The 141,146-nt window shown below is 31.9% G+C and overlaps 3 protein-coding genes across 9 annotated transcripts in view; all 3 read right to left on the bottom strand.

Moving 5' to 3' along the window:
• dpy (fibrillin-like protein dumpy) overlaps nt 1–34,645 on the bottom strand; it is a 256,661-nt gene extending 222,016 nt beyond the window's left edge. For all 7 annotated transcript variants that reach the window (XM_080147847.1, XM_080147848.1, XM_080147849.1 and 4 more), the window contains exons 1-4: nt 34,505–34,645; nt 8,428–8,680; nt 5,918–6,044; nt 4,397–4,491 (exon numbers count right to left, since the gene is read on the bottom strand). In XM_080147847.1, coding sequence (XP_080003973.1) covers nt 4,397–4,491; nt 5,918–6,044; nt 8,428–8,677 — 472 coding nt within the window. In that variant the 5' untranslated portion in view covers nt 8,678–8,680; nt 34,505–34,645. The remainder of the gene's footprint in view (nt 1–4,396; nt 4,492–5,917; nt 6,045–8,427; nt 8,681–34,504) is intronic.
• A 7,167-nt stretch (nt 34,646–41,812) lies between these two features.
• LOC145305778 (organic cation transporter protein-like) lies at nt 41,813–58,922 on the bottom strand. Its single transcript, XM_080147578.1, has 23 exons — nt 58,862–58,922; nt 58,372–58,397; nt 56,548–56,643; nt 56,397–56,448; nt 55,760–55,828; nt 55,240–55,351; nt 54,479–54,515; nt 53,653–53,717; nt 51,421–51,506; nt 50,618–50,715; nt 49,488–49,562; nt 49,128–49,234; nt 48,545–48,609; nt 48,149–48,208; nt 47,752–47,856; nt 47,186–47,318; nt 46,283–46,380; nt 45,787–45,860; nt 45,242–45,312; nt 43,893–43,943; nt 43,438–43,513; nt 42,709–42,773; nt 41,813–41,989 (listed from the first exon to the last, which is right to left on the bottom strand). Exons 1-23 carry the CDS (start codon nt 58,870–58,872, stop codon nt 41,915–41,917), a joined length of 1,707 nt encoding a protein of 568 aa, XP_080003704.1. The 5' UTR covers nt 58,873–58,922; the 3' UTR covers nt 41,813–41,914.
• Nucleotides 58,923–64,915: 5,993 nt separating this feature from the next.
• LOC145305777 (uncharacterized) lies at nt 64,916–136,381 on the bottom strand. Its single transcript, XM_080147577.1, has 38 exons — nt 136,324–136,381; nt 130,971–131,028; nt 129,608–129,688; nt 128,691–128,759; nt 121,726–121,783; nt 109,880–109,936; nt 107,041–107,135; nt 106,620–106,737; nt 106,045–106,119; nt 103,335–103,416; nt 102,758–102,815; nt 102,158–102,206; nt 99,355–99,429; nt 98,515–98,595; nt 97,905–97,982; nt 94,452–94,547; nt 93,971–94,069; nt 93,472–93,600; nt 91,539–91,604; nt 84,974–85,071; nt 80,957–81,040; nt 79,997–80,075; nt 77,766–77,900; nt 76,574–77,492; nt 76,069–76,163; nt 75,180–75,563; nt 74,747–74,885; nt 73,653–73,731; nt 73,289–73,376; nt 72,762–72,818; nt 72,288–72,355; nt 71,805–71,878; nt 70,845–70,904; nt 69,559–69,721; nt 69,262–69,354; nt 67,729–67,830; nt 67,438–67,485; nt 64,916–66,990 (listed from the first exon to the last, which is right to left on the bottom strand). The coding sequence occupies exons 1-38, from the start codon at nt 136,349–136,351 to the stop codon at nt 66,831–66,833; spliced, it is 4,377 nt and encodes a 1,458-aa protein (XP_080003703.1). The 5' UTR covers nt 136,352–136,381; the 3' UTR covers nt 64,916–66,830.
• Nucleotides 136,382–141,146: the final 4,765 nt, after the last annotated feature.

Here is a 141,146-nt window from a genome sequence, read left to right as displayed (position 1 = left end):
CGAAAAGGGCAATAAAAAAACACCATAAAAAAGAATAACAAAGAAAGAAATATAGTGACCAACCAAAATGAAACTCAAATTTGAAAAAAATCTTAAAAATGGAAACACTCTTTAAAGAATACATTTTAATTATCATTTTCAGTAATTAACTTCCTTGCAATTAAAATAATTAATAAGCATGCAAGCAAAGTAGTAAGACAATGGACGATAAATTGATAAACATCCCCAATTATTGTAAACATAATTACCCATTCTGTAGATAGATATTATTGGTTGAAAAGTTTGGACACTGTTCAGGATTAATCAACCAATCAAGATTGAATAAAAATACTTAAAGATTAAAGCCATTATTGATTTTTATTGTTAATAGTGCAACAACTCTATAACACATTTAAATTGATTTATTTGAGGGAAAAGTAATATGATAATGTTTGAAATAAGCATCTAAAATTTATTTGGAAGATTCTCCTGATTATGAGGTATTTGGACGTTCAGCCGTAACACTTAAAAAAGAAGCTTCGCTTCCAAAATTTAATCTTTCGCTACAGATAATAGTTCCTTTAAACTCCATATTTGTGAAAAAATATTCTATTAGACAAAAGATTAATCAAATGCCAGGTTTAATCACATTTACTAAAATAGATAATGCATGTATGTATGTGTTTGTTCATAAGATCCTATAAACGGCCGGGCCTATCGTTCCACATTTACCATGAAAGCTTTTTAACGGTTCAGGGCAGTTTTTATGCTATCTGGCATGGTATTGGTCTTAGAAAGGCGATGTAGATCTATAATACCTCAATTGCCAGGGCAGACGATATGTCGATTGATTTTAAGCCAATTTGATACACACACCCACACACACACACACACACACATAAACACACATACATACACACATCAATTATTAAGACACAGATAGACTGACAGACCAAATACACACACACACAAACATAATTAAAATATCGTTCAGCTTTAAAAACGAAGCTTTTCTATATACATTTAATATTTGGCTGTTTGTAACAGAAATATTAGGTAATTAAGGTAATTGTCCATCGAGCGAATGATAATTTCTGTGACAATTAGTTACAATTTTGAAAACTTATCAACTCTATAATCATTACTTTTTATCCTTATTAAGTATTCGATCTTTATTCAACCAACTTTTCTGGCTTGTTTTACTGTTCGCTTTTATGGTTGTTGTCATCCTTGTATCTCTATTTTTCATTGATATAAGTTTAATTAATTGAACCATAAAATTATTGTTAACAAGTTGATAGAGTGGATGTAGAATATACGTGGATATTACGACAGGGGAAAAATTGTTGTCAATTTAGGCTGCTTTTTCCCTTGTAATCTATATTGGCCAATTCGTTCATCCAGAAGCAGAAGAGGGAATGGGGTAAAGGGGATGGAAGGGGATAATCCTTTTTTAGCCCCCTGTGTGTTTCACTTTATTAGAGAACATAAAGTTCTGGTGTAAGATCCAAATAATAATATATCCATTGTTGATAGTATTTAGTTCAACAAATACTAATTTACATGTGTTTTAAAACATTTACTACACTTCAGTATGAGCTTACAAAGATGTAAAGCATACTGTGATGTCTCAAAATAAAGCATCTCTAAAAATAATTGTTGTTTTAATCTGCCGGAAATACTATCTATTTCATTGGGGGAAGGGATATTGGACTGTTAATAACACCAGTACCCAAAGTTTTATGATCAAGTTTTCTTTTTCATTGACTAAAAACTTTGGGTTCTTTAATTAAATTTTGATTCTTTTGTATATTTACCAGTAGTAGCCAAACGTTTTAACCATTATTTTTAATCTAAAGAAGGGATAATCATTCATGAAGGGGATGTATATCAATTTATACTCCATTGTCCACCCTAGATGTTAGAGGCCCGGCCGCTAGTAAAATAAATGTGTAAAGAAAAGAAAATAAAGGAGATAATTGTAGAGATGCTTCGCAACACCTTTAATCTGCACATTTCCGTTGTTTTCTTTGCGGTTTCTGTGGTTAAATTCAAAATGTTGCATCAAATTATTAAGTTCGGTAAAACAGATTCTGTTAAAGGAACATTGGACTGTAAATTACACTAGTACCCAAAGTTTTAATTCCAAACTTAAACATGGGGGAAATATTGGAATAATGTTTACTTGGGTTTACTTAATCAGTTTTTTAAAAATTATTTCAAGAAAACTTATACCAATCTTTTCATTAAAATAAAAATGCCCCAAGGACTTAGAAAATCAATATCTGAGGTTTTCGTTAATTGACAAATATAACCCTTTTTGATCAAGCAAAACATTTAAGAAATTAAATTGATATGATTGTACGCTAGTCCCCAAAATTTTCTTATTCGTTGGCTCAACAATTTTGGGAACTTTAGTGATTTTTTTATTGGTTGATTCATTAAATTGAGTGTTCAAATGTTTCAACTACTAATTTTAATCTACATAAGGGGTACACAATGATTTCGAAGGTGCTTTGACTTTTGTGTCAGAACCTAAATTGGGACATAGTGCATTTCATTACCCTAGGTTAGGTAACTTCATTTCACTTTTCAATAAAATCTAAAATGCAGCGGTTTTTGAGAAAATTAGATTTGAAAATTTCAAGTTAGATTTTCATCCCCTAGGAGTTATCGCATAATCATAACAAGAAAAGCAAAGATTATTTATTTAAAATTTTGAACAACTTTGCTTTTATAAAGTTCTTCATAAACCACTCCTGAAGGGAGTTAATTAATGACCATTTTTATCAGTTGCTTTGCTAAGGTCACGGAAATTCAGCCTTAAATAAATCATATAAAGAGATGTTTTATGAAAAACTTTATAAAAGCAAAGTTGTTCAAAATTTTAAATAAATAATCTTTGCTTCTCTTGTCATGATTATGCGATAACTCCTAGAGGATGAAAATTTAACTTGAAATTTTCAAATCTAATTTTCTCAAAAACCGCTGCATTTTAGATTTTATTGAAAAGTGAAATGAAGTTACGTAACCTAGGGTAATGAAATGCACTATGTCTTAATTTAGGTTCTGACACTAAAGTCAAAGCACCTTCGAAATCATTGTGGGTAATTTGTGTATCAACATTGGGGATGTACATACATCAATTGATCGGTCATTGTATTATCCCCTTAGATCCCTGGATTTTAAGTATCATCTCGGTAAAATTAAAATCTAGTTTTATTCATTTGAAGAAAATCGTTTACGAGACAAAGGCAATTTCTTTTTAAAAATGCATTTTAATTCATAGGAAATCAATGTAAGATTGTCATTGACTATTGGACCATTCACAAAAACAAAGAATGACGACATCCATGAGTAGCGAACATTTAAGAAATCAAATGAAATGCTCGTAGGACAATCTTTATAGCTGACTTTATTCTATCGAACAGACAAAGTGATTTTTAATGTAGACATTCAATATTCAAAGAAAAAGGCGAGGCGTCTATCCTAAATAGCAAGCAATAAAATATTATTATAACCAAGAAATTTCAATTCTAATAGTTATAGTTATGGTTATTGACACCTATCTTTATTAAAAAGCCTATTAAATCCCATTTACTCCAAAGCGATGTATTCCATAGCGGACGGACAGATATTGTGACTATAAAGCAGCTTCGCTTTTGAAAAGAGGGGAAGGAAAAAAGAAAAAAGGGTAGAAAATTAGAGTGAAATAAAGAAAAATTCCAACCATTATAGACTACTTAGCATGTGAATATTTTCAAATTAATTCTCATTTAAGGAGACTTTTTCACGCCACTTAATATGTGGCAGAAAAGGAAAAATAAATTAAGTTTTCGAGGGAGGGGAAGAAATAAAGAAATACCCCAAAAAATATTTTTTAGTTTTCTCGGACAGTGTAAAACCAAAAAAGCAAATCTAACGTTTTTTATTTAATATACTTATCTATTTTTAGCATTTATAGTGTTTAGAAACTCCCCTGTTTAACTCCACTTTCTTGTAATAAATGTTGATCAAAAATTGATTTAAATTGATTTTGATTATGTATGAGATGTTATGGGATAAATCTATACAACACATTTTTAAGCATGATTAAACAAAAATGGATATAGAATTTATGTGGATAATTGTCGTTAAGTAGGTTGCTTATATGGACATTACTTATTGGCCAGTTTGTTCATCCAGTAGGAGGGAAGGGTATGGGTAAAAGGGATTTATTGGGGTATCGTTATATTAGCCAGTTTGACTTTATTAGAGTACGTGATATTCTGGAGTAAGATCCAAGTAAAATAAATCTATTTATACAAATTAAACATAAAACTTATAATTTCACTGTAAAAAAAGTGGCTGCGTTACTAAAAAATCCTTTAGAAGCGAAGCTTCTCTATAACAAGCGACTAACTTCCACCTACTATACCTGTACAAGTGTGTCCATCGCCGGTGTAGCCAGGAAAACATGAGCATGAATAACTTCCAATTGTGTTGGTACAATGGGCGAATACATCACAAGGCCTGAAAATGAATATATATTTATTAATCTTATACAAAAGTAATAGGATTTCTGTATGTCTGTCTGTAGCTTAAGATCTCGTTAACTACTGGACCGATATATGATTTTCTTTAAAAATGAAACAACACAACCCTAGATAGTCCCTAGATATAAATGACCACCCCAAAAACACATTGTTTATTCTTTCAAAACCCATATTGAAAGTTGAGGGTCGACATTAATAGAAAGCCTAGCTAAACTCAACCTGGCCTAACCTTTGTTTGAAAATGCAGTTCCTATTAAAAAAATCGATCTAATTAGCATATTTACATGCATTGCAAGATTCATGTGCATTATTGAGTCTTAAGGCTATTCCAGATTATTTGTAGGCCCTTCAATAAAGACGATATTTTAGCAGAACAGTCATTAATTGCCATGGCTATAACAAAAGTCCACAAGTAAAAATAAACTTAAAATTGTCAAAATTAATGCGGAAGTCATTAGGATGCAAATGTAAAATATTCAGACCAAACAAAACTGTTTCTTGCAAATATGTCAAATTGGTAAAATTGTATTTAAACACAAATCATAAATTTTTTTAACTGTTTGCATTTAAAGGCGGTTTTTCTTGTATTGAATAGTGATCACATAACACCCCCCTCCCTTTCTGATTTTAAAATAAGGGGGTAGTGTAGTTTTTCATGATTTTATTTTTACTTTGCGTCAGTTTAGGTCGAATTGGGTAGAGGGTAACCCCGCAAGGTTAGGGCACCATATGTATAGGTCCCACAGGGATTAGGCATAATAAATCAGCCCCACCCTCATAAATCTATTAGTTTTAAAGGGGAAGGGGTTTTTATGTGCTCGGTAGGCACTTTCAGTGAAGGCATCCCTTTAATTGCTATGAACCATGAAATGCAAAAGTAAATAAAGCTATTTGAAAAGAGAAAATATCAATATTGAAGTTTTTCTACATTAAATTATGACATGAAAAAAAATCTTTTCATCTGTTGTGTTTGTAAAGTTCAACCAAAAAGTTAAAATTACAGAGGACCTGATTTTTCATGGTTTTGAAATTTGCATTTTGTATTCAAATCTGTTGAAATTTCAAATATTATGTTGCCCCTTTTATTGCATTTTTTATTGAAGATTGTTTGTAATTTAGAATTCTAAATGATCAACGATGATACCAAAATTTGCTAATGCGCTAATAGTTTTTTTTATAGCATCGTATCTTTAACAGTTTTACGCGGATAGTAAAATAAAAAAAAATGTAAGATTAAATCTAGTCATATTGGCCATATGAATAAATTTTATAAAACACCTTATTCCCCTCTTTATCTTAGTAAATTTTGCAGGTCCAAAAAAAGCTAAATTATGAATTTTAATACTGACAGTCTGACAGATTATAGAGTACCTGCGCAACTAAATAAGATAAAAAATATTTACCTGTAACGGCACTCGTTTTCATCCGGCATGGAGCAGCCCTTGCCGCCCCAGCCGTCGTCGCAATGGCACTGGGAGTCCAGGCACGCGCCGTTGATGCATCGCCGACCAGTTGTGTACACACAATTGTCTAAAAAGATGAAAATTTTAAAATTGTTATAGAAAAAAGCAAGATTGTAATAATGTAAAAGCTTTAGTATATTTCAGGGATCTAAAGGGATTTGACCGACAAGTTGTGTTCACACAATTGTCTAAATTTGAAGAAAATTTTAAGTTTAAAAAAAAAGCAAGTTTGTAATGGTAGAGCTTTGGTAATATTCATGGATAAGACAATAGACAATAAATTAAACTAAATTCCCAATGATGATTCATCTGTAGATTTAATCTATTGGTTAAAACGATGGACACTTCTAGCTTGAACAAACCAATCTAGATTGAATAAAAGTACTCAAAGTTTTTAACAAACATATGAGAAAGTGAAATAAACTCTGGGTGCAGATTTTTATAAAACTTGTTAAAAACTGCTGTGGAGAACTCAAATCTTGAGGAGCTATATCTATACCCTCTTGCAAATTAAAAATGTATGTAAGAACTGTTAGAATTATTGAAAAATCTATGTCTCTACCTCTCTACTTTCAATATTTTTTTTCTCAAATAAACATTTAGCCTTGATTGTAAAAATACATGACAGATAAATATATCCATTTTTACGATAAAGAAAGAAAAATTGCAACATAAATTTTGCGACATAAGAAGGTCAGAGCTATCATAAGATATCATACATAGGAGAAATCAGTTTTAAAAAAAAAACAAAAATGTAAATGATTTTAAGAAAAGAATAGCCTAAAACATCTCTTCAAGTATTTCAAGAAGATTTTTTTTTATGGATTTGTGAAGTCTATCTTGATTTAACTCAAAAAAAAATATTAGACCCAAAGTTACTCAATGACAGGAGGGAGGAGACATTGAAACATCAAATACACTAGTATCCAAAGTTTGTAATCAGGTTCGTTTTAGGCTTTAAAACCCTTGGGAACTTAGAAAAAAAAGCATCGATTAGTTTGTATAAATTGGCAGTGTGCGAACTTTTCTCTCAATAATTTAAATCTACAGAAGGGTTAATATATCGTCCATTATATTGTCCCTTTAGATCCCTAATAAAACTTTATATTTCTAAAACTAAAACTGAGCTGGATCTTTAAATCATTTTAGTGGTAAGCCAGATCGGGGTGAGCCAACTTTCCACCAATGAGAGCACAGCATTTTATGAAATGCCTCGCTGTGATTGGCTGAAATTCGGCGCACCCCGATCTGGCAAACCACTAAAATGATTTAAAGATCCAGCTCTGGTGTAAAAAATTCTTTTAAAAACCCCTACTTGTATGTATGACTGCATAAAGATAAAAGTTCCGGTCTGTGGCCGGGACATATTAACATCAGTACAAAACAACGACAGCATTTTTACTAGCAAACCTACTCTTCAATTCACTTTGTCTGTCCGTCAGTTATTTCGTTACACCAAATTTGCCTTTCTAGGCTTCTATTGTAGATAAACAGCTGATTTTTTTGTGAAGATCCCTGTATCAATGAGCAACCGTCGTCTCTCGGTCATGCTTCCAAAGACCTCTACAATTTTACAAAAAGGGTTTTGTGATTTTTTCTAGGATTTCTCTTCGTTTTTCTTTTTTTACAAATAACCATCTTCTCTATAACATAGTTTGTCTGTTTGTCCATCCATATCATTTGTGCTATACTACTTATGGATGTTTTCATTCTTGTTTATTTACTAATTTAGGTATTGGACATTTAATAAATCTTCCTATTGAGTAAGAAACTGTCACGTAAATATGCTAAAAAAGGAATTCTTCGTCTATTTCTAATAATTTGTTGATGTATTATAAAAACACTACCAAGGTTTGCGCGTGAAAATGCGTGTTTATATCAAATATAAAGATGTTAAAAAGGACTTTCTGTTTAAATTTTTTCTTGCAGATTTTCTAGAGTTAATCTTTAAAATTGACGAATTGTCTACTGTTATGATTGTAATATTAAAACTAAAAATGTAATGAAAATAATCGTCTGACAAAATTCAACCAAAAAAATCAAAAAGATCAATTAACTGTCGAGTGTCCTATCCAGTTGCTTGCAAAGGAGTGTTAACGCCTCCCTAAAACAATATTTTGGGAAGAACTACCTTCCCCTCCACCTCCTAGGATATCACCCTACCCTGATAAATCGCTGTGCACGCCACTTTATAAAATAATAGTTATTTCTCGCATCGTATTATTAACAGCTTTACGCGGATATAGAATGTACAATTAAAATATTAAATCCAGTTTTTTAGCCCCGAGGTGCCGAAGGCATGGGCCAAAAAAAACTGGTCTTAATCTTTGATTGTACATTGTTATATTCGTAGAAAGCTGGATATAATGCTAGACATATTTTTTTTCGTTTGGAAGAGAACCGGTTCCTATCCACCGGATTCGAATGAATACGAGAAAAACTATACTTACTCGAACATTTCAGCTCTTTCGTATCCTCGTCCGACCCCAGGTAACAATCCGAGGTGCCATCACATAACTTGGACACTTTGAAAATTTGTAAAAACTCGGCGCTGGCATTCACCTGACAACCGAAATAGCCCTCTTCGAGGTTAACAAAAAATACTTCACTATGGCTGCGGCTGTGCTGCGCTACTGCTGTGTATATTGTAGTCCGTAGCAGCAGTAATAATAATAGTTCTATTTTAACTAAGCACTCCATTACCTGAAAATAATAAGGTTTAATTATTAAAACATTTATCAAGATCGATAATGTCATATACTAGCAAAGATACTCAAAATAATAAGCTATGCATCAATGCAAAAGAGCATACATTAAGAAAGAGAGAGAGATAAGCAGTGTTGCGGAGCCAAAGCCGCCATATTATGGAGCCGTTATTTTCAGAGCGGCTCTGGCGCCGGGGATAGCTAAACAAATATCTGCAAAAAAAAGATTTTTTATATCTTGAATGAACTTAATGTTTACATTTTATAATTTGGAAACCCTTTTAAGTGTTTCAAATTTATCTTAAAAATTTAACTTTTTTTGAAGTTTTTCTTGATTTTGTAGTAGCCGGAGCCGGAGTAGGAGCTGTTATTTTCAGAGGCGGATCCGTGGACCCCTAGCCGCAACAAAATCAAACGGCTCCGCCCTGCTGATTAAAAAAGAGATAGAAAGACAATAAAGAAAGAGATAGAAAGTGAGTAAAACTACACACACACACACATAAATCAAACATAATGTCAATGTCAAATTAAAAGAAATATTTTTTTGGTTATAAAATTAAACTCTATTTATAAATCTATTGTTATAAATATAAAATGATAATAAAATTTGAGTAACATATAATTAAAATCAAATCTATATTAACTAAAAAATCATCTATTAAATCAATCATTAAGTTTTGATTTTATTCCAATTTTTAGTTTTCCGCATTCGAAATAAATTCTATGAATAGATATTATAGATAGATTTTCGCGAATAGAAAAAGTAGAAATTATAGGATAACTTCCAGTTTTGTTAGACCCAAAGGTTGGAGGCCCGGGCTAAAACAATGGTATCAAAATTATGATTATTATATTTCATTAGTAGAAAATAATACAATACATAATTTTTCAGTATTGTTTAAAACCGGTACTAATCTAACGGATATTAATCGGTTGCAAAGCTATACTGGAAAATATATTAAATATTTTAATGTAATATAATTTTTTAGTTAGTAGATTTTAAAATTTTATTTTAGAACATTTAAATAGTACAATAAAATTTTAAATGTCAAATATTTATTACTAAGGACAAAGGAAAAGTTTTTAATGGCCTTAAAAACATAAAAAAAAACATAAAAGAGTTCTTTCTTTTAAAGAAAATTGTTGATTAAGATCTTAGCAATGACAATGTTTATAAAAATCATTGTTTTTCAAATCAACAACTTTGTTTTAAAAAGCAATTTAATTTTATTAAAATTTAAAATTACTTTTTAATTGAAAAAAAAGTTCAGTAAAGCAAAACATAAATAAAGATTAAAAACTAAGATAACTTATTTTATTGTTATTTAACAATTTTGAACCTACTTTAACTTTTATTATCCTATAAAATCTTTAAAAATAAAGAAAATTCGATATTATTTTGTCATTTCATTTTTAAGTTTTGTAACAAAAAAGAATATATTTTTACCTAACAAAAAAACGTCTAAATAAATATTTATTTTTACTTAATTAAACAACTAAATTTACTTTTAGATTATGTAACTTTTAGATTTATTTACTTTATAAGCAAGATTACTCTATTGAAAAAAAAGAAAAGAGAGAAAGAGGGATAAAGAGAAAGAAAGAAATAATAGAAAATGGAAAAAATATTAAAAACGAAGATATAAAAAAAAAAAAAAATTCTTAAGAAATTTTCATCAATGAAGTTCTAGAATTTAAAACTGTGGGAATAAAATATCAATTAATCCAGTTTAGATGACTTAAATAACCATTAATTTATATCTATTTATCTTAATACAAGGATGATAACATCCATTAGTAGAGAACCACAGTTATATATTTCCAGAAAAGTGAGTCAAACAAGCGACAGACCTGTGGACAAAACAATGTATAGACTTTCATAGTAATCTTCAACAAAAATTACAGCTTAATTAGAAGTCGAAAAAATCAATACTCCCCTTACTTTTACTGACATACGGACAGACAGAGGTAAAAAGTGAGTTATTGAGTAGCTTTGCATGATTTAAACATCAAAATTTAAAGATCTAATGTAATAAATGCTTTATAGTGATAGCTTAAAATTAATTATAACAATTAATTCTAAATAATTTGGTTTAAATGCCCTAATCGGCCATTAGATTCATAATAATATAGACTAAGTGAAACCCCTTATCAGCCGTCTGCCTTAAATGTAATAAATGCTTTATAGTGATAGCTTAAAATTAATTATAACAATTAATTCTAAATAATTTGGTTTAAATGCCCTAATCGACCATTAGATATACAATAATATAGACTACGTGAAACCCCTTATCAGCCGTCTGCCTTTAATGGCAGCCGAGATAATTACATGATCTACATAATTTTACAGACTGTCGGACAAAGTTAGTTATGCTTCGTATAGGTCCGTAGCCGCATATAAAAGAAATTATAAAATACTTCTGCCACTGAAGATTTAACAAAAACATCGACCTTCAAATTCAGAATTGCTTTTTATCTCTATCTTTCTCTCTCTCTTTCTTTTTTTCACTCTCTCCCTCTCGCTTTAAACTGTCGTGATTTGATTTGTATAATAACAAGGACAGTTATGACCATAAGTAGCGCAGCAATAAAAAGCTTTAAAGTAAATATGTCAATAAATCCCTAAATATGACATAATTCTTAGATAACGGACGGACGGACTAACACAGCCTAACTATAGAGTAGCAGTGCTGTGCTACCACACAAATAAACACGTAAAGAAAATTAAAACGATTCTAATCAAATCCTATTTTAGATATTTTCAAATTGTCATTTTGTTGAAATTGTTTATTTGTAATGTCGTCGGGGAGGTATCGAGTTCGATTCTTCACCACCCACTATCATGCTAAAGACATTAACAATTGTACATTTTGCTGTTTTGACCGGCGTGTGACATAACTAGTTAGTTTAGGAGTTATGTTTTGGCCCATAAACAGGCGCAACTAATTTACATTTACCGTTAAGACAAAAGTCGTGCAATTAAAAGGGTAATTGCTAATAACGCAGCTATTCTATAGCATTACAATCTTAATTTATCGTCCATTGTGTTATCCCAGTATCATTGCAATTATACAAATTTGCCTTAAGGAAGAGATTTTGTTTGTAGGTATTTAAAAGATAGCAAAAAGATAGAGAGAAAGAGAGAGAGAGAGAGAGAGAGAGAGAGAGAGATGCTTTATATTTACAAGGCTACGCAAAAAAAGCGTCCAATGACGCAAAAAAAAAATAATATTAATATGAATATTCTGCAATACAATAACTTAGTATATATTACATTATTTGCAGGTATTAATAATTAATTTTCCATTGGTCTATCCTTTTATTCAATTATTGCTAGATTTTAAATTTTTTAATTGGCGGTTTTTTTTGGAACATCACTGCAAAATATTATGTGCTCGCTCTACATTTTGGCAAGTTCTAAAGACGGTATGTTTTAGAATAATCACAGCAAACTCTAACAAGAGCTTAAACTGACGTTTGATTGTTATCTAACAGCAAACACAACCTTTGAACCGTTCTAGAGATCTTAGCTAACTGCTCAAACTAACTCACGATCCATCTAAACTAACCAATAAGGAATAGAGAACTAGATTTTTTATCATTCAATTCCGGAATGATGAAAACCCCAACTCTTTAAAATTGAGAGATGCAAAAATTGAACTACTTTAATCTGATAAATAGCCTAAAACCTGCCCTTGGCTACTAGTGCCAAAATTCCAATTATCAATCGGTCCAGCTGTTTACGAGATCTTACTGGAAAAACACACGCATACACAAGCTACTTAAGCAAATATGTAGAATTTAAGGAGTGATTGGTTTAAGTGGCATTCATACATCCCTGATTTTTAAATTGTAAATCGATTTTAGTTAAAAAAAATTCAGTTCTCCATCCATTAAAGAACGGTAGCAAGAAAAAGGATGTCATGCCTTTTTAAAAAGGGCGGAGTCGAACCGTATGCCTGCTTGTGTGTGTGTGTATGTGGGTGCGTGTACTTACATATTTATATTTTTTGTACGGGAAAGGGGGGGTGGGGGCAATGTACATACCCTATGAAAAAAGATATGTATATAAGGGGAGGGGGGAGGAGTTAATTTGCAAAAGATATGCCAATTTTTGGCTTGTGCTTAAAACAACCAAAATAGTCAATAGAGAAACATGGACAATAAACAAGTAGCTAACATTCATAATCCTCTAATATAGAGAAGTAAAATTTCTTGTTTGTCCTTTTAGATCTTACTAACTTCTGAGTTATCTGAGAAGCTTTACTTGAGTCCAGAGTAGTATCAAGTTTATTTCTTAAAGTCTTGGGAGTCTTTGGTATGGTTTTTAGGCTATATAATTTATCTGAACACTTCCTTCCATCCCCTTTCAAAATAAGAGCCCCTATAGGGACGCAGCCGATAGTGACTTATAAAATTTTCATATTGATAGAAAAAACCTAACATTTTTTGGGGTGTAGGAATTGACCACATATTAAAAATATTTTGACAAAAATTTAAATAGAATATACATATTATATTTTTATCGGTTCTGCTTGAACATTGTCAATTTGAAGGCACAAAGAAAGAAGGATGGAAGGATAAAAATCACGAAGAAGGGAAGGGCAGCAATTTTACCAGTGAGCTTTTTTGCTTTTACAATTTCAGCCAGTCAAAAATGAATGTTCGAGTAAAATATTTTCCAATATGGGTTCGAAACCGGTTTATATCAACTGGATTAGAACCGGTTCTTAATTAATTACGCAGAAAAATAATGTATCGAACCATACTTTTTTAGTACAATAACATTACTTTTTACTCGATTAAAACTTTTTGTGTTTATTGGTCAAGAAAATTAAAATCCTATCCAATATTTCAGCTAAGTAATATCTAGTAGCTTTACAGACGGACAGACAAATTATATAGTATCTTTGATAGGTACTATAAAACTTTTTTAATTGTTTTTTTAAGAGTAAAAATCAAGCATGCTAACATATTTTGAAAAGGCATTAAGGAAGCTATGAGAGAATAAAAACACCCCATAACATGTTTTCCTTAAATAGACTATAGAATAACTATAAGAGAAGAAAGAAATAAAGAGAGAGAGAGAGAGAGAGAGAGAGAGAGAGAGAGAGAGAGAGAGAGAGAGAGAGAGAGAGAGAGAGATAGAGAGAGAGAGAGAAGAAAGTAAGATAGATATGAAAAGATAAAAAAAAGTTCTTAAAGTTAAAACAATTAATGAACAAAAAGCACGTATGTTTTGCTTATGATCGACAATCTTGATTTATTTAAATCCGGTTAAAAGTCGTATGAAAAACGGTCTAGATGAAAATATAAAAAGGAATAAGACATTAGACGAATAATTGTTATACAATATACACCCCCAATTATGACAAACAAATTTAACCCTTTTATAGATAATTATCGGTGGATAAGTTGGTGGGACACTTAGAACCATACAATACAGATTTAGTAAAAGAATAAAAAAATTTTTGTTTATAAATGTATTAGATATATAAAACTTTGGAGACCAGTATAATTTATACACAATTTTAAGTCCCATGATGGCCAGAAAGGTTTCTTTTTTAAAAGCGAAGCTTTTCTATAATTAGGGTCGGTCCGTCCGTACGTCCGTCCGTAACGGATAGCTTTTTTTCATTAATTTAGGCATGTTAGAATTGTCCTATCGATTTCAAACTTTGCATGGTGATTCCTGTAGAAGTTAGGTACGAGTTAGAAAGCGTAGCAACTCTATAATCATTACCAGAATGTCCGTACGTCCATTTTAAACATGTTAATTTTTTTACATTTTAACAACAAATTTGTATGTGACCTAATTATCAGATTGGTCTAAATTTTGGTATACTAATTCCTGGGACAACAAAGTACAATATTATAGGCAAAGCAACTCTATAATCAAGTCCTATAAATGTAAGTATGTCCATAAACATTATCCTGTATCAAGCAGTTTTTCAACAAATTTACTTACAATTTTCCTTTGACTCTTATACATTTATTCAGTTCTGACATTATACAAGTGTTAATGTCCGTTTGTCCTACCGTTTCAGAGCTTCGCTTTTATGGATGTTGTCATCCTTGTTTGAAATATCTCTCCATGTATCAAACATGATCTATACAAGTTGAAACAATGTCTTTAAACTTTCTACCAAAAATTCTTCAGATTCTTTGCTTCATGTTGATTTATTTACTAACAACGACTACGCTTTTAGTTTATTTCTTTTTTGGGGGTGAGTGGGTTATTTCTACCTTCCCAGGACCTATGAGAAGCTACATTGTAAAGGAGAACCATATCGGTTATGCGGTTAGAGATCCTTCGAAACAAACAGACACACACATCCTGTTACTTTATATAAGAAATCAATATGTTCAGTGGTTAAGATCTTAACGGTCTTACAAAAAATATTTGACAATTTTATTATTATAAAGAGACGATGTTGGTTTAAATTGCGTTAAAGTCTCTTGTACAAAAATATGAGTAGATAAGTATATAAGGTATACCTAGCCAAATTATAAATATAGGTTAACCTACATGGTAGTCGGATATATATTTTTTATTATGAAAGAATATACCTTTTTTGCTACATAAGACTAAATTACATAAAATATTAAATAATATTAAAAATGCATGATAATTTGCCTAAATTCATAAAAATTGAAAATACATAATTATACATAAACTAATTTCATAATTAATTCCTGTATTCCATTTTATTATACTCTTAAAAGGTATAGGAATAGTTGTTAATCGCATCGTTTTATAGACAGCTTTCCGCGGTTTTAAAATAAATAATTTGGTAGCTCTGAGGGGCCAAAGGCCTAGGCTAAAAACTGGTTTTAAATTTATGATTTTTGTTTTAATATTCGTGGAAAAATGTCTGTAATATGATGCTATACATGATTTGTCAGTATGACTTATTGGATTTTAAACATTAAAGTCTCATATACAAAATGGTTCATACACAAATAACTTAATCTTATGTTGGTATTATAAAGAAATTACCTTTTTTGAATGACAGAAATATTGGAGGCAAAACAGTTTTTAGAGTGTTATTTACAAAGGATATAGTTTTGAATGTTATTTGAATTTTGTTAAAATTATTAACCAATAAAAATCATTGATGGAGCGGAACCAATTTTTTTAGCAGGGACATGGAAACAAAAAAACATGGTGCTTTCAACAAAAAGTACCTTATTGAACACAGATGACCCTACCCCCTTTTATATTTGTTAAATAAATTAAAATAGGAGGGGAGGGGAAATTTTTCGTTAGTTTATTACTTTAGGTCAGGTTAGATTGGGTTATATTGGGTTCTAGGCATCCCAACAGGGTTATACACAGGGTTGTTAATTTCAAAATAGAGGGGTGGGGGATTAGTGCTCCACAAGCACATTGTGTGAAACCACCAAAAACCATTATTAGACTTAGACTAACAAAAAAGTTAGACTGGTGGGACATACAATTTCATCTGTTTATGTCGACTTTTTAACTAAAATTGAAAATGATCGTGATTTTAATGTTAAACGATTTTTAGCTTATAAGCTTGCGGATTTTTTACTTCATTATTTTTCCATAGTATACAATGTACAAAAGTTTTTTTCGTTAACTATTATATTGTATGTTTATTGATTAAAAGACTTTAAATTATTATTACCTTTTTTAATTTTAGTAACCTTTGTTTACCCACAAATGTGAAAAATGCAATGCTTGAAGGCCAAAAAACTATGTATACTTAAAATTTAAGTTTTATAGTCATTTTTATTTTTTTTTTTAAATTTGCCATAGCCAAAGAAGTTATACCTAATCATTTTACGTAACTTTTTAAAAAATGTATAGAGTAGTCGCACTGCAAGAAATATATTCTGTCTTCAAACTTTATAAAGAGTAAGTTACGCTTCTTTGGAAACTCTTAATTAATTACCTTTTTTATTTTGAACTTATGCAGGGAGGGAGGGGACATTTGTTGAATTTTGATTAGTTGTTTCATTGAGTGTTTAAACGTTTCAACCACTAATTGTAATCTACAGAAGGGGTAATTTTATGTATCATCAATGGGGGATGCACTTCAACTTATCGGCCATTGTCTTATCCCTTTAGATCCCTTGAACTTATGTAATGTTTGGTTAGAAAGTTGTGGTTTTAAAATTTATTACGTATACATTATTTGTTTACTTAAAGATTGGGAAATAAAGATTCTTGTATTTATAGCGGTAGAGTTTAATCTAAAGTCGAGAAAACAAAACATTATTATAACCGGTTCTACCCCATCCCTTATTCTCTTCCCCACTTTCAGGTTGGGGGGGTGACGCAAATTTCAGATCCATGATTTCGCGATTTGACAAAAATTTATCTTTATATTATAGCGAACTAAATAATCTTGCAAGCATCGCTTTTATCTTATGAAGAAAAATCAGCGAAAAAACGAGATCTGAAATTTGCGTCACCCTTCCAATATGACGCATGACCGCTACGACCGCGAGACGTGGCAATAAATTGTCCACTATCATTTATAGCACCTCTGCTCTATGATTCAGTCAGTGTCCCTACGCCGCGCTGGTGCGTCCGTAATTGTTTATTTCAGGTGGGGGAGACATTTGAATGTAAATTGTTATGGTCCCCAAAGTCTATAGTAAGAATATCTCCTTAAGCGTTGGGTACTTTTATAAATCATAATTAATTGGTTTAACCTGTCAGTGTATAAACTTTTCAACCAACAATTTTCAAATACAAAAAGGGTGGTTTTGTTCATCAAAATTAGATATACATCTATTTATCGTCCATTGTCTTACACTTAAGGTCCTTTGTTATCATAAAAAAAGTACAAAATCGTAAAAAGGTTCATAATTTCCTAAATGGTTAGTAAATATCCATTTTTTACGATCTTAATGAAATTGAAAGTTAATAAAGATTATAAAAATCTATTATGTTATGTATTAATTTATCTTAATACAATTAAAAAGATATATTATGCCTTATTAATGATTATAGTTGACAAAAACTTAACTTAATAATTTTCCTTAAGTCAAAAAGCGGAGTATCTTTATAATTAATTTTATATGTACCTAAGTCTGATTTTTTTTAGTTTTAGGTTTTAAATGGAGGGATGATACAATGCTTGTTTAAATAATTTTCAATTCTTTTTTTTCCCTTAAAAAATTTAAGCGATAAAAAGACTATTGATAAATTCTTTAATAGTTAGTTATCGCATCGTATTATATACAGCTTTCCGTGAATATTAAAATTTAAAAAAAAATGGTAATGTTTGTCACGAGGGGCTGAAGACCTGGGCTAACAAGACTAGTTTTAATTTTATAATTTTTATCTTTATATTTGTGGAAAATTGTGTGTATCACGATGCTATACAAGTTGTAAAGATTATTTTCATGATTTCAAACTTTTAAGTTTTGTTTTAATTTAGCCCATTTCTTAAAGAAAACCAACTTTCTTACCCTAAAAAAAAGTAATTTGTATGTGTAAACGAATTTTGCTTCAAGGCATTTTTAAGCATGAAATAAAAACCCCAAAAATTCTGGTCCAAAAACGCCGGTTTCTGGTTTTGAAAATGATTATTTTCAAATTTTTAACATGGACAAATTATAGAGAGGTTTTATAGAAATAAAGTGAGAGAAAGAGAGGAAAAGTGAGAGAGAGAGAAAAGAAGAGAGAGAGAGAGAGAAGGAGAAAGAAAAAGAAAGTTATAAAAAGAGAAAGAAAGATATAGAGAAAGATAAAAAAAGAGATGAAAAATCGCCATAAAAACTCAAAAACATAAAATAAGATCAAGAAAGAGAAAGAGAGATAGAAATAGAAATATAATAAATAGATAATAAAAGACAAAGAGAGAGAGAAATGGAGCAAACATTATTCATATTTTCATCACATATTTTAAAAGCACTTATGAATGCTATATATTATGCCGTAAGGGGATGACGAATTTTAAACAAACAAACACACGCACGCACACAAACAGGCACAAGCATGTATATAATAGTATAGGCCTTAAAATTGGCCTTGAAACGAAACTGGTTGAGAAACTTCATTTGCCATACACCTGTGCAGAGCACGAACGCAGTGTGCGTGTGTGTGTGTGTATGTGTGTGTGAGTGTGTGTGTGTGTGTGTGTGTATATGTGTGTGTGCGTGTGTGTGTGTTAGAAGCAACCCTAACTCACACACACATATTCTCCCTTTCTTATCCTTTAAATCACACACATACACACACACACACACACACACAAGAACATACTTGTAAAAATTTCGAGTGCCAACTACCACCCCCCCCCCCCTCCTCCCCCTTACCATCTATGCTCCCTCAAAATTAACCCAATAACGCCCAATTCTTTCCCCTCGTATATATGTTTATACTTTATATAAATTTTATATGAGAAAGAAATTGATTTAAACTTTAATCAGACGTTCGAATAGGCTTTTTAGAAAAAGTTTTATATTTTTCGTGAGATGGCTTTAGGCTATTTCCATAAAACACATCTCTTTCAAACAAAGTAAAAATTATCATTATTTAGACAAATAGATTTTAAAGAAGTTGCTAAAAATTAGAAGCAAAATAGGCTTACTACCGTTTAAGTATCTTTTTCTTTGTGTTTTTAATTTTAAATGGCTTTTTCTAGTTTTATGCTACTTTATGTGAGCACCCTTTCCCTTTCTGCTCAATAGCGAAGGTGAAAGTACAATTTTATACAAGCGTATGCGTGTCTGTCTGTCCGTCTGTCTGTCTGTCAGTCAGTGTGTGTGTTGTAAGACATTCCAATGTTATTTTTGTTAGCCCCCAAAATACATCGAGACGCTTATTTTCTCTTTGCTATAAAAAATGTAGGATGTTATTTTTAAAGTTGGATAATACGAATTGTATTTATCCGAAAAATATTGTCAAAAAAGACAGGGAGGGAGGTAACATTGGGCTTTTTATCATATTAGTCCCCAAAATTTTATAATAACATATACTAATTCATTGGCTTAACAACTTTGAGGGCTTTCATTAAATTTTGATAGGTTGGTTCATTATGTTAAGTGTAAAGCACGTTTTAACCACTAATTTTAACCTACAAAAACTTAAGATTTCACAAAAATATTGAGGAATTACATAGCAAGGTATTTTACAAAAAAAATCCTCTAAATTTTAGCCTTAAAGTAAGGTATCCTTTCCCTAAATATGTCTTAGAATTAGATAATAAGCTACTAAACCCCATATGTATATAATTTAAAATCTATCTATAGTTTTTTATAGGATTGAGGAAAACGATACTTTTGTGTTTCAGCGTTAACATCTAATACTAACATATGAGATTTTTTTTGTCTAAAGATTAAGATCTCAATAACAACTAAAGATTTACATAGGTCCCGGGATGGTTTTAGAATATTTAAGCTTTGGTATGGTTTTAGGCTATATTTCTGCCCCTTATAACCATTTGAATACAGAGCCCTACATACTAGCAGTGCTAGAAACTTTTATACATGTTTTTAGTTCTACTTATCCATTTTTCAGAATTACACCCCTCCTTCCCAAAAATAAAATTAGCGTTAAAAATGGGCTGAAACTAACCCTAGCCCAAAATTACTTTGAATCAATCAATGACAGGACAAGTTTAAAATATAATCTTTTACTTTTCATTGTACTTTTTAGATACATAAATATAATACATAAAAGTATTCAGATGTGTATTTTTATGCCAGGCAAGAGATCAAAAACTGCTGGATTTGTACATTCACAATTACTAAGTAAGCTTAAGATTGGTCCCTAGCGTTTAACATTAAGTAATCATGGCTAACTTGTTATCGTAATATTGTTTTTCTAATGATATTATTATTTAGTTTATTTTAAGAAACTTTAAGCTTTTTTAATGTTTTTGTTAAAATCACCTTTAAAACAATGTCTATACTGTCCCATTTTCATGTTTTGTTTTTAAAAAGTGAAAAAAATGCGTTTCCCTGCAATCTTAACAAAGATGAATTGCTTTAAAAAACACATCTGGCAATAGAGTTTTTAGAGGATTGAGCAAAAACATTTTTTTCATTTCTCTATGTATACGTAATCAAGGACATATATGAAGCATTCCTAAAATGGAGATTTCAATCAGTTCAGTCATTAATAATATCTTTACTTACAGATTAAAATAATCTAAATACTTTATACTAAAAGATAGGGTAAATATTTTAGCTGAATAATATTTAGAAGGATTCAATTTTAACTCTGATATCTAAGTGACCGCAAGATTCCCATCCTTTGGAAAAAATAATGGTCAACAAAGTCAACAAGAAAAATCCTCGAGATTTTCAGGAAAAAAACTTCCAAATTTGATTTCATTCATTGATTATAAACGTTTTTTTTATCTGAAACTTTAGATCTCAATAACTATAAACTTATTTAATTTAAGGTATGCTTCACATTGGTTTTGTAAAGGTTCTTGTCTATTTATTTATATTAAAGTCTTGGGGTGGTTTTAAGCTATCTTTGAGCCTCCTTCTACCTCTTAATATACAGCGCCTCTAGATGCTAAGATTAAATGTATGAATAAAGAAATCTTACCCAAAAAGTTTAAGATACTCTATTTTTTTTAATGTTCAAAAAAAGCATGAATATGAAAGCTATATAAAATCTTTGCACGTATCTTTATAATAATAAAGCTATAAACAACCAAAGCAATGGATAAAAACTTTGAAAAACTGGGCAACACTTTTTTCTAAATTTTGTTAGCAAATTTAAACTTATCGGATAAAATGGTATTAATATTAATAGACTTAGAATATGGCTACATTGTAGATATAGGTTTTAAGTATTAATGCTTAAATTTAGACATGATGTCGACATAGATACCAGGTATATTAAGTCTTCAATCATGTACGATGACCCGCAGCATTAGGTTTAACAAGGTTTCCTATTTTATCTTAATCTTCAGAAAACAAGTCCATGCCATGCAAAAAAAATAACAAATTTCCTTCCTGGCGACCACTCCCTTCTTTTAGCAAGGTCATTTAGCAATTTACCCTTTTCATCATAGTGAACTATCAACCTCCCCCCCTCCAACATTATTTTTTGAATGATGTTTGGTAAAGTTCACAATTGCCTCAACATGGTACCAGGAAGGGAGAAGGACATTGGGCTGTCTATTACATTAGTCCCCAAATTCTTACAGTAACGCTGTCTTATTAGTTGGCTTAACAATCTTGGCGACTTTCATTGAATTTTGATTGGTTGGTTAATTAAGTTTCAAACGTTTCAACCACTAATTGTCATTTACAGAAGGGATTATTCGATTTATTATCATTGGGATGTACATAAATTTATCGGCCATAGTTTTATCCCTTTAGATCCCAGGTTATAGTACCCATAGCTGGGACTATGAACAAAAAAGGCATAATACATGGTCCACAAAGAGATTTAAGGACAATACCAGTCATTTATTAAACATTCATTTTCTTCGCTTTTTTGCATGGATGGATGAGTATAAACCTAAAGATTTAGTAAAAGGGCAATGAAATATAAACGATTCTTCTTCTCGTTTTTCATAAATAATTCTTTCTTTGATTAGATAGTTGGTTTTTATTCAGGGGTCTTTAGAAAGACAACGATAAATTGATGTATGAAGTGTAAGAAATTTCATCCCTTCTGTAGATTAAATAAATTGGTGGAAAAGTTTATTTACTAAAAGGTTTGTACAACTTTATCAAAATCAAGTCCCCAAAGCTTTAAGCAAACAAAGGATACAATGTGTTTATAAAACTTTGGTTACCAACATAATCTATAGTTCAATCGATCTTTCCAGCCGTTTGTAAGATCTTGTGGTACATACAAACACACACACACCTTTTTGCCTCTAAAAAAATTAGCAACAATTCTATGTAGGTGGTTCTCAAAAAGAATAGACATAATATAATATCAGGGATAAAGCGATAGGACAATGGATGATAAATCAATATACCATGCAATTCTTGTGTGTAAGATTTTGCCTTTGGTATAAATACATATTACGATAAGGCATTATTACTATAGGAGTAACTGTTTATCCAAATAGTTGGTTAATTTAATTCCTGTACATTTTCTTAGGCCAGAAGCGGGGTTAGGTTTTCTTATTATTATTACATAAGCTTTCATATCTATGAAATCTCTGATAATTACGTCTAGAAACCTATATCAACCATGTGAAGTAGTTATGATATTTTAAGGTGTTTTATAGATACAATAAAGGCAATATTATTCAGACACTTTATTCTTTAAGCTAATACACTTTTCATTAAATCTCAGATAAAAAAAATCTTAGAACAAAATTATTTCCTTCTCTTGAAAGAATTATCCTAAAATTTTTGTGACGTATAAGATAATTAATATGACAAAATTTACGCAAATTACGCAGGTTTTTGGGGAGCACAGCTGCTCTATAATAAGTTGGCAATGTAAATTAAAACAATCTTCTTTCCTATATTGATGAATAGGCAGCGTATGGAAATGTTAAACCGCAGCCGCCGAAAGATTTCTAAATATACAACATCAGCCGATAGAAAAACTCCAAGCCGCATAATTTTTTGGGAATTATAAATTTTCTAACAAAAACTTCGCAGACAATTTTCTACATTCTACAGCCTAGTCAACCTATTATTGGGCAGCTACCATTCCTTGCTTTTAATATCTAAAATTAATTGAAATTGCTGATATAAAAACACTTACGACAATGCTTTTTATCTTCTATACCTTTTAAGAATTAGCGATAAAAAACGCATAATTTTAACTGCTTTTGAACATGCATATACTATGTACAATAGTTGGGATTTTCGAAAGTGAAGCTTTATTAAATTAGGGTCAGCCCTCTATAATCCATATAACCAAGTCCTAAATTTAAATTTAAGTATGTCCTTAAACAGTATCCTGTATTTAAAAAGTTTAAAACAAATTTACTAACAATTTTGTTGAAACTTATACATTAATATTTAGTTTATACAGTTCTGACACTATACAAGTGAAAGTTCAGTGGTTCGATTTTATGGATGTTGTCATCTTTGTTTAGTTCTATTTAGACTAAGGTTACTTTAACTTTTGTCTGTTTTGTACTATTATAATCATTTAATTGTTCATTTGTTAGCTCAAATAAGCTTCCAAATGGATAATTTAATGGATAAGAATATGGGGGGGAGGGTGTATTTTAAGAATTGTGTTACCAATTAAAAGAAGCGATTAATTAAGCACAGTTGGAATTGCACGAACAAACGAATCGAAAAAAAATGGAAGATTTTTTCTTTTCTTTTGGATGATTTTTTTAACTTCTTGAAAAGTTCAGTTCATAAATATCCCGTAAATAGCTATATCTATAAAAAGAATACCTTTCAATTCGAAGCAAAAAAATATAAGCCTCTAATCATGTTTTTTTTCTTTTAAGGTAAGCTTTAAATTGTCCCTCTTTACTTATCCTTTTAGTTGCAAGTATGAATAAAGAATGCAAACTTTTAATTGGTGTGCGCTTACGTCCCCGTTTTTAATATCAATATTATGTTTTATATTTCCTTACATAAAAGAAACAGGATATCTATCTGTTTGTATGTGTATGTATGTGGCAAAGGATCTAGCTAAAAGCTAAACCGATATGGTTCTCCTTTTCAGTTAAGCTTCTTGTGGGTCCAGGGAAGGTTTTTAACTATTTTGGGAAGAAATAGGAAATTATATAAAGGGGTATTTTTAATGATAAAGAAGCGTAAGTGAATGCACATCAATTTTAATTCTGGGCAAATTAAGGATAACTCTTTGTTAAATTTAGCCATAACAAGAATAGGTGCTCAAGATTTTATTTGATTGATTAAAATCATTTATGTTTTTGTCAGGAAGGAAGGGTACATTGGACTTTACTTTACCCTAGTACGCAACGTTTTTTTACCCGGGTTATAATATTCGTCGACCCAAAGACTTTTAGTACATGTATTGAAATGTTATTGGTTGGTTTCATACTTTTCTACCAATAATTTAATCTACAGAATGGGTACTTTGTTTATTATCATTGGGGGTGTACATCAATTTATCGTCTATTTCTTATTTACTTTGAAAAATTTACCTTTTTATGTGTTTCCTATTTCAGGGGAAGATTAATTTATCATCTATTGTCCTGAACTTAAATCATTTGCTTTAAAAAGTGTTTTATAAATAAAATCTATCTTTACCCTTCTAATAAACAACAATAGGATATTAAAGGAAAAGAATCAAGTTTTTAGAGTATTCATATAGGGGTTGAAATACTAATGTACTTAATATTCTTTTTTGTTTGTTTGACCATTAAGATACCGCTAACCACTGAACCGATTAAGTTCTCCATTTTGAGGGAAAGAATCACAAAGGTCTTGTATTGTTTTAAGGATTTTTTTGCCTTGTTCCTAGCTTCGAATCATTCCCTGTTTATAGAGAAGATTCCCTATTATATGGTAATTGGATAATAGAATAGTTATTACAGCTTTCTACGGCACCTCGGGCCTAAAAAAACTGGTTTTAATCTTATTATTGTACATTTCTATATTCGTAGAAAGCTGGATATAATACGATGCTAGACATAGTTTTTTCGTATTGATTGATTTGGTCACTCTAATTATTAATTTAACTTTGATATACAAAGTCACTGAGCCGTTAACTAAATATAATAGAATTAAAGGAAAGGGGGGATTATCTACGTAATGGCGTAATCAGTATTTACACAAGAGGGGGGGGGGGGTAAAAACTTGATTTAAAGAATCATTTTACCTCATCGCTATATGATCAAAAAAAAGAAGGACAATTGCATCCAAAAACAAAGCAGAAACATGACAAATATAGTCACTTGCTTTGACGTAGTGACATACAGAAGGATAGCTCCCAATAATAGAGTAGCTAGGTATAATTCTTTTAAGTGTGTCAAAATAATTTGAGGGGGGTGTAGCCCTCTTTAACACCAGACTTGCAAAAAAAGTATGGCCTTGAAAGACATACTAATAATAGTTTATAGAAAAAGCGCAACAAAATTTGTAATTGGTCGTATCAATAACAAGGATGACAACATCCATAAAAGCGAAGCACTGAAACGGTAGGACAAACGGACATTAACACTTGTATAGTATCTGAACTGAAAAATCGGAACATAAATGTATAAATGTCGAATCAAAATTGTAGGTAAATTTGTTGAAAATCTGCTTAAAAACAGGATAATGTTTATGGACATACTTACATTTTTGGACTTGATTATAGAGTTGCTTCGCTTATAATATTGTTCTTTGTTGTCCCAGGAATCAATATACCAAAATCAGATCAAACGGATAATTAAAACACTTGAAAATTTGTTGTTAAAAAAGTAGAAAAATCAACATGTTTAAAATGGACGTACGGACATTCTGGTAATGATTATAGAGTTGCTACGCTTTCTAAATCGTACCCAACTACTACAGGAATCATCATGCAAAGTTTGAAATCGATAGGACAATTCTAACATGCCTAAATTAACGAATAAAAGCTATCTATCTCGGACGGACGTACGGACGGACGGACGGACGGACGGACGTACGGACGGACGGACCGACCCTAATTATAGAAAAGCTTCGCTTTTAAAAAGTGTCATCGAAAAAAAAAGATTTATTGACTGGACATGGAACATTTTGTTAAGAAACGCAGCAAAGACTAAAGCAAACACAAATGTACTTATAGTAATGGAAATCAACAAACAAAAAATGGTGAACTTTTACTATTATTGCAAATAAAAGTAATGACTTAACCTAGTGATGAAGTAGCTTCGGTACGAACAAAAGAGTTTTAAACGATTAATTGTATAATTCTCTCTAAAGTGAACTATAGTTAAAATATTGAAAAATCATTTTTTAAGTTAAATTTTTGTGATTTATTATAAAACAATTTGTTATACCCAGTCAAAATATATCGCATTAAAGGTATTTCTAACATTCATTTATCATTTTAAAATTCAGAATTTATGGTTTTTAAAGAAAAAAATAAATATTGTGTAATTTCTACCTAGTATTTTAAAAAGAAAAATTAAGTATATTTTGAAAATTTGACATTTTTTGAAAATGCTTAAATCAATATTAAGATTTTGGAAAGAAAATTCGCACTAATTTTTGCAAGGAGCTATTGCACAATTTTGTTGCAAAAAATAGCAAGACAGCTAAAGGACATGTTTAGATAGATAGTAAGATAGCAAATTTGATAGAAAGCTAGATAGATAAATTTCAACTGTTTTTTGTTTCAGAATTGCAATTGCATTTTTCTCAAATTAAAAAACTCTGCATCAAAATTATTTGCTATAAAACAATATTTATTGTTTTTAAATATTTCTTTTTAACATTATTTTTATTCTTATTGATTTACTTTAAAAACAATGAAATTACAAGAATTAATAGTCTAAAGATTCTTGTGATAAAAGAGTATTACTAATAAATAACTTTTAAATTATGTTATTATTCAGTTACTATTGAATGATGTTGTCATCCTTGTAAATTTTTTAATTTTGAGGGTAGAAATTTGCAAAACAAAATTTGCTTCAGGCACTTTGGAAAGAACTTGATCAACAACTTTTCCAAATCTTAGGTTAAGATAAGCTTTCACGAAAATAATTTTCCCTCATTTTAGTTTTACCTATCTATAATCTATAATACAAAGTAGCTTGATGTCTGTCCGTCTGTCCGTCTGTCCGTCTGTCTGTCCGTCTGTCTGTCTGTCCCTTAAGATCTCGGTAACCACTGAACCGATCGGATTCTACTCTTCAGGGAATATACCTACTGGTCCTGTGGTGGTTTTAGGCTATTTTCTTGGAAGGTGGGACACCCCCAACCCCCCCAAAAATAAAAATAATCCAACCCCCAAATTTTTTTTTTTTACATTTTTTGTAAAATCTCAGTAACTACTGATCAAATTGGGCTCTACCCTTCTGGGAATATACCTACTGGTCCTCTGGTGGTTTTAAGCTATTTTCTTGGGGGGTGGGACACCCCAACCCCCCCAAAAATAAAAAAATCCCCACTTCCAAAATTTTATTTTTTTATTTTTTTTAAAACAAAAACCAGTAATTGGGGTGGGGGAACCCCACTGCAACATGGGGCGAAGCCCCCATGAATCTTTCCCCCCCCAAAAAAAAATCAAAATATTTTTTTTTTAAATTTTAATTTTTGTGTATGCGAACAACCTAGGTCTAATTTTTACGAATAGAAATTATTATGTATACGGCAAACAACCTGGGTTTAATTTGTACAAATTAAAATTTTTGTGCATAAAGCGTACAACCTGGGTTTAATTTTACCACAGAGTAATTAAACAAAGAATATTTTTTTTAATATTTCTATTAAGGAGGGTCGACTTCCCAAAACTATATAGGGCGAAGCCCCTAGAGGCTAGGGGCGAAGCCGCTAGTATATTACAAAGTAGAACGATGTCTGTCTGTCCGTCCGTCTGTCCCTTAAGATCTAGGTAACCACTGAACCGATTGGATTCTACTCTTCAGGGTGTATACCTATTGGTCCTGTGGTGGTTTTAAGCTATTTTCTTGGGGGTGGGACACCACTAACCCCCCCAAAATTAAAATTTCCACCCCCCCAAAAAAAAAAAAAATCTGGGGAACACATTAAACTACGTGCAGCACCAGTAGTACTTTTTTAAAAAAAAAATTTAATCATCTCTTGGGGCAAAGCCCCTAGAGGCAAGGGGCGAAGCCGCTAGTAATATAAAGTAGTAGTAATGTTTTTGATTAAGCGTTAGGATGTTCTTAACACCTACACCAATGTTTTGGTGTGGTTTTATGCTATTTCTTGGTTTCATCCATTCCCTTTGAATACAAAGTTCTGATGTGCTAAAGGCACAGCTGCTATTTTTTTTCTATATCTTAAGAGCTTAAACAGTGTCGACGTAAATATTATATATATATATATATCTATGTCAATGATATTTAAGTCACTTATTTCTTAAAGTCCTTATCCTAATCCGTAGCTATCGTTATCAAGAAGAGCAATTAGTAAAGTCGGTCATTACTATAAGATTAGTTGTGATTATTTAATGCAATTGAAAAAGTTTTATGTAATGGGGTGAGTGAGAGGGAGATAGAGAGAGAAAGATAGGGAGAAGGAGAGAGAAAGAGAAAGAGAGAGAGAGAGAGAGGGGGGGATAAGAAAAAGACATAAGAGTAAGGTATGTATCTATGTAATGTATATAGAAAAGGTAAAAAAAAAAGAATAACGGCCTTTTATTAAAAGCCTTTGTTATTAGGTGCGAATTATCTTAAGTTTAAACAATGTAGGCATAATTCAATATTTTTTATGGAAAAAAACTTAATTCATTAAAAAATATTGCATTCATTAAAATTGAAACAATAGAATAGTCTTAACAAAAAAAATCATCCAAAAATTGCAACTATTTTTTTCTGCAGATTTTGTTTAATGAATAGTATAAAATACATTTCATAATAGAGTAAATAACCAGGATGACAACATCCATAAGTTGCAAAGCTTGTTAAAAAAAGTCAAGCAGATGTTAGGGGAAAAAGCAAAATAGAAAGTAATTAAAGTAAGATGTTTAGTGATCATGTGAATCTTTACAAAAACAAATTACAAAAAGAACTAGTGCTCTGTCATAAAGAAAGAAAGCAAAAAATGTATTAAGTATTAGAGTAGCTTCGCTATTGAAAAAGGAGAAAAAGTGAATATAAGGAAAATCACCAACGGGTGACAAAAAGTAAAGATTGACACTTTTGAAATAGATGTAAATTAAATACCTAGATGAAAGTAGCTAAAAAAGAAGATTCAAAATGTGCAAAAATTAGCCATCATTTTTGCAACAAAAAAAATATCTAGTTTCTAAAAAATCTTTGTATTTTAATATTTTTCAAGCAAATTTTGTTGAGAAAAGTGTTTGTTACGGATTTTGATTATGATAATTTTATTTAAAATTTTAACAAAATCATGCTTTTTCAATATTAAGTGTATTTTAAAAGCCAGACATTAAAATGCATTAAAACCATACACAACTAAAGACTAACAGCCAGGTATATACATTGATGTAGATCCCCAATAATGATACACATAACTACCAATTCCGTGATTACAATTAGAGGTTGAAACGTTTGAACACTCGACGTAATGAACCAACCAATCAAAATTCAATAAAACTCCCAAAGTTTTTAAGCCAACAAATAAAAAAAAACCATAATAAAACTTTGGGGACTAGTGTATTAAACAAACCCAATGTCTCCTCCCTCCCTATTTAAATTGAGTCAATTTTTATGTCTGAATAAAGCAATCTAGGCAAAATATTACGGTCATCTAATTATGCAACCTTTTAGGTTATTTACCATTTTTGTATTTAGGGGAATAACACCACCGCCCTCCCCCTTGGTAGTATTATTCCTGGCTTTAAATTGATGCTGTAAGTACTGGTGCAAAAAATGGGGACGAATTTCAAATTGATTTGACGGGGCTGATTTTTTTACGTCACAAGTGAAGGGAAAGAAAAGGGAAGGGGGAAAGAAACCCTCTAGAAAAGAGATGGGGTTTTCCCTTCACTTGTGACGTCAAAAACCCAGCCCCGTCAAATCAATTTGAAATTCGTCCACATTTCTTGCACCAATACTTACAGCATCATTAAATTACATAAACTATTTAGAAAAAATAGCCTAAAAGCATGCCTAAACTTTAATTTGAATCTAAAATAGCCAAAAACCATCGAGGGACCTTTGTTAACATGGAAATATCAATCAGGTTAGTTGTTCGACAGATACCTTCGGACAAAGAAACAAAAGCAGATAGTCTCTTTCAATAAGGGGATGAGTGGGGGTACAATAAATCTGATCCACTTACATCAAATGGGATTCAACCACCTTTTGTTTGAATATTTGGGCAATAGAAGAAGAATTCAAATCTGGTTTGCAAAAAAATGGATATAGGATATACGTGGATATATTGACAGGGGAAAATTTGGCTTCCATTTAGCTTGCTAATATGGACCTCATTAATTGGTCAGTTTGGTAATCTTGTAGGAAGGATGGGATTGGAGTAAAGAGAATGGAAGAAGGCAATTGTTATTTTAGCCAGCTGGGAGTTACACTTTATCCGATTACATGAAAATCTGGTGCAACATCCATGTAATAATATATCCATTTTTGTAAAGTTGTCTTTTTATTCTTCTCTACACCTGTGTGTTGCAAAGCAAGTTTTTGCCACCCACGCAAAAAAACTGCGTTTATTTGAATTCGCAAAAAATGAAATATTTCCCAAAAATTACATTTACTGAAAAAAGTTTGGTACGTATCCAGTAAGATATCGAAAACGTCAAAGTCATAGGCCAATAATACTCTTTATTTGCTTCTAATTAACCCTTATCAAGTTTTAAGCTATTTTCTTTAGAACATTTAGACAAACAGCAAAATTAAATTGGATGTATTTTCGACTGTGCCATTTAAATAGGTATAGTTGTATTTATGACGAATTTTAGCTAATGGTAAAGATTCTACATTAATCATAAACACCTAAAAACAATGATTAAAAATATTTTAAAAATTACAACTGTTCAGATTAAAAACTATTTCTTAGTCATTGTTATGTTGCCTAATGCCTAATATCCTTAATAAAAATAGAACTAATTATTTATTTTTTTTTGCCTATAGTTACAATGATAAAAAAGCAAGAAAAATCAAGGTGACATCCTATTCTATAAATTTTTAAGGTTTTTTTGTCTGAAGCTTGAGATATCAATAATTACTAAATCAATAGGATCCTGTATTTTAGGTAAGCTTCACATAGGTCCTGTCATGGTTTTAGGCTATTTTATTTTTTTTTAAATTTAAGTCATGGAATGGTTTTAACTTTTAAGCTATTCTTCCAAACTTTCACAACCATTTTAATACAACTCCCCTAGACACTAGGGGTATAGTATAGTCACTAGTTATTTATATAAAAAAAATTACTGCAAGAAATCTTCCTATAAAAATGCGCTACCAAAACTTTTATTTTACATTTAATATTTTCAAACACTTTTTGTGTGGGCCGTTATTAAAATTGCTCAAATGTCCTGCCAATTTAAAAAATACTTAAACACATTTCATTGTGGGCGATGTGATGCATCTACCCACCGTTCTGGCAAAAGTACTTGTACCAAGGGAGGTGGGGGAAGGAGGCTGGTGGGGATTTGAAGCGAAATAATTCGAATTGACTTATAGAATGTGTAAAAACGAAAAGAAGATTCATTATTAATAAGCCAACTGTTTTTCCTTAGACTGTAATAAAACAAAATTTTAGGTTAATTCCTTTTTTAATGACCTAGATGTCAACAAAATAGGGACTCATTTTTATATTTCACTTAGTTTTTAAATTCTCTATAAAACTTTACGATGTATGATTTTTCACTCTGGCTAAAAACTAGTTTTAATCCAACATAAATTTATCGTATTGGAGCTGTAATAGAAATAGGAAATAAAAAAACTATTATTGAATACTTGTATAAAAGAAAAATAGAATAAAATTCGCTAAAAGCTTTAAAAATGATTAATATTTAAAACTCAAGGACAGGTGTGAAGAAAATACCCATTCTAAAATAATGACTCATAATATGTATTAAATATTTCATCATTGATTTATATGAAAATTAAACCGAAAAAATTGCCCCCTTAAAGAAAATTCTAAGGAAAAATATCATTAATTAGGTCATGTATACTGTTGTACAGGGAAATTTAATCGTTAAAAACTTTTTTCCTCCAACTTTTTGGTCAGTCAAAAATATAGGTTTTTTGAAATGTAACACTACATAATATACTAGCGGCAACGATCTCTTCATCTAGAGGAGGAAAAGTTAAAATAGCCTAAAACCATCCAAAAGGCCTAAATATGAAATAGCTTAAAATCTTAACGGACAGGCAAAAAAATAAGGAAACCATTATTGCATAACATTGTGTTACAAATACCATACATTATTTGATTATGAAAAGGTTTAATGCAACATTTTTTGGGTGGCATATCCCCCCCCCCCCCACCCACTTTTGGAAGACTCAATTACATATGCAGTGTTATCAAGCCTTAAAAAAGTCATCGCCCCTTTTTTTAGAAAGTTTTCTTTTTAGAAAAGAGGTCAAAGAGGTAAGTGGGTGTTTTTTTAGTGTGTGGGAGGAACAGACAAACATACATACATATTCTATAATAGCGAAGCTACTTCTAAAGTTCGTTCGTCACATACATACTACTATAGTTGTGTACATTGAGAATTATAAAACGTCTGTATTTAAAAGTATATCCTTTATAGGGAAAATCTTCTTTGACAAATTTTCTGTGGAGGTGGGTCATATCCCTATAGAGCCTGATAATTTAGAAGGGCAAATAGCTAAGTAAAATAAAATTCTAATAAAAAATACAAAGAAATTATTTAAATTACGTAAATTACTACAAAAATATCTATAACAGTAAGTTATTTATCATTTTTAAGACATTTTGAATGATTATGACCTCGGACGATGTAAATGTATTTGGAAGATTTGATGACAGAAAGATAATAAAACATGTAAATCATTTTCCAGTAAGTATAGCTCCGAAACTGATTAGAACCGGCCCTGAGCCATACTGAAAAATGTTTCGTGTCGTATTGTAGAAAATTTTTCTCGAATAATAAAACAAAAGCCACTGGCCCGCGGCCATGCCTTAGGAGTCAACAAAGCTGAAATTAATATATAATATTTTTCATTTTACTATCCACGGTAAGCTGTCTAGAAATAACTAAAATTTTTGTCCGAAACAATAAAAAAAACTGAAAATTATTTTAATAAATGTTCATGTAAGAAAAATAGCAAATGGTCTAATGATATAAAATCAGTAAAATAACAGATAAGTTTAAGTACGATATAGATTATATTTTGGTGTTATATATAGTAAAAACAATAGTGTAAAAATGACATAATAACGACAAAATAACCCTAAGGGTTGGTCTTGTTGTGTTTCTTACCAAAATCATTAAATACTAGACTATTGTATTCACTTATAGTGGTTTATATAATAGACATAATATAAGTAGATGGTCTATCTCACCCCAAAATTCGTCAAACTTAAAATAAATAGATTAAAAGTTTGTTAGCTCATGCTAAAAGCTATAAACTAAACCTAGTTTCAATCCTATTCGCGAGGCCTAAGCCCTGCGGTAACCCTATGCCCACGGTTGCGTACACGCAGGTTAAGCCCTTCGGTATATTAGCCCCTTCGTTGAACCTAACCCAACTGAAGTAAATTTGATCTTAATCAGAATAACCCATCTAATAAATAATCAATATTTAACAGGCCAAATAGTTTTTTTTTATCATAGCTTAATTATCAAAATTTTTAATTATTCTATTACGTTTTTTCTTGACTGATTCGAAAAATCTCTTAAATGGATGGACCAAAGAGATTCTTCGTTTCAGGGCAAATTTAAATGTATTTATAGCTGGTTTTAGGCTATTGTAGTCGGTAAAATATACTCTAATATCATGAAATTAAGATTATAATATAGCATATTCGTTCATTTTAGAAGCTAAATTTACAACAACAAACCTTCAATAAAACTTTAATTTTTATTGTAAAAAAAATACAAAATAAACAGTATGAAAAAAAACATGAAAAATAGGAAGAAAGGGAGGAATTTGACATTGACAATATGTTTAATACTCACGCAGATACATACACAGATAGATAGATACCAAGGATAGATAGATAGATAGCTAAATATCCTTAGTTTAGGCGCCGTGCGCCTAGTAGTACACAATCACAACAACATTTCACTTTCGACCATTTTTTCAACACTTATTCGCGGATTTTTTTCACTAATTTTAAGGATAAAAAATGTGATGAAATTACTTACTGAGTGCTAGCCGAGGGGGGTGGCTGGCCCTCGAGAATTTTGAATAAAAATAACCACCGCACCAACACAGAAATTGTTGGTAAATTTCTGCGTAGTGTCACTTTGGTTCACTCTTTACACTTTGAATGCCTATCACAGACTGAGGAGAAATGGAGAGGTAGGGGGAGAAGGAGCGAAGGGAAAGAGAGAGAGAGGGGGTAGAGGTGGGTGGGTGCCTGCTATAGAGCGAATGGTTTTATTTCAAACCCAATAAGTTTTTGAAGAATAGCATTTTTTTATAATTTATAACTTAATTCCGTTTTGCAATACAAACAGTTTTGTTGAAAATAATCTCGAAACCAAAATTACCCTTGAAATCCTCGTTTAATAAACAAAAATACTTCAAAATGTTTGTATTTTTTTGTCATTTTCTTACAATTTTACTAGAAAAGCAAAACTTAAAGAATATTTGTTGTGTTTCATAATTGCATAGACATTTTAAAACAAATTCAATACAATTTGACATTACAAAAATATTGTTTTTGTAATTGCTAATGTACAGATTTTACGAAAATGTAGACACACTTCACAGCGAATGGTTTTGGCTGACGTAAGACACTTACTTGCGTAGGAGAGAGAGAGAGAGAGAGAGAGAGAGACCGAGGAAGTCGGAGAGAGATAGAGAGAGAAGGGGGGAAGGAACGTATTTCGTGTGGGCGGCTTGGGCATGGGCAGAGGCGAGAGGGGATGGGGAGTTGACTTCGTATATGCTTATAAGCAGCGCTATGCATCTCAAACCACAAGGACTGTCGAGTTCAATTATTTTGGCGAACTTTTGAGCTGTCGTAGAATGTTCTAGGTTGTCAAATTGTATGACGTATTTCATTTTAGTGAATACTTGGAAAATCGTTTTTGGGCTCAATTTATATTAAAGATCATTGATCAAACTATGTTAAAGTGTATTTATAATAACGAATTTGCCTTTAAAAAATATGTGAAAAACATTATTAATTAGTAAAAATTTTATATTAATGAACAAAATAATTGAATACTGTTTTTGAAGAAAAAGAGAATTTGCCAAAAGAAAAGAAACTCTAAAAGTCAATTGCCATTTATAAGATGGAGTTTTTAGATAAGAGAATTATCCAGTGATTTTGAAGTACAATTAAATATTAGTTTAGAACCTTTGCTAAATAGAGGTAAAGGGGTTTTTTATCCCCAAACTAAATTATGGAACCCTCATAATTTTTGGAGAGAACGTGACCTAACTTTTGTGGGATTTTTTAAAATAGCTAGTCGTTGCTTTTAGTAAGTAGTAGATTTAAAATGATCCATAGAATTTAGATATGCAATCAGTTTTTTTGAAGACCTCTTATTTTTAAAATAATTTAAGTTTTTTAAAATTAAGTTGGTTGTAATGTACTAAAACGCAACAAAAAAAGAAGAAATTGTCATTATGAACAAAAATAGTAAGATCTTTATTTTGACACCATAATTTTTTAATTCTGTTGAGTAATTATTAAAAAAAAATATTTTATTGAACCCCGGCGAATCACAACTTTTAACTTTCGGAGCTCATCAAGAATGGGTTTTAAAAATTACAAAAGTTAGGACACGTTCTTTATTATAACCCCCCTACTTTCATTAGATTAGAAGCTTGTTGGAGAATATTTCAACTGCCAAAATCTCTTTAAACCTTCAGGACCAATAAAACAGAAATTGATCCTATAATTTTTAATTTTACTTTATGCTGAAAGTTATCAATAACACAATGCAATAAAAAGATACTATTTTACATAGCTTAAAAAATACAGATGATGTATTTTTATCTAGGACAACCCTTTCGGTCTGATTTTAGAAAGAAGGGGCGAGGGAAAGGGCATTGGAGGGGACCGGTTGAATTAAACCTCCTACACTCAAAGGCCTAAAAGTATACAGGGATGGGACAGTGGCCAATCAACTAAAATTTCCCCAATTCTTTTATGAAAAACACTTTCTGTGGTAGCTTTCAAATATATGGGATAAAGAATTGGTTGAATTAATCGTCGATATCCTATCCCTCCCTGAAAAGGCCTACTCCTTCAGATATATAAGTGTCCAAACTCTGCCCATTAATAAATATTGCAAGTGGCCAAAGTTCATTTTCTTAATTATTCAGAATGATAATAAAAAGTTATTTATTTGACCAAAAAAACATTTTCTGTATTTTTATATGATTTTGGCCTTCATGTATAAATCTTTAAGAGTCATAAAGTTATAAGTTTCATAACTAAAAACTTTATCAAAATTTTCTTTCTCTCTTTTTCTCCCTTTTCCTTTTGCATCTTCATATCTTTCATTCTCTCTCTCTCTCTCTCTGTCTTTCTCATCTCAAATCTTTCTATTCTTTCTCTCCCTCTATGAATTGATATCCAGGGAGAATGGGGACATTGGGCTGTAAATCACACTGGTACCCAAAGTTTTCTTATTTGTTTGCACTAAAATTTGTGTTGGATTTTGATAGTGTGTTCCTAACTTTTCAACTGATAATTTTAATCCAAAGACAGGATAATTTTGTTGATAATTATCGGGGATATATATCAATTTATTGTCCATTGTCTTATCCCTTTAAATCCCTGACCAACTTCACACCCGGATTTTTGTGAGCTTCTGAGAGTGAGAGAGAGAGAGAGAGATAAAGATAGAAAGATATGTGGGAGGGCTAGGACTTGAACTCGCCCACGCATTTCTATAAAGAGCTTGGGCATACTAATGGTGATTCCCAAAGCTATAGTTATATTGATATAACAGTACAATATTATGCAGTAAATAGGCTGGAAACCTACTGTAATACTACAAAAATCCAAAAACTTTAGTCCCTATTCTAACTATGAACTAAGTTTAGAGCGTAGGCGTCCAAAAGGGGTGGAGTAGGTTAGGGTGCAGGATTATTTTTTTTTTTGTAAAAACGATGTCAATAATTTGTCTGTCGATCTATCTCTCTTTCTAGCCACCATAAGTTTGTTCATTGATCTGTCTGTCTATTCATCTCTCTGTCTATCCATCTGGTTGTCTATCTATCTGTCTATTTGTTTATCCGTACCTCTCTTTGTCAGTTCTTTCATCCAGCAAGAGTGGAGGGGATGGAGTAAAGGAAGTGGATGGTGGGGTATCTTTAATTAAGCCCGCTGCGAGTATACTTTTATTAGAGTACATGAAAATCTGGTGTTCTATCGAGTAATAATAATATATCGATTCCAACTTTGTATGTAATAATCAAAGCACCCTAAAATCTGGAAAGTGAGTAAATTAGTGATCATAGCGGGTTCAGAAGAACACAAAACCCAAAAATTACTTAAAAGGTGACATTTTACTATAATTAGGCCTTACTTTTGGTAATTAATTTAGATGTGGGATTTATAAAAAAAACTTCATAAAAGGCAATTTAGTTACAAGACTCATTTTTGCCTTTTTTATGTCTAAAACCAATTTTTATTCCATTTTTTCAACCTTAATCTTTACCCTTGGATCTTAAGGGTTAAGACAATGGATGATAAATTGATGTACATCAACATCAACAAAAAACATTTCCTTTTCTAGAGATTAAAATTATTTGTTTCAACACTACTTGTTTGAAACCAACCAGAATTCTATAAAAGTACCCAAAGTTTTTTGCCGATAACGTAGTTTTAAAACTTTGGTTACCAGTATAATTTACATTCCAATGTTCCCTGCCCCATTGATCATCATCATTTTTGCTACCCTAAATTGATCCCTATTTAACCCTTGATTCTTACCTGTTTTAAACTTTTTTTTATTGCGGGGGCGACCCTATCAATTTAGGGGCTCTGTGTTCAAAGGGGTAAGAAGGGGACATAAAACTAGCATAAACCCCTAGAAGTATTGAATCTAAAAACAAAAAAAGCATCCTGGGACCCATTTGAAGCTTCTATAAAAAGGAGAACTCAATAACTTCAGTATAAATCTTAAGCTAAGGACAAAAAAACTTACTACTTTATTTCATAGGATTTGTAAGCACTATGGGTACTTATTAATAATTGTATAAAATAAATCAGATCATTATTTATTATTTTTAATTTATTATTTTATTTTTCGTTTTTTTAAATTAAAATCCGCCCACTTTAAAAGCAACTGAATAATTTCGATACTTGGATATTTTTGGTAATTGCACAATGTTTGGATTTATAAAATTACTTCATTTCATAACAATTTAACATAATTCAGTATGGCGATAAATAAAGCTGATTTTTTTTTAATTGAGTGTGTTTAAGCTTCTAATTGGTTTAAATTAATAAACTTTGATTCAGCTAGCTGTCAGCTGATTAAGATGCCCAATTATCCATAGTGTCAGCCAAACGTCCCTCTTAGCCACCCAATAAGTCTAACCCTCAGCTGCAACTGTCATCAGCTACTTGGTATTTTGGAAGATGAGCTACCGCCGCACCCTGTCTCCCCTGCTGTCAGCCACATTTAGCCGCAGACACTCTCATCCACTGCTGCAAATTTGTGTTGCTGAGCCTCGGGCAGAGCAACCCCAAGCAACACTAAGCTGCAGGCATCCTCAGCCACAGCCGTAAATTTATATCCCGCGCCATTACAATTTGATGTTAAACAGTTTTAAGACCTTTTAATATAAAAGTTATAAAATGAAATGTAAGACATGTAAAGTAAAAAAACTATTTTGAGGGAGGGTACCTCCACACTCCCAAGAAAATGTCCACATCTCCACCCCCCGAAAAAAAACCAACATTTCTTTTACTTTAAAAAAAAGGCAAAAAATTAAGAAAGTGAATATAAAACCTAAAACTAAAATCATAGATAATTTTGAACCGCTATACTGTTAACTATATAATTAAACTAAACATTGTTCTGAAACATATTTAACTAACCCAGGTGTGAGCATAAATTTAGTTTAGATAACAGAGTTGCACTAGAGTGATGAAATAAGAAAGATAGATAGATCTTGTCTATGTAGAGAAACTATAATGTTGAATTCATTAAATGATAATAATTTACAACATAGAAATGAGAAAGAAAAATGTATCATAGATTAAATAAATAGTAAATACTCTTTATTTAAGAGAAAAGGATGTATGTTTGTGTGTGTTTGTCTGTAGCAAAAGATCTTGCTTACTGCTGAATCGTTATGGTTTTCATTTTTTGTGAAGCTGCCTTTAGTTGCGGGAATGTTTATTACTTTTTTTAAGGAGAGGGTAAATCAACCCTCCCTAGAGCATTTACCCCTAGAACCCCCCCCCGCCCTCCCCCCCCCCCAAAAAAATATTAAATAAACTGGATTATCTCTTTCCCCTAGAACCATCTAGCCCCTGGCGCTTACAATTATTTTGAATTACAATTAGTTTATCAATAATACAGAGATGGGTTCTCATAAAAAGAATGCCGCGTTTTTTCGACATTGATTGATTGAACGAAGACGATATCGTTATACAGAGTATACAACTTAAGAATTCAAAATTTACAATTATTATTTTAGCAATTTGTATAATGTCTATAACAGCTCTAAAAAGATGCATTAATTAATATGCAGCAAAAATGGATTGAAGATAATTTGTTTTTCTTCTATGAAGTCCGAACCAACAAAAGCGAATTATACAAATGGCTAAAATAATAATTTTAAATTCTTAAGTTGTATACTCTGTATAACGATATCGTCTTCGTTCAACCAATCAATGTCGAAAAAATGTCGAAAAAACGCGGCATTCTTTTTTGAGAACCCATCTCAGTTGCTATAATTATTTGTATCTGAGTCGGAATTTATATAGAGAGCAATGGAGGAAAATATCAGGTCTTACCTTATCACAACTTAAAAAGTAAAAAGGGATGTTATCAATCTAAAAAAAGAGTCTGTTATAAGGGCGTGTTTCACAATGTTTATTCAAAACAGAAAATAATTTAGTTTTATGATCAAATTGGAAATAGGACGCAAGCAATCTTGGTAAAGGCTATTTTTTGTTACATTTTACGTTCCAAGCAACAAAATATCTTTAACTTAACGCTGCAATACTCGAGTATAGTCCCTTTCGTAACATCGCACCTTATGGGGCGATTCTTCGTATTTTCACAGTAGCTTTTCTCCTATTTCTAGCCCCTGCGGGGGGCTCTAACCCTGGCGGGCAATCACTTAACCCTATATAACCTAACCTAACCTAAAATAACCTATAAAAAGCCATTTTAAAAATACGACGAATCGCCCCTTATGTGGCGATATTACGAAAGGGACTATTCCCCAATACTCTCTTGATCAGACCTTCCAGTCAATAGATACTTCCAAGCTGCCTTTGCCTTTAGAGCCATTCCTTCTCCCAGGACCATTTTGCCGACTTCCCTTACCTATATTATTCTATTAGTCAGAAGTTTTAAACCTTGGAGATCTACTGCGGTTATTGGTTTGGTCTATACCAATTAAATCATAGCTTTAAGATTCATCTTCAAGGTTCAGCTTGATGGACGTGTTCGAATTTCGTTAAATCGTTACAGCCGCCATAAGAAGCTACAAATAATCTGGAATAGCTAAGACAGGATGATTTTTGGCTAGATCAAATTGTGCAGTTTTTTACGCATTTTTGTGCTCTGCGAGATCATTGTGCAGATTTAAATTTAGTAATATAAAAATGAAATAAGACGATTAGAGATTTTTTAAAAATAAAAGTTAATAAGTTTAGTGATTTTTTCTATCAAATATCAAAATCCTCTATTCCTCAAAATTTATGGGATAAGACAATGAACAATAAACTGATTTATATCCCTGATGATAAATACAATATTCCCCTCTGTAGACTAAAACTATTGGTTGAAAAGTTTGTGAACTGCTGGTTTGGAACAACCAAACAAAACTCACTAAAAGTATCCAAAGTTTTTGCACCAACGAATATGATAACGTTGTTGTAAAAGTTGGGTACCAGTGTAATTTCCAGTTCAAAATCCTTGGGTTTAAGTCATATTTTCTCTGTTGTGTTTGAAAAACAAAGAAGAATTTTGAACACAGTAATAGTGTCTGACTGATTATGACGTAACAAAAAAAAAATTGCCAATGAGAGGCCACTATAAATTTTACCATTGGTCAATAACGGCCTCTCATTGGCTAATTTTTTTTGTTACGTCATAATCAGTCAGACACTATTACTGTGTTCAGAATTTTTTTTGAGTTTTAAAAGTATAGAGTTTTATATAACAAATCCTTTATGACAAAAAAGGCTTTTTAAATAAATAATAAATTTTAGGTTAAAAATAACCCTTCTTAACTCTTGAGTCTAAGCCTATTGTTTTATTAAATTAAAACTGTTCAAAACATTAATACAAATTATTAAATTATCAAAAAAGAATATATATTTATAAAAATACAAGAGTTTTTTTACATGTAGTTTTGATCAATATAAGAAAGATACATAGAATATAATAATCAGGAATAAATTATTTTTTAATTGGCTCTTTTTTCTTTTTAAATATATTCCAGAAAGTATCTCCCTTGCCAAGCTCTTCAGAATCCTAAATATATAAGAGTGTTAGAACAGTTATTTCTCGAATTGTATTATAAACAGCTTTCCGCAGATATGAAATGATTAAAACCAGTTCTTTTAGCCCTGAGATGCCGAAGGCATTGGCTAAAAAACAGGTTTTAATCATTTGATTGAACATTTTTATAATCGTAAAAAACTGGATGTTTGTGAAGTAATTGTCTTTCAAACTTAAAGTAAACTTAATAAAGTTTTTATGAATACAAAAGTGTTCATGAACTTTTGATTTTTGTTTATTGCATAAGTTTAAAATATCAAAGTGGATAGAAGTTTTATCAAATGACCATAAAGATAAAAGTTTCAATCTAAAACTGAACTGTTTAGCTATTACAGAAATCTTGATCAACAGGTAGATGAAAGGATAAGAATACACTGTAGAGGTAATTAAATTACCAAGTTGAATGCCAAAAAAATTTTATTAACAAAGTTAACCAATAAAGTCAATAATGATAAATTCACTGAGTGAAAAAGTCTTTGATACTTCTTAGTTATTTTTATTGAAATATATTTCGGTGGACATTGCAAAATGATCCTAACAGACAGACAAATGTATGTTTTATTCATTTTACTCAGGGACCTAAAGATATATGACATTGGCCGGATGATACACAAAATTATCCCTTCTGTAGATTACAAATAGTGGTTGAAATGTTTGGACACTCAACTTGATGAATTAACCAGATTTTATACCTGTATGGTATCAGGCAAGGGTGTGCTGGAGGTTTCAGGCAGAAATGTCACCAGTACAGCTGCAACTAAACAACAACAAAATAGTTTTGCTCAAAATTAAATTTCTAAATTAAAAATAAAATTGCTAGAAGATATGCACTTCAATTTCTGATTCTGAAACTTTTTAGTTGTCTATATAGAATATGTTGACATTGTGAGAAATTCTTACATACCCTGATACAATGTTTCTCTCAGCTGGCTAATATAAAGATAACTTCATCCCTCCCTCCTCCCCCTTATGACTTTACCCCATTCCCTCCACTTGATATGGATTAACCAATATCTGAGGACTATATTATCAGCCTAAATTGACGACAAAATTCCCCCAGTCACAATATTCACATATTCTATATCTATTCAAATACGTTAATAAGAGTTAGGAAAGCTAGAACAAGTACAATAGACAGATTGAAATATTGACATATAGACTCATACAGTTCGGTACTAGGATAAACGCAGGAGTGACAAACGACAGAATGGACAAACGTCGGGACGTGGACACTTAACTTAACTTATTTTAAACCATCTAATAGGTTTTTAAATGCTTAACCCCTTCGGGAGGCTTATTTGTATATTCATATCTTAACCTAACCTAACCAGTATAGAAATACTTCTTTAACTTAATATTGAAGACACTCTGGCGTTTGTCACACTAGTGTTTTTCCTGAAACCATATAGTTCTCTACTTACTTAAAGCAATGATTCCAAAAACAGTTGTTGGTATTCTGTCATCATAAACCTTCAGAGAAGCTACAAACGGCGCAACCTAGGCAATCATTTTTATAATAATTGTTATTAAAGTTTATGGAAGATAAACCAATCTTACCATAATCAGTCCAAACTTTTGTTTGAATTATTCTTGAGAGCTTGGATGAAGATTAATATTATTCCACTATTCCTACCCTTGATGTATTTATCTGTATCTTCAGAGTACAATTAACTCTGAACTTACATTATTTTTAATAAATAAAAAGAAATATAGGGGTTTAATATCTTAGGAAGGTTTAAAAAGGTTGGCTGAATTAGAAAGTCTAGCTTATTCCGAAACCTTACAGTAAGTTAAACAACTTTTGCGTATGAAAAAAATCAATTATTTAACCTTTAAAAATAAATATGATCAAATAACTATAATTGCAAAAACCTACCATTGGTCCAACTCTAGCCCATAACGAACTTGATCCAAGGCCAACATTCCTTTAATTGATTTAGATAATACAGAATCACAGGATACCATTATTAGACCAATATAAAACAAGGATGACAACATCCATAAAAGCGAAGAACTGCAATGAAAGGACAAACGGATATTAACATTTGTCTAGTGTCAGAACTGAGTAATCAGAATATAAATGTATAAGAGTCGAAATTGTAAGGAAATTTGTTGAAAAACTGCTTGATACAGGATAATGTTTATGGACATACTTACATTTTTAGGACTTGATTATAGAGTTGCTTCGCTTATAATATTGTACTTTGTTGTCCCAGGAATCAGTATACCAAAAATCAGATCAATCGGATAATTAGATCACATAAAAAATTGTTGTAGAAAAGTAGAAAAATCAACATGTTTAAAATGGACGTACGGACATTCTGGTAATGATTATAGAGTTGCTACGATTTTTAAATCGTACCTAACTACTACAGGAATCACCATGCAAAGTTTGAAATCGATAGGACAATTCTAACATGCCTAAATTAACGAAAAAAGCTATCTGTCTCGGACGGAAGTACAGACGGACCAACCCTAATTATAGAAAATCTTCGCTTTTAACAAGGGTAACAATTGATTCAGCATAAATATTGGTCATTGCAGTGTTTAAATATTATCATGTTGATAATATACCAGCCACAGCCATAAACCATTGAAATATTGCCAAAATGATGTCAGTTTTGAAATTGTAGATATGTATCAATTAAACGACTCTTCACCAAAAATAACGCGAAAAAATAGGTTATGTTTTTTTAGGTTCTACAACAGATCTACAGTATAGATGTATATACAGACAACTACCTCACTTCCTTTTGCAAAGACCTCTTTCGTCTGCTTCTAAATTATTTTCTGCTACTTGGCTGTGTTTTATAAGCGACACCAATGGTTGATTTTCAATGACTCAATAGAAAGGTTGCACAAGGTGGTTGCGATAGGAAGATACAGTTTTTAACCCTTTCTCCCTCTAGTGTTTTACTATAATGGTTGCACTTATTTTCTGACCTAAGGAAAAAACTGAGAACCAGACTATAAATTCCATGCTGATATAATTGATTGCCCCACAGGAAGGGACATTAGAAGGACAAAGGAACAAATGTTAAAAGCAAGAAGTAGCCTCCAAAGACGTCCAGGGGGGGGGAAAGGTGTGATTCCCCCCCCCCCCCCTAAATAAAAAAAATACCTCTATGATATAAGGATTACCCCCCCCCCCCCAAATGAAAAAGCTTGGACGCCCCTGATAGCCTCAAGTCAAATGAAATTTAGGTATTATCTAGAAGAATTCCTGACAACTGTTGGAAAAATTTCAGAACTGTAGATGTAGCACACTGCTAGGGTTCCAATTGAAAATACTCGTCCTGTAATCAGAAATTAAGTAGCAAAACCTCTCTATAATTTTGTCAGTTAGTATTAACGTGTTTGTTGCTAGACATATATTAGTGGAATTAAAAAAGGTGTATATATCTGTTGACTTTAGCAAGGCATTTGTTCTTTCACAGTTTTACAAAAATAATATAATATAAAAAATAATAATATAATACAAAAATAATATAATAATAAAGCTAATATAAAGTTACCTTTTCGTCCATGTTATATACTTATTGAAAAGTTCCAATACTATTTAGATGCCCGTATAAGCATTTTATCAACAGGCAGATCAAGATAGCTGTTCAGTGGCGTGCACAGCGAATCACCAGGGGGGTAGGAAACCATAAGGAGGTAAAACAGGGGAAGGCAGGCCTTCACAATTTTAAATTTAAGGAGAACAATACACCCACCTACCTCATGCCACTGTTCCTTAGATCTTACAACAAAAGTTAGAATTGTTCTACCTGCCAAATTAAGAACCACAATGGGCCATTCATAAGGAAATGTATTGAGAGGAACAAACATGGTCATCATTAAACTAAAAATAAATAGGTTAAAATAAAAAATTGTGTAAACATTGTATGTTGGAATTGTATGGCCATAGACGTCCAAGAGTCAATGAAATAAAAAGTTTGGACGTTGCTATAAATTGCATCATGAATTAAATTTCTATTTTTAGACAATTCCATGCTAAGCTGATATTGTTTGCAGTCACAGCCAATCTAAGGGACATAGAAACCCAATGCTGATAAACAAAATTACCCTTCATGATGATTGACATTATTGGTTGAAAAGTTTGTGCATTTTTACTTTGAAACTAACAGACTAACTAAGTTCAATAATAGTACCCAACTTTTTTAAGCCAACGAATGAGATAATGGGTTATAAAATGGGTTTTCCTCTCTCCCTGGCCAAGCTGGATCTAGAATTTGATGCTGCCAGAACCATATTAAAACTTACCAAACTCCACCAAGAGTGTAGAAAATCATCAGGGTTATCCTTCTTCCAGTTTTTAATAACATCAGAATAACTATGGTGATTCCGGGAAACTCAAGAGCCTAAAATAGTAAAGACATTTCTCTCTCTAAAGTTTTTGATAACATCAGAAAAACAATGGTAATTCCTTGGAATTCTAAAGCTTATAATTATTTGAAGTATTTCCTTTCTAGTTTTCTATAACATCGGTACTATATGATCCTTCTGAAGGTTCACACACGGAAACCTTCTTACGACTTTTACTTCCTCTAAATGACACAGTTTGAACTACTTCTGGCTGACACAATAAAAACTGTCCCGAATTTGTATTAATTTTGAGGAACACGACTCCAGTTACGTCATATTTTTCTTTCCCGAAAAAGAGAGGGGAGATAGAAAAAAAAGGGAAGGGGGGAAGAAAAAAGAGATGGGAGAAAAGGGGGTTTTCCCCATCTCTTTTGAAGAGATTTTCTTCCCCTCTTCCCTTTTTCGGGAAAGTAAAATATGACGTCACTGGAGTCGTGTTCCTCAAAATTAATACAAATTCGGGACAGTTTTTATTGTGTCCTTCTGGCTCCCTGGTGTTCCTCGTTAGGGTGCCTTCCAGTGATTATAGGTAACTCTACATAAAAGTATTAAAGTTTTTATTAATAACTATGGCGATTATAGGGCGACTCTTGTCTGTCTTGGTTTGAAAACCACCACAACAACTATGGTGATATATCATTGATAATTCATTGACATAACAAACCAACTCATATACAATTAATTTTTTTCCCCCATTATAAAATGTTTACAAATTAAAGGTTTCTATAATTGTCAACAGACTTTGAATTAATTCAAAAAATATAAAAGAAATTATAGATCCTAGTATAACAATGGCTATACCTTTCCAACAGCAGAATATACAAATATAGAGGCTCCTAGGTCATTGGAATTCAGGGTGAGGCCATAATAGACAAGGGCAGTACTAAACCAAAGGTAGTAACAAATAAGGGTCTTCAGTCGCAAATGAGGATATCTATAAATAAAACAAGAATTATTGTGTATAATAGTTTTAAAAAACTAAATTTAGTGAAATGATTGGTTCAATTCTTGGGTCAAACTAAGTTAAAGATTTTGAAATGGTTCAAATTCCAGTAATGTTTTCAGCTAATTTAGACAATTATGAGTTTTAAAATATTATAATCCTATAAAATAATATATGGTTTATGTCTAAAGCTAAAGATCTGAATTGGTTGTGATTTTCAGGGAAGCTTTACAATTTTTTTGGTTGGTTTTCTAACCAACTCCTCAACCCCTAGAAACTAGGGTCACTGCAACTAGTTTTATTACAAAAGCTGAAAAGAATGAAAACCTGAAATGTCAAATATAAAATTTACAATTGTAGATAAATGATAATATATACAATTAAATTGGGCTATTTTGTTTGCAATTGAAGCTGAAAAAACTACCTGAATAATTGTAGAAATCCCAGGTAACCAGTGCCCTCCTGGCTTCTGCCTGTTTGTGCCGGGGCAATCAACTCAAAATTTTTATCCAGCTCTCGTCCATTCTCTCTACATAAATGTCGTCTTTTAAAGAACATGATTTTTTTAACATTACATAAATTAGTGTATTTGTTTTGCTTCTTATATATTCAATTTTCTACATAATGTTGCAATAATGAGGAGCAATAACTAGCTTTGCAATATAGAGTTATTTCAATTGATATTGTCGTCAATTTAGGTTGCTAACATGGAACTCAATTATTGGTAAGCGAGATTCATTATATTACAGATCATGAAAATTTTATGTAACATCCAAGTAATAATATATCCATTGTTCTTTGAGAGATTTTAAGTAACATACCTGGCAATTTCCCTACACAAATCTTCAGCCTCCTTCTTTTTTCCATTTGCCAACAACCATCTGAAAATAAAGTGTATAGAAGAAATGGGATGTTTGTCTGTCTGTACCTAAAGATCTTGATAATTAATAAGAAATTTTGTGCTCCTGAAATATTGTTTGGTTATTTTTGCTATGTGGAAAGTAGGGAGGACCCTTCCAAACCCCCCCCCCCCCTTCAAAAATAGTTAACAAGTCTCATTGATATATTTTTATAGAAAGTGGTTAAGTACACAAAAAAAAACATCCAAAATTTAACAGTGGGTCTTTATCGGGCTATTATCTACTACAGCTGAAAAAGTGTTGATTACTGCTGCTAAATTTTGAATAATTTGCTTAGTGAGCATTAATATTAATTACCTGGCAGATTCAGGAAAGTAGAAATATGCACCAACCAACAGAATACAAGGTACTGAGAAAATTAACTGAAAATAAAAAATATTACTTATTCCAATGCAAGTTTTATTTATTCGCCTGTCTGGTAGCTTTCAAATAAAAACCTCGCCAATTGGCTGCTACAGATTACTCAAGCACGGCTTAGAGAAAACTGCTCCAGCTCCTGAGCAAAAAGCAGTCACTTTCAGAGGGGAAGTTTACAAAAATCCACCGTCACTGGCCAAAATTTTTGGGTGCCAGTGTAATTTCAGTCTAATCCCCCCCCCCCCCCTCCCTTCAACCTACAGAGAAATTTTTACATATATATGTGTATTTTCAGTGATGGAGCAGACATTTGGCTATTTATTACACTGGTCCCTAGAGTTTCCTTATTTTAGTTTTGGGACATTTATTGAATTCTGTTAAGTTGCTTTTTAAAGTTGAGTGTCCAAACGTTTCAATCACTAATCAAAATTTACAGAAGGGATAATTTTGTGTATTGTAATTGGGGATGTAAATAAATTTATCGGCCATTGTCTTATCCCTGTATATCCCTAGTGTATTATACCTGCAAGTGCCTCCAGTTAGGTCTTAAGTAGCAGATGAGACAGGTCATAAGTCCCCAGAATCCAAAGCAGTAATGTGGACAAGCTCCCAGAATTGTCTTGTATTTGCCTAAACAGAAACAAAATAACATGCCCAATAGTCAGAGGAATCTACATTAGAAAATTCAGACCTCAATCTTTCATGGCCTCTGAGAATGTTCATTTTTCGTCAACTTACACGGACGGACAGACAGTATTGTCCTTAGTATAGAGTAAAATTATATTATGAATTTTAAATAACCATTGACTCACATCTAATTTAATAAACCTCTAGAGTCTATGGGTGCAGCCGGTATTTACAATGTGAGATTAATAGACAATACCTGCAATATGTTCCATCATCCAGCAGTACATAACAGTTCCATATCCAATACTGGCAAATCCACAGATCCAAACGGCTAGATGATATGATCACAATTAGGAAATTTCATATAGATGAATAAAAAGTTGCAAATATACCAATAAAACAGATACTACTACACAATTAACTTACAGTTCAGAGATAGGATCTCCCCCCCCCCCCCGAAGTCTTGTTTGAAAAAGTCTGAGTTTGTTTTGGAGATGAAAATTGTTGAAAATTTCAGCATTATGTCCTAACTGTCTAACAATTTTAAATAGTAGTTATGCAATCAAACGGTTGATAATTAGGGATAAAGGGATAGGACAATATGCCCACTGATTATGACCCCATAAGGAATATATTATTGGTGGAAAAATTGTACACCAATCTTACTTATAAGTTTACTAGAGTTGGCTCAATATAACTATATCGCTATTGGCTAGTTTTCTATAAGTACATATCTATTTATCTATTTCTCAATAAATCAAATTTCCTCCCCCGCCATTACTATTTAAAAGAAAGAAGTAAATATTTATTAATTTAAATGATTTTAAAAAGATTTTTCAATTATATTTTTTTCACATTACCATCACCAAAGGGTTAATATGATTAAAATTTTAGTTTTAATATTTTAACACAAAGGAAGTGTCGCCACAGTCGAATTATTTTAAAATACAGTTTTCTTAGATTTACTCTATTATGAACATATATTTTTTATTTATGAAATAAGGATTAAATACTTCAATGTAATTCAAATATCTACATGAAGTGAAAAACCTAATTCATTCTATAAACAAATAGGATAAAGGTCTTATCGCTTTGGTCAATGAGAGTTTAATGAGGATTATTGGAGCACTATGAGTTTTAAACACTTTACCATTGGAAGACTCGAGCTCATTTATAGACGTTTATTTCCTATAAAGATCTGTCATGGATCTTGATGCAATAAAGCAGGCTGTTTTGTAAATGTTAAAAATTGGAAGATTTCATTAAATAAAAGTAATCGCAAATATACTTAGTAAATAAGCTTTTGAATGATTGAAAAAGTTTGCTTAGGGGGGAAATATAATTTTCCAATATACCCAAATGAGAAATAACAGATGAAGGACTTACTTATGAGAAAAACAAAATAGTTTGGAGAGAAACTGGAAATGGTTCCCGCCACAACTGTCAACAACAACAGTCCCAACATCGTTTGTCGCCTTCCAAATCTAAAACAGAGCACAGTGCGTATGAAGGTGCTTTGACTTTAGTATCAGAACCTAAATAGGGGCATAGTGCATTTCATTACCCTAGGTTAGGTAACTTCATTTCACTTTTAAATAAAATCTAAAATGAAGCCGTTTTTGAGAAAATTAGATTTGAAAAATTCAAGTTAAATTTTATCCACTAGGAGTTACCGCATAATCATGACAAGAAAAGCAAAGATTATTTATTTAAAATTTTGAACAATTTTGCTTTTATAAAGTTTGTCATAAAACCTCTCTATATAAGATTTATTTAAGGCTAAATTTCCGTGACCTTAGCAAAGCAACTGATAAAAATTGCCATGAATCAATTAACTCACTTAAGGAGTGATATTATGAAGAACTTTATAAAAGCAAATTTTCAAAGATTTAGAGCTTAAAAATACTTTATTTGAAATAAGTTGCTTCCTTAACAATAAGGGTTCGATCATTAAAATATATTTTCTTTTGTTTGTTATAATAACTAATTGATATTGATATATTTCATGCCCAATTTCAATAAAGTTATACAAAAACCTGTTGATTTCTTGGTTCCTGGTTCTGGAAGCATTTGGGCAATAAGATCTCAGACTTTGAATAAGTCAAACACGACCTGTACCCATATGTTCGTGACAAAGTTCCTTATTATTAAACACAATGGAGCTAGTTCTAATTCAAATGTTGTCTAACCTGTCACTGATAAGCCCTGATGAAAAAACACCACACATGAGTCCAAAAAATGTCATCTGTTGGGTAAACTTCTTGTAGCCTTCCCTCTAGAGATAAAGTTACAATTATTAGATAACCAATACAAATATATTATCAGCTTAGAATAGGAAGAACTGTAATAGAATATAAGTAAACTTATTACCCTTGGGCAAATTTACAGTTATTTATAGAATTGGATTGTAGACATCTTTCTGCCGAAATTGAAATGAAAAATTATAATGATTTTTTCTTTATTGCTCAGAACAGGTTCTAATCCATCGGATATTACTTGGATTTGAAGACACACTAGGAAAACTTTTAACCCAGGTGGCTTGTTAGTTATGGTGCATAAAACTCCAGCTTATAATAATAGGTCTTTAAATATCTTCTAGTGGACAAACACAAGACCGCTGAAAAGTTAAAAACTGATGGTTACATACAGGCAGACACACAGATAAACAGACATGCGAATAGAGAGAAGATAAGCTTCAAATAACTCGTTCTGCGTGTTAAAAATTCGTTTTGTGTACTTGCGAAAAGCAATTAACAGATTTTTTTTACAAATAAAACAAGTTTGATATTATCCCATTAAATCAATCACAATAACTTGTAAAAATAATGTGTTGAAAAACATTAAAATGTAATACTTAACACATAATTTTTTTAAATTTTGATTAATTGTTTAGTGATTTTTAATTGCAAAATTTGTGTTTACACGGCTTAGATTTCCTAATTTATACTGGGTAACATTAGTAAAGAAAAGTGGGAATGCCTTGTCCCAAAACAGGCGCAACTCAGAACCAGTCACAGTTAGGACTTCCGGGCAAGGATTGTGCAATCAATGGGTTGTTTGTGACAATAGTTGGGATATTAGTGCCTCAGTACCCATAAGCTATGGAGGCCTTTCCTTACGGTGTTATTAACCATTCCAAGAGTTTTTTACTATCCTTATACTAAAGTAACAGGATGTTTGTCTGTTTGTTTGTATGTGTGTCTGTACCGAAGGATCTCGCAAACCGCTGAACCGATCGGGTTCTCCTTAACAGGGTAGATTCTCATATGTCCTAGGAAGGTTTTTAACTATTTTGGGGGAGGGTATCACCACCCTCCCAAGAGAAATCACAAAAAAATCTAAATTGTTTTTACGTTCTCGATTTTAGAAAGAGAGTTCAACGCCAACATAAACGTCAAACGCAAATATTTTAAATATAAAAAAAACATTTAAAGTGCCACTAGAGGCCTCTAGGGGCGTAGCCGCTAGTGGTATATAACATTAGTGGCACATAAGCCATATAGTAATAATTGAAAGTGTTCTCTCAAAAAAAAGTTCTTCATAAAAAAACATTCAAACATGAAAGACAAACAATTGTAAAAAAAATCCTTGCATTTTTATATACACTTTATATATCTTGAAGAAATTCATAATTGTATGTTCGCTATTTGAACATAACAAGAATGACAACATATATAATAAGCGCAGGACAAACAAATAGATTGACAGAGAGACAAAGTTATTCAAGCAAAGGTTCTGTGGTCTTAAACGAGATAGGAAGAAAGAGATAGAAGAACATAAGAATAGAAGATACTAAGAATGAAATCTGCATCGAAAATATTTTTGTTTCTTTTTTTGCAAGTTGAATTCTGAATGCTCTTTGGACAATGGTAACATTGCAGAAAAATAGCAATCTATCTTCAATATCAGAAGAAGAAACTAAAAATATGTTGAAATATTTATAAAGCTACTACTATGAAAACAAAATCTGTGACGGACGGATGAATGGGCTGACGGACTGACTGACTGAAGGTAAGAAAATATGAAATATAGAGTAGTTTTGCTACTAAACATGTTATCATAAGAACTGGTGGCTGTGTATTACTATCCTATAATATAAAGTAATAAGCTTAATTTGTCTGTGGCGAAAGATCTCGCTAACCACTTAATTATCCTATAATATAAAGTAATAAGCTTTATTTGTCTGTAGCGAAGGATCTCGCTAACCGCTTAACCGATATGGTTCTTCTTTACAGTGAATCCTCTTATAGGCTCTGAGATGGTTTTATGCTATTTATTTTTTAAAAGATAAGTCTGGGTATGTTTTTATGCTATTTTTTTACCCTTCGAATATGTAGAGCCCCTAGATGCTAGGGGCGCAGCCGCTAGTTATATCATAAAGCCCTATGTTTGTTGCATAAGATATCTAACCCAGCATTTACCTGACAAACTAGGTCAAAGTCCATGATGATTGTTTTCTCCCAGAAACTAGTGTCATACTCAAATTCTATAAAAATATAGTATATGAAAGATTTATTTTAGTCTTAAACTTTTAATAGTCTTTTTAAAGCGAAGATTTTCTATTTTTAAGGTCTTTCCGTACGTACGTAACGGTTAGCTTTTAACAATAATTTCAGCATGTTATAGTTGTCATAACGACTTCAAACTTCTTGTAGATCCAAGATTCTTGTAGCAACTCTATAATCGTTACATAAAAGTCCATATGCTCATTTTTAACTTATTTTGACAATATTTTTGTGTGTGATATATTTATCCTATACATCTGATTCTTTTTAATTAATTCCTATAACAACAAGGTACGTTTTTTTAAGCAAAGTATCTCCATAATCAAGTCCTAAAAATGTATGTCGTTGAACACTATCCTATATTTAAGTAATTTTTTATCTCATTTATATACAATTTTGTTTAGACTTAAAAATTATTATTATTCTAATTAAGTTCTGACACTCAGTAAGCTTTATATTCGTTTTTCATATCGTCTAATTTTAGAGCCTTTTATGGACGTTGTCATCCTTGTTCAATTTTTATGTGAGCAGGGCTCAGCAGCTAATTAGCTGTAACTTTCGGTCTGCCGGTCATGCAACAGAGGCATTCCTATATAAATATTTTTCTGAAGGTTTAGTAATTTTCTATCATGACCAATCATATAAGGATTATTGTTTAAATGTTTAAATAAACTGTGTTGATCACTCTAGTCTATGGTATATTTTATGTAATTGGAAAATCTTTCTGGTTAGTTTATAATACCTGTACACGGCTCATAATCCATTTCTGGTCCAGAATCCTAAATAATATAAATTACAGTGCTTTCCCTCAAAGTGCCTGTTGAGCAAAGAAAACCCACTACAAAAAAAGGGGGGGGGTAGATTTATCATATGTCCAACAACGGGAGCGGGGTTTAACAGTTTTCAATACAACCTAACCTAACAAACAAACAAAATTAAAAACGTCCCTTTTTGTGGTTTTAGTGCTTCACGGGTAATTTAAGCAAATACACCGAAATGATATATATATTTATCATATTTATTTATTTTAGAATACAAAAACATCTTGTTATGATTGTCAATGATTTGTTGCGTAATTATAAATTTTACACAAAAAAAACTAAGTTAAAGAATACAAAGAAAAATCTCACATTTTTGCTGATTAAATGCTTAAAATTAAAATAAAATATTTTGTACAGAAATAATACAAAATAACTTTTATTTGGATTTTTTTAGAAAGAAATTGGTTCAACCGTAAATATCCATTTTTTTCTTTTGGCTAATGCAGGGGGGCAGGGAAGTTGGGATCAACTCAGTTTTGTAACAACGTTTTATCATTTGTTGGCTTAACATCTTTGGAGACTTTCATTAGATTTTTATCGGTTGGATCATAAAGTTGAGTGTCCAAACGTTTAAACCACTAATTCTAACCTACAGAAAGTTTATTTTTGTGTATCATCAATGGGGATTACATCAATCTATTGGCCTTTGTCTTATCCATTTAGATTTTATAAAAGAACTTACTGGATGTTTGAACCAGCATGCATCATATGTGGTTACATTATCTTCTACAGATTTTACTTGATGTGTTAATTTCTTCCATTCCTCAACTGAGACATGACTCCAGGCGTCGGGTCTATAAAAATATTTATGCTTTTATTATATCAAAATAAACATGAGATTGTATATTACAAAAATATATTGTATTTAAGATTAAGGTGACTAAGGTTGCTTGCTTCTCAAGGTGCCTATCGAGCACTACCCCGCCCCCCAGTAAGTTCTTTTTGAATAGTACAAAATAAATGGATTTGTTTGTTTTCTTATTCCTAACCCCTGCAAGGGACCATAACCCTAATGGGCTACCCAGTACCCAAAATAACCTAACCTTACCAGACTTTAGGTAAGAAGAAACAAACGAAAAACATCCTACTCTTCCCTTTTTTCAATATCTTTCAAAAAAGTGCTAGTAACTTTGAGGGAAATCACCAGATATATATTTGTTTTGAATTTGCAAATATGAGGTCTCCAAATGATATCTTGTTACCTCTTACAATTATAATCAGTTGGGGCTGTGTAATAAATCATATTCAGTAGGTGGAATGAAGCAGGTAACCTAAAATACAAAATAAAAAATAAAAAATAATGAGGTTTTAGTCTTTAAATTTTTTTTCATGTATAGCTTTGAAGCCAATTAATATCTGCTGGATTAGAACCAGTTTTTAGACATACTGAAAAATCATGTATAGCATCGTATTCAGGGTGACATAAATTGGTTTTAATCTTATAATTTTTAATTTTTATATCTGCAGAAAACTGTCTCTTTTACAATGCAATAAATAACTATCATTGATTTGAAAAACTATATACCATTATCTATAGTAGAAAGATTTTATTATAGAAGAAGCTGTAAAGAAAGTGAGCATAGCTTGAAAAAACATAAAAAGAATTAAGAAATTAATGTATTATGAGAATCTTAACAGAAAAAGTCAGCCATTTACCTTAAATAGCAGCCAAGAAAATTATATATTCCTTTCAGCTGACATAAGTATTGATCAACAGTCAGGCAGACTCACTGACAGACACACAAAGAGATGTACAAATGGTCATAGAGCTGATAAAAAGACAAACATTCTTTTAGATTTATAGGATATCTTTATTAATATATAGAAAATTATGCTTACCATATAATTAGAATAATAACTGCACATCTTCGAAACTGCCATGTTCCCCATTCTAAAAAAAAACATGATGAATATTTTACATTTATGTTGAAAATACATTTCAGTTTATTCTTTCTACTATTAACTATCAAAGTATTATATTTGTTCTTACCTCCAATGGCATTTATAATCTGTTGTTTTTCATCTATATTTACAAGGCATTCCCCCTTCTCCAAGTTACCATTACTGTGTATTATTGAACTAAAATGGTTCAATCATCTATTCTTTAATTTTCAACAATTATTTATATTCAACAAATAAAGTTTGAACTTGCCTAACAAGTAAGAAATCAATGAACTTTATAATAAACGTATTGATTTCTATGAGCAAATTAGGTGACAAGATTAGCAATTGTACTTTTCCTTAAATGTGCAAATATAGAACAATGTATGTACATTAAATATACATGCATATTCTGAATGATCCAATCAATAGGAAATTTCTGCTAATTGTGTATTGTAACATAACAGTACATACATCTTAGTTTCACATAGATTTAAAAATGTTTGTTTAAGCAGATCAAATAATAACTAGATTTAGGCTTTTTTAAAAGTTATTATTAAAAAATCTGTATTAGCTGATCAATTATTACAATTATTTCAAACTTCATTAATATGAAAATAAACATAATTTAAAAATTCTTAGTAATAAAACGTTTAATCACATTTGACATTGAATTAAACTTTATCTCTAAATTGATCTTGTACAAACAAGGGTGCTTGAATCAATTGAAACGTACTATCATGATTTAAATAAAATTAGTTTGATAGAAATACAAAGACCTTAAAAATCAAAACAGACATATTCAAATTTTTTTTTAAACAACCAATGGTAAATTTAAACAATAAAATTAGCAACTTATTCTTATCCCATGTACAAATCAAATCATTTATTAAACCAAAGATCCATACTACCACTGATCTTGGACAGAATTGCTTGTTGGTTTATTTATTCAAGAAATAGTTATATGCGAAAGTTTCAATCTGTATAACAAGTTAAAAAGCCAATTATAACTTATACTTGGAAATCTACTGTTCCGCTTCCTTTTCAACTTTCAAATTTAAAAGGCTTTAACCCACTAGCAACACTAACATATCCTTTATAAGAATTAAATTTTTCAAAAGTTTTTTTATGAAGTTAAATTGCAGAGAGAAAAAATCATATTGGGTGTCCTAACTGTGCAGCTTTAAAACACGACACCATGGAAACTGTCCCGATTTTGTATAACTTTTGCGGAACATGTTCCAGTTACGTCATATTTTTCTTTCCCCAAAAAGGAAGGGGGAAAGAAAAAAAGGGAAGGGGGGAAGAAAAAAGAGATGGGAGAAAAGGGGGTTTTCCCCATCTCTTTTGAAGAGATTTTCTTCCCCCCTTCCCTTTTTCGGGAAAGAAAAATATGACGTAACTGGAACATGTTATACAAAATCGGGACAGTTTCCATGGTGTCTTAAAACACAAGAAAAGCGTTTCATATGTCATAAATGATATTTTATGTTTTATATCAACATAAAGCAATAATCGCGCAATAAATTATTTATTTTTTATAATTGTTATCTAGATTATACTAGATTAGGTGTACTTCAATTTTTTTATAATGTGTTACATATGATTTTTAAGATTTAAGTCAACTTGTTTAATATCTTATTAAGAAGTAATTTAATTTTAAGTTCTTTGAATGAAAAGTAAAATGTCTTGAAAACCAGGCATGTAGAGGTATAAGGCAATAGACAATAAATTGTTCCTCATCCCAAATAATGATCAACAAGATTACCCGTTCCACTACTAATTAGGAACCATCAAATCAAAATTTAATAAATGTATCCAAACTTTTTCATGGCTGAAAAACTTTGGGTTAAAGTGTAATTTACACTCATATGTCCCCTCACTCCCTGTAAAAAATTAGGTTTTAATTAGTTAAGAATAGAGTTCCTAAAATCTCGTGCTTCGAGCTCTTTTTCTGCCCTAAGAATAAAAAATAATTTTAGATATTTATTTTTGGTATTTTCTCACAAAGTGCTTGCTGAGCATTAATTCCCCCCCCCCCCTCCTTATTATTCAAATTTAAAAATTGGGAGGGGGTGTCCTTTGCTCAACCAATGCTGAACATCCCAGTACCCAATATAACCTAACCTGACTTAAAGTAATAAACAAACAAAAGAAAAACTACCCACCCCCTTATGTATGAATGTATAAAAGTCAAAGCAAAATTGTAAGTAAATTTTTATTCCCTGGCTATCCTTGGAAACATTATGGGATTTAGACCATTGTCATCATTAATAAGATTAGGATAAAGAAATAAAGCTCAAGTTTTTGAAAAACATAAAAATTCATAAGCCGAAAAAAATTTGAACTCTATAAATCTAGGGAAAAAATAAATTTTCCTTCCATTTCGTATCCCTTAGTCCTGAATAAAGACAAAGCTATACCTTGGTACCATTTGTAGTCTGCTCTTGTAATCAAACTTTATCTAATATTCTGAAATAAACCAGGATAAGACAAGTAAGTTCATTGGTTATAAACATGTTACCCCTTCTTTAGATTGAAACTGTTGGTTTAAAGTATGGTCTTTCAACTTTATGAACCAACTAATCAAAATCGATAAAAGTACCCAATGTTTTTAGCCAACGAATAAGAAACTTTAATTGATTATAAAACTTTGGGTAATAGTGTAATTAAGAGTTCTATAGCCCCTTCATCCCTGATTATAAATACACAAATAACAATTTTTATGTTTGTTTTTCTCTCTAATTTAGAGTCGTTTTTCTGTCTGTGTGTCTGAACATATACTTTGGGCGAGGGTTCATCCGCACTCCCAAGATAAATCACCTCAAGAATTTTCAGTGCTATTTTTAAGCTCTTTGATAGTGAGAAAGGAGAAGGACGAGGTCTCCATATTATTTTATTTTTAAACTCACATCAAATACGGGGAGGGAGGGGGGGGGGACACCTCTAATACCCATCATGCGATGAAGCCCCTATAGAAGAATCCTTATAATAAAGTAACAGGATCTGTGTGTGTGTACCGAAGGATCTTGCTAACCGCTGAACCGATATGGTTCTCCTTTACAGGTTAGCTTTTCATAGGTGAAGGTTTATAACTCTTCTGGGGGAGGGTATCACCCACCCTCTCAAGAGAAATCGTCCATGTTAAAAAATCCCCCCCCCCCCCACCAATAAAAAAACAAATTGGGTATCGAACTCAACTCCCCCCTCCCCAAGTGCTTCTAGAGCCCTCTAGGGGCATAGAAATAAGATGTCTTTACAAAGTGACTATTTATTTAAATTATTAAAATTTTTCCTCCTAAACGTTTACATAAACTAATACTTTAATCACCAATCAATTAATCAAATGTTGTCTTATTATGATTTGTATAATAACTAAAAATTGATATAACATCAAGATATGTCAAAATCTTTAAAAACCCAAAGACAAATTTTATGGAGTTTAACTCTCAAATTTTTTTTAAATATTCTCATTTAACCCATTAGTGCCGAGCGCCACTTTTATGGGCCGATCGAGCTAAAAATCTCAGGGAAGCTTTATAATGGTAAAAACGGAATGCCAATTTTTTTGTTTTGCTCTAGTGGCGTGCACAGGAAAGTTGCAAAAAAAAACAGTTCGGCCTGGCCATAAATACCAACCAGGCATTATTACCCGTTTTGGGTGGTTTCTGCCGGCATTAAAACCCGGTTATTTTGACCAAAAATCGAAAAATGTAATTTTTGAACGCCAAAAGTGAGATGAACACTTTTTAGAACTTTGATACGATCCGTAATTGAAAACTACACAACCTCATGTAATCTATAGAGCTACAAGTAATATACGAAGCAATTTATTTCAAATTTAGTGTTTTGGCTATAGGTGCTGCCGTTTTTGGGTAAAAAAACCCTGTTTTGTTGTTGTTGTCAAAAAAGATCTATTAGTAAAACTGGGTAATAAAAATTTCAGACTCCTGACTCCTGTGCCGAACCAGGCTTATATAGAGCGTAAAAAAACGATAAAAACATTATATAAAAAATAATAATTTGGATAAAACGAATTCACAAATAGATGTACTTTTCAATAAACTTTAGATTTCATGAAAAAAATCAGCGACTTTACTATAAAAACAAAAAAGTTAGATGGGGTATTTTGAATTTTCATGATTTTCAAACTTTGTTAAGCTATACCGGCAAACGGAAGTAAGCAAAACTGCCTGCTCCAGGGGGAAATGAAAGCCAGGGTAATAGAGGGGGGATTCATACTGAGAATGATGCAATTATGAAGCCGAAAACCGTTTTTTTTTACATTTTCTGGAACTGGGTTTTAAAACCTGGTTCGTCACTAATGGGTTAATATAAAAATAAAAAAAACTGTATGTTTGGTGTGGTACAACAAACCAATTTTTAGGGTGCAAAAGTTTTGGAAATTAATATTTTTTACCCACTTTGGGATTGTCACAGGCACAACCACAAATTATGGGAGCGTTAATATCTCCCCATCCAAAAAAAATCTAAAATCTCTTGGCGCCCTGGTTTAATGCCCTTTTTAATAAATGTGCAACCCCCCCTTCGGCCCCCAATAAAAAAGAAATAAGAGGGGGGGGGGGATAGTTGCTGTCTGTTTCAAAACATTTGTTTATAAATTAAGCAATTAGGTTCTCCTTTGTAGGACTGTGATATAACAAGTATGGTTTTAGTTGGGTAGTTTATTCATTCCTGGAGTAAAACACTTTTTTACTCTCCCTTAAATAAAATCTTGGACGTACTTGGTTGTCATCATACTTTTGTATGATTCCATCTATGGAAGCTTAAATTTTTTTAGATTTAAGGTCCTTCAAAAACAAAATTAGCACATGTGCTGAAAGAATTTAATTTTACATACGACTACTAACTATTGCTTTCTCTGTAATTAAGATTTCATTCATTAATTGCATTTTGATATCTTTTTGAGAAACGTTGTAAATAAAAAAAGAAGTTTTAACCCCCAAAATTGATTTGACATAAACTAAAAGATAAAAAAGTTACAGTTATAGACTAAATTGATGGTGTATCTTAAAAGGCTTTCCAATATGGCTTCGATATTTTGTAACGGCTGGTTTTGCCTCTAGCCTCTAGGGTCTCTATATCAAAGAGAGGTGGGAGACACCCAAAGACATTAATTTATGATTAAGATAATAATTATGGAACTATGCAAAGCTTCCCTAAAATGGAGAACTCTATCGGTTCAGTGGTTAAAGATATCTGAGCAGACAAACAAAATAAATCCTTACAACTATATACTAAGCCTCGAGGGCCATTACCTCTCATACAAGAATTTTAATAAAATAAAACAAATTTTTCCGGAAAAATAGACAAAAACCTGCCTCAGACCAATATAATGCTTTCTACAAAGGAGAAGCTGATCGGTTTAGTTGTTAACGAGATCTTTTGAATCAGACAGACATAGACACATATAAGAATGAATTATTTGTTGTTAGATTTATCAATTATGTAGTTATCGCTTTTACGTATAATATGAAACTGTTTCATGTCAATACAGAAAAATAAATGTTTCAAGTTCATAGGAAAAAAATGAATTAGATTGATACACATGTAGTTGTTTATTGAAATAGCATGGACAATTATGTTTAAAAGTAGTGGTATATTAAGTATGTCGTACTAAGACATCTTAGGGCGGGTGAGAAGCTCCATCATCCCAAGAGAAATCATCACTGAAAAAATCTCCCCAAAAAACAAATCATAGCTCAACACTGCATAATAACTAAAAAACGCTAAAAAGGGTTCCTACGGCTGCTATGTCAGATGCGCAAGACCAATAGTTAGAGCAGGGGGAATACCTTGTCACTAAACAGGCGCAACTCTTTACTATGAGAGCTACGACTTCAAGACAGAGCTTAAATCACAAAATATTCTGTTTGTCCTTTGCAAAAATATAAGTTTAACATTATCGCATTCAAGCTTTGTTTTGGGATGGTGGAAGAGGGGGGGGGGGGGGTAAACACTTACGACCTTAATGGCATTCTATAAAGTGTGCTTGATAGTGATATTTTTGATATTTTTCTCTGATTTTAGGCCACATGAATGAGTTTTAATAATTGAAATCTTCAGAAGTATGTATAGATTTATTTTTTAAATTGCTGAAATTATGGGGGTCAACTATCAGTGCATTCAAATCATATTTTTTATTAACCAAAAGAAACAAATTATTGAATAATGATTAATAGCAGATAATGTCCTTATCAAATATTCAGGTAAAGTGCACAGCCCTAGAGCTGGAGCGCATCCATGATGGTAGTTGGATGCTAACGATGGCTGTATAAAAATTGAACTACTATGGCCCTCCTTTACAAAGAAGCTTTTTTTAGTTTAAGGAAACTTTGTTTTTTTTTTTATTTTGGGGCTTTACCTCTTTATTCCCCAGAGCAATGCGACCCCACCCCCCCTCCCAACACACAAAAAATATGGTGTTTGGTCAACCCTAGCTCTCTTTGACGTGCCTTTGGGGTTTTGAGAAGGAAAAAGAATGAAAGCGAACGAAATATGAAGAAAGAGGTAAAAACTCCAAACAGTGTGTGGATTATAGATGGATAAATAAATCAAGAGGTTACAGGAACTCTAATTATTATATTGTACTCTAAATAGTATAGCATTTTGCTTTCATGCGTATGTAATGCTCTGAAAATATTATTTATGCCTGTTTATACAAATAAGCAAATTTAGTTTTAGTAGTTTTAAGCTCGCCCTTAATTTTGCCATGTTTGAAGGATACCCCCCCCCCCCCCCCCTCTGCAATTGCATGCTTCTAATCAAATGAGACGAAATATAAACTAAAAGTATTTGTCTGCTAGAAATTCCTTTTTGATATAGCACAGACTAATTTGTCTGATTACTGCCCTTCAAACAACATAATTGTCAAAAATGGTTTCTATCCATTTATTTTGGCTGTAAAAAGTAAGATTTTTTTGCTGTTTTCAAAAGTTTATACTTTTGTCTTCTACGATTCATTTAACATTGAGCAATTAATGTTATTTATTTATGGAAGATTTTTGTCTTTGTTTGTTTTGACTTAAATCTTAATTATTGTAGTACAATAACCTATGAAGACTATTCTGAATTAGTTTGATAACAGTGAATTTATGGCTGTTGCAATAGATTAATTACACTAGACTATTAGTCAGCTATATATTGTTGCATTTCGCTGTTTTAATGGTTAGATTACATCTGTGTAAATATCTTCCTCTCATATAAACCACATAATAAGTTATTAATGAATCAAGAATAAGGTATAAACAACAAGCGAAATAAAACTAAAATAATATTTGGGGGGTAAATGGAGAGGTCATCAATTTTACGATGTCTTAACCCCCCCCCCCCCCCCCCCCCAACAAAAACAGCTGAATAAATTTAGTTATTGGTATTGATCTCGTAATTAACAAAAAATAAACAATGGTTTTTGTCTGCTAAATTTCCTTTTTTAAGTTTGACGAAAAAAGGAGTCAGATGGACAATCTAGATATATTATGTGTAATAAAATGTCTTCAGATTGTCTTTTTTATTTATTATTTGTTTTTTCATTCTTATGTATGTATTACATTCTTAACAAAATTACTCGCTGATATCCGGAAAATAGGAACAAAAGCACAAAAAAAATAAAAAAAAATAATTTCTTTAAGATTATATAACAAGAAAAAATTGGGTCTTGTTTGTGAAGTTTTTCCATACAAACAAATTCTAATTATAAAAGTGATAGCATGTCTATCCATATTTGTATCTCGACAACCACTGGACCAATGTGGCTCTCCTTTACAGAAAAAGCTTCTCATAGGTCTAAGGAAGTTTCATAACTTTTTTTGGAACAGTACCCCCAACCTCCCCCCTCTAAAATATTTTTTTCCTTTTTAAAACTAATATGCAAAGTAAAGTCTCCTCCTCTTCCCTCATTTGTCCCTAGAGGCCTCTAGAAGTTATACATTTTTGTCTACACAAGTCCTCTTCCCTCACTTGCTGACCGTTCTCTATTTACTCATTCCCTCAGAATGTTATTTGCTTTTGAATTTCGAATATATAGTTGTCGATATTGATTACCACTTTAAAACACTTTTAGGGTCGGTCAGTCCGTAACGGATGGCTAGGTATTATCATTAATTTGGGCATGTTACAATTTTCCTATCGGTTTCAAACATGACGTGATGATTCCTGTAACAATGAAGTACAATTTATACAGCATAGCATCTCTGTAATCATTACCAGAAAAATATTTGAAAAAAATATATTTTGGCTTTAAAAATAATATTTTGTACATAATCATTCTATACATTTGATTTCTAGAATATATATTCCTAAGGCCATTAGGCACAAGGTCATAAGCGATGCATCTGTATAACCGAGTCATTGAATGAAAGTATGTCCATAGCTGAAAGCATCCTTTATTATAGTAATTATAAGCTTTGACTTGAATTGAACCGATTTTTATTGGTTGAAATAAAAATGAAAGACAGTAAAGATTAACAATTATATTTCAATTTTTAAATAACTTATTTCAAGTAACAGATACATGTAATATATGTAACAATAATTTTTAATAAAAAGATCACAAAATTTAACAATGATAAAAATTTTAAATTGATTAGGATTATAATATTATTATTTTATTCATAGCAATTACTTTTGTTATTATAATCATCTTTTCCTTATGGCTTTGAAACCGATAAAATGCAATTTAATATCCGCGGAAATCTGTCTATAATATGAAAGAGGATTAACTCTATGATCGTTACCAGAATATCCGTACGTCCTTTTACTTTAGGTTGATTTTCAACTTTTTGTTATTAAAATGTTTTGTATGATATCATATTCATCTCATTTTTGGAATACTGATTCATATGAAAGTTTTAAATAGAATTGAACATTTATATTCTGCCTTTTCAGTTCTCACAATCTAAAAGTATTACTGTTAGTTTGTCCTACTGTATCATAGCTTTGTTTTTATGGATGTTGTCATCCTTGTTACAAAATAAGAACAAGAACAATTGTATTAATAACCAGAATGAATAACTTATTTGTGATATAACATACCATACATACACTGTCAGGTATTCAGATTTTAATCAATTTCAATAATGCAATATTTGTGTGTATCTTACTGTTTCATTTTGGGGGATAAGGGTGAGGCAATTTATGGAGGAATTACCAACCTAACCTAGCCTGAAATAACCTATCCAAACCTACTGTGGAAATACGACGAAACCACTATGTTTTCTTTCATAATAAAATTAAATTTTGCTTTGTAATACCTATTTTAGGAAGCTTTACACGTGTTGTTGGTTTACTATGATGTTTTAAATACTGGGAGGGCTCTGCATGCAGCCTTTCTTCAGCCGCGTCTAAGCCTCAAATTTAAACCCGTTTAGACGCTTTGAACTGTTTTTTTTATTATTGAAAATGTTGAATTCCTGAGGCTTACAGACGGCTGGCACGCGGCTGCCAAGCTCTGATTTTAGGGGTTTATTTGACACACCATAAATGCATTATTAAAATGAAAAAAATCCAAAAATACTTGTCTCATAATTTATCTCACTATACCAAAAACATATAAATAAAAGAATATTAAAAATTGCATAAAAGCGAATGTAAAATTAAACAACAATAGCAAAAACATTAATATTAATAACATTTATATAGTAAGAATCTTTATATAAACAATTTTATAACTTTTTACTAATAGTGGAATGTTTTTAAGATAATATTAGATTTATAAATTGCTATATTTTAAAGGGAGGTGACATAGCATCCAAAGAAAACTAATTTGCAACAAATAATTTTAAGGAAAAATACATTTTGCATGACACAAAATGGAGATAAATATCAAATTGCAATGAAAGATGAAGCAAAATAGTTTTTTTTTTGGGTGCTATACCAGTTTCCCTTTTTTGTGTTACATGTATTTTTAAAAAAGACTAGATAAAATTGATAGATAAGGGTAAGTTAAACTATTTTTTTAGGGTTCTTTCACAGTAAAGCAATAAGAAGTCCAAAGAAATGTATAAAGTTTTAAAAAACTAATTTATGATCTTTATTTGAATATGTAATTTAACATTTGACTGTGTTATATTTTTCTACTATTAAAGAAAAGAATTCTGATTTCTCTCCCCTGTTATATCATGAAAATTAAAAATAAATCAAAACTTAAATTTTATGGCGTTTTCCATCAAAGTGGCTTGTAGAGCACCAAACTCTACATTCCATTATGGCAATATGGGATAGCTAATAGGTCCCATAAGGTTAGAGCCCAAACTAACCCACCCCCCATATTTTTAATTATCTAAAAGGGGGGGGGGGGGGCAGTGATTGACAGGCACTTTGTGAGAAAGCACCAATTTTAATCTAAAAATTATCCAAAACTAACTAAAATCTTTAATCAGAGTCACTTGCTCCGAAAGTCTCCTCTTTCGGCGGCGTTTGACTTTTTCCGCCGGTGGCGTTTTTCCCACCGCCAAACGGCCACTTCTGGCTGACAGCACTGGTAAACCCTTGGCGTAAAAGACGGGATCTGGCGGCTGCTTCCGCCGCCAAACTGCAATAAAAGATTTGTATTAATATAAAGTCAAAACTGCAGCGTTGAGTACTGGTAAGAAAAAAAAATTCGCAAAACAGTACTTTATTCAAGAATCAAGTTAAGGGAAAAGAGAATTGACAATTAATTGATATACATCCCCAATGAAGATAAACTAAATTATGAATTATCCCATCTTTAGAAATTATTGGTTGAAAGGTTTGAGCGCTTCTAGTTTGGAACCAACCAATCAAAAAGTTATTAATCTGACGATTGAGTTAAAAAAGACGCACAGCTATAACATTTTTAACAGAATATAAAAACAACTGCGGACTAAAATCACGCAACCAACACAAAAAGGAAGGTTTTTATTAAACATGAAAAGTCGATTACGTTCAGAAACTTAATATTTAAAGCAGCGGCGCTACTTATTATATTTGAAAATGATCTGATTATGTAAAGTTATACCTGGCTGTAAAGCCAACTGGTTGGGTATTGTAGGACAGGTCTTCACCTCTGAAACAAACAAATCTCTTACAAATTGGAAATGAAATACTTAATAATAAAAAGTTATTGGTGGAGAAGTTTAGACAATTCTAATTTTGAACTAATCACAATTATTCTATGAAAGTTTCTAGAGTTTTAAAATTCGGTTTCAAGCGTAATTTACAGTCCAATGTTCCCTTCCTCCCTGATTTGATTGCAATCTCTATATATAAGAACACTATAACCTAAATTACCACAAGAAAAAATTATTACCTATGTTTAGTAAGATAGACTGAGGTATGATTAGCAGGAGTGGCGGATATTCCCTCTCCAATCCTGTCTCCTCTACTCTCTATACTTGGCTCTGTTCCCAGCCTAGGAGAAACAAGATTAGCAGGAGTGGCGGATATTCCCTCTCCAATCCTGTCTCCTCTACTCTCTATACTTGGCTCTGTTCCCAGCCTAGGAGAAACAAGATTAGCAGGAGTAGCGGATATTCCATCTCCAATTCTCTCTCCTCTACTCTCTATACTTGGCTCTGTTCCCAACCTAGGAGAAACAAGATTAGCAGGAGTAGCGGATATTCCCTCTTCAATTCTCTCTCCTCTACTCTCTATACTTGGCTCTGTTCCCAGCCTAGGAGAAACAAGATTAGCAGGAGTAGCGGATATTCCATCTCCAATTCTCTCTCCTCTACTCTCTATACTTGGCTCTGTTCCCAACCTAGGAGAAACAAGATTAGCAGGAGTAGCGGATATTCCCTCTTCAATTCTCTCTCCTCTACTCTCTATACTTGGCTCTGTTCCCAACCTAGGAGAAACAAGATTAGCAGGAGTAGCGGATATTCCCTCTTCAATTCTCTCTCCTCTACTCTCTATACTTGGCTCTGTTCCCAGCCTAGGAGAAACAAGATTAGCAGGAGTAGCGGATATTCCCTCTCCAATCCTGTCTCCTCTACTCTCTATACTTGGCTCTGTTCTCAACCTAGGAGAAACAAGATTAGCAGGAGTGGAGGATATTCCCTCTCCAATCCTGTCTCCTCTACTCTCTATACTTGGCTCTGTTCCCAACCTAGGAGAAACCAGATTAGCAGGAGTGGAGGATATTCCCTCTCCAATCCTGTCTCCTCTACTCTCTATACTTGGCTCTGTTCCCAACCTAGGAGAAACAAGATTAGCAGGAGTGGAGGATATTCCCTCTCCAATCCTGTCTCCTCTACTCTCTATACTTGGCTCTGTTCCCAACCTAGGAGAAACAAGATTAGCAGGAGTGGAGGATATTCCCTCTCCAATCCTGTCTCCTCTACTCTCTATACTTGGCTCTGTTCCCAACCTAGGAGAAACAAAATTAGTTATCATGAAAACTAATGACTTTTTGAACTAAAATAATGAGGTTTTTGTCTTTTTAAGCATGATCAACAGACAGACGGACAAAAAATGTATAAAGCAGATCCGTATAAATGTTAGGAATCTTGACTAAAAATTGCAGCTGTCTATTTAAAATAGCAGTTAAGACAATCACATTTCCCACAATAAGGTTTCTATCCTTTTTAGCATGACTGACCATATTCCCTCTATACATGCCTCTGTTCCCAATCTAAGAGAAACTAGATTAGTTAGCATGAAAACTGATGCTTTAAAAAAAAGATTACTGTTCTTTCTTGAAGAGACAAACATACAATACAAAATTTTAAGGAAAACAGCAGTATTATAAAATTTTATAAAGATGGACTAATAATATTCACGTAAATTTTCGCGCCTGACATAGCAGCAGTTAGTAAAATTTCAGAAATAATATAGATTGTACCTAATTTCATTGTTTATTGAGGCCTGTGGTGGTTGACTGTGATTGTCTTCCTGTATTGACTTCATACCAGAGGGCTCAACTCCAGATTTTCTTCTGAAATATTTTCATTAATCAAAATTTTGAAAAGTACATGTAAAAAAAATGGGGGGAGGGATAATTCTTTTCCAGAGAAGATTTTTCTTGGGAGGGTTGAGGTACCCTTACTAAAAATATTTATGAACCTTCCTTGAATTTGGGAAGAAAAAAGGGTTTAAAATAATTTTCCTTGTCAATTCTATTTCAACATTTTAAACCAACCTGTTATGTGGTCTTCTATGGCGACTACCGGCACCCGGCCGCCGCGGCCGACTAAAGCTTTGGCCGCCGCTTCCTGAGGCCGCCGACTTGGCGGCTTCTTCGTCGCTGGATGTTGAATCTGTACTTGAATCTGCGGCCTGATGGTAAGGTGGTCCTCGGGGAACTAAAATTAAGATTGTAACAAAGGACTGTATAATAAGATATATAAGTTTTCCGGAATTTTATAGTTATGGGGAGGCTTGAAATCTGCATCAAATTTTGAGGATTTTTTATAAAATTCGTTTTTTCTATAATTCTTTATCTAAAAGCGGAAATGCAATTTAAGTTAATTAATTTCGGCATCTGTGATTGGTGGATTTAAAAAATAAATCTGCGCTCTGATTGGATGGCGTACATCATTCAACCAATTAGAGCGCAGGTAGTTTAAAATCCACCTATCCTATTAGTCAAAATTAATTAACTTAAAATGCATTTCCGCTTTTTGATAAAGAATTATACAAAAATTAAAATTTGATGCAGATTTCAAATCTCCCCCTAACATTAAAATTCCGGAAAACTTATATATCTTACTGTATAAACCCCCCACCACCCCGTATTATGATAATTAGAGTAAAACACTAGAAGGAGAAAGGGTTAAATAACTGTATCTCCCCATCGCAACCACCTTGTGCAACCTTTCTATTGGGTCATTGAAAATCAACCAATGGTGTCGCTTATATTACAACAGCCAAGTAGCAGAAAATAAGTAGAAGCAGACAAAAGAGGCCTTTGAAAAAGGCAGGGAATTAGTTTTCTGTATATACATCTATAGGTACTATAGATCTGTTTTATGATAAACAAAATTAAAACATTTTCTTAAAATACTATACATTACATATTGCTTCAAATATTAAACTTCAACTCAAAAGATATTAGTTTTAATATAAAAAAGCACTACCTAAATGATTAGTATTAAAAGATAAATATATTCAACTAGACCAGGAGGAAGGGAACAGACATTGGACTGTAGATTATACTGATACCCAAATTTTTATGAACATTCTCACTTATTCGTTGGCTCAAAAACTTTGAATACTTTTAAAAAATCTTTATTGATTGGTTTAAATAAGTAGTGAACAAAATCCCAAACCAATAATTTTACTCTACAAAAGGGTTAACTTTGATTACTATAATTGGGAAATTTATCGTCCATTGTCTTATCCCTTAAGGACTCTGATTGGTACTAGCACTACATATTTTTTTAAAATTAATATGTTCATGCAAGGGTTTAAAAAAAATGTTCAAACCTCGTCTTTTTTCTGGTAGTTTTTCTAGGCTAACATAAGGACTTGAAATAGTATCACAACCTAAAGAACAAAATGCAACTTGTCAAATAAGCGCCAAAAATAAAATCTTTTTCAATCAGATACAAGATGAAAATTAAGAAAAATATTCTGTAATCATGCTATAATTGTAAAGATTAAAAAAAAGAAACTGTTATTTTTAAAGGCAGAAAAGTTGGAGAAAATAGATCAATAATTTTTTCTCCAGATTTTTCTTGGCTTGTTAAGCTTAAGACAAAAAAAAATTAGAAACTGTTACACATTTTCATTTAATGCATTGCAATGTGAGGAGACGAGAACCTTTATTTCACTGTAATGTGAGGAGTTCCTAAGACCATATCAAAACATTTTTAGCAGATTTTTCCAAATCAAAATGGGGGTGAAGGTGTCACTTTTTAAATTAAAAATTTGTTAACTCACTAGGTATAAAAGATTGTTAAGCATTTCGAATGTACAATGCAGATGCTTAAAAGTTTCATATTGTACTAGAACAAAAGCTATACTAAATTTTTTTGGAAAACCACTTTCACCCTCCCATCCCCATTTCCATGTTTACAATGTTGCTAAAATTAAAACGTAAAAATCTTTTTAGAAATCTATGATAAAATTAATTTAAAAAAGATAATGGTGCGTGTTCATTTTTAGCGCTTTTTTGAGGTTACACCAACATTAATAATACAATGAAACACAAATAAAAATATATAAATAAACAAATATATAGAGAAAGGAAAACAAGAAATAAACAATGTTTGTCTTTCTTTAGTTTCTACATACAAAACTTTAATATTAAATGAATTAGAAAATAAACAGCATTCATTATTAATCATGTTTGATTATGAAAAGAATTTCTATAAAAAAAATGAAGTATTACTATATGAGTTATCTATGGACGATATAAGTGATCCAACTATGATTTTTTCAAACCTGAAATTCTTTTAAGATCTGGGGTGCTAAAACTTCGGTTTTCTATACATTTCACTTGCTCACAACTGGCACCGCTAAAATAAATAAGAGCGTCTTATGGTATAAAATTAAATAGTATTACAGAGACATTGGTCTTTAAGTTACATAGGTACCATATAATTACTTTCTTATGTGCTCTTGTGCTTAACCTATCATTTAAAATAGCTTCGCTTATGATAAATGCAATCGTGTATTCAAGGAAAGTGCCTAACGAGCCCAAACCCTAAAATTAAAAAATAAGTTGAGTTAGTTTTTTTCCTTATGTCTCAAGTCCTATTCTTGCTCTGCTCTATTAATATAGAATTCTCCCTCCTTTAATTTAATTCTTTTTATTCTAAAGGGAGTGAGATTTTATGTACTCAACTAAACCTTTGAAAAAAAACGCAACTTAATCATCTTTCTTAGGTAATTAATAAAAATCTTCCAAGATTTAAATGGACAAACCTGGATGGTTGAACAGAATTTGACATTTGTGGTAGAGATCTCAGTTTGTTTCTTTTAAAATTCTCTATCTAAAAAATTAAATAAATTGACATAACACGCGTACAGTTACACTGGATATCAAATACTTAATAGATGTAATTAAACAAGGTGCTAAATTCCAGGAGATGAAGAAATTTAAAAAAGCTATTTTCTTTACATGAAATTAACAAAATTCCTGTCTGTACAAAAAGATTTAACTATCCACTAGACCAATATGGCTCTAATGACTCCACCCTCCCAAGAGAAAATACAGAAAGTATTACCACCTCCAAAAAGGATTTTGTATTAGGTATTTTCTTTTAAAAGCAAAAATTTAAGGAGGTTGGTTAACCTCCTCCATCTTTAAACTACGTCTAGAGGCCTCTGAAGTCGTAAATGTTAGTTTTAAAAGAAAGCATCAACCAAAGAAAACTATAAGAACAAATTTACCATTACCTTTTTCTCCAAGAGATCATCACAATCAGAAGAATCAGGCGTTGACTCGTAAGTGTCCTAAAATTAAAATACAATATTTATATTTTATTACAATATTCCATAAGTCCATCTTTCTTTCTCTTTGTATCCAATAATTCTGTCTTTATAACTTTTATAAAATGACCCTTTACAATAGAATGAAGTTGAAAATGGATTTTTAAAATCTTAATTATATAGGTATTCCTGGCTTAAAATAGTTTGATTTTATTTAAAAAGAGGTTGTTAAATATCTAACTTTAAATCATTAAATTGTCTAAATAGATATATCTTAGGTATCTTAAAAGGGACTTCCAATTAATACATCCACATATTGAGGAATTTCTATCTATCTATCTACCTGAGTCCTACTACTATGTAGGATAGAGACACTAACACTATGATGTCTAGTGTCTGTATCTATCTATCTTATCTACCTGAGTCCTACTACTATGTAGGATAGAAACACTATCACTATGATGTCTAGTGTCTGTATCTATCTATCTATCTACCTGAGTCCTACTACTATGTAGGATAGAAACACTATCACTGTGATGCCCTGGGTCTGTATCTTGAGATTTTATTGTATTTGTGTCAGATCTAAAAATATAATTTAATTAATCATAATAAGAAAATACCCAGGTAGGTAATCATGATCTTTAGAAAATATTTTACTTAAAATTTTCCGAATTTTAAATTAGTACCTACCTAATTTTCTTGGTCTAGTTTTTGTTTAACCCGAATAAGAATATTTTTCTTCAATTGTTAATTTTTATTTAGAATACTTTAGTTATTCCCTCCCCCTCTTTACATATTAAAATAAGTTGAAGGGGGGGATTTTGTGCTCCAAAATGAGATTCTCTGGATATTGCCTACCTGAAAGTATCACACTCCGAATCAGTTTCCTGGCTAGCACTTAATACATTCGATTTCACCAGGGAGGGGACAGGTACTTCTGAACATAAAAAAAGTATTATTATTTATCTGTACCCAATGCATTCGATTTCACCATGGAGGGGACAGGTACTTATAAACATAACAAGGATGACAACATCCATAAGTAGCGAAGCACAAAAATTTTGTATAAGAATTTAAAGATTAGTTGTAAAAAAACATGTATATTGGGGAAAAATCACGAAACCTTTTCAACATTTTTTAAAAACTTTTTAATACTTATATATTAGTACTATGACTAACAGACTGACGGTCAAAGTAAATTACATACTGGATGCTCAAAACAACGGGAAATTTAATTTTGATATTTTTACCTAAAAAAAAAATTGAAATCGGACCAAGATATGAGGAAAAATGTGAAAAATATAAAAATAGCCAAAATCCTGCAATAAGGCAGTCTGACCGCCATTGATGTTTTCTTGAAAAGACAGGAAATTTTATTTTGATATCTATAGCTGAAAAAATTTTGGAAATCGGTCCATAAACACCAAAGTTATGGATAAAATGTGAAAAATACAAAAATAGCCTAAAACCTGCTTAAAGGCAGTCTGACCTCAATTTGTTTTCTTAAAATGACAGGAAATTTTATTTTGATATCTAAAACTGAAAAAATTTTGGAAATAGGACCATAACCACCAAAGATATGGAGAAAAATGTAAAAAATACAAAAATAGCCTAAAACCTGCTAAAAAGCGGTCCGACTGCCATTGATGTTTTATAGTTAATTGTGCCCTTAATAATGGGAATGTTGTCATAAAAATTCAGCCTTTTATCTTTTATAGGAGCCGAGAAAATCACGTTTCCCCCAAACTAACACATACGGACAGACGGACATACGGACATACGGACATTTCAAATTATAGAGTAGCTTCGCTACTAATAAAAAGATATCATTATATATAAGACCAAATATACTAGAGAAGAACATGAGAAATTGGGTTGTCAACAACCCACCTAGAAACGTTGGAGTGACTCCTCTTTCTTCAACCCCCAAAAGATAATATTGATAAAGTTACCTAATCTATTTTTAATTGAGCTGTTATCCTGCAGCTGCGCAGACGGCAGCATCTTGCTAAAATCCGCAAAATCAGCCGCGGCAGCACTCGCAGCCGGATTATCTTCGGTTGGGTTAGATTGGAATGGATCAGTCTTATCCTGCAGTTTTTCAGATCATTGTCATCAAATCACTCGTATATTTATTTACATTGAATAAAACGAAAAATAACTAGGTATCAAATTGTACATTCATATTAAAACATGACAAAAAAATGATTACTTGAAACATTGAGAAAAAATTGGTTTTTAATAATTACAAATTTCCAAAATTCAACGATAAAGAAAAGAAGCATTCAAAATAAAATTTAGCCCCCACCCTCTCCCCTATTTTACAAATAATACACACGTCCTATCACTTAAGTTATGACAGCATTAAAACAATATGATCTGTGCCTGAAAAATAATATCACTAGCATCTGTTTCATCATCAATAAAATGTCCATTAAGATCTTGCTGATGGATATCATCATCTTTAACATCATTCTCCTTAGTATTTGTATCATGTCCATTTGTATTGCTTTCATTATGACCATTTGTATTATTATCAACTATTTCAATGCTATCACTGTTTGCAGTTGTTGCAACTTTATGATCAGTATCATGTTGACTAGAATTAATGCCATTGGAGGAATCATTATCCATTTTGACAACAGTATCAGCACTGCATTTCGTTACCGCAGGTTCATCATCACAGCCTTGGTGGATGGACATGTCGTCTTTGGTGCTTTGGTCGGGGGAGGTGGTGTTTGTTGGTTCGTACAGATCAACTGATGTGGCCTAATAATAATATCGTTAATGTTTAAGGTAGGTGGAGAAATTTTAAGGAAAATGTAGTCCAAAATTAGAAATCCGAAATTCTAATTAGTTAAATCTTAATTTAGAAAAATTGTCAAATAAATCGAAAAAGTTGTCCAGATTATGAATATTTGACACATTATATTTTTAGGATTCTCCTTTACAATGTAGCTTCTCAGTGGTCCCGGGTGAGTTTATAACTATTTTTGGGGTAGGTATTACTTTCCAAAGAGAAATAACCCCAAGAAAAAATTACCCCTTCCCAATTCTTTACAGAAATTTTTCTTTTTAAAACTCTAAATCAAAGGAGGGGGGAGGTCTTTTCACCCGACCCCACATCAAGTGCCCCTTGAGGCCTCTAGGTTCGTAGCCGCTAAAGAAAAATTTCTATGGAGTCTTCACTATTTTGAACTAATCTCTATTGTAAAATTAACAAGCACTTGTAACATTTTTGCAATGTTGCCAATATTTTTGCAACATCTCTTACCTGGTAGTTGATCTCTCTTTCAATGCTGGACCTCATATAGAAAGAATCTGGAAGAAAATCACTGCTTGCGCTCAGTTGGTCAAGGCCTATGTCTGTTTAAAAGATTTTTAAAACTATTTCATATGTTTAAAAGGTCTATAAGAAGATGTAATCTTATTTTCATAACATTTGTTATCATCAGGTAGGGAGGGGACACTGGATTATAAATCATGTTAGGATGACACCCACAATTTCTCATTTGTGAACTTTAAAACTTTTGGTTTTAATTGGTTGGTTAAAACTAGCTTTGATCTCGCAATAAACAATTTCAATCTACAGAAGGGTTAATTTTTAAAAATAATTTTAGGAATTAATATATTATCTTACCCTTTTAGATCCATGGTCTTAAAATCAAATACCTTTTCATTCCAATATATTTTTTATTGGCACAAACTAATAGGTAAATATAATGATTTACTAGGTAATCTTAACATTTTTTGTTGTTGTCGAAATAGTTAAATCCCTGACGATAAGGCTTCAATTTTAAGATTCAAAGGCACAGGCGACTCCAAACTTTTGAGTCTTTGTAACAGCAACTGCGAATTTGGTTTGGCAGAGGGGAGGTGGGAGTCCAGGGACGTGGCCTTGGCCGGGGGTTGGTGAGCCGCCGCCGCTATCGAGTTTAGTTTGGCTGTAAACTCTTTTTCTTGTTTTGGTTTGGCTGGGGATTTATCTTCTTCTGTGGAGTTTTGTTTAATTAATGATATGTGGGTTTCTTTGTCACCATTACTTGGGTTTGTACCACTTATACTGTCAAGTTTTTCAGAATTGTTTCCATTAATTGGCAAATTTAGGAAGTTTTTGCTAGGTGTTCCATTTGCAACTACAGTAATACCATTTGTGGCAGATGGTGAAGATCTTTTAACAGCTCTTGGGCTGCTTGAAGCAGCTGACAAGCTGCCTGGAACAGCTGATCTACCAAGAACAATTGATGAACTACTTGGAACAGCTTTGTTTAGGCTCTGGTCAGCTAACCAGCTACCCTGAACAGCTGTTAAACTAATTGGATCGGATGATGAACTTTCAGGAACAGCTGTAACAGGTAAAGAGCTTCCTTGAACAGCTGTTGAGGCACCTAAATTAGCTGATGGACCACCTCTAATAGCTGATGAGGATTCTGGAACAGCTGTTGAACAGCTAGGAATAGCCTGTGAGCTTCCTAAAACAGTTGTTGAACAACTGGGAATAGCTGTTGAGCTTTTTGGGTCAGCTAATGAGCTACCTTGAACAGCTGATGAGCATCCTGGAACAGCTGATGAGCATCCTGGAACAACTGATGAGCTGCCAGAAGCAGCTGAAAACGTACTAGAGGTTGAAGGGACTGGAGAAGCTCCATCGATTGAATTGACACGGGCTTGTCTGGCTATTGCTTTGGCTTCTCTCAACTAAAATAATTACAATTTTTGTTGCTTTTAAATAAATACAGATTGTTATTGAGCTTGGTAAATGAATTACATTGATAATGTTATTCATTTGCGGATTTAAAGAAACACCTAAAATTGTGGACTGAAATTAATATTATGATTTTTTATCTCACTATCTGCGAAAAACTGTCTATAATACGCTACGAAAACTGGAATTAATATCAAAATTTTCTATCTTACTATCTTCGGAAAACTGTCTATAATACACTGCACAAAAAAATAATAATACCCTACCTGAAATTCCTGCTCCTTCACCACAAGAACAGATTTCAGTTCTTTGAGAACATTTTGTGATTGTTGTTTATGCTGTTTTCTTAACACTTGGTCCCCAGCCTCGTCTCCTACACCCTCACCATATCTATCTTCATCCTAATCAATGTTTATATAAGAATGGATATAGAATACGTGTATATTAGGTTGGGTCGATTTTTGACATTTTTTTCTGAGACCAAAGCGGGGATCTGCAAATGATTTTTATGAGTATAATACACCTCTGGACGATTTAAAATGTATCCTATTTAAGTGGTCGCATTCTAAAAATAAATTTTTAAAATTATTTTTCGGTCAGAAATTTTATTTAAGTTAGTTTTATCTGTTGCACACCCCCTCTTTGTCTAATTCCGATGTGAACCTTCCCTAGTGTATATTGTAATAGATTCTCACATACCGTGATAAATTTTTTTTATTCCAGATGGCTAATTTAATGATACAACCATCACCTTCCCTGACCGACCATACAGGAACGTGTTAACCAATATCTGAGGACTGTATTTGTAGTTCAACTAATGTATAAAGTGTGTTACTTTATTTTATGTTTTATTATTATTTGGCCACAACTTGGTCAAAATGCTCACAAATCAGACCTTTTTCGATCATAGATACTCAAATGGTTACTTTACAAGCCCAATCAATCAGTTTTAAGATATCTTTATATTTCAAGGAAAATTTATGAAAATACTAAAAAACAGCAAATTTGGGTGTTACCTTTTATATGCACAGATACCATAAAATCAATAGAAAAAATACTTATTTTTGCTTTTCAGTCATTTTTAAAGTTTGATTCTGTTAAATTGGCTATTCTTGAAGGGATTTATGCATTGAAATATACTGAAACATAATATTGGGCAGAAATTAATGTATTTCAAAGAAAGAAAATTTAAAAAATAAGAAATTCGACCTCTTTCACTTCAGAGGACAGCTGCCAACCTCCAGTTGACAGGATATAGTTTAATACTTGTTAGCAATAATAATTAGCCCAAAAAGTAAAAAAAAAAGTTTTTTAATATGGTAAAAAAATGATAATCTAAATCTTAATTTTGGGGATGATGATCTAAAGGACGCTCCTACTGGTGGTGATGATGACCAAGATCGTATCCAAGTACATGAGCATTATGACAACTCATCTATTGAACTATGGTCCAATTTTTGTATTTGTAGCAGCCTCCAATTAAAAGTTGTAACAAGAAATATAACCATCTTTTAAAAACTACTATATTTACCTTATGAATTGGAGAATTTAAAAACCATGATTGTATGTTTTGGGATTTCTCTTGATTGGAGAATGTTACAAATGCAAAAATCAGACCATAGTTTAATAGATAAGTTGTCATAATGCTCATGTAATTTGATACCATCTGGGTCATCATCACCAACAGCAAGAGCGTCTTTAAGATCATCATCCCCAAAATTAAGATTTAGATTATCATTTTTTTACCATATTGAAAAAAATTTTGTTTTAATTTTTGGGCTAATTATTATTGCTAACATGTATTTAACTACATACTATCAACTGGAGGTTGGCAGCTGTCCTCTGAAGTGATAGAGGTCGAATTTATTATTTTCTAAAATTTCTTTCTTTAAAATACATTAATTTCTGTCCAATATTATGTTTCAGTATAATCAATGCATAAATTCCTTCAAGAATAGCCAATTTAACAGAATCAAACTTTAAAAATGACAGAAAAGTAAAAATAAGTATTTTTTCTGTTGATTTTATGGTATCTGTGCATATAAAAAGTAACACCCAAATTTGCCGTTTTTTAGTATTTTCATCAATTTTCCTTGAAATATAAAGATATCTTAAAACTGATTGATTGGGCTTGTAAAGGAACCATTAGAGCATCTTTGGTCGAAAAAGGTCTGATTTGTGAGCATTTTTGACCAAGTTGTGGCCAAATAATAATAAAACATAAAAAAAGGTAACACACTTTAACTAGGACATGTCAGACCGACCAACCAATAAACATAATATTAAAAAATGATTATTACTTAATACTTATGTTGTCCAAGCATTTATTTTAGAGTTTGGGAGGAGTAATCTAAAATATTTTACCACCCCTCCCGCCTCCCCCCCAAAAAATTACTCCAGTTTTTACATAACAATATTAAACCACTTACAAAAATGGTAGATATAGTCGAGGTTCAAATGAATAGTGTAGTTTGCTTAAAGAAGCTTCTATATTTACCTTCTTATGCTGATCACAATAAATAAAGGCTTCATACACTTCATCAACATTGGACTGTTCATCACTCTCAGTAATCACCCTAAATGTTAGGTTAGGTAAACTAGAATAAAATAAATATTCTTATTGGCAACGTGCATAATGATAACTAAAACATTTGTCATAATAATGTCATTATTTAAAAGTAACAGGATCTCTGTAAGACTGTCTGTCTGTACCGAAGGATCTCGATAACCACTGAACCGTATATGGAAGAACTATATATACCTGTGATAATTATGAGAGCTGGAACCTGCTACACTTTCTATGGAAGAACTATATATACCTGTGGGAATTATGAGAGCTGGAACCTGCTACACTTTCTATGGAAGAACTATATATACCTGTGAGAATTGTAAGAGCTGGAACCTGCTACACTTTCTATGGAAGAACTATATATACCTGTGGGAATTATGAGAGCTTGAACCTGCTACACTTTCTATGGAAGAACTATATATACCTGTGAGAATTATGAGAGCTGGAACCTGCTACACTTTCTATGGAAGAACTATATATACCTGTGAGAATTATGAGAGCTGGAACCTGCAACACTTTCTATGTAAGAACTATATATACCTGTGGGAATTATGAGAGCTGGAACCTGCAACACTTTCTATGGAAGAACTATATATACCTGTGAGAATTATGAGAGCTGGAACCTGCTACACTTTCTATGGAAGAACTATATATACCTGTGAGAATTATGAGAGCTGGAACCTGCTACACTTTCTATGGAAGAACTATATATACCTGTGAGAATTATGAGAGCTGGAACCTGCTACACTTTCTATGGAAGAACTATATATACCTGTGAGAATTATGAGAGCTAGAACCTGCTACACTTTCTATGGAAGAACTATATATACCTGTGAGAATTATGAGAGCTGGAACCTGCAACACTTTCTATGGAAGAACTATATATACCTGTGAGAATTATGAGAGCTGGAACCTGCTACACTTTCTATGGAAGAACTAACATCAGGACTGGTCACATCAGAACAATTACTTCTAAAATAAAAAATATTCGTTACAGTTATTTCATAAATTGAAGGGCTATCTAGTACCGTAGTCTAACTTGACTTTAATAAAAACACAAACTAACAAAATTTTTTTTTCCAAATACTGTATATTAGCTTTTTAATATATATTTAATGTCCCCAAAGCATAACTGGCTGACAAAATGATTTAAGGATGAGTAGTTAGCAGTTAAGCTTATCTCCATTTAAATGTGTCATATTGTTTGCTTTGCCGCGCTCTTTATAAATATTGCCGTTCTTGTTTTTATCTATGCAGGCATTACTTTGGATTTGCAGCTCTCCTCTAATCTTGTATATGATGGTGGTAATGCTTTTTAGTATCACTGATGCTACTCTATAACTTTGTCCATATTTACGTCTATCACGGATAGCTATGGGTGTAAATTTGGGTATATCAGAATCGTCCTATTGATTAAAAACCCCATGTAAAGACTCCATAAAGAGCGTAACAAATCTAACAGGTTTAAAGTTTTGTAAGTGATAATGAATTTTCAATAAAAGTATCAAAATAAACATAAGTTTTTTTTCCCTTCAAAGTAATATATGAGTTGATTTTATTTTATCTAAAATAAGTTGTATGTTTTTATTTGTGCATGTTTGTGAAGAAATGTGCATCTAGGAGTGGTTTCTTAAGATGTATTTATGCAGGGAGGAGACATAGGAAAAAAACTTTGGGTACTTTAATGAATTTTAATTGCCTTTTTCCAAAATTTTAGTGTCCAAACTTTTTAACCAATAATTATAAACTACTGAAGGGCACTTTCGTTTGTCATTATTGGGGATGTACATCAATTTATCGACCAATTTCTTATCCACTACGATCCCTGGTATTTATGTAATAAAGCAAAAAATAACTCTTGTTTTCTTGTTTCATGCTTGAACAAATTTAGCCATATCGTCAAATACCAGTCAATCACCATATACCTAACATTTTCCTTTTCTTCGATTTCTATATAAATATTAAAGATATCTATAATTGCTTTTCATTATGGGTTGTACTTTGTTTTGGGAGGGGTTTTGACTATTTTCCTGACCTTCCCTTGAGGAAAGGGGTGAACCAATAATTAAATCTATTTTTTATAATAGTGTCCACACTTTTGCACCAATAATTTCAAAATACAGATAAGGTCATTTGTTTATTATAATTAGGGATATAAATAAATTTGGGTTGTGCATAAAATTATCTTTCATTGGTTTATCACTTAATCATAAATTTAACTGTCCTTTAACCCATATAAAACGTAGAGATGCAGGATATTTCACTGGCAGAATTGCATATAATTTTATAACATTCACATCTGCACAGTTATCATACTGTTTTACATTTTTATTTAGTAGATAAATAATTAGGATGGGGGGGGGGGGGGGAAACCCATCAATATGTTTTTTTTTGTCTGAAGCTTAAGATTTCGAGGACTACTGGTTTTCGGCTATTTCTTTTTAAGATTTAATCTTTGAATTAAGAGCCCCTAGATGCAGGGAGGGAGGGTAGATTGCATTGGTACCCAAAGTTTTAATACTGCGATATCTTATTTGTTGGCTCATAAATAATTTCGGGAATAGTCCCTTTCGTAACATCACCCCATATGGGGCGATTCGTCGTATTTTTAAAATGTTACGAAAGGGACTATACCCAAATTTTCTACATTTTATTGTTTGATTAAAAACTAATAAAGTCTAAAAAATAAACAATAACTTTCATTTACAAACGATGTGATTTTGTTCATTATCAGTGGGGAAGTATATCAATTTATCGTCCATTAACTCATCCCTCAAGATCCTCCTATCACAAACATATAAAGTTGCAGGGAACATTTCCACTAACTCTCTTGCAAATTAGCATTCACAAAATTGCACCCAACAGAATAAAAGTGGATTTTATGACACAGGGGAAAAATTGTCGTCAATATAGGTTGCAAATATAGAATTCATTTGTTGGTAAGATCGTTCATCCAGTATGAGGGCAGGGAAAAGTGGGAGGATTCGTTGTTTCGTTAGTTTAGTCCGCTATGAGTTTCATTTTATTAGAGAACATGAAATCTGGTGTAATATCAAAGTAATAGGTAATATATCCATTTTGCACCCCACACCTACAAATTCACCCACTATCACACACAACACACTCCCATACACACACAAATAAATACACCCTAACTGAACAGGCATCTAAGAGTTAGGACAATCGATGATAAATTAATATATATCCCTAATAATAATGAATAAAATTATCCCTTCTGTAGATTAAAATTAGTTGAATAGTTTGGATCTAAAAAATCAAAATTCAACGAATAAGATGACGTGATAACAAAACTTCAGGTGCCAGTTTAATTTACATCCCAATGTCCTATCACTACTTACCAGGAAGGGAGAGGACATGTGACTGTAAATTCACTGGTACCCAAAGTTTTATTACCATAAAACTTAAATTGAATTTTGATTACTTTGTTCCAAACTTTTCAACAAATAATCTTAACCTACAGAAGGAGTTATTTTGTTTATCATCATTTGGCCTGTATATCATTAAATCTAAAATTGTCTTATCCCTTAAGATCCCTGTCCACTGACACAATCAAATGCAAAACTAGATAATGAGAGTTTCCGAGGGCTGGACAGCAGCCGAAACAATTTTATAGCTCAGAAGCTTCTTTCAAAGCAAGAAGGTATACCTTGTCTGCCAGGAAGGGGGTAATTATGTTTTCTTAATCGTTGGTTTGAAACTTTTAGAAAATCATTGAATATTGATTGGTTGGTGTCCAAATTATTTCATGAATAATTTTAATTTATAGATGGAGAAACTTTGTTTTACATCTATTGTCTTACCCCTAACGACCAATGCACGTTTTGAGATTGTGAAAAATGTTATAAGATATTCGGTTTTGGATGTATAAAAGTATTAGCCGGTGTTATTTAATAATCCAGCGCCCCACTTTGCGGCCTATACTTTAGCTGCTTATTTGTTAATAATTGGCAATAGACTTTTTTTATATTGAGTGATCGTCTGAAAAGGGCTGAAAAAGGATTTTAGGGTATAGTCCTTTCCACGACATCCCTCCATAAGGAGCGATTCTTCGTATTTTTGAAATGGCTTTTTATAGGTTATTTTAGGTTAGGTTAGGTTATATTGTGTTAGGTGATTGCCCCACAGGGTTAGAGCCCCCCGCAGGGGCTAGAAATAGGAGAAAAGCTACTGTGAAAAATACGAAGAATCGCTCCTTATGGAGATATGTCGTGGAAAGGACCATACCCGGATTTTAAACTATGACTTCGGCTGCCAAGCCCCAGAATTTCTATCCTTTTCAATGTCAAAATTTTGATGAAGTTTCTATGTAGGTACATAATTGTATGATTCGTTTGAAATATGCGAGGTATATTTGAAAACATGGTTAAAGCGGAAATTTTCATTAAAGAGAAACTTTTAAGTTTAGCTATAAATCATTTTGGTGTTAAAAAAATTTTGGAGTTTGAAGTTATATAAGGGATCTTATGGGATAAGACAATAGTAGATAAATTCTTAGATTAAAATAATGGGCGAAATGGCCACAAAGAGTTTAGAAACAATAATCAATATTCAATATTAATACCCAAGGTTTTAAAGCCAACAAATAATATAACGTGGTCAGGTATATCTCATTTTTATACACAAAAACCCAGGATTTAAAGGGATAAGACAATGACTGATAAATTTATGTACAAAATTACCCCTTTTATAGATTGTCATTAGTGGTTGAAACGTTTAGACGCTCAACTTTATGTACCAACCAATCAAAATTTAATAAAAGGCCCCAAAGTTGTTAAACCAACGATTAAGGAAACGTTGTCATATAACTTTGGGGACTAGTGTAATAAACAGCCCAATGTCCCTTCCCTCCCTGCAGACAAACACATAACACTTGCTATACAATACCTGGAACTTGGGGGTCTCTTGAGGTCATCAATTTGTCCAACTCCATCCTCCAGGCAGGTCAGGCAGGCATTCAGTTCACCCTGGATATCTTTGAATCCCTGAAAAAAAGAGGAAATAAAGGGAATCTTCACAAAAAAAAATGTCAGGTGTCTTTCTTGAATAGCAGCCGATAAATTCACTTTTGCCCCGTAACTATTTCAGGGAAGCTTTTTATAGTTCTTTACATTTTTATTTCAAAATTGAAAGTGTGGGAAAAATTATTGATGGCTAGAAAATTCTACTCTTAACTCATTTAACCATTTACCGAGTACAATAAGCAAAACTTCACACATAAAAATAGAGGAGAGAATATTTCATCATCCATTGTTCTAACCCTATATCCCACATATTTCTGCTACACAACCCTTGAGAGATTATTCCTTTGAATGTAGGGACTGATTTATCTGATTGAGTGCATTTCTATCATTTATAATCAATCTTTGGCACTTTCACTCAAAGTTCTCTTGAGCACTACAACTCTCCACCCCCTCCTCCTTCTTTAAAAATATATAAAAAATATATGGGAGCGGTAGTTTTTCTTTTGTTTGTTTGTTACTTTAGGTCAGGTTAGGTTGGGTTATATTTGGTACTAGGTAGCCCGGTTCGTGTACCCCATGTATATATAAACCCCAAAGGGTTAGGGCCTTTCACAGGGGTTATTTCAAAATAAACGTTGGGTGATCTATCAGTGCTCAACTTGCCACTTGTAATCTATTACCCAATCCTTACATTCAAGATTTACATTTCATGTAAAATAAAGTATAATTTAAGCTATTTCATATATTTCAAACCTGAAAATGAAGTTATATGACATTTTTAAAGCAAAATATCTCGGAAAAGGCACATATTATATTTCTAACCATTAATATAATGTCATTAATTATAGAGAATAAGTAATATATATTAGTTCTATGCTAAACACATCTTATCAATAATAGGATTAATAAGGCATACAACTCTACAAACACCCACACATACACATACAGATACACACACACATGCTCAAATACACACACATACTCACACACACACACATGCACACACACAAACATACTCAAACACACACACACACTAAAACAAGGATTATGAAAAACCAATACCTAACACTAATATGTTGGTTTTAGTGTTATAATTGTTTTAATTGTTTTTTTGTCTAAAGCTGAAGATCTCGGAAAATACTATTCTTAATTTATGTTTATTTTCAGGGAAGCACTATTAATGTCTTGCAGTGGTTTTAGGTTATTTTCCTGACCCCCCCCCCCCCCCCCCCAAAGACGAATCAACAAGTGATTTTAAAATACTAGATATTGGCTGTCAAATACTTTTATTAAGTCTAAAGAACACTTAAATAAGAAATACTCCAAAAAGTAGCAGAGGTCATTTTTATGATATGTTTGAAATGCAACCTAAAACTCTTTTAAATTTAAAACGTTGAGTAAAAAACTAAGATTTTTATTGAAAGTAAAAATCAATAGAAATCACATTCTAAGGAAAGGTAACATATTCTGCGTAAATAGTTTTCCATTTGTGCAGGGATCTAAAGGGATAAGACATTAGCCGCTAAATTTATGTTTACAAAATGATGATACACAAAATTACCCCTTTCTGTAGATTACCATTGATGGTTAAAACATTTGGACACTCAACGGAATAAATTAATCAATCAAAATTCAATAAAAGTCCCCAAAATTGGTAAGACAACGAATGAGAAAACGTTATTATAAATCTTTGTGGATTAGTGGAATAATCAGTCCAATGTCCCCTCCCTCCTTGCATTTATGGTAAGTAGAGCATTTATCATTTACTTTGTATTACACAGATATGCTACCATCAATAATAAAGTATCAAACTTATATCTATGTTATTCATACATTAGATTAATAAAATATAGGTACACTGAAAATAATATAATAGTTAGAGGATGTCTAGGTATGAGTTTGTCTGTACAGAAGGATCTTGCTAACTGATGGACAGACATGGTTCTCCTTTACAGTTAAGCTTCTTAAAGGTACAGGAAAAATTTTTAAACTAACTTTGGGGAGCGTATATCAACCCTAACAAGAGAAAACGCAACTGAAAATAACCTTTAAAAAAGTGGAAAGTAAAGGGTTCACTTAACACCCCTCCTTCTCTCATGTGTCTGTAGTGGCCTCTAGAGGCGTGGCCGTTAGTTGATATTAAAAGCATATAGATTAACAAAATAAAAGAGGGAAGTCATTTTCTAGTAAATCCCGTAAAGGTGTGTGTTATAAGGCCTAAAAATAGTAGTAGAACGATAAGGTGCTCTATATATTTGTATTCCCTATTGAATAGAACAACAGGGAAATTTTTTTTTTTTTTTGATAACCGTACCTGGAATATCTTAAAAAAATAAGAAATTTCTATCAAACGCTTTGTTTGGCTCAAACTGACAAAAATTTAAAAAAATATAATTATAATAATAATGTTTTCTATAGGTACAAGGTAAAGGTTAAGAACAATCTATACCATTAAACAAAGGAAGAAGACCTATAGAAAACATTATTATTATAATTATATTTTTTTTTAAATTTTTGTCAGTTTGAGCTGACAACATGCATGATTAGCGAAGCAAAAGAATCGTGAATAGACAAACGGACAAAGTGAGTTTAAAAGGAGATGTTAGGTGATGGTAAAAAAAGAGAGAGGACAGAAAATAAAGAGAAGGATAGCTTGACAGATAGACTGTCTGACCAAGTAAATTATATACTGTATTCTCTTTTTCATAAACAATAATCAACAGTCCAACCTAAAGAGCAAGCTAGAAATTCAAATTTCCTTTATAGCGATATAGAGAGTTTAAAAATTTCTAAATTGTAGAAATTGATGATTCTAAATCATTTTCAAACTTTTATCCAAATTCTATTTGAATTTTAAGTCTCTTCCTTTCTTTCTTTCTAGAGGCTACGCCCCTAGAGGCCTCTAGTTGCACTTTAGATGTTTTTGTTTGTTAAAGTCTCTATGTTACGTTGAAGTCTCCCATGTATTTTTAAAATTTTCGATTTTTTTGTTGTTTCTCTTGGGAGGGTGGTTGTATCCTCCCACAAAATAGTTATAAACCTTCCCAGAACCCATGAGAATCTACCCTGTTAAGGAGAACCCGATCAGTTCAGCGGTTAGCGAGATCCTTCGCTACAAACAAACAGACAGACAAACAAACATCGTTCTACTTTGCATTATAGATAATATTACATATTGGTAGAAAACTTTCACTGAAGTAACCACAAAGACTTAGTTAATGCGTCTGCAAGTACAATATCAATTTCATGTACAGCAAGGATGACAACATCCATAAAAGCGAAGCTCTGAAAAGGTAAGACAAACGGACATTAACACTTGTATGATGTCAGAACTGAATAATCATAATATAAACGTATAAGAGTCAAAGCAAAATTGTAAGTAAATTTGTTGAAAAACTGCTTGATTCAGGATAATGTTTATGAACATACTTAAATTTATAGGACTTGATTATAGAGTTGCTTCGCTTATTACATTATACTTTGTTGTCCCAGGAATCAGTATACCAAAAATCAGACCAATCGGATAATTAGGTCACATACAAATTCGTTCTTAAAAATGTAAAAAAAAATCAACATGTTTAAAATGGACGTATGAACATTCTGGTAATGATTATAGAGTTGCTATGCTTTCTAACTCGTACCTAACTTCTACAGGAATCACCATGCAAAGTTTGAAATCGATAGGACAATTCTAACATGCCTAAAATAACGAAAAAAGCTATCCGTTACGGACGTACGGACGGACCGACCCTAATTATAGAAAAGCTTCGCTTTTAAAAATAAGTATCATTTGCTAATGGATTTACAAATTGTTTCTGGAAGAATGTAGTTTGCTTTTTTCAGGAAAAGGTTTAAAAATAAAAATACCACCACTATCCCAAGATAAACCTCCCCTTATAAAAAATGCCCCCTCCCAAAAAAAATCTTTTAAAACTAAAGTTGAATGTGGGGCGTAGCCGCTAGTATGTACAAAAATCTCTAAATATGATTATCTATCTTGACTATAATATAATATGCATAGTAAATGTTTTAGCACACTAATCAATATTGTTATTGTCAGAATATTGCATTATAACACAAAATCTATAATCTCCACTTTTAGACATATTAGATTTATTATTAATAGATTAATATCTTAAGATATTAACAAAATACTGAATTATATATGTCTTGAATTTAAAATTCTTAGTTGATGGCACTAATAGTAATTTCAACTAATTGATTGGTGTATTGAAAATTATTTTCGCTCTGATTTGAGAAGCTTAAGTGTCGCACATCATTCGACCAATTAGAGCGCAGGTAGTTTCCGTAGGACCTATAAAAAGCTTCATTGTAAAGAAGAAATATATTGGTTCAGTGGTTACCGAGATCATTTGGTAAAAACAGACATCCTGTTATTTTTATACTTAGATATTATAATTTATATTCTAGAGAGTATTGGAAAGGGGAATAAATGTCATTAAGTATTATAAGAATACTGAATAAGTCTTAATAACAAATAATATGTAATGTATTATTAATGTTTCAACAAGGTTTCTGTATCTTGTACATTGATTTTCCTTTTGCTTCCCCCCTAGCCCTTTAGAGGATGGCAGTGGAGGTGAGCAAAATAGCCTAAAACCACCCTAGACATTTATAGAGCTTACCTCAAACGTATGATAAATTTTGTCTTATTTTTAACCTATTTTAAAAGAAAATACAAGTTTACCTTTTACATTTAAAAATCTGAAAACTTTTCTTTTTCTACTGAGATAATACCATAAATCTTTGAAATAATGTGGATGAAAACTAGGTTTAGTTAGCCGCAGCTGCTATCAATCGAGCGCCACAAAGAAATCGCAACAACGCATAGATTGATTATTGTTAGTACTGGCATACTATAGCAGTACTGGGGTAAATATTGCTCAAAACTTTGTTCAGCCCTAATCAAGCCCCAGCAGTAATAAACGATGCAATTTTAAGAAACCGATGAAGCACGGCTTATTATAAAAATTCAGCAGCGGCGCGGCTGACAAAACCCTTTGAAAACCTATCATATAGTCTGTAAAGTTTGGCAAGATATTAAACAACTTAGATAAATTCATGAAATACAACAAGTATTATAAAAAAAACAAATAAATGGAAAATTTCATAGTGAATGAAGTAGCTACAAATGATCTCGGAAATGGCTGATTGGGTTCTGAATAATAATAACAATGCTTTCTATATCTTTGATGATTTTAACTTATTAACTTTTCTCCTCTATCCCCTAAACTAGTCAGAAGCCGTAGCCACAAGTTAAATAAGTAGGAATGTTTAGAAGGTGCAGTGTAAATAAATTAAATTGAGACTTATGATATTTCATAATTTTTCTTTATTCAAGCTTTTAAGTTTTGAATATAAATGTTCCAGTCTTTAAACTTATCTTCAATAAACTATCTATTTTAGTGTACTATTTAGCAGCCAACAAATAAACAAGGATGACAACCTCCATGACAACAAGTAGTGTCTACACTTTTCGACCAATAATTTTAAACTACGGGTGAGATAATTTTGTTTATAATCATTTAACATAGAAGATGATATGCATTTCAATCTATTGTTAATTGTCTTATCCCTTTAGATACCTAAAATAAACCATGTTTTGAGAGCCGTAACAAAAATGACCACTGTTGAGTAATAATAAATGTGCCAAAACTGTACAGGATCCAACTTTATTTCTTTCTGAGTGAAGGATCATTAATTTTATATTGAGGAAACTTCAGGTCAAATTGAGGAGATAGGGCAGGGATCTAAAGAATAAGACAATGAACGATCAATTGATGCACATCCCCAATGATGATACACAAAATTACCTCTCCTGTATTGTATGTGTATTACAATTAGTAGTGTAGTAGAAACGTTTAGACACTTAGCTTAATGAAACAACAAATCAAAATTCAAGAAAAGTCTCCAAAGTTGTTAAGCCAACGAATAATAAATATTTCCATAAAACTTTGGGGACTAGTGTAATTAACATCTCAATGTCCTCTCTCTCCCTAGGAGATATTGGATACGTTATTTGCGCAAGATTTATTTCAAAAAAGATTATATTTATTTGTAAGAATATATTTTTAGAAGCAAAACTATATTGTAACAAGATTTACTGATATTTCGCATGACAGTTACTTTAATAAGGTTAATCTGTTAAAAAACGGCTGCAGAATTGCAAATGAAAATCTACATTTCCCGCTAAACTATTTAGCAATTCATCGACAAATCACCTAGTCAATATTTAAACATTTCAGAACAAAATTTAAAAAAATATCATAAAATCGGCGGGAAATGGAGGTTATTTTAGCGGCAGCGATGATTCTTTCGCCTTTTCGTAACAGATCTTTATTAAAGCATAAGTAACTAATTCCAATATTTTTTAGGTTTAGAACAAAAAGTGGAACATCCGACAACTCGACCCCCCCCCCCCCATACCTTAATTAGGGCAGTGTAGAATATGAAAAACTAGAGCCTACCTTAAGCCATTCCAGAAGTTTCTCCTCTGTTGGTAATTGATTACTCGATCCTGCACCTCCTTGCTCCTTAAAAATAATAGATTCATTACCCTATATAGCTAATTAGATAAAATATTTGGGTATAGTCCCTTTCGTGACAACGCCTCTTAAGGAGCGTTTCGTCGTATTTTCGCACTAGCTTTCTATAGGTTGGGATAGGTTATGTTAGGTTAGGTGATTGCTTTGTAGGTTTAGAGCACCCCGCAGGGATAAAAATAGGAGAAAATCTACTGTGAAAATACGGCGAAACGCTCTTGAGAGGGGTTTGTCGCGAAAGGGACTATACCCAAGTATTCTACACAACTTGAGTTTTCGTATGGATTAAATAAAAAATTAAATAACTGCTTAGCTGGATCTTTAAATCATTTTAGTAGTGAGCAAGATCGGGGTGAGCCGAACCGATCTGGCTCACCACTAAAATGATTTAAAGATCCAGCTCTTCTCTTACAAAGAAGTGTACACTAAAGAAGTCGGATTGTCCCTAAACTGTTTTTTTATTGGTCCAAATAACGGGTTGAATATCTATACTTTCTATATCTATTATGAAAATAATAATCAATCAACAAATGTTACCAAAACTAATATTAATTCTAGCTAAATAAATCAGTGGTAATAAAATTAGGTAGCTTTACTACATTCCAAAAATGTTTGTCTTTTAGTCTTCAATGCACTTGTTGTGTAATTCTAAAAGGACGTGTATACAATTATTGCATCGTAATCGAAGTAATAATGTATGATATTTCAAAACATCCTGGAAAGCTAAAAATTCGTATAGAGTCTCATATAAACAGGTAATAGGAACCCCAATAAAGTAAATTGAAATTTTTATTAATAGATTCATTACCCTATTATGTAGATGAATAAACCTATCTTTCTTTACTGTAAGAGAAAAATAAAGATTGCAAAATCGTGTTGAAAATTGGTTCTAAGAAAGAAAATAAATGGATAATAATCTTCTCCAGACAAATATAGATAATGATTATATGTTCAGGGAGAAAGGGATATGCATTTACATATTATGATGTTATAAAACTTTATTAGGGTCTATTTATCTATTAATCACTCTGGCTTTACAACTTTCTATACAATGCTGCTTTTATTTTTTTCCAAGATAATGCATAAATGATTAAAGAATGGTTGACTTTGAATCTATCTGTCTATTTCTGGCTATCTATCCATCTTCTATCCTTACCTGGCTAGCTTTATATTTATCCAGAACATCAAAGAATGATTCAAGATGTCTGACTATTAATCTATCTATCTAATTCTGACTATATTTCTATCTATCTGTTCATATATACCTGGCTAACTTTATATTTATCCAGAACATCAAAGAATGATTCAAGATGTCTGACTATGAATCTATCTATCTAATTCTGACTATATTTCTATCTATCTGTTCATATATACCTGGCTGGCTTTATATTTATTAAGAACATCAAAGAATGATTCAAGATGTCTGACTTTTAATCTATCTATCCTTCTTCCTGGCTATTATCTATCTATCCATCTATCTTCACCTGGCTAGCTTTATATTTATCCAGAACATCAAAGAATGATTCAAGATGTCTGACTTTAAATATATCTATCTACAATTCTAAATCTATATCTCCCTTTCAATCTTTCTATCTATTTCTGGCTATATATCTATCTATCTCTCCATATTTACCTGGCTAGCTTTATATTTATCCAGAACATCTAAGAATGATTCAAAATGTCTGTCGTTGAATTTATCTATCTACATACATTCATATCTCAAGCTATCTATCCATCTATTTTTACCTGGCAAGCTTTATATTTAACCAGAACACCAAAGAATGAATCCAGATGTTTGATTTTGAATCTATCTGCCTTAATATCTTAAGCTATCTTTCTATCTATCTGTAATATTTACCTGGCTAGCTTTATATTTATCCAGAACATCAAAGAATGACTCAAGATGTCTGACTTTGAGTAGAGAATTTTGTAGGTGAAGACCCGTGCTGAAGAGGCTGGTGTACACATTACGTAAAGGCAGCAATTTCTAAAAATAAGAATTATCAAATACATTTGTTTCATTTTATTATTTTTTTGTCCAGTGAATGCCTTCGGTAGAAAAATTGTTTTCTTGATGCTTTTAATCGTTGGGTACCTATTTAAATTGAGTCATAGAACTTGTACTATACTGGTACCCAAAGTTTTATAATCACGTAGTCTTATTCGTTTGTTCAAAAACTTTGAGTACATTAGATTGCATTTTGATTGGTTGGTATAAACCTAGTAATGTCCAAACTTTTCCCCAACAATTTTAATCTAAAAAGGAGTAATTTTGTTCATCATCTCTGGGCATGTATCTCAATTTATCCTCCATTGTCTTTAGATGCCTGGGTTGCATTACAAATAAAACTTTGTACCTTAACCATATCAATACTTTGTTGTTTTCTTAATGTGAGAGCTCTCTGCTCCAACTCTGGTACAGGTAAAAGTCCCAAGGCCTGGTGGTATTCAAAAACCTTAACAAAACAAGATTAATTTTTAACTTTATCATTCTTAATTTAAGTCTTTAGTATCCCTATATTAAAGTAATGGTGAAACAGGCGTTGTGTACCGAGGAATCTTGCTAACAGCTTGACCGATATGGTTCTCCTTTACAATAAAGCTTCTCATTAGTAAGGGAATATTTATTATTATTTTAACGGAAGGGTACCCCACGAAAAAATTTTACTCTTTCTTTTAAAAACTAAAGTTAAAAGTGAAGGGTCGACTTCCTCCCCCCCCCCCCCCTACCATTCACTTAAGTGGCCCTGGGGGCACCTTAGTGGGCCCTGGGGGCACCTTAGTGGGCCCACCTGGTGAGATATGGACTCCCCCCTAACCCCCATTAAAAAATCTTACCTTAGCAAGTTTCTCAGTGACTTTTCTTATTTTTGTTACAGTGTCCTTAACATGCTTTAGAATTCCACTTTTGTTTAAGCTCTCATCCTCTCGTACCTAAACAAGTAGACAAACGAATATAATAGGATGATTGAGGAATTGCTATGCTTTACATGGGAAATAGATTTTGAAATGGTAATATCTAGAACAATAAACAGTACCCAATAAGTAGGTATAATACTTCTGAAATTAGCCTATAAACTGATTTTTGTTTCTTTTCTCAAGCTTCGCTCTAATGATTTTTGGCATTCTTATTAACGACAAAAACTGTTACAAATTTGAACAAAAATATATTTTCTAAACGTTTCCTGTAAAAACCAAATGTTTAAGATATTATGTCGATAATATTGAAGATTTGAAGCCCTACAAGAATAAATATTTAATCATGTAGGTTAATCTTATTTTTTTGTAGCGAATCTACTCTATAATTTACCATGCCTGCATGTCCGTCCGTAACACTATAGGGGAAAATGGGATTTTTTTATATGCTTTTTACTCATTTCTTTTATGAAAATCCCCCTTTTCAAAGAGCAACTAGTAAACAACTCTTGATAGCCAGTTTGTCGTTCATGCTACAGAGGAAATATAATATAAATGGTTTTTTTTCTCGTATTTATTCGAATCCGGTGGATAGGAACCGGTTCTCATCCATACGAAAAAACTATGTCTAGCATCGTATTATATCTAGCTTTCTACGAATATAGAAATGTACAATCATAAGATTAAAACCAGTTTTTTTAGCCTGTGCCTTCGGCACCACGGGGCTAAAAAAACTAGTTTTAATCTTATAATTGTACATTCTATATCCGCGGAAAGCCGTTTATAATACGATACGAGAAATAACTATTCTCGTATTTATTCGAATTCGGTGGAGAGGAACCGGTTCTCATCCATACGAAAAAACTATGTCTAGCATCGTATTATATCTTATTATAACTTTCTACGAATATGAAAATGTACAATCATAAGATTAAAACCAGTTATTTTATCCCGCGCCTTCGGCACCTCGGGGCTAAAAAACTGGTTTTAATCTTATAATTGTAAATGTACATTCTATATCCGCGGAAAGCTGTTTATAATACGATGCGAGAAATAACTAGTATTTATATCTCAATCTCTCTCTTTTTCTTTTCCTCTCTGTATGTCTTTATAACCACAAAATATCTGCTCTATAACTCACTTTGTCTGTTTGTCCATACATCATTTCTAGTGATTGTCTATTTATGGAAGTTGTCATCCTTGATAAAAATACAAATACTATGTATTTGTCAACTTTTCGTTTTCGTCTTCTTCATTTTTGTTTCAAACAGACAATTTTTATAAAGTTTTCACTGAAGCTTGTTAGGATAAATTCGATTGTAAAACACGTTCTCTTATTCGTTAGTTTAAAATTATGAAGTTTAATTAAATTTTGATTGGCTTGTACCAACTTGCAGTGTACAATAAATTAAATCTGAGGAGAAGGAATAATTGTTTATCATTCATGATCTATGATTCTTTGTCTTGAATCTAAACATACACGATTATCAATAAAACTTTAAAAGGTCTTTGCCTAAATCGGAAACCAAAGTACGGCTCCACATCACTGTTTCTAGTGAAATGGTGTTTGAAAGTCAAGTTTCCACCTTATACTTAGCTAATTTAAAATGCATAGAATTTTAAAAACTTTCCTCACATATAAAAAGTAGAGAAACTATAAGATAGAGAGAAAACTTAGACAAATACCTGGCCCAAGTCATTGGGACCTTTTTTTGTCTGCTAGCAAATTGCTTTCTGCTCTTTTGTAGCCATTTGGCTGTGTTAGTATTTCCAACGCTATTTATTGGCTAATATTCAAAGACCCAATTGAAAGTTTGAACAGGGCCCCCATCCCGGGGATAGAGTTAAAAATAGCTCGTGTCCCCTCTATTCTTATACTTTAATGGTAAAACAGATATGTAAGTGAGCTCCTAAACCACGAACCTACCCACAGAATCTATTCAAAATTATGGAACAAAATATTTACCTATCCATTTATCCTGGGAAAGTAAGAAAGGAAACTTATTAAACAAACATACAACTGGAAAATACAATTTTTTCATGCATTTACAAGTTTTAAAGCAACGGTTTTCTATAATTAGTACTTCTGTTAGCAAGTCCAGAGGACCAGAACATTTGGTTATAATACATTATTAGGCATGTAAGAACTGAGAATAGTCTGTGCTTTCCTTTAAGTGCCCAGGGAGCACACCCTCCCCCTCTTATTTTATAAGTATAAACGTAGTGGGGGGGGGGGGGATTTTTCATATTATTATGATATAAATGAAGTGGCGCAGTTTTTTAAAAACTTAAACAGTATTTCTTAATTTAAGTTTATTTGTTTTATCTAATTAAATTGAAAATTAAAAAAAAAACATTGTCTATTTTCCTACCCCTACATTTTTTACAGTTTTATACTGTTAAATTTCTATAACATAATCTAAGATAAAAAATCTGGCGATATTACACAAATTTCATTGTTGTGCACTCATAACCCCCCCCCCCCATCCTCTTATTAATGAAATAAATAAAAAAACGCTTATCCATTACTTTAGGTCAAGTTAGGTATGGTTACTGGGTAGCCCTGTAGGGTAAGGGAACTGTAATTATAGAGCCTGCTGGGATTATGAATGGGACCTCTCCCTTACTTTCAAAATATTTCTAAAACAAGGGGGTGAGGTATCAGGGCTCAACATGCACTTTGTGTGAAAGTACCACAATTCCAGAGTAAACAGGTACAATAACTGTTAACACAATCTTATTTATTTTTTTGTATACATGGAAAAAAATCTTAATAATAATCTTAGAAAGAATGAGATATCCAGTTATTAAAACTTTGGAAACGAGTATGATTTACAGTTTTCTCCTTTTATATTATAGTGACTCCTAGTCAAAGATCATATGCGCAAAAGTTTGTCAACAACTATATATTTCCTAACATTCTTTTTTTTAATATGTGTGTTCTTCAGAACTATAGATTTTTTCTACAGACTAATTGTCTATAACCCTGGTTTAGTTGTTTATCTGATGGACCTACTTTACACAATTACTTTTCTTTTCTTTATCTTATTTACTAGGAATTTATAATTCTCTTTAGGATTGTTAGAATAATCCAAATAATTTCAAACCTTTCCTCAAACGAGGAATCCTGCAGGATCCTTACAGCATAGTAACTCTATAATCATTACCGGCAAGTCTGTAAGTTTGTTTATTTTGTTTAAATGCTTTGTAAACTTAATTTTTAATATAGAAAATCTTATAACCAAGGGTGAGAACTTTTAGTAGGCACTAACATCTGAAATAAGAAAAGTAGGTACAAGTTCTATCTCTTTATTTAAGAGGCAGTTTTGGACGGAGATTCGAATCCATGCCTTGCCCACTGCTATAAAAATTTACCTTGTCACAGAAGGCCAGGGAAAATCTTCTAAGATATTCAGATTGTTGTAACAAATTCAACTGGATTGTGTCTTTCAACTAAAATTATAAACACATTATTCATTATTTAAAAGTAGCATGATGTCTATCTGAATGTCTGTTCAACTGATCAACCAATAAGGTTATTCTTTTCTTAGAGATGCAGATAAGGTTAACATTTTGTGGGGGAGGGTTCATCCATCCTCCTGTAATAAATATTCCTTCCCCCCCCCCCCACCTGTTTAAGTACCACTAGTGGCCTCTAGGGGCGTTCCCGGTAGTATTATATATTTGCGTTAAGGTAGTCTTAAGTTTTCTAATTTTGGAGCATTGGGGGACTTTTTGAGAAGGGGTTGTCATATTTCCCCTGACAATAGCTTAAAACCATAGTAATGTTAAAAGTAAAGCCAAATCAGTGAGTAAGAAACAAGATCTTAAGCTTCATCCAGACGTACAGACATCGCTAACTTGTATAAAACATAATTTTTAATGTCTATAGTATGAGGCTGTGTAAGTCTAACTTAAATTTATTCTAGAGTGAAAACGTTGAAATTAAACGACCAAGAGTGTCAGCTAAAAATGTTGAAATTACCTGTCTGACAGATAATCTGGAGTCTGGTGGATCAGATTCCAGACCAAAGGTATCCAGGTCAATAAAGGCCAGGTAATGATCCTGAAAAAAATTAACTAAAATGTTTATTTGTGTGCGAAAGTTTGATGCCTAGTGAATTGCACAATTTCAGGGATTTTACTGGATAAGACAATAGACGATAAACTTGTGAATACTCTCCTTGAATTATGATGACAAAACTAACTGCACTTCTGTATATTGGTTGAAAAGTATGAACACTGCTGGTTTGTACACCAATATCAAGATTTAATAAAAGTAAACAAAGTATATTAGCCAACGAATGAGAGTACGTGATTTTAAAACAATCAGCATAATTTACAGTCCTTTCCTCCCCCCTAAGATATGAACAAGAACGATTAAGTTTAGAGGTAGGTCAATTTTCATTCTCATTAAAATTTCGGATTATCAAATTAAAAATTATAGTATCAATTCCAGTTTTGTTTACCCCGAGAGGCAATAGCCAACAAAACAGAGAATAATCCTAGAAATATTTTTCTCGTATTCATTCGAATCCGGCGGATAGGAACCGGTTCTCATCCATACGAAAAAACTATGTCTAGCATCGTATCATATCCAGCTTTCTACGAAAATAGAAATGTACAATCATAAGATTAAAATCAGTTTTTTTTTCGCCGGTGCCTATGGCACCTCGGGGCTAAAAAAACTAGTTTTAATCTTACAATTGTACATTCTATATCCGCGGAAAGCCGTTTATAATACGATGCGAGAAATAACTATTCTATAATCAAGCGGAAATTACTCGGAGTTGGAAACATTATGAAAAATGAAATTAAGATTTACCTTTAAGTCTATGTGTTCTGCCAAAGGTGTGACCTCCATCAAAAACTCCACAGATTCTCTATATACCAAAATCATCTAAATAAAAAAGATTATTAATTATTTGAAATGAGAAAAAAAATGTTACTATGCAGCAATGTAGGTAGCATATGCACTACAATATGGGTAAATCCAACCCTTTCATATCACGTCTTTTGTCTGGTAGTCCCCCAATGTGCAAATTGCGGTCGGCTATTGAACTCTTAATTGTAATTGGCAATTAGTCCATAACTTTAATCTCTCTCGGTGAAACTTTGTCAAAATGTGTCAAAACTAAAATTTGTCTGATAAAAGTTTAAATTGAAATCCCACATGGCGATTAGGATTGTAATGGATTTATTTACACCAGATTAAAATGTTCTCTAAAAAAATGAAATTTATAGCTGGCTAAAATAACACTTCCACCCTATCCCCTCTCCTCCTACTGGATGAACGAACTGACCAATAAATGATGTTCATGTTAGGAACCTAAACTAAAGACATTTTCTCTTCTGTCATAATATCCACGTATTTTCTATATCCATTTTTAACTCCCAAATGGCAATTAGGGTTGTGAACCTTGCAATGTCTAAATTTAGCTGTGAGTAATAAATAATACTAGTGTCCAAAGTTTTAAGAGCAAAATTAAGTCACCGTAATGAATGACGCTCTCCACAGAGGAGCTTTTGTAAGGGTTGCTCTATTACACGACTATTGGGTATCCAAACTACCCAATTGTCACCCTTCTTACACACACAACCAAGGGGAAGTTGCGTGAATGAGTTGCGACTGAGAAATTCAAGTTGCCACATGGGGACTTGAACTCGTACTCTCACCACCATAACTCAATGCGGTACCACTGAGCTACGACGCCACTTTATAAGAAAACATTATTACAAAATTTTGGGGACCAGTGTAATAAACAGCCCAATATTCCCTCCCTCCTGCTATAGCATGCTAGATACTAATATTTCTGTCATTCTTATGTATGAGTTTATTTGTTATATAAGATGTTTATGGTAACTACAGTTTAATAGAATGTCTAAAACCATATAGATTATGATCAACAAAATTTCCTGTTATACACTGTAAAAAATTATTTTTTCATTTAGTATCAATTGATACGCTTGGGTTGTATTAGACCTGGACCCGTAAGTGTGCTGTATTAACAAAATGAATATATAACACCATGTAGTACTATATACCGTAATAACTATTACTATACAGAGATATTACGTTTTTAGTATTAATTCTTACCCTACAGAGTAACAAAAATTACGAACCAGAGTATTAAAAACTTCCTTCTAGCGTATTGAATTTTATTCCATAGAGAGTATTAGATAATACTATAAAATGCACATTCTTTATTTAGTAATACATATTACTCCATAGAACACTAAGTAATACTCATACGAAAATGGATTTTTAAGTTGTATTAGACATTATACAAATGGCTAAAATAATTAGTGATGGGAATCCGGATCCGGAATCCGAATCCGGAATCCGGAATCCGCCCAATTTTCGGCCAATTTTGGAATCCGAATCCGGATCCGGAATCCGTTTTTTATAGCGGATTCCGGATTCTAAATTGGTAGGCTAAAATTACCGTCTTTTTTCTTACAACTCCCTCTGTTTGAAGGCAAAGATAAAAAAAAAATTTCTACATAACAAATTTTAATAATTACTAATGTGATGTAAATGTTTTAGTTATGCTGGAAGTCAACACTTTAAACAAATCAAGGCTTCAACCAAGTAACATAGTGATAAATTAACGAAAAAAGCTATCCCTGTGACGGACGGCCTTTTAAAATACTGCTAGAATCCGGAATCCGAATCCGGAATCCGCCAAAAATAAGAATCCGGAATCCGCAAGAATCCGTCACTTTTTTGACGGATTCCTTCAGAATCCGGAATCCGAATCCGGTCCAAAAATTCGACGGATTCCCATCCCTAAAAATAATAATTTTAAAATTTTGAATTCTTATGTTGTATACTCTGTGTTGAAATCCCATCGTCTTCGTTAAATCAATCAATGATTAAAAAATTGTCGAAAAAACGCGGCATTTATTAAAAACCCATCCCTGTGAAAAATACGAAGAATCGCTCCTTATGGAGGGATGTCGTGGAAAGGACTATACCCGAATTCTCTTATCGAATTTAAATTTTGCATGGTGATTCCTGTAGTAGTTAGGTACGATTTAGAAAGCGTAGCAACTCTATAATCATTACTATAATGTCCGTACGTCCATTTTAAATATGATGATTTTTTAACTTTTTTAACAACAAAGGGGGGGGGGCGAAAGTGACACTTTTTGAAACCAAAACTAATATTTTCCATATTTTACCCCTATAAAGCAACTGCCATGCAAAATGTCAGACCTGTAACTCTTTTTTTAGTTGAGTTCCTTTGTTGACTTTTAGTTTTGGTTTCAAAAAGTGTCACTTTCGTCCCCCCCCCCCCCCCTTTTTATAAGATCTAATAATCCGATTGATGTAATTTTTGGTATACAAATTCCTGGGACAACAAAGTACAATATTATAAGCGAAGCAACTCTATAATTAAGTACTAAAAATGTAAGTATGTCCATAAACATATTCTGTATCAAGCAGTTTTTCAACAAATTGACTTACAATTTTGCTTCGATTCTTATTCTGATTATTTAGTTCTGACACTATACAAGTGTTAATGTCCGTTTGTCCTACCGTTTCAGTGCTTCGCTTTTATGGATGTTGTTATCCTTGTCAATAACGAAAATAATAGGGTTGGATTGGACAATAATTTTCTTACCTGAAGAGTACAGGAGTAGATTGCCCGTCGCAAGGCAATGAAGGAAGACCTGAAAATTAAGGAAAATATTACTATCCAAACTAGTTTAATTACCAGATATATTGCCCTTTATAAGAAACTAGCGGCTTCGCCCCTGGCCTCTAGGGGCTTTGCCCCAAGAGGTGATCAAAAAAAAAATTAAGTTGAAATTCATAAAAGGACCAGGGAAATCTTCTGCAAAAAAAGGACCAAGGAAATCTTCTGCAAAAAAAAGGAACAAGGAAATCTCCTGAAAAGAAAATGGGGGGGGATTTTTTTGTTTTTTTATATACCCTGAAGAGTAGAATCCGATCGGTTCAGTGGTTACCGAGAACTTAAGCTTCATACGGACAGACAGACGGACGGACGGACGGACAGACATCATTCTACTTTGTATTATAGATAATGAAAGGAGAGTTATAGATTAAAATAAACCTAACCTAACCTGGCCCTATAGTAATAAACAAACAAACGAAAAACTACACCCCCCACCCCTAATTTTCAATTTTGTTAAAAAATACATGGAGTTTCTATGTTCAACAAGGTATTTTGAAGGAAAGGCCCGTAATTTATTATATTTACCTTTTGCATAAAGCTTTGGATAGTTTGTGTTCGTCATCACAATCTTGAGATACTTCATCTAAACATAAATTAAAATTAGATTAGAAATCAACAAAAACATTTAGGAATAGTCCCTTTCGTAACATCGCCCCAAAAGAGGCGATTCGTCGTATTTTTAAAATGACTTTTTATAGGTTATTTTAGGTTAGGTTAGGTAATATTGGGTTAGGTGATTGCCCCACAGGGTTAGGTAATTGGCTCCGCAGGGTTAGAGCCCCCCGCCGGGGCTAGAAATAGGAGTAAAGCTACTGTGAAAAATACGAAGAATCGCCCCATAAGGTGCGATGTCACGAAAGGGACTATACCCAAACATTTTTATTTGATCTGATTGTAGAAAAGGTTGTTTTCCATTTATCGCATATGATATGGACCACACCACAAACAACTTATTTTTGGAGCTTACTTGGTTAAAGTAAGGGTTTGGCCCATAGATAAAGGAACATCATCAAAGGAGTATATAGCCAATTTAACCCACTTACTTCGTGACTCGGACCTTGTACCAAAAAGGCAAGGAAAAATATTCTGAAAAAATATTTACCTGATTGGCTGGCCGCTTCATAGGGCTGATTGTTACCATAACCAGAAGCCATTAAATAACCCTGGTTCATCATTTCCATGCCCTATAAATAATTTATAAATATAGATGTATAACCAGAACTTTTTCGTCTGCAAGCAAATTGCTTTCTGCTCTCTTGTAGCAACTTGGCGTTTTAGTATTCTCGACGCTATTGGTTGATTGTTACCTAGAGGCTTAATTGAAAGACAGCACAGAGACATCGAGATAGGGACATACAGTTATTTAACCCCTTCCACCTCTAGTGTTTTACTCTAATCCCAATAAGAATTCCGGTTATTAAAGAGAATATTAAGGGGGGGGGGGGGGGGAATTTGTACACTTATAGGAAATGAAAATTCAGTATCAAATTTTGCCCTGGCATTTTGGGCTTGTTTTTATAGTTATCAACCTAATTCTTTTTGTAAACTCTCATATATGATTGGATCTACCTGTAAAACTTTGAAAATTGAATTTTGGACTTTCCTTCGAGGGGCTAGTGGAGCAAAAGATCCCCCCAAACACTAAAAATTTAAGTTATGAGCTTATTTTTTAAGATATCGAGCTTATCTTTTTAATGGAAGCTTTTGTTACATAAATGAGTTGATTAGCCACCTCATATTACATTTTTTCACTTTACTTCTAGGGGCTTGTAAGCTCAAAACTTATAAATTTTGTATTTGGGGGGGGGGGGGGGGTTGGGACAAAAGCCCAAAATGCCAGGGCAAAACTTGATACTGAATTTTCATTTCCTACAAGTGTACAAACTTCCCCCCCCCCCCCTTAATATTCTCTTTAATAACCGGAATTCTTATTGGGATTAGAGTAAAACACTTCTTCTTTTGATCCCTAATACGTTCCATATAGTTTCGAATCCGATAAGTACCTTCTGGATTACTGGAAATCGCATCGCATTATAGACAATTTTTCACGACTAGTAAAATAAAATTATTTAATTATTACTAGTTTTGTTGGAGTTTTGACAGATAGGTACCAAAGTCTGATTTTGGGGGAAAGTTGATTAATCATTCATTGTATTATCACTGCACTATGGGACAAATGCATATGTATTGTTTCATTTTTTCCCTGGTTAAGATAGAGATATGAAATATGTCTCGATCATAATCTATGGACTTGAAAACAATATTCTTTTAAAGAATTATTAAAAAAAGATTTTTATTTGCTAATATTTATCATTTTTCATGACTTAAATTTTGCTATGCACAAGGACGACATACCTAATTCATTTCGTCTTCTTATGTAATTTTAAAGGGCTGGGATACAAAATATTAGTTTGAAATTATATTTCATCAATTTGATTCTTTTAGAATCTATTATAATACGTTTTGAATTTTTAAATATTTTTTTACATTTTAATAATCAATAAAAAATTCTATAATCTGATTTATATTAAGTACCTAATCTTTTTTATATTAGTGGTTACATAGAAGAGATTTTGTCGCCACAAATAACTAGTTGAGTAATCTTTATATAAATATACCAATCTTTTTAATATTCATAAATAATCATATACTCACTAAAATAAGTAAGAAATGAATATAAAGTAATAGGGAAGAAAAGTGAAAAGTTCTCTTTTTAATCTTCTTATATTTATTATTCTCATATATCTCTATGTTTATTTGTATAATGTACTTAAAGATTTTAAAATTAATTAATTAAATATATAAAATATAATTAAGATATCAAACTCATTTCTAAGATTTAAAGTTTGCTAATTGAGAGTTGTATAAATGACATGTTTATTACTTATTGTCTTTAATTCTAATTATAGAAATTTTACAATCTTAGAAAACTTGATATTTCCTGTCCCATCTTGGAAATTATGGGGGTGGGGATTGGGAAAATTACAGGGTGGTTTTACATGTCCGCAAAATATTTACTAAATTTAGCAACTTAAAAAAAGTATAAGAATAAAAAAGAATATTTTATTCCATTTGTCTCTAAAAAATTGAAATTGACAAAATCATAAATCATGAAAAAAATGTGATTGGATTGTATGAACACCCTCCAGGTGTATATGTTCAAGGGGAATTTCATATCAAGGAGCTAAGAGTAATAGTCTTAGACATTAAAACTTTTAAGAAAGAATTAGGTTATATCTTTCTGGGGTGATTCATTATAAATAAATTATTTAGAAAGATTAAAATTAAGGAAGTAAGTTAGCAAGGCTTGTTAAATTGTTTCTTATTTTGAATAACGTAGTTTTAGAGGGAAATTTTGACATTTTATCCAGTATATAACTTTTAGATTAAAATATGTTTGATTATAGAAATTCATACTTGATAAGTAAGTTCAATCTCGATTATAGAATATTTATAATTAAATGTTTCAAAATGTTTTTATCTCGTACTTTCCCTTTCTTCGGGCTGTTACTCTTTACCCTGTTTCTTAAATTTCTTGAGACGGTCAAATGAACACATAAATATTACGCAAATAAATGTCGTTGCACTTAATTTTAGCGTTAAAGTCATTTACTTTTTTACAAAAACTTTAAAGCGAAAAAAAGCATAATAGTCGGGACTTTTACCTAAAATGGATGAAATAAAGTCAAATCTACACCTCAAAAGCTACATGTTCATGTAAAAAAATCTCTGAGAAACTCTGAGAAAAATTTAAAATGTTTTGAAATGTCCCATAGTGCACTGTAGCTAAAATAAAAAATATAAGTAGTCACCTGTATTAAATTTAAAGATTTTCTCAATAGCTGTTTGAACGTTTTCATATTTTGTATCATGTACTTTAATAACTCCTAAACAATAATTTGTATACTTAAAGTTTGACATTTATTATAGTACATTTATATTCTGCTTATTAAGTTCTGACAATCTACAAATGTTAATGTCAGTTTGTCCTACCGTTACAGAACTTCGCATGAATGAACGTTGTCATAATTTTTTTTAATAATAACGCTATTGTATAAGGTTATAACATCGTTTTGTAAAAAGACAAGTAATAAAGTTATCCTGTTACCAATTACAGAGAAACAAGTTTAATTAATCTTAGTTCCTAGGAATGAATCCTTATATAAAAGTAACAGGATGTATATATATGAGAAAGATCTCAAGGGATCTTGGAAACTGCTGAACCGATATGGTTCTCCGTACAGTAAAGGTCCAGGGAAAGTTTACAACCATATTTGGGAAGGATACCACCCTTCTCCCCAAAGAAATCACCCATAGAGAAAATCAAAAGCTAAAAAGAAAAGCGTCCAATATTTATACTCGCAGAAAAGCTGGAGGAAAACTGTACCTTGAATTGTTCCGCCTCTGCATTGGACTGAACCTTGGCACCAACTCTGGCGGATGAAGCAGCCGCTAAAACTGTCGGCAGGATGGCAGCCGCGGCGGCTGCAGCTCGAGTTCTTTCACTAAAAATAAAATTAAGCATAATCTACCTACCTTGTCAACTAAACTTTTTAAAAAATGTTTCATTTGCATGATTTACTTTTTTAGTTTTATGCTTAATTATCGTAATTAATCCTCTCAAGTGAGTAATTCTCTAAATCAGCTAACTTCAAACTTTTTAAAATTCTTTGGATTAAAAACGTTGGGTACTTCTACTAAATTTGATTGGTTAGTTCACATGGGTAATTTTGTGTATCTTCATTTTATCGATTATTGTCTTATCCCATAAGATTCCTGCTTGCTGGCTAAAGCTGCCAACAGTTTACCTGAGAAAGAAAACGGCTCCAGCAACAGCCGCCAAACTGCCACTGATCATCAGCACCTCCCCAAGATAAGACCGGCTGCCTCCCTCTTTCTCCAACTAAAAAATAATAATACTTTTTTTAATCACTAGCGGCTACGCCCCTGGTGGCACTTTAAAGTTTTCTATAATATCTAATTTGAGATATGATTTATCTATGTTAAAATCTCCTGTTTTTTTATTCATGTTTCTGACACTGCACTTGCGCCACCTTGCGGAAACTTTTAAATGGGTATTGTTTGGTATTTTTAGCGATTTCTCTTGGAAGGATGATTGTACCCTCCTCTTTAAAGGAGAACCATATCAGTTAAGGGGTTATCGAGACCCTTCTGTACGCACACAGATCCTGTTACTTTATTATCATATTGTATAAAGTAGAAAATTTTTTTTTATCTGTAGCTAAGGATCTCGTTGACAGCTGAACTGATATGATTCTCCTTTTCACTGCAGCTTTTCTGGGAATGTTTATAACTAATTTGGGAGATTGTACCACCACTCTCCCAAGAGAAATAGAGCAAAGAAAAAAAAACCTGCCAAACATTTTTTACTTCTTAAACCAAAAATTTTAAGTGGAGTGGATCGAATCCCCCCCCCCCCCCTCAAGAGCCACTAAAGAACTCTAGGGGACATAGCCGCTAGTAGGGATATAAAACAAAAATATGTGAAGGAACAAAAAACATTTCTGAAAAGTCAAGTATTACAGAAAGGTATCCTATTACTTGAAAGTTTTATCAATCCCCTAATCTTTGTTATTAAAACCAACTTTAATCTATTCCTCAAATTAGAAGGTATTCTTACATTACAGAATTACAAGAATGACAGATAGACAAGCAAAAAGAGGGAACAAAGATTGCAAAGCATAGAAAAGTACTAAAAACAGATCATAGCTGTCTAAGAAGTAAACAGATTTTACAGCTCAATTGAAAATAATATCGCAAATGGAGATGGACTTTTTTCTATAAAATTGTTTAAAGTATCAAAGTATAAAAGCATTAGATAAGTTAGTTCAATACGAGATGACTTTAGACCGTTCATTTAATTTTAAAATTTTTTTTCCCTTAGTCAATCTTACTATTTACTGATTTCTATTATTTTTTCTATAATATAAATGTTTATTTGTGTTTTTCTCTTTTTTTTACCATCCTCACAACTCAATTTAACTAAATTAAAGTTTCAATTTTCCCTTTCACATTTAATATGTTATATATTCTTTTTTTTTCTTTTTGTATTCCTAAAAAAGGGGCTTCAGGAATCAAATACACTATCCCCATTTTGGTCAAGATAGTACTCCTGTGGCTCCTGGTGCATATCCTGAAAATTTTCCTTCTTTTCCACCAATTTATACTTAGTTAATAATTAAACTCTTAGTCTATATTATTTTATTTTTGTATGAGATTAAACATCATAATGTAAACTCTAAATTGTCGATATATAGCAGCAATTTAGAGTATTGTATGTGCTATCTCCTAAGCTAGGGGGTACCTGGCAGCACCAAAAAAATTATTATTATTATTATTAGTTTAATACTGCATTTATGTACATTATATAAATATACATTCCCATATAAACGACCCCTTAAATAGTGGATGTAAATATTCATTTATTTCCCGGGTATGATCATTTATATCCCGGGTATCATTTTTAGAAGATTTTTTTTTTTTTTGGAAGATTTTAGAATTTTTATTAATTACTTAAAGAAAGAAAATAATCTCCTTTTTTCATAGGTATTTATAATATTTTTTTAAAAGAACACTTATTTTCAATATATATAATTTAGCATAAAAATGAGTTTTTGTTTAAATGAGAATGATATTCCTGTCCAGTTTTTTTGTTTCCTAAACAAAAAAAATAAATAATGACCTATCGGTCCATCATTTATTCCCTCGGGTAAAAAATATTCATTCCTAAACAAAAAACTGGACAGGAATACCCCATTTATAAATATATGTACTTTGCTGTTTATTTCTTATAAATATTTTTAGTTTTGTAAGAACTCTAATGCTAGGATACCCAGTATAGACCCATTCAACTTTGCTATATAGGTCATTCCTAAAAATGCACAAATATCTATGTAGTAATATCACAACAGCAACCTACTTTAGGTCCAAATCATACTGTGATATTGACGAATAAAGTTATGCTAGAACTTGGTTTAGGTTTCATGCAAAGGCTTTATCAAAAGTTAAATTGACAGTTTCCGTATGGAAGGCATTAGGGCCGTCCTTCTAAGATATACCTCTACTGTTAAAGGAAACTGCTGGTCCAAATTTATTTTACTTTTCAGGAAAGCTTTATAAATTAATTTGGTGGTTTTATACTATTTTTTAACCTCCCTCGCCCTTCCCTATATGCAATTAGTAAATCATAAATTGAACAACTTAAACATTAAATAAAAGAGTGAATTCTTCTTATAGCTGGACAAATACTGTTAAATCTAGATACTTATCTATTATTTGGTATTGTCGTTTTTAGATTTTTATAAAGGTCTTTTTGCAGAGAAAAATTATAAGATGTAAGATGTGCATCCATTATTTTATAATAGAATTGGACGAGGAATTATTAAACATAGTTGAGCTAAACAATAACTCTAAATTTCTTGGAATTTTAAGACATGCGAGTAAAATTCCTTAAATCATTTACAAAAATCTTTGTCTATCTTGTTGGCGTGCACAGTAATTCACTATTGGGGAGTGAAAAAGGGGGAAGACATGCCTTCCCTATTTCAATTTTAAGGGAGTTGTTGAAACCACTCTACACCTCCCTATTGTACGCCACTGATTCTATTTATATAAAGAAAAGCAAACCTTGTAATTTTCGAGAACATCTTCAGACAGAATAAAGTTGTTGATAAAATCTTCATCCTGAAAAAAAACAAAAATTATCACGTGTTTCTTTCTTACAGTTAAAATAATCAAGCAACGAATTTTTACATATCCTTATATAAAAGTACCAAGATTTCTGTCTTTCTGTAGGTACCGAAGGATCTCGCTAACTGCTATGTAGCTTATCAAAGGTCCTTAAAAGGTTTATAATTATTTTTGAGGTGAGTACCAAAAACAAATCGCCCCTATTAATATTCTTTTTAAAACTAGAATAAAAAATAGGGAAGGGATTTCACCCCTTCCCCCACCCTAGAGGCATCTATGGACATAGCCGCTTATTTTACATAATGCACAAATATTCCATAAAATTATAAATATATTTTGGTACAATACTTTTGTAAATCCATTGTAATTTTTAATTTGTGCTTGTTTGACCTAAACAAAGCGTTAGACGGCGTACAAATAACATTTCTATCATAGACATTGTATTTTCAGGAATTATATATTTTTATAAAGTTAGTCCAATATTATTTGCGCTGCTACTTATCTGAACTCTTTTTTTAGTTATGTAGTCAAAAACATTACAGCAAAAAAATAAAAAGAGGATTTTTATATACATACATGTATAGGATTCTAAGGCGATTTTGTATTTAAACTAAAATAAATGGGCGAAACCAGAAGTTTGTTAAATAAAATTTAAAAATTACTGTTAAACTATTTTCTGTGGATACTAAATTTGAAATTTTGTATAAAGTTGAGGGTGAAGGTTTAACTTATATTACTTTCTAACAAAATTAACTTTATATTATACCTTTATATAAATAAAAATAAAGAAATTCATGTTTTTTTCCGCATTTATTACAGAGCTAATTGTTCTTATTTTTAATAACAAAGAATTTTTTATTTAGCGTTAGTAAGACAGTATCTATGCTCGTTAATTTGGCATGTTAGATTCGTTCTTTTGAATGTTAATCTTTGATTGTCCAAATGAGGTTCTTTGCTTTTATTGGGGAGGAAGGAGAAATTGGACTATAAATTATACTGGTACCAATAGTTTTATGACCACGTTATCTTATTTGTTGTTTGAATTTTAATTGGTTGTTTAAAAACTAGTAGTGTCAACTAATAGTTTTAATCTAAATAGGGGGTTACACTTGATAAGCGGGACTAAGGAACCATCCCATATTGATAATGTAATGACGGGGTAATTTTGTTTATCATCATTGGTGTTTTATATCAATTTTTCATCCATTGTCTTATCCCTTCAGATCCCTGATAAAAATTGACTTGTGTTTAAGAAGATTCGTGGACAGCCTGCTGGACAATAAGGCTGTAAGTAAGTTAGAACTACAACAACTAGGGATCCATTACATAATGTAAAGAAGGGGTAAATTTGTTGATCATCATTGGTGATCTTTATCAATTAATCGTCCATTGTCTTATACCTTAAGATCCCTGATAAAAAGAGACTCGTGTTTAATTTTGTTAACGTACTACAAGTTTAGCCTTGACCTGGGACCTTCAAGGTTCCAGGCGACGTGGTGCACCTAAACTTACTTGGAGACGAAAACTCACCTAAGAACTAGTATAAATTAGCAAAACCTTTGGCACAAGCTAGAACACCTTGGCGAAGATTCGTGGACAGCCTGCTGGACAATAAGTTAGTAAGTTAGTACTACAACAACTAGGGATCCATTACACAGTGCTAATGTAAAGAAGGGGTAAATTTGTTGATCATCATTGGTGTTCTTTATCAATTAATCGTCCATTGTCTTATCCCATAAGATTTCTAATAAATGTAGTATAGATAAATGTTTCATTTTGTTAAGGTACTGCAACAAGGGCACATAACACAGAGCTTATGAAAAGAAGGGATTATTTTGTTGAAAATCATCCCTGGTCATGCCTGTATTTGATGTAAACAATAAATCAGGAAGAGGCCCGGGGAGAAACCAATAGAAAATTTGAAAGAAAAATGTTTCCAACAAAAAATATCCAATTTTTCATTCTTTCCTTCTTCAATGATATTAGAATAATGTAAGATTTATGTGGGCTTAATACAAATATGTATCATCACAAGCGAGGGCATCTCTATCATCTAGCAACTCTGTATTCGAAGTGGAGAGAAGCAGAAAAATAGGTTAAAACAACTTAAAGACTTAAGAAAAAATAATATAGCCTGAAACTATAAAATTATCAGAGAAAAGTAGAACACCAAAGTTTTATGCCGACGAATATCAGAACATAAACGATTTTGTTCACTTATGAGGGAGTATCTCCAGTAAATTGTCCACTCCCTGCCTGTGATAGCATATGTGGGAATATAAATTCTAGTGATGGCAATCCGTCGAATTTTTGGACCGGATTCGGATTCCGGATTCTTAAAGAATCCGTCAAAAAAAATGGCAGATTCCTTGCGGATTCCGGATTCTTATTTTTGGCGGATTCTGGATTCGGATTCTAGATTCTAGCAATATTTTAAAAGGATTTTAAATTTTTTTTTAAATTAAGTGCTACATATGTCCTAAAAATCAATGTTCTTGATGTTCTCACTTCCGAGAATCGAACCAAATTTTAAAAGATATTATATATAATGATGAAAATCTTTGCCTTCAAAGAGGAGGAGTTTAAAGAAAAAACTCAAGACTCTAATTTTAGCCAACCAATTAAGAATCCGGAATCCGCTATTAAAAAACGGATTCCGGATCCGGATTCCAAAATTGGCCAAAAATTGGGCGGATTCCGGATACGGATTGCCATCTCTAAATTAAATTCAAAATTGTAAAATTTTGAAGGTAAATCTAATAATGTAGACTTGTTTCTGAAGACAAGGCCAAAATATGCTATAAAAGGATATATTTTAGCTTTTAAATTACATTATATAAACTATAACTAATTTGTCTGATGATCAAAATTTCTATGACTACTGAAGCGACTGAGTTCTTCATTTTAGGTAATCTTCACATAGGTCTCTCCCGAGATGTTTTTAAGCTATTTTATTTTGAGAATTGTTATGAATGTTAGAGGCTCATAATATAGTGTTGAGAGAAATATAGGGATGTTAATACAATACGAAAAAATAAAGTAGAGGAACAAGATTAGCTTCCATGAGAACTGATGCCTTTGTGAGATCATGCAGTAGTATAGGCAGTGTTGTGGATCCGCATTGATTGTATGCGGATCCGGATCCTCCAAATTTGGTCAGTGCGGATCCAAATCCTTGACAATAAAAATAAAATCACCAAATTTTTCAAAAAACATTTATTCTTTAATCTCGAATACAATGTGAGAGAGAAGAGTGTGGGAGTGAATCAGCTGATCTTAACAAGGTTACCAGATATTTCAAAAGTGACTATTTTATATAAACTTAAATAGATTTTTCCATAAAGAGGGAAGTCATTTTCTAGTAAATCCCGTAAAGGTGTGTGTTATAAGGCCTAAAAATAGTAGTAGAACGATAAGGTGCTCTATATATTTGTATTCCCTATTGAATAGAACAATAGGGAAATTTTTTTTTTTTTTTTTTTTTGATAACCGTACCTGGAATATCTTAAAAAAATAAGAAATTTCTATCAAACGCTTTGTTTGGCTCAAACTGACAAAAATAAAAAAAAATATAATTATAATAATAATGTTTTCTATAGGTACAAGGTAAAGGTTAAGAACAATCTATACTATTAAACAAAGGAAGAAGCCATTCTTTACAGGTTGATTTATTCAAGGTGACAAAAATTAGTTTTATGTTTGTGGAATTTCATGTTTGTTTGCTTTGAAGTAGAAGGTTTCAATGTGCATTGTTTCATTTCAATTTCACTACAACGAACAACTACATTTTAGAACATTTTTTTCTGTAAATTAAACTTTCATTATCAAAAAACTAACTTGTTTTTCAGCTATATTTTGGTCAATATTTATTATAAAAAAAATATTCTGGCTTTAAAATAGGATTTGTATGTAACTTGTTGTGTTGGTTTGTTTCACTAAGTCATTGTATTAATGATTTGTTAAAGTTTCATTTTAATGTTCCCTGCTCGTACAACCTGTAAAGAATGGCTTCTTCCTTTGTTTAATGGTATAGATTGTTCTTAACCTTTACCTTGTACCTATAGAAAACATTATTATTATAATTATATTTTTTTTATTTTTGTCAGTTTGAGCCAAACAAAGCGTTTGATAGAATTTCTTATTTTTTTAAGATATTCCAGGTACGGTTATCAAAAAAAAAAAAAAATTTCCCTATTGTTCTATTCAATAGGGAATACAAATATATAGAGCACCTTATCGTTCTACTACTATTTTTAGGCCTTATAACACACACCTTTACGGGATTTACTAGAAAATGACTTCCCTCTTTATACCCCAGGATCCGGATCCGGATCCTTGGACTCAAAAAATGCGGATCCTTGCGGATCCAGATCCGCAACACTGAGTATAGGTATTTAATTTTCTAAATGATTTTTTGGTTAGTCATCCTTTTCATCTATCAAATGACTATGTTTATAATAATAGGGGTGTTCTTCCATTTATCGTCTATTGCCATATCACTTAAGATACCTTGCTGTTTACTGTTTTGTAGGAAAAGCTCAACTTTTAGTATTCAGTATAAGTATATCCAGGCAGACACATTTAAAATTTACACCACATAATGTTAAAAGAATTTCTTTTTAGTAGCGAAGCTACTCAATGAGTTGTTGCGCTCGTCAATCCGTTGTCGCTACAGGGGTATTTTGATTATCTCAGCTTCTTTATAAGATAGACTTCTGTTTTTTTTTGGTAAGTTACAAATTAATAGGTCCATCAGTCTTCTGATCTAAATTTCCCTAAACTTTTCCATCAATGATTTTAATCTTAACAAAGGGTTCTTTAGTTTTCCATAATTATGGCATAATCAAAATCATCTATTGTCCCATAAAGCGTTGCTACCAGAGGGCGATGTTAACATTGTTTTAATTCCAAGCCGAAACCATATTACATTATTTTAAACATTACAATATGGTTAGATTGGTTCAAATAATGACTGCTCGCATAGATAAAGAAAATAAATGGTAGGTAGAAAAATTAACTATAAGCCTAGGGTGAGGCGAGGCTAAACCGGTAATTTTTTCGGTTTTTTGAAGAAAAAAAAATGGGGTAAATATTTATATTTTCAAATGAAACCAAAACAAATAGAAAGGTTACGGAAAAGACTATCAGGTCCTAAAAGGACGTTATCCTAGAACTTAAATAATCATAATTAGTATATGTTATAGGGATTATCCACAAAAATTTTCATAAGGATCAGACAATTCCTTCTACGTCAAAAATAATTTTTTTAAGACGAGAAATTTCGATTTTTTTCTCACAAAAATTTTATTAAACACTTTTTTATAAAAAAACCTGTTCTATTCACTTTTTGGCCTAATTCTTAAAAAGCCCATATTGAATTTTAGATTTTACCAAAGAAAACCTGAAAATTAATCTTAAAAATCGAATTTAAATTTTTTTTTCGACGTTACCGAAAAAGACCCCGCACGAACTTTGGTCATTTTTGAAAAAAATATTAACTCTACGTTTAAGCTCTCAACGGATTTGGAAAAAGCGGGCAATTCTTAGTTCAAAAGGTTTGTACGGATCAGTTCTAGGTCTTACCAATTTTTGTGTAGGTCGATCTTTATACACCTAGGTTAAATTTTTTTTGAAAATTCATCTCACATTTTATATTTTTATTTTATACTTTTTTGTAGGCAATTTAATAAGGAACAAATTTGCTTTTATGTTTTTTTTCTGTCATTTGAAAGGAACATGGAGATAAAGGTCATTTTCTGAAGGTGGGTAAAAATTACCGGTCTATGCCCCGCTTGACCCTATGAAAATAAATGAAAATATTTTATACTTAAAATTTTTTAATGTTAAAATTTTTTTTGGGGGGGGACAGAAGTTATTGGTTTCTCAGGGAATTAAAGGAATAAGACAATGTCCGATAAATTGATGTACACCCCCAATGATGATACACAAAATTACCCTTTATGTAGATTAAATTTAGTGGTTGAAACGTTTAAACACTTAAATTAATTAACCAACTAATAAAAATCACTCAGGTCCCCTTTTAAGCCAACGAATAAGAAAATGTTATTACAGGACTTTGGGGACTAGAGTAATAAACAGCCAACTGTCCCCTCTATCACTATGTGCTTTCTTTTGTATATTTTGAGTAAAACAAGTGTTAGAAGTTCAAATATTTTAAAAAAGTGTTTCATTTATTATCTTTAAAAAATTGAATGCGATTGTTTTTCTTTATGTTTCAGTATTCTGTCTTTGGTAGATACTCATACCCCTTTCATAAAGGGATTGTTGTTATTAAAAAGCAAAATGTCTTTTTTACTATTTAGTACAATTTAAAACAAATAATATGTAAATGCAACATATACAGGGAGAGAACAATGGAAGATAAAAGGGAAAAATATATTATTCTTTGGACTATAAAACAGTGTTTCGGAGCCGGAGCAGCAACATTTTTGGTGGAGCTGGAGCCGTATTTTTCGTTAAAAACGGCTCCGGCTCCAGATTAGCTAAAAATGATTTTTTAAAGTAATATTATAATTTGGCAACGGTCTATTTCCATATAATAAACTGAAAAACTATTGTTACTTAACAAATAGACACACATCCTTCTACTTTTATATAGCTTTAATCAAATAAAAGCAAAATATTTTATATTATTTATTTTATTTTATCAAATTCAATAATGAACAAAAAATTGATATATTAATTTTAAGGTAGGAGCCGGAGCCGCATCAAAATTATACGGCTCCGACACCCTGCTATAAAATCTACTGGCACCCAAAGTTTTATAAACACATTCTCTAATTCGTTGTAATTTAATCCTCATTGTTTGTATCAAACTAGCATTGCCCAAACTTTTCAACCAAAGATTTTAAGGCTACTAAATTAAAAAAGTATAGCACATTTAAACATGAATGACAATAGTAACAAGGTACAAGGGCTACAAACAACAAGTAACACTTTCCAACAAATCACAACAAATCACAACCAATATTTTCAGCCCACGTACATAAAAAATAACAAATTATGACCATACATTCAAAGCTATTAGCCTTTCAGCCTGTCTTGTCCTTCTGCCGCCTTCACCCAATCCTTAACCTGATCAGAAAACACAAACAGCGGCTTGGGTAAACCCTCAAACTTGACAGAATGGTCATAAATGAGGTGTCAAGTCGCAATTATTTACTTATGACTATATGTTCCTTTTTAAAAGCGAAGCTTTTCTATAATTAGGGTAGGTCCGTCCGTCCGTCCGTAACGGATAGCTTTTTTCGTTCATTTAGGCATGTTAGAATTGTCCTATCGATTTCAAATTTTGCATGGTGATTCCTTTTATAGTTAGGTACGATTTAGAAAGCGTAGCAACTCTATAATCATTTCCAAAATGTCCATACGTCTATTTTAAACATGTTGATTTTTTACTTTTTTAACAACAAACTTTTATGTGTTCTAATCATCCGATTGATCTGATTTTTGGTATATTGATTCCTGGGACAACAAAGTATAATGTTATAAGCGAAGCAACTCTATAATCAAGTCCTAAAAATGTAAGTATGTCCATAAACATTATCCTGTATAAAGCAGTTTTTCAACAAATTTACTTACAATTTTGCTTCGACTCTTATACATTTATATTCTGATTATTCAGTTCTGACACTATATAAGTGTTAATGTCCGTTTGTCCTACCGTTTCAGTGCTTCGCTTTTATGGATGTTGTCATCCTTGTTGTATTATGATTAATTGTATCCAATTTTTTCTTCTATAATCCACTTACAAAAACATTGTCATATGTATAATAATAGAATTTTGAAATATAATGAATAAAGAGGGAAGTCATTTTCTAGTAAATCCCGTAAAGGTGTGTGTTATAAGGCCTAAAAATAGTAGTAGAACAATAAGGTGCTCTATATATTTGTATTCCCTATTGAATAGAACAATAGGGAAATTTTTTTTTTTTTTTTTTTTGATAAACGTATCTGGAATATCTTTAAAAAATACGAAATTTCTATCAAACGCTTTGTTTGGCTCAAACTGACAAAAATTTTTAAAAAATATAATTATATTAATAATGTTTTCTATAGGTACAAGGTAAAGGTTAAGAACAATCTATACCATTAAACAAAGGAAGAAGCCATTCTTTACAGGTTGATTTATTCAAGGTGACAAAAATTAGTTTTATGTTTGTGGAATTTCATGTTTGTTTGCTTTGAAGTAGAAGGTTTCAATGTGCATTGTTTCATTTCAATTTCACTACAGCGAACAACTACCTTCTTATATAGATTGTATATCTGAATGTTTTCAAAATTGTCTGTATGTAACTTGTTGTGTTAGTTTGTTTCACTAAGTCAGTGTATTAATGATTTGTTAAAGTTTCATTTTAATGTTCACTGCTCGTACAACCTGTAAAGAATGGCTTCTTCCTTTGTTTAATGGTATAGATTGTTCTTAACCTTTAAAGCATTTAAACAAAGCGTTTGATAGAAATTTTGTATTTTATAAAGATATTCCAGGTATGGTTATCAAAAAAAAAAAAAAAAAAATACCCTATTGTTCTATTCAATAGGGAATACAAATATATAGAGCACCTTATCGTTCTACTACTATTTTTAGGCCTTATAACACACACCTTTACGGGATTTACTAGAAAATGACCTCCCTCTTTATAAAAAATAAATATACAGAAATGGTATTTTTGGTTTATAATCAATGGAGATGTGCCTCAATTTATCGTCCACCGTCTTATCCCATAAACCCACTAAATTTAACAAAAAAATAAAAATAGACTTAAATGTTTTATTAAATACTAGCGGCTACGCCCCTAGAGGCCTCTAGTGGCACTTTAAATGTTTTTGTTTGTTAACGTTAATTTTTTATGTATGATACCTCTTTATTTGACGTTGAAGTCTCCCATAAGTTTTTAAAAATTTCGATTTTTTTGTCATTTCTCTTGGGAGGGTGGTAGTACCCTCCCCCAAAATAGTTATAAACCTTCCCGGGACTTATCAAGAAGCTACCCTGTTAAGGAGAACCCGATCGGTTCAGCGGTTAGCGAGATCCTTTGGTACAAACACACAGACATCCTGTTACTTTAGTATAAGGATTGTTGTATAAATGTTGCTGATCTATTAATAAACTAAATTGTCCCTATTCCTGATGGAGTGAAACTACTTGAAGAACTTGCAAAAGTTTAGCTTTAACTTTGACTTGTTCAATGCAAAAGTTTTTGCACATCAGAGAGACCAGAAAAAATATGGAGCAACATAACTCAAAAAAAGCACGCAAGAAAATGGCAATACAAAATAAATAAATATTAAGCTAGGTTTTAAAGTTCGAGTTGAGAAGTAGAAATCTTTTACGATCTCGAAAATTTCCTAAACTGAGTGGTTCACAATTTTATGAAGTTAATGTTGCTTACTGGCAGGTTTAAGTCTTCTTTTGCATGACCTCTCCAGGAAAAATTGTAGAATGGGTATGAGAGGAAGAATTAAGGGCAAAGTCAATTTTTATTTTTATTATTAACAATTGTATTTTAAATCTGCCTTGTTCTCAATATATTTTCAAAATGCATGGCATAAAATCCAACTCATAAAAAATCAAATTCTTTAGCATTGTTATTTTTAATAAATTCAAATAAACGTTAAAAATTGCATTTTTACAGCATATTTTATAATATTTTGAATTTTGCTAAAATATTGTGTTATAGGTATTAAAACCAAATTATGAAATTAAGCACTGAATTATAGAATTTAGATTCTCATATCAAACTCTCTTCACTGAGATGAAAGCAAAATTTTAAATTTAAGATAAATGTTGCAAAATTGCAAATTCCAGATAGCTGTATAATTTTTCTTATAAAAATAATTGAACACAAAAAAAATCTAGGTAGGTAGTAGGTACCCTTATAATAATGTAACAGGAGCTGTGTGAATCTGTTTGTACCGGAGGTTGAAATTTTTTGGACACTCAAGTTAATGATCCAACCAATCAAAATTCAATACAAGTCCCCAAAGTTGTTTAGCCAACCAATGAGAAAACGTTATTATAAAGCGTAATAAACAGTCCAATGTCCCCTGCCTCACAGGGTACATTTAGAGACATGTCTTGATTTTAATTGAGCTTCCCATTTTTCTTTGTTTTCTACTGTGTTTCTTAGTGTACTAAATACTTGGAATTTTTAAAACCTAATATTTTTAAACAAAACTTTTTTTTATAATACTTATCAAACCTTCAGAAAATTTAAAATCTTGAAATATAAATATTTGGAGAATTTGTTAAAATATTATTTTTAAGAATTCAAGGACTGTAAAAATAAAATTTAGATTCATAAAATTGTGAAAACATATGCTACATTTATAATAATGATACTTTTGAATATTAAAATAAACTGCAATCAAAACTTGTTTAAACCTATTCCTTATAAAAAGTTGCATGATGTATGTCTGCCTATGTGAAGCTTAAGATCTCGCTAACCACTAACTGATGTAGTTCTCCTAGAAGTTTTATAACTATTTTTGGGGAGGGTACCTCCATTCCCCCCAAGAGAAATCACTGCTGGAAAAAAATTCCGCCTTATCAAACTTTTAAAAAAATTCAAATTCAAATATGAGGTTCGACTCCTCATCCCTATCTATCAAGTGCCCCTAGAGGCTTCTAGAAGCGTATTCCCTATTAGCAAATAACATATTGTTTCGGAAATAATTTTATAAATATCTAGGATATCTAGTTTTAGGCTATCTTATTTCTAAACTGAAATATTAGGATGGATTTTTATGCAATTTTCCTCCAATAAAACGAAAAAAGTACTTATAGTAAAGAAATATAAATGAAAGCATATAATGTCAAAAAGTTTCTATACTCTTCTTTCAGACAAAAGGTTATACTCTCAAACTTCTTTCACAGAAAATGTTAAAACAAGGATGACTACATCAATAAAATATGAATAATTCCAAACTATCTTATAAATAAATAAAGCTATCAATTATTTTGCAATTTCTAGCGGCTACGCTCCTAGAGGCCATTAAGGAAGGAAAAGGGGGCTGGGGGCATAGACGTCCAAGCTTTTGTTTGGGGGGGGGTAAAATTTTTTTAAGGGGGGGTAATTCGCTTTTGGGGGGGGGTAAAATGGCGCGCGAAGCGCGTCGCAAAATTTTTTTACCCCCCCCAAAATTTTTACCCCGGGGGTAAAATTTGCTTGGGGGGGGGGGGGGGGGGTAATTACCCCCCCTGAAATCTGTTGGCAGGGCTAAATTTTGTTTCCCCACCCCCCAAAATTTACCCTCGGTGTAAAATATTTGGGGGGGTAATTTAAATTTTATTAAATATTTAGTATTAAAAATGCGCGCGAAGCGCGCAAAAAATTGTTTGTTGTTACCCCAGGGTAGGGGTAAATTTTAAATGGGGGGGGAGGGGGTAAAATAAATATTTTAGGGGTGCCTACGGCACACCCAAATTCGTTTGGAGGGGGTAATCGCCTCATTACCCCCCCCCCCCCTTAGACGTCTATGGCTGGGGGTAAAGGCACATTCATACTATTGTATTTTTAAAAAGAAAAACTGTCATTTTTGGGGTTGGTCATTTTTTTCTAGATGCGATTTATCTTGGATGGGTGGTGGTGCCCTTCTCCAAAATAGTTAAAAACTTTTCTAGGACCTATGAGAAGCTACACAGTAAAAGAGAACCATATCGGTTCAACGGTTGCAGAGATCATTCGATTCGGACAGACACACAAACAAACAAATCCTGTTACTTTTTTATAAAAGAAAATCTAAAATTAGAAATATCATACCTCTGTAACTAAGAGTTCAGATTTGAGAATTTCTTGGGCCAATTCCACCTCCAACAATCTAAAACAAAAATAGTTTTTTTTTGTCTGAAGTTAAAGATCTCGGGAAATGCTGGTTTGAATTATTTGTACTTTACAGAGAATCTTCAATTAAAATAAAATAAAAAGTAAAATTTGTTTCATAGACGTAAAAGAAATATAAACCGATTTTCCCCTAAGCATTTTATCGTGTTTTTTTTTTACATATAATACCTTGATATAAACAAGGCATTTGACGATGTCAATCATTTCTGTGGTTTTGTGAAAAATTGTAATATATTTTTCTTCTAAGCCTGCAATATCTAATTTACTTTGGCTTTTATCTACTTTACAATATCAACTTCTTACTTTATCTTTTTTGCTAGGCTCGGCAACCGTCATTTTTCTTTAGAAAAGCCCCATCCGATAGTGGTTCATTAATTCGTAGCCACAATATACTAAGCCAGAGATGCTTAGTTTTGGAAAAATCACATGGAGCTAAAGGGTTAAGACAATTGATGTACTTATCCAAAGAATATACACTATATTACCCCTTGGGCCCTTGTCTAGATTACAATTAAGTGGTTAAAATGTTTCGACACTCAACTTAATGAACCAATCAATCTAAATTCAATCAAAGCCCCCAAAATGTTTAGTCAACGAATAAGAAAACGTTATTTTAAAAAACTTTAGGGGCTAGTGTAACAGCCTAATAATAATAATTCAACATTCCGAAGTATTAATCCCGCATTTTTTTCTTTTCAGACACCTCAAAGGTCCTAAAAATAGGCGGCTGCCAATCCTTATTTTATTGTCATAAAAAGAAGTGAATGTTAACTTTTGGTGGAACATTTGTTCCAATAATTTTAACATCCGCCCTAGCCAAGGAAAAAGACATATATTTTAAAAAGTAAATTGTTGGGAAAAATAAAGTTGGGACAAATTGTAATGATTTACAGTATATATGGCTTCAAGTCCAATTATTTTCTTCTAGGATAGAAACGTACTTTAAATTCATGTACCTTTACCGTGGCTCAAAAAAGTTGGGTACTTTTATTGAATTTAATATTGTTGGTTCTAAACTTTTCAAAGAAGTCATGTACAGAAGAGGTATTTTGAGGATGTATATAAATTTTTCATTCATTGTCTTATCCCTTAAGATTTATAAAAATATCACATCGTTGCTTTTCAGAATCCATGTCTGTATCAATCTATCTATCTTTCTATCTGGCAGACATCCAAATGTGTATTATATATTTCTGTATCTTGTCTGAAAGTATTATTAACAAGAAACCATTTGTTCTCCTATTTTAGGAATAAGTATTTGTTAAACCCAAATTAAAACAATCCTTTCTCCAGAATCCTTATTTGTATATATCTATCCATCTATCTATTATTAACAAGAAACCATTTGTTCTCCTTTTTTAGGAATAAGTATTTTTTAAACCCAAAGTAACACAATCTTCTCTCCAGAATCCTATTTTGTATACCTATATCTATCCATCTATCTATCTGGGAGACATCCAAATGTGTATTATGTATTTTTGTATCTTGTCTGCAAGTATTATTAACAAGAAACCTGCATTGGTTATCATATTTTAGGACATAGCGGCTGCGCCCCTTATATCTAGGGATTCTGTATTCAAAGGGATGGGGAAGAACAGACAAATAGCCTAAATTAATAAAATACTTAAATCTAAAAATAAAATAGCCTAAAAACATCACAAGACCTATATGAAGCTTCCCAAAAATAGAGTACTTAATCGGTTCAGTAGTTATCGAAATTAAAATTATTGCTTTGATCTAGCAAATCAAAATTCAACAAGGATGATAACATCCATAAAAGCGAAGCTCTGAAACGGTAGGACAAACGAACATTAATACCTGTAGTGTGTCAGAACTGAAAAATCAGAACATAAAGGTATAAATATCGAATCAAAATTTTAATTAAATTTGTTGAAAAACTGCTTAAATACAGGATAAATTTTAAGGACTTACTTACGTTTTTAGGACTTGATTATAGAGATGCTTCGCTTATAACACTGTACTTTGTTGTCCTAGGAATCAGTATTCCAAAAATCAAATCAATCAGATAATTTATCACATACAAATTTGTTGTTAAAAAAATTAAAAATCAACATGTTTAAAATGGACGTACGGACATTCTGGCACCGATTATAGAGTTGCTACGCTTTCTAAATCGTACCTAACTTCTACAGGAATCACCATGCAAAGTTTGAAATCAATAGGACAATTCTAACATGCCTAAATTAACGAAAAAAGCTATCCATTACAGACGTACAGACGTACGGACGGACGGACCGACCTTAATTATAGAAAAGCTTCGCCTTTATTAAAAGTACCCAAAGTTTGTTTACCAACGAAAAACACAAGTTTTTGAGGATGCTTTGCGGCATCTGAATATATTGTGATGGTAATGAATACGGAATATACTTGGAAATTATGACAGGTGAGTTTATTGTTATCAATGTAGCTTGCTAATATGGAACGCGTTTCTTTGTCAGTTCGTTCAACCAGAAGGAGGGAAGGGGTTGGGGTAAAGGGGATGGGAGGGAGGAATCGTTATTTTAATCCGCTGCGAGTTTCACTTTATTAGAGAAAATAAAAATCTGGTGTAAGATCCAAGTAATAAATATCTATTGTAATTGTATTGACTTTATATATTGCGTTTTTACAACAATATGCATTACAATTTTATTGGAATATTTTATTATATCTGTTCAGAAAAATAATTACATAATCAAACTATAGTACCTAATCCTTATAGAAAAGTAATAAGGTGTAGGTCTGTGTGTGTGTGTACTAAAGGATCTCGACAGAAAATAACAGGAAGTATGTCTGTCTGTCTTTGTAAGTGTCTGTGTGTAAAGTAAAGGATCTCGCAAATAGCTAAACCGATATGTTTCTCGTTTGTAGTGAAGCTTCTTAAAGGTAAAAAGAATGTTTATATCTATTTTAGGAAAGGTTACCACCGCCCACAAGAGGAATCGCGCATAGAAAAAAGACCAAGAAATTTTTATACTTTTTCGTCTAAACTAATAAGTAGAGGGTTCAATACCCCCTCCCTCCCCCCTTTACTTAATTGCCCCTATAGCTATATTGATAATCCATAATGGTGTGTCTTAAAAATTAACAAAAGCAATGCACCCAAGCATTTAAAAATTGGAATAGATTAAAATCTCTTAATAACTTTCCCCTTTATACTGTTAAGACATTATAAACATTGCAGAGATCAGGATCTGTGATTCAGCCAATCAATTCCATTTAAAATTTCCAAAAATTAAATATTTTGTTGGCGTACAACATATTTTTGATTTAACTGAAGGGAAGTGGGAAAGGAGGGAGGGGGAGGGAGAAATAAGGGAAGAGGATAGTTTTTCACTTATAATTGTTTGTCAGAATCACTATCCCTTGTCCCTAGCATAGATCAATCTGTAAGCAATCCAAATACATTTGTCTTTAGATTGATTTTGACAAGGTACAGCGACAAGAATATTTAAAAACAAACTATTTAATGTGATTAATATTTATCCAAAAATAATCGATTATTATTCGAGATAACCCAGCGGGTCTACCCTTTATCCAATATAACATAACCTAGCCTAATACAAAACAAAACCACGCCTTGTTTCTAATTTTCATTTTTTTTAAATAAGTGAGGAGGGATGTGTGCTCGACCAGGCAATTTGAGAGAAATTACCAAAAAATTTATTTCTTGATGTCTTTTTTTATTGTAAACAGACAAGCAGCATTAGAATATAAACTTTATACGTATTTTGACAATGGTATTCTAGAAAGCAAAATTGGTATCCAAAGTTTTATAACAGTGTTCTCTAATTTGTTAGCTAAAAACATACTACATTTTTATGAAATAATGATTTGTTGGTTAAAACTAGCCGTGTCAAAATGTCAACCAATAATATAAATCAAAAAAGGGGTAATTTTGTTTATTATCACTAGAGATGTACATCAATTTATTGTCCATTAAGATTCCTGTGTAAATCTAAATTCACAATCTACATTTAAGCTGTCATTACTGCTGAGTCATGATAATGGATATATTATAATTTGGATGTTACACCTGATTTTCATGTTCTCTATAAAGTGAAACTCACAAAAAGCTAAAATAACAATACATCCATCCACCCTCTAAACCACATCCCCTCCCCTCCTACTGGATAAACAAACTGACCAATAAATGAGTTCCATGTTAGCAACCTAAACAGACGACAGTTGTTCTTCTGTTATAATATCCATGTATATTTTATATCCATTGTGATGATGAACTACAACATTTATGTGAATATAAATAGACACCAATTAACCACAAATTAACATTAATGTACAGGGAAACAGGGAAAATATAGGAATATGCAATTTTTATGACAGAAATTCTATTTTTGATGGGATCTTGCATTTTTTTGTGAGGAATATATGTAGAAAAGTAAAATGGATTTTAAACAGGGATCTTAAGAGATAAGACAATGGATAAATTAATGTACAATATATATACGTTAAAAAGAATTTAAATGTTAGAGGGATATTTTAAATCTGCATCAAATTTTAAGGATTTTTATAAAATTCGTTTTTTTGTATAATTCTTTATCTAAAAGCGGAAATACAATTTAAGTTAATTAATTTTGACATCTGTGATTGGTGGATGGAAAACTATCTGCGCTCTGATTGGAGAAGCTTAAGTGTCGTACATCATTCAACCAATTAGAGCGCAGGTAGTTTCCAATCCACCTATCCTATTGGTCAAAATTATTAACCTTAAATTGTATTTCCGCTTTTAGATAAAGTATTTTACAAAAAACTAATTTTATAAAAAATTCTTACAATTTGATGCAGATTTTAACTCTCTCTCTAACATTAAAATTCCTTTCCAACTTATATATCTTAATGTACAAACCCAATGATGATAACCAAATTTACCCCTTCTGTAAATTAAATTGTTGTTTCGAAAATTTCGACACTGAGTATTCAAGTACTCTAAATGTTAAAGCCAACGAATTAAAGAGAAAGTTTAAAAACTTTGGGTTCTAGTATAATTTACAGTCCCCTCCCTCCAGGTTTTAATAAAAGACTGATAAGCTGTAAAAATGAATTCTTTTACTGACAAAAAGCTGAGAGAAAAAACAAATTATGAATAGGTATTTTTAGTTAATCAAATAATCTTAAGTATATTTTGAGTATTTTATTCTAAGAAAATAATCTTGTAAAATATGTCAATGACGCAAAGAAATCATTTATTTTACAACAAACAAAAAAGGAACGATTTCTAATACAGGGATGCTCCAGAAAACTGAAACTATTTTCTTCTCCTAAATTATGAAATGTCTTAAAGGTCTCGTGAGTTTTTTTAAAAAGTATTTAGGAAGGGGGAAAGGGGGGGGGAGTGGTAGCTTAATGCCCTTGAGAGAATTCTCCTCCCCTCTAACTATTTTTAAACCTAAAAGTCAACTTAAAGCAACAAAGCTTGTATATTAAAGAGAAATTATCTTTGCAACATTATAGAGTTGCTTTTCTACTTAAAAAGAATTTCATTTAAAATTGGCATCCTGTTTTTGCAAGGATATTAAAATTTATAGCAACTCTTTGAACTTCAAATCAAATCCAGGAAGAAAATACATTGTAGGATATTTTAAACTAACATCCTACCCCATAACCTTCTATAATTGTTTTATAACCATCAAAGACATTACAAAAATCTAAAAACAATAACGCAAAACAGACCCTAAAAATCTATCAATCATTTACACTGATAACTTTTCTTAAGAAAACCAAGATCTTTCCTCTAAAAAGAAACATCAAAAACAGACACTACGTCATATATCAATAGTTTAATTCTAACTTTAATCCGTCAAAAACAATATCTTGTTCTAAAAATGGATATTAAAACAAGGTAGATTATGAGAGGGTCATGATATGGGAGGGAGGATACATCTTCTTCTAAAATAGTAAGTTTTAAACTTTTCCTAGATCTATAAGAAGCTTATAAGCTTCCCTGCAAAGAAGAAACACATCGGCCCAGCGGTTATATTAGCAATCTCACATAGAAATACTTTTGCTTTTATAAAATAATTGTCTGTTTAACTACTACACCTACTAAAGCTAGGTAATAACATATGAATTGTATTTTTTGTCATCCAGTGTTTATTTATAATATGAATCAGACTTTATGTGAAAGTCTATTATCATATTAATAACATCTCTCTCCATACACTAACTAACATGAAAGATATGATAACTCACAGGGAGGGGACAGACATTGGGCTTTTTATTACACTAGTCCCCAAAGTTTAATAATAACGTTTTCTTATTCGCTGGCTTTACAGCATTAGGGACTTTTGTGAATTTTTATATCATTGGCTGATAAATTTATGTACATCCCCAATGATCATACACAATATTGCCCCTTTTGTAATAAATAATTAGTGGTTGGAACGTTTGAACACTTAACTTAATAAACCAACCTATCAAAATTCACTATTTCCCCAAAGTTGTAAAGCCTACGAGTAGGAAGACGTTATTATAAAACTTTGGGGATTAGTGTATAAGAAACAGCCCATTGTCGCCTATCTCTCTGATTTTTTTCTTTTTTTAATCAAACTATCAATGTTAAGTGAGTAGGTAGGTTAAAACTTAAAATTCGCGTTATTTATGAAAAATGAAGTTATGTTATACAGAAATATTACAATATTTCCCTTTCTCCCAATTTAGTTAGAGAAAAGATTAGGTTTATTTTCATCATGCAAACTAGTAGTTTACTTCCATATATGTAAACACTAGAAAAGAAGTAGTGCAACTACTCCACTTTTTAAGATATATAAAATGATTATTTATACTTATATTAGTGAAAGCATCCAAATAGCTGCAGGTATATATTGAACCTATATACTGATAAATTCTTTATTTTAAAAACTTACTTGTTAACGCTATCAGACCAGACAGCTGACGTTAAAAGTCGCCTTCCTTCACCCACAGAACTTGTTGCTCTAAACAAAGAAAGTGTTTTTAAAAGCAAAGCTTTTCTATAATTAGGGTCGGTCCGTCCGTCCGTACGTCTGAGACAGATAGCTTGTTTCGTTAATTTAGGCATGTTAGAATTGTCCTATCGATTTCAAACTTTGCATTGTGATTCCTGTAGTAGTTAGGTATGATTTAGAAAGCGTAGCAACTCTATAATCATTACCAGAATGTCCGTACGTCCATTTTAAACATGTTGATTTTTTACTTTTTTAACAAAAATTTTTTATGTGATCTAATTATCCGAATGTTCTGATTTTTGGTATACTGATTCATGGGACAACAAAGTACAATATTAAAAGCAAAGCAACTCTATAATCAAGTCCTAAAAATGTAAGTATGTCCATAAACATTATCCTGTATCAAGAAGTTTTTCAACAAATTTACTCACAATTTTGCTTTGACCCTTATTCATTTATATTCTGATTATTCAGTTCTGACACTATACAAGTGTTAATGTCCGTGTGTCCTATCGTTTCAGAGCTTCGCTTGTATGGATGTTGTCATCCTTGTTGTTTTAAATCTAAATCTATGAACAAATAAGAGTTTATCAAAACATATAGGTACTAAATCTCATTTGGTAAGATCTTGATAAACTCTCCATTTTATTAAAACTTTACAGAGCTCTTGGGATGGTTTTTGTCTATTTTATGATTAGAAAAGAATCTTTTAATGTTTTTTTTTTATTTAGGTTTTAATTGAAGTCTAGGAATGATTTAAGGCTATTTTTCCCGCTTCTTTAGAATACAGAACCCATGGATTCTATCGGCTCAGCCGCTAGTAGCCAATACAAGAACAACCACAACTACAACTTTACCTGGAGGCTTCGACCTTCTTGGATTCTTCACTGATGTCGGTAAGCTCTTTACTGAAGTCTTTGGCATGCTTTGTGGGGGACCTTAACAATATCAGTCAATCAAATTAATCCAATAATCAATCTATCTATTGATTTATCTCTTTCATTAATCTGTCAATCTATTGGTCTTCCTATTTAATAATCTAACATCAATCAACCATTTTATCAAATTATGATTGCTAATAAATCAATCAATTTAAAAAACAAATCAATCGATCAATCAATCTAACAATCAACCATCAATCAAATAATCGAAAGATAAATATATCAATTTATTGAGCAATTAAACAATCGACTATCAATCTATCGATTAATCAATCTTTAAGTAGAAAATTCATTTAATATGGAAACATTGGAGACTGAATGACCGTCAAGCTTGACTTGTAAAATAGCTACACAAATAAAAATAATTAAGTAAATTATACAAACAATTAATCTAAATTAGTTAAAATCCTCATTTACATTAAATTGTAATTTTATCACAGAAAATTTTGGGATAAACGAAAAGGTAGGTATCTGAATTTATCAGGGTGGGAGGGAGGGGGCATTGGGCTGTTTATTACACTAGTTCCCAAAACTTTAGATATCTTTTTGAATTTTGATTGATTGGTTCCTTAAGTTGAGTATACAAACGTTTCAACCACTAATTGCAATCTACAGAAGGGGTATTTCTGTGTACCGTCACTGGGATGTGCATAAATTTATGGGCCATTGTCTTATCCCTCTAGTAGATCACTGGAATAATACTTATTGGCTCTTATTTTGCGTTCTTTGGCTATAGGGCTAAACGTGTGACGAGAAAGAATGCAGCAAAAAAAAGCAATCGACTTTAAATAAAAATAGTTCTCAATCTCTATATTCTAGGGTAAAATAAATATATTTAAATTGAGGTGAAATGGAACACAAAAACAATTATAGCTGAAACTTAAAGTCTGTAGGTAACAATTTTCTTTTCAGTCGGGCTTTAGAAATGGGATATTGTACAAAAAGATTTCTCAATTTCTCATTTTAAAAAATAATTTTTACCGCCAAAGGTTGTGCTTAAGCAAATGCAGCAGGGAGGAGTTTACCACTGAACCTCTGAGAAAAAAATCTTAGGCCTGTTGGCGAATGTTTCATTATCTCCCATTGAACAGTCCCTTCATAGACATTTAACATTACGAAAAATAATTATTGAAGAGAGAAGGGTGGGCCAATTTTATAAGGCCATTTCTCTTGAGAGGTTATGAAAACTTCCAGAAAATAGCCAAAAACCGACTTGTCAGTCCTTTGGTCCAATGTCGGACAAACATCCTACTACTTAAATAATAGAAAAGTTACCTACCTAGTTTCGACATCTTGGTATCCATTATTGACTAGATGATTATGCAACTCAGATCCCTCTAAAATAAAGGTAAGTATTTTAAAAAATATTAGTTACTTATAGGAATAACATTTTTTATTTGCAAAAACTTCCTTTTAAGAATCGGAAAAAAGCAGTTGTTTATTATTTACTATTTTTGAAGATAACATTAATCAAATACATAGGTATGAAATAATACTTAGGTATTAGAAAAAAATAAAATAAAATAGGTAGGTATAAATATTTATACAACAATAAAATATATAAATACGGCAGATGTCCCATTTAAAATACCAAAGGGGGGAGGCGGATGTGCCACTTTTTGAAACCAAAAGTAAAACGTGCATGATCTCAGCCCATAAAAGAGTTATAACTCTAAAATTCGCCACAGCAGTTGCTTTTGTGGAGAACAACATGGAACAGTGAAGAAACGGCGGCGGACCCGCCGCTCCCGCCGAATTAGACATTTCTCATCTGAGATAAACTTTTTTTTCTCAAAAAAATTTCTCCTTATATTTTCACGTGACACTTGTAATATTTCAAACATGTCAATATTGAAAAAAAATTGCAAGCGTAAAATCTTACAAGTGTCAAGTGAAAATATAAGCGAAATTTTTATGAAAAAAAAGTTTATCTCAGATGATTGAAAATTGTCTGTTATGACGAGAAAAGGCAAAAACAAAATTCGGCGGGAAACGGCGGTTTTCAGCGGGAGCGGCGGTTCCGCCGCCGTTTCTTTACAGTTCCATATTGTTCTCCACTAAAGCAACTGCTGTGCCAAAGTTAAGAGCTGTAACTCCTTTATGGGCTGAGATCATGCACGTTTTACTTTTGGTTTCAAAAAGTGGCACATCCGCCTCCCCCCTTTTAATAAGAACATCAAAATTAGGACGTGCATAAAAAGGACGCCCAAGCTTTACTTTTGAAGGGAGGTGAAATAAGGGATTCTAAAGGTTTGAGGGTAATCTTATGTATTTTTAATGGTTTTAGGAGGGGGGGGGGGCGGGATTAATTCAAAGTTTGAGGAGAGTAAACACCCCTTTTACGGTTTTTCCCCACCCCCCTTGGACGTCTATGGTATGAAGAATAAAGGATTTTTTAGCGAGGTATCATATTAATATCAATAATGTCAAGTAGTAACTGTTTAATATCTAGAATATTGAAGACATTTCAACAGAATTTCCAATAACTTTACTTTTTTGCATTTAGCCTTAAATTGTGTCCGTATTCCAGAGAAATCTATTTTTGGTAAATTCAGGAAAAAGGGGAATCGGAATTATATTTATGCATATAGTACCTAGATATATTTTAATTCTTAAAGGATTTAAATTTGTAAAAATTAACAGAGTAAATGTCAGTCAGTCTACACAGGGACACAGCCGCTAGTAAATGTAAATTGTAAGGATTACACATTTTAACACAGTATATACCAATGTCTTTATCCGATTATATTTTTTTGTAAAATTATTCAGTAGTGTCTGTATAAAATATCTGTTATGTCTGAGATTTGTTCCAGGGATAAGACATTGGACACAGTAGATAATAAGCAACCCAATCACAATATACAAAATTAACCAATCTATGGACTAAAAGTATTGATGAAAAAGTTAGTTTGGATCGTAAAAGGTTCATACAACCAATGAAGATTAATAGAAGTTCAAGTTACCTTAAAGGGGGGGGGGGGGCGAAAGTGACACTTTTTGAAACCAAAACTAAAAGTCAAAGGAACTCAACTAAAAAAAGAGTTACAGGTCTGACATTTTGCATGGCAGTTGCTTTATAGGGGTACAGTATGGAACTGTGAAGAAACGGCGGCGCAACCGCCGAGAAAAGGCAAAAAAAAATTCGGCGGGAAACGGCGGTTTTCGGCGGTTGGGCCGCCGTTTCTTCACAGTTCCATATTGTACCCCTATAAAGCAACTACCATGCAAAATCTCAGACCTGTAACTCTTTTTTTAGTTGAGTTCCTTTGTTGACTTTTAGTTTTGGTTTAAAAAAGTGTCACTTTCGCCCCCCCCCCCTTTTAACTTATTGAATGTATTAATAAAACTTTGGGTACCAGATTTATTTACAGTCCAATATCCCCTCCCTGGGTTTGTTCACAAATTCTGATAATTCAAGTCTGTGTTGAAATACAAAATTTACAACTCATTGTTGTTGTGATTTATCCTTTTGTATAAAGTAGTCCTAAGGTTTATTAGCTTAAGATTTAGATACCTACTGAACCGATTGAGTTCTCCAATTTACGGAAGCTTTACATAGGCCCCAGGATTGTTTTAGGCCATTTATTTTGCTTTTCTTGCCCATTTTTGAAGACGTTCTATTTCCTGGTTATTTCTATACAGAAATGAGATACAACAATAAGCAAATTGTGGTGTTTTACTCCCCATTACAAAAACGGCCCAAAACCTATCTATGTTAAATAAAAATTATTACAGGTACCACTTAAATACACGAAAATATATTAAACCAAAATCCAATTAAAGCAGAGCTTGATCTTTAAATCGTTTTTATGCCACGCTGAATCAGGGCGATTCAGAGGTGAACCGTAGGCGCGCTGGTGGTAAGCCACAGCGCACCTGATTTTTAAAAGATTTTCGGCGCGGTGTTGTTAAATCGCTTGCGCACTCACTAAAATATCGATCCGCGCCAGTACAACTTTATTACTTAAGCAGTGCCAGTAAGGTATTTTATATAAAATACCGTGTCAGTATTATATTTTTATAAAACATTAATATATAATTTATTTTAAAAATAACTATAAAAATGTTTTCACGATAGTTTTGCAATAAAATATTAAAGTAATTAAAAAAAATATCCATTTATTACATATGCAATGGGTCTTTCGTTGGGGCTCAGTGCATGATTCACCCCGATTTAAACCGGCAATGCCACTCAGTGAGTGCCATTGCCGCGCCGGGCCCGCGCCACTGCCCGATTCAAATCGCCCATGCAAATTCGATTTAAAGATTGATATTAATAATTTGATGGTGCGCCGAATGAATCGCCCCGGTTTAAATCACCTATAAACGATTTAAAGATCGAGCTCTGCAATTTCTTTCCTTTGTTGAATTTATTTGAAATTCTCAAGAATAGTTTCCAATTAAACGAAAATAATTAAAAAAAGTTCTCAATTGTGCTTGAGTAAAGTAATTAAATGTAACATTTTTGTTTTCTTTTAGTAGCGAAGTTTATCTACAACTTACAATAAATGCTACATTAAAAGATAGACGGATTTTTAGATTTCTATCTATTTTAGTATCATTTGAGTATTTCTTATATATCTTACTTTGTCTGTCCGTTTGTCCATTACATTGCAATAGAAACTGGAATAATATGGAAAATGGAGGGAAAGTACCATTGGGCTGTTTATTACACTAGTCCTCAAAGTTTTTTAACAACCTTGTGTGCCTTAGAGAAATTTGATTGTTGAGTGACCAACCGTTTCAACAACTAATTGTATTCTACAAAAGGTGTAATTTTGTGTATCATTATTTAGAATGTACACCAAATTATGGTCTATTGTCTTATCCCTTTAGATCCCTGGCTGTCAAGGCATATACATCTATATAGTCAATTAAACAAATTTACACCATAAGTATGAGTCAAAGTTTACCAAACTTGTTTAAACAATTGTTTCTCTATTAATCAAGTTTAAGACTTGACATTCAAATCTCTAAATCATATCAGGGATCTAAAGGGATAAGACAATAGTCGATATAGATGTAAAACCAAATGATGATCCACAAAATTACCCCTTCTGTAGATTACAATTATTTGTTGACACTCATATTAATGAAGTAAAAGTCCCCAAAGTTGTTGGGCAAATGAAGGAGAAAACGTTATTATAAAACTTTGGGGACTAATGTAATAAACAGTCCAATGTCCCCTCTCTCCCTAATATCAAATTGACATTTACACAAACTTTATACACCTACAAATAAGTGAACTTTATTAACAAAAATGTGTTTATTTATATCCTGTTTAATGTCACATAGTTAAATATAAAATTATCTCATCCTCTATCAAATAGGCTATCTTGATGCGTTTTAAGGACTTTTAGACAGAGGTCATGTCAACTATGTTTGAAAGTTGGAATGTATACTTATTACCAATTAATGCTAACCGAATTGCTCAGTAAATCACAATGGATCTTAAGGGACAATGCATGGAGGATTTTAAATGGCTGTACATTTCTATTGATAACCAAATTACCCCTTTTGCAATCCACAGATTACTAGCGGCCACGCCCCTAAAGGCATCTAGGGACACTTTAGGTATTGGTGGGTGGAGGAAATCGACTCTCCAATTTAAATTTTAGTTTAAATTGTTTTGTATTTTTTTAGGGGCTCAGACTTTTTTTCTAGGGACGATTTCTCTTAGAAGATGGTGGAGATACCCTACCCCAAAATAGTTTAAAACCTTCCCTGGACATATAATAAGCTTCTTTGCAAAGGAGAACCACATCAGTTCAGCGGTAATCGAGATCCTTCGCTACAGACAAAAAAAGCTTACTACTTTATATTATAGGATTAGTGGAAAAGTTAAACACTGCTAATTGCTAGTTTGAACCATCCAATCAAGATTTAATAAAAGTATCCAACGTTTTAAGCCAACAAATGAGAGAAGGGGCTTGTGAACTTTTAGGTAGCAGCAATACTTACAGTCGACGTATATCCCCTACCTTCCTGTCCAATTACAGATTTAAAATTAATTCAAAATAATAAAGAATTTAAGCATATGCTCTGCTAAATATAATGCTGGTATTCTATAACTAGGAATGTTGGTATGTCTGTTATTCAATGATTGAATCTCTTTCATTAACAAAAACATTATGTTAAACTTTAAAAACAATGTGGGACACCTGCCAAATCTTACAGTAAATTAAGAAAAATAAAGAATCTATGCTTATGCTCTGCTTAATATAATGCTGACATTCTAGATAGAGTTGGCAATCCGAATTCGAAATCCGCCAAACTTTTGTACTACTTAAATTTTTTTTATATAAAATGTGGAGAAAATGTTTCTTGGCTATATAGGTAGGTACAAGTAAAATGGTGGGTAGCATCCAAAGTTTTTTGTATTTTATTTTAGGTTAGATTCAGTAAGGCTTAAAAATGGCAGCTATTGGAGTTAGAATTTTTTTATGCGTAAAAAGACCTTTAAGAATTTAAATATTTCAAGAATCAGCAATCCACAATCCGCAAATCTGCAATCCACAAAAAAAAATTCGTAGGTAATCTGTAATTTTGGCGGATTTTTTGTAAAAATCCGACCCAAAAATTTGCCAACCCTTCCAATGACTTGACTAGGCATGTCTTCTGGATGAACCTACCTAAAATAACGTCCTCATCGTCTTCCATTTTCTTTTATGTTTATTTTCATCTGAAAAAATAAAAAAATGTGCGAAAATATATTTGATCCAACCATTAGGTACCTAAGATTTTTTTCTTCAAAAAAAGGAGAAATTACTTTGCTATGATTGGACCTTATATGGACTAGGTATGTGCTAAAATCGATATTACGGTGTCTATAGAAGTGTCATGGCATGCTTTACATTTAACTAGACACAACCTATGGTCTATCTCTAATATACTAAGTACTTTCGTTCGTTTCAGACGTTTTACTAGTACAAAGTACGAAAAATATCATAGATAGACACTAGGTTGTGTCGAGTTATTTGTAAAGCATCTATTCTATAGACACCTTAACATCATCTTTTGCTCATACCTAGTCCATCTGAGGTAAAATCTAAGGAAGGCATGTCTGCCTCTTTTTGAAAAAAGTCAAAATTGAGAGAAATTACAACTCTTCAATTTACAATCCAATGTTCCCTCCTCCCCCTCTCCATAGAAAATATACAGTTTTACAACAATGATTGTCATGATTAAATAAGCATAAATATTCCATTTATAAACAGACTAGAATGACAATGACATTTTAATAACATAGTTTATTAAAATAAATTACAATTAAGTAAACATTAATTTAAAATTACATGAAAATTAATAATTCAGTAGGTAGGAATACTAAGTTTTAATAAATATGTGTATTAAATAAAATTAAGTCTTTACTTTACAGGACAGCTCTTACATATTTTACAAGTTTAGTAACAAGTACGTTTGAGTAAGATAGAAAATTAAATGCCACATAGTTTTAAGATATTGATTAAAAAGATTTTTAATGTTTAGGAAGAGAATAACATTATTGCTGTAATTTTGTGTAATAAAATATTTCCATTATATTGACTTATATATATGTATAGATTAAAAATTTATATATTTCAATATCTAACCATAATAATTAAGAGCACCTAGATACATAGAAAGTTTAAATCTAATTTATATAGTATTTAATTCATGAAACATTTCCCCTAACTGCACTTGATCCTTCATCTATGATTTAGTCACATGACACTTTTTATTATAAATTTTTTTCTTATTTTAATAACAAATAATTATATCATTATCACAGTTTTTCACATCATGACTCTTTTCTATTACACTTTTATCATAATAGGTAACTAGTTTAAGTATATTTTTGTTGCTTTAAACTAAAATTGTCAGAAAATTGTCAAGGTTAAGTGGGATATCACCCTGACACAGCCTTCTTTGCTTAGCTGTTTTGAGAAACTACTGACTGACACTGATAAAATTCATAGGATAGAAATTATTTGGTATGGTTTGGTAACGTAACCCCCCCCCCCCCACCCATCCACTCTTTTAAAAAAATAATCATCCATTTCTCTTTCCAGTTTATGTGTAATGTTAGTTTTATTGCTAATAAATCCTTAAGTATGACAATACAATTACAGAAAGAATTACCCTATAATGCATTTGTGATAACATAAGTTAGCATGACTATAGAACCAGGGCACTGTATCTCCCGTCCTCAGGCGGCCTCCATGAGTTTGGGAACCTCTAATATTCCCCCCACCCCCTTCTTCTCTGTAAACCAACCACCCCCCACTTAGGAAACATGTGCATTTTGGGGGGAATAAAAGGGAATGGGAGATGCATCGAGAAAGGGTTGTCGTACAATATTACTAGTTTTTATTAATTTAGCAAGTAATATAAATTTTAATGTATGTATAGTATACCTATTGAAACAAAGGGGGAGGTCATTTTCTAGTAAATTCCGTAAAGGTGTGTGTGTTATAAGGCCTAAAAATAGTAGTAGAACGATAAGGTGCTCTATATATTTGTATTCCCTATTGAATAGAACAATAGGGAGCACCTTATCGTTCTACTACTATTTTTAGGCCTTATAACACACACACCTTTACACACCTTTACGGACTTTACTAGAAAATGACCTCCCCCTTTTTTTTCGTTTTGTGCAAAGTATCTTGGAATTATGATTTCTCTAATTAGGGAAGATTCTTAATTGTCTTTAGGTGGTTATGGTCCTGATAATCTCCCCTCCATTGCCCATTCAAGAAGCTCAGGAAAAAATAGTATATACATAACAATATATTATCCTAAAAAGCCAAATCTATTGCTAAAACTATTTTTTTCGCTGTATTTTAAATGCACCGCACTAAGGGAAAGTTTAACCTTACACCGCGCCCTCTTAGACTCAAGACCGGGCCAGAGTTAGGCCACCCACCCGCCGCTACCGATATATCCGTTTAAATGCCAGAGAAAAACCAACATACAATACCCTCTCTTCAAACACCTTGTAACCTTTCTCACTTTTTCATTCTTTTTCTCCTCTTTCTTTTCTCTGACGCTTTCTCTCTCTCACTCAGTGAGGTTTGCCATTTTTCTTAACTAAACAAAAGTGATGGCATAATAACAATCTATAATTTGCATCAATGCTGTTTTGACAGTTAAAACATTTTTGATGGACATTTCTAATAAATATTCCAGTTAAAAAAGTATTTTGTAAATGATGATAAATTATTCTTGATACAAATTATGATAAACAGAATTACCCCTTTAAGTTTTCTATCCCTGACAGAACGAGTTCATAAAGTTCGAGTGGAAGATACATGTCTTTGGGTGGTTTTAGGCTATTTTTCTGACTTCCACCTTTGGGCCCTAGAGGCTAAAAACAAAGAAACTAGTTGGGTTATCCGTTTAAGAAATTGTTAATCTTCCAACCACCACATTTTCTAGCATTTAAATAGGAACACGATACCTATTAACCTCCCTTCAGGCAACTACCAACCCTTTACCCTTCCTTCCTTCCTATAGTGGGTTCCATATATGGACCTGTAACACTTGCAATATCTTGTTGCTAAAGTTAAAAATTAGATGTGATTTCACGAAATCTTATGACATTGAAAACACTTTACTTCCTTTTATTTCAAAGCCATACTGCCTTGTGCATTTAAGTTTATTCGTGAACATGGACAGGCATTCAACAATCTTTAACATACAACGTCTGTTTGAAGTTAAGACTTTATAAAAAATCTTAAGATACCAAGTCGGTTAAGTTGAGCTTTTAAGGGAAGAGTTGTATAGGTCTAGGGTTGGTTTAAGGGAATGGAGAGAAAAATTGCAGAAGTTATATCTAGTTCATGTTTTTTCTTTATTATTCGAAACCGGTTTGTTTCCTGTAGAAATTATTGTTTCTTAACAGTGATATTTATAATGTACAAACTCAAATCACCCATACATCACATGATTAATATTGTATTAAAGTCCCAGTCCATGAGTTATGTATACCTGGTGCTATACTAATGAATATAGAATAAATGGATGTTGTGAGATATTCTCGCATACCCTGATAAAATGACTGCCTCATTTCCTTCTTTAAACATGGAGAAAATGTATTGACCAATATCAGAGGACTATATTAGCAACCTAAATCAATGAAAAAAATTCCCTGTAACAATATCCACGTGTTCTATATATCCATTGCTTCACTCACTTCTGTTTCCATTTTCCACACAATTTTCACAACAAATATTCTGCTTATTTTACCCGAATAATTTTGCCGATATATTTGAGGCTATTGGTGGTATTATAGGGGAAGGAAACAAGCAATAATATTTTCATGAATTCAGAGCTCAAATATAATATTGTTTTTTTTAATAAGAAAAGCTTAAGTAAGAATATCCTATTGTATAAAGAAGTAAGCGTTTTTTTATGCTTAAGGTCCCAATAACCACTGAACCGATTGGATTCTCCGTTTTAGATAAGCTTGTTTTTTTAATAAGAAAAGCTTAAGTAAGAATATCCTATTGTATAAAGTATTAAGCGTTTTTTTTTGTCTGATGCTTAAGGTCCCAATAACCACTGAACCGATTGGATTGTCCGTTTTAGATAAGCTTCATATGGGTCCTGCGACAGTTTTAGGCTATTTTATTTTCAGATTTAAGTGCTGGGATGGTTTTAGACTATTTTTCTAGCCCCTCTCTGGCCCTTCGTTTACGGGGAACCTGGATGCTATTAACGAAGTAGCTAGTTTAACTAAAAAGAACAATTTTAAGGCAGAATGAAATCAACAACCCAAGGTCAAATATGTTCATGATAAGCACAACATAACAATATAACAACTAATGACTACATTTATAATCATCCTCTATTAAAGCCAAAACTTCAATTTTAAATGTTAAAAATAAAAATCCGCAAAAGCTTAAAACATAAATCAGCGAATCATTATATTTAGAGGAGCTCTTGTTTTATAAAAGGTGGAATGGTAAAAAGCTTGCATTGGAAAAGTCTATCGGTCCTAGACAGAAAACAGTAAACTAGCAGGGAAAAAGGTATGAATCATAAGAATGGAAAATTGTTCGAAATGAAATAGATTACAGAAAATTAGAAAATTCTCAGTTAGAATTTTAATTGAAAATAAACAGGTTTTTTAAGTTAAGTTAATTCTAAACTTACTATGGTTAATGTCTCCCCCCCCCCCACGCAGGGGTTAGGAATAAGAAAATAACTAACCCTAGTCTTATTTTCAATTTCTTTTAAATTTTCTATATTGGCTGTCAGACAACTATCATATACTATCTTAACAAAACATATGACTTAAACTTTATGAAACTATGTTTTCCACTAAAATACTTTTTACATTTTGCCTATTTATCTACTACTAAGTTCCTGATAATATAACACTCCAATGTTTGCAGAGGTATACTCCCATGAGAGTTACCAGAACCTGCCCAGAACATGGAACAGTATCCTTATATAAACAAACTAATGGCTT

This window comes from Acartia tonsa, chromosome 14, assembly GCF_053477335.1.
Source record: "Acartia tonsa isolate MP-2025a chromosome 14, ASM5347733v1, whole genome shotgun sequence".
In the NCBI taxonomy this organism is placed as follows: Eukaryota; Metazoa; Arthropoda; class Copepoda; order Calanoida; family Acartiidae; genus Acartia; species Acartia tonsa.
This window is presented reverse-complemented; position numbering and strand designations above follow the sequence as displayed.

What these genes read in the sequence shown, in the direction of transcription:
- LOC145305778 (XM_080147578.1), bottom strand. An exon ending in ACTTTGACCTAGTTTGTCAG is followed by an intron (nt 51,507 to 53,652) that starts GTAAATGCTGGG and finishes CTTTATCTCTAG; the next exon opens with AGGGAAGGCTACAAGAAGTT. An exon ending in GGATTTCTACAATTATTCAG is followed by an intron (nt 47,319 to 47,751) that starts GTAGTTTTTTCA and finishes TTTTATTTATAG; the next exon opens with ATATCCTCATTTGCGACTGA.
- LOC145305777 (XM_080147577.1), bottom strand. Translation starts at nt 136,351, where the DNA reads ATGGAAGACGATGAGGACGTTATTTTAG. An exon ending in TGAAGGAGCAGGAATTTCAG is followed by an intron (nt 77,493 to 77,765) that starts GTAGGGTATTAT and finishes TAATTATTTTAG; the next exon opens with TTGAGAGAAGCCAAAGCAAT. An exon ending in AATTCTGTTCAACCATCCAG is followed by an intron (nt 71,879 to 72,287) that starts GTTTGTCCATTT and finishes TATTTATTTTAG; the next exon opens with CGGTGCCAGTTGTGAGCAAG.